Genomic DNA, 142,880 nt, shown 5'->3' with positions numbered 1-142,880 from the left:
ATTCAACCATCGAAACCCAACGTGTCCCCTCGTCCCCTCGTCCCCTCGTCTCCTCATCTCCTCGTCTCCTCACCTCCTCACCTCCTTGTCCCCTCGTCTCCTCACCTCCTAGTCTCCTCGTCTCCTTTGCACCGAGCCATCCGTTGCTCCAGAACCGTCCTGTTTCTTTCCTCTTGGTTCTGTGGGCCTGTGATCTGCAGCGGTGACTCAACCCTAACCCTAATCCTAACCCTAACCCTAACCCTAATCCTAACCCTAATCCTAATCCCTGGTCCGTCCCTCTCAGGCCAACTAAACACAGTGAAGTGATGAATCCTCAGCGGAAGCAGAGAAAAGATCTGAACACGTCTGGAATGTGGAGCATCAGCTGACTGGACCAAACAGATTTATATTTACAGTTTGTTTTATTATTATTGAAATGTTTGCTTTACTAATTTGTTTTCTTTTGCATTTCATGTTTTATTTTTTTTATATAATTTAAATTGTCCCCATTTCATCTGATTCCTTTTTCTTCCAGGAACCAAGAAGCTTTAAGCAAATAGTTGAATAAAATATTGCAGTCGGTAACGTTCACATCCAGTCTGAAAGAGTTTGATCCGTTTTGTAGACAACGGGTTAAACTTCAGACTTTTATTCTTAAAAAATTATGAAAATGAATCATTTTTATGAGATATCATAAAGAAATGAAATAATGTGGCTCTGCAGGCCGACTCAGAGGTTCTGGACCGGTTCTGGACCGGTTCTGGACCGGTTCCGAATCCTGTTTCCACTGTGGATGGAAGCAAACGTTGGTTTTTATTTCTCTGCTGCTTCCAGTAAACTTTGACTGTTCCCTGTGACTTCAGCTCCGAACACAAAAACTCTGCAAAACGTAATTATATGGCAAAAACCCAGCGAAGCTCAAACAGCAGAAAATCTCCAGCAGCTGCAGCCCGGACCTGCAGGTTCTGGTTCTGACGGACATTTGATCAGAACCACCTTCTCTTATTCCTCAGCCTCAGTCGGACCGACACCTGAACACTAAACCGCTGAAACTGGAACTTATTTTTTATGAAATGAAACTAGTTTTAGATTATTTGTGTTTTATTCAGTAAAAGCTGAACTGAGCGTCATCAGGAGAAACGTTTCTGAAAAACAATAAATCATCAACTTTCTATTTTGACTCATCAGAAACGTTTTATGGGTCAGTCGGTTCTGGAGGTCGGCGGCTCGTTGCCTCACATCCCGGTTTTCTGGTCATGAAGTGTCACATCAGGTTCGTTCCCCTGAAGCCGACGACCTCTGTGACCTCTGGGCTTCCCGTCCCGCGGGCCACAGTTACAGGAAGCAGGAGAAACAGGAGCAGGAATGTGTGTGTTCAGGCTGAAAGGGGCCGTGTGTGTGTGTGTGTGTGTGTGTGTGTGTGTGTGTGTGTGTGTGTGTGTGTGTGTGTGTGTGTGTGTGTGTGGCCGGGTCCGAGGTTCTGACGTCACTCAGCTGGAGGATTTTACTCACAGCTCAGATTAGCTGGGAAAAACAACAGAAACTGCCGGGACAGCCTCAGAACCAGAACCAGAACCGGAACCGGAGAGGAGGAGACGGTCTGATCACGTTCAGCACGTTTAACCCTTTAATGTCCAGCAGTTCAAACACAGAGCAGAAAAACCAGGATTTAAAGACAAAGATTCAAATAACTGATCACAAAACTGGATTTTTATTATATTTGTTTCAATTTGGACCAAAAGTTGCTTTTCAGATCAGAAACAGGAATCAGAGAACCTGAGGTCAAGTTTACCTGGATCTTTATTCAGTTTTTTTTTATTCTTCTCTGCATATTTTAAATTCTCTTATTAAATTCTTCATTTTTTCTCCATTAAACTGTGTTAATAATTAAACTGCTGGGTTCAGAGCCGGCCCAAGGCGTGAGCGAACTCAGCGGCTCCGTGTGACCCCCAAGAGGTCACATGGAGCCGCTGACCTCTGGCTCCTTCCATCTTAATGCATCAATTTTTAAATCTGTTCATTGAGCTTTAGGACGTCGTCAAATTTGATTTAATGATTTTAACAGAAATAAATCACAAAATGAATCTGGTTAACATCAAAATTCAAGATTTAAAGGAATAAGTTCACTTTTGTAAATAATAAATAAAGAAAAATCTTTGTAGTTTCATGGATCCGTTACCATAGTTACACTGAAATACATAATGCAGCCCCAACTTTAAAAGATGCTAATTGGTCAGAAGTGATTTAATGAAGTTTGTCAAACTTATTTTAATTAAACTTGATAATCTTCTGATGAATTAAATAAATCTAAGTTGAATCAGCTGTTCTGTTTTTTCAGTGTATAATCAGCTGAGTTTAATCTGTTTATAAATGATAACCAATAATCACTTTAAACTCGATAATTAAACTTGACCCAGATTAGACTGACTATAAACGGTTTGTGAAACAGGAAATGAGCTGAAGTCACTTCCTGTTTCAGGTTTTGGTTGATGAGACTTTCAGGAAGAAACGCAGTGACATCACTTCCTGCAGGTCAGAATCAGAAACATCTGGTTGTTTCTGTAAAACGTCGTTAACCAGTCAGACGCTGACTCCCTTCAGCTCAGATTTAGTTCCTCTCTAATCGGGTCAGAATTCAGAGAAAACTGGAATAAAGTCCAGGCGGCTCGGTTCTGGAGCCGACAGAACCGTCTCTCTTCACATCACAGTCAAAAATAAATGAGGCGGCAGCAGCATGGATGGATCGGATGAGCTGGAACCAGCATGTGACCCGGCTGTGGGCGGGACCAGAACCGGGTCCAGAACCGGGGCCAGAACCGGGGGCTGAACCAGGACTGAGCTGGGGCCGTTCTGCACGTAGGCCCGTTCACATGGCCGGGCTCCAGTAGCGGTTCCTTTCATCAGCCTGACCCACATCACATGGCCGGACTGCCAGCTGGAGCCGGCAGAACCCGGACCGGGTCGCATGACCTCAACAGTTGCATCAGGAAAACATTTCTCTGCTCTGCAGGAAACAGATTCTGGTTTACAGTCAGGATGGAAAAACCTCTGAGCTCCAGACGGAAAGACAAGATTTTCCGGTCTGAAGTCGGATCCTGGAGGAAACCAGAGAACCCTGACGTGACCTCCAGTCTGACCTCTGACCTCCCAGCGGCTCTCTGTCTGATGTCATTTATTAGATAATGAAAAGTTTTAATATGATCACAACTCCAAAACCATCAGAACCTAAAAACAAAGAAAATAACAACAATGAACAATGTAAATGTTATAAACAGAAACTGACGGCCCCCTGCTGGTGAGTTTTGTCACTGCGTGTTGGATTCATGTTTTCGCCTCTCTGGGGATTTTAAGATAGAGATTCACTGAGTTTATTCTGTACAGCTGACTTTGGATTTTAATCTCTATTGAGCCAAACGAAACACGACTTTTACTGGAAGAGGATTTCTGAACAACAAGAAAAAGTCCAGCAGTTTAATTTGACACTAAAATTTAAGTTGGAAAAAAAAATGTTTTTTTGGATCTTTGGAAAATCAGATAAACTGTAAAAACTTCAGGATGAGTTGATCTGATTCCACCGATCTGATGAATGTTTGATGCTGTTTGTAAATCAGTTCCTGCCAGGCGGTGAGTCTGATCGATCATCAGTTCCCTGATCGATCAGAGTTTGATCTTCTGTTTCCTGATGGATCAGGGAACCCCTGGCTGTGGGTCCAGGCTGGTTGCAGTTCTGCTCTTTGTCTGCACATGTTCAGGTTCTGGGAGGCTCTGCAGGTGTTTCTCAGGTAATTCAATGTTTCATCAATGTGCTCAGTCATCATGTCGATACACAGCAGATTCTCTTCATGCTGCTGTGGAATGTCAGAGCGCGCTGAGTGGCGTCTGTTTGATCAGGCCTGGATGTGACTAACAGACCCGCCATAAAAAGTAATCAGCTTCTTTCATCCCTGCTTCCGTCTTTACTGGAATCCTGAAATTAATTAGAAAAGTCTCCAAACCGCAGATGAACCAATCAGAAGTTCAGCATTCCTTCAGCCTTCCTGGTGGTTTTCAGCGTTGCTCTCTCTTTCTGTTTCAGCCTGATAAAATCTGTTAACAGTTTTGTCTGACTGCTGCATTCATGTCTGATTCCAGCTGCAGCTGAATGTGTCTGTCAGCTAATGTCCTGCTGACCACTCAGGAGGACGTCCAGAACCAGAACCAGAACCAGAACCAGGACCAGAACCAGTTTGTTTCCTGCAGGCCTGGAATAGTTCAGATGCTTCTGATTCTTTCTGCTTTCACTCAGAGACAAAAGAAACAGAGCTTTAGGTATTTAAAGCATCCAGAAAGTTTCACATCAGCCTGCATGTCCTAACTGGAACTGAGGGAAGGTGCAGGTTTCAGCAGAAAGTGATGAAATCATCTCAGAGCAGAAACTCTTGGAAGCTGAAAATTCAGGGAGATGAATAATTATTGTTGCTTCGAGTTTTCATGAACATACTAGTTAGAAAACTTTCCTGTTGGATTCATTTCTCTGAAGTTCTGCTGAAGAAACGTCTGAAACCATCAGGAGGCAGAAAGACGAAGGAAAAGACTTTAACTTTACAGATGAGAAAACTGAAGGATTTAAATTCATATTTCAGGCATAAACAGCTGAATTTTTAGTCAATAAAAGTTCAATCTGCAATTTAAGAATCACTTCAACAACATGAGAATGTTTTCATCATATTAGCATAAAAACTGCAGATGAACATGGAATATGAGGCAGTAAATAATCAGAACTTCAATCAGGAAGCTGTGTTCTGGTTCTGGTTCTGCTGGGAACCCGGCTGGCCCGGTCCAACATGGCCGGGTTCTGCCGGGTCCAGATGAAGCGTCTTTAGGCCCAAACACTGAGCTGATTGTTACCAGACAGAATCTGAAAAAAACAGTTTGGAAATAATTTATTTCCTATTTCCTTTATAGAAAAGAAAGTAAAAAAATCTAAGCATCAGAATTTTTTTGTTGGTTTGAAAAAGTTTTTGTTTCAAATCCAAAACGACGAGCCTGACTCTGGTTCTGATGCATCACGGACTGAACTGGATTCGTCTTTATCTTCTGTTGAATTCAGACAAAGTTATAAATAAATGGCAGCTCTTCATGTTTCCAGTAAGAGGTTCTGGTTCTGGTGGATCCACTAAAGCTGAGAGGGAAAAACCCGGAAAAGAAACAAAACAAACGGTTCCTTATTATCATCTGTTAAAAGAATCAAACTGAAGGAAGGAGTCTCACAGATTTTATCAGAAACTTTCCGCTGCTGAACGAGACGAGCTGGTGAGAACCGGCTGGCAGAACCGGCTGACAGAACCGGCTGACAGAACCGGGTCTCCTGCTGGATCTCGTCCCAGACTTTAGAGGAAATGTCATCGAACAAAGAACCTGCTGTTGGTTCAGGCAGCTGGACTCCTGCAGACAGACAGACGAGCTCAGCAGTTTCTGGAACTCAGGCTGAAAAAAGACTTGAGGCAGAGATTAGGATCAGAACCACCGATGGAACCCAGATAAACAGAACCTGTAGAGCTATTAATGCTCCTACACAGAACTGCTTATCTTCAGCACAGAGCTGATGTAAACAGATTAACGGCCTGTTTACAAGAATCTGAGTCTGGAGGAAAGTCAAACCAAAACCTGAACCCGGTTCTGGAAGGTCCAAACAGACTCAGGTCCGAATCATTCTGACCTTTTAAAGAACCATAAACAAGTTGCAGCTTCAACTTTACAGTAAACTGAATTTTTAATCCTGAAAACACAGATTGCATCAGTTTGAAGATTTAAAACTTTATCAACGAATTCAACGTTTCAACTGACCTCCTGTCCAGCAGGTGGCGATAACCGGTCTGTGAGTCTGTGAAACTGGACTCTGATCCACCTCCAAACCTCGGACTCAGTTTGGTTGAAGTGAACGCTGGTTTGGTTTCAAAGCATAACGGACCGGATAACGCTCCAAAAACAGGAAGTGGACTGCAGCGCAAAGCATTCTGGGTAAAGACAACAAAAACAACTTTCAGGAGAAATGTCTCCTGGTCTTCAGCTAAAGACAAAAGAGAAATCCTCCAAACGCTACAATCTGACGCCTCCGTTTCCATGAAGCAGGAAGTTGCTCTCAGCGTCTTCAGAGGTTTTAGTGTTGTTTCCTTCAGTGGTTGTTGGTGCAGCGCCCCCACAGGCCAGGAGGGGAACATGACTCTAAGCCACAGCAGATGATGGAGTTCTGGTCTCTAGTCAAAGATGGTCTTTCAGACTATCAGCTGAGAAAACATCTTTAAACCTGAAACCACATGCGTAAAATGACAGTTATTCTATCTGCAGTCACTGGCCTGAATGCAGCAGGAACTGCAGGTCAGAAGGTCAGAGGGTCAGAAGGTCATCTGTGTGGAACCAGCATAGAAACTGGGAGCTTATGAATGAACACAGTGATCTGCTGCTGTTTACATCCCATAATCACTCACACCGACTCTGTTTACTGTAAAATAACTGGATTATTGTGACTCTGACTGGCTGACAGGCTGCAGCCTGCTCCTTTCACCAGAACCAGAACCAGAACCAGGTTCTGTTGCCAGGTTTCTTCTCTATTGTTCCAGAAATTGCTCCATAATTGCAGTTTTTTTTTAAATTTATTTTGGCGTCCTGCACATTCCTGCAGAACCAGGACCGGCTCCAAGCTGACCCGGCATCCCGTCAATGGATCCGCTCAGGCGGGACGAGGACCCGCCTCCACACAGCACCAGTCCCCAGCAGCAGAACTTGGCTCCCAACAGAACCTCATTAAACACCTTACAGTCAAGACGCGGAGCTGTGTTTGGCTCGGTTTGTAAGGTAACCAGCTCAACGGTCCAAAAGTGATCCACAAGGTTTTACTGGAACCATGCGACCCTGATTTGATCCTTCGGCCCAAAACGTCCTAAAACTGAACATTCTGGCCTTTAACTGGGACCTTTTGTCCACTAGGGGGCAGAACGTTCTCCAGCAGAGGAGAGGAGAGGAGAGGAGAGGAGAGGAGAGGAGAGGAGAGGAGAGGAGAGGAGAGGAGAGGAGAGGAGAGGAGAGGAGAGGAGAGGAGAGGAGAGGAGAGGAGAGGAGAGGAGAGGAGAGGAGAGGAGAGGAGAGGAGAGGAGAGGAGAGGAGAGGAGAGGAGAGGAGAGGAGAGGAGAGGAGAGGAGAGGAGAGGAGAGGAGAGGAGAGGAGAGGAGACATTTCCTCCTCTGACTTCACAACATCCTCCGGTTTCATAATGGCCGCTGGTTCACAAAACCACAGCGCGGAAAATTTTCAAAACTTTCCCCAGCAACATCCGTCATGAGGAAAGAAAATGTATTTATAGAAAATATTCAAAAAAATTTCACAGTGAATGATTTTGAACCAAAATGTGTTTTTTCTTTATGTTTAGAAAGTTTCAGTTATTCTGTAGCTATTATCTGACTTAAATAATAAAGTTTAAGTTTAAATCTGTTTCAGTTTATTCTCTGTCTTATATTTCATATTATTAAGATATTTTGTCCATGTGGAGAGAAATCAGTCAGACTCAGTTTATACTTTGTGTTAATAAATAAACTGAAAATGAATCATTTTGCTTTTGTGTTGATATTTCAGCTTTAATATATTATTTATTTACAGAAATGATGTTTTTGTCCTTTAACCCTCAGAGTGTCTGAACTTGACATTTAGACACTTTGACGTTGATTTGAAGGAAGTTTCCAGTTTTTACATGTGACCATAACAAACTGTCCAGTCTGATGATTACAGTAAATATCTGGATGATGACACTTTTATTAAATCTGGTGAATATCATGTAAAACATGTCTGATCAAAATAAAGGGAGAAAATTATTCTAAAAACAGACATAGACGATAAACTACACCAACATCTAGTCTGTAGACCAACATCTAGTCTACAGACCAACATCTAGTCTACAGACCAACATCTAGTCTACAGACCAACATCTGTCCTATTTATTCCAACAGATGTAATAATAATAATATTTGCAGTGAATGAAATGCTTTAAACAGTTTCATGCCTGTCTGGGTTTCTCTGTGTGGGTTTCTTTGTGTGGATGTTTGGCATTGCAGTGAGATAATGTGACCCACCCCGTGGTGACTCAGCTGCTCCTCTGCCTGGTGGATTGAATGTGATCATTTTTTGGTGTTTCCTCATTTGAGCAACAGGCTGAGATCCGGGCGGGGCCAAAACGCGCTGCTGGAGGAGGAACTGGAGGAGGATCCTTTATAAGACTGAACCTGGAAGTTTTCAGGCAGACCCTTCTGATTCCGAGCGCAGACAGAAACCCGCAACAGAACCAGAGAAACCAGAACCAGAGAGAATGTATTCCCGGTCCGACAGCGTCACTCTGACCGTTCAGGAGAGCTTCGCCTTCAGCACCGGCATGGCGACCCGCAGCACCCAGCCGGAGGTCTTCACCTTCGAGCGGATCCCGCCTCAGGCCACCGCCGTGCGCTCCTACGTGCCGATCCGGCCCAAGAAGCGCTGCACCCGGGTCATGTACCCTGCCAAGGTCCGCATGCACCTCCCGCCCCCGGAGCGCAGCCAGGCCAAGCGCTGGCTGCTCATCCTGTGCCTGGTGGTGCTGTGGCAGATCTACACCGAGGAGCCGTGCGTCGACGTGCCGCTGAGCGCTGACGGCTCCATCAGCGACTATCAGGGCTTCGGCTTCCAGTCAGCCGAGCAGCAGGCCCGGCAGATGTCGGAGCGGAGCGCCGCGCAGATCCGCTGCGAGGAGGCCGCGCAGCAGAGCGACTCCAGCGGCTTCGAGCAGAGCGCAGGGAAGAGCATGGTGGCCCTGCTGGTCTACCACACACTGGGCAACGACAACTGAGTCTCCCGGACTGGTTCCGCTACTCCGCCCGAATCCGGCTGACGGGATGAAAAACTGAGCCGAACTGGAGGAGAACCGGAGATGCTCTGGAGAGAAGCGGCGCTGCCTGCGCGGCCTGCGCGCCCTGCGCGGCCGGGCTGGAGGCTTCACCAGCCAGCAGACTCCCGCCCTGCAGGGAGGATGAAGCGTCTGGACAGAGACAGAATCTGAGAGAATAACAGAACTGTGAACAAGAGGAAACAGAAACTTGAACTCCAGAAAACTTGAACTGAATCAGTGACTGACTGACTGCACTGAGCCACAAACCATGAAAACTGTCAGACATGCCTGAACACAACATGCCTGTTGATCTTAATATTGCGTTTGTCTTACTTGGTTATTTATTTTATTTGCTATTTATTATTTTGTAATAAAAATCTTGAAATGAACTTCCTGTTTTTTGCCTCTTTACTAAAGTTTTTTGGTTTTTCAGGTTTTAAACATGAACAGATGCATCCAGCAGCTTTGACTTATTTAAAGGATCAATAATGATCTGTTGCAGCTTCAGTTATTATTCCTGTTTCCATCTGCAGTTCCTGAAACACTGATGGTATAAAAACTTTCAAAGATTTAAATAAAAGTTACGTTTCCAACAAGTTAATATGGAATCAAAGTCTGAAGCTTAACAATAAAAAATGTAAATCTGACAAAGAGATTTTTTCTGGTGTGGAATAAAAATAAGACTTTTATCTGAGTTCATGAAGCGAAGCGTCTATAAATCCACCTGTTCTTATAAAACAGATGATTTTAAAGGATTCCTCCATGGAGCCGTGAAGAGGATCATTAATGAAACAAAGCCAGCTCTGTTTGGCCCGTTTTTCCTTCCCTGCCCTGAACTCAGAGGGAAGTTCAGCTCTGTTCCTACGGGAGCCTGGAAGCTTCAAGCTGCTGCTTTGCATGATTTTCCAACACATGAAATTCCTGCAGAACTTTCCTTTTTATCGTTTATTTGGCCTGGAGTTCAGGAATCTGCTGCTGCTGAGTCAGAAGCTGCAGGTTGCATCACGTCTCCTGATCCCAACGAGTCGTCTGAAAAAACAGAATATTATTCTAATGATGCTGCAGAGCATCATGAATCACTGTGGATCGTTACCTCATGCTGCTGCTGCAGCAGCTGCAGCTGCTGCTGCAGCTGCTGCAGCTGCTGGGGAACCCTGCTGTGTTGGGGTTGCCATGGATGACGTCGTTGGGTTCCAGTCACGTTCACCTGCACAGGTAAGACGGCAGGTATGAAGAGAGCAGAGAGAGGAACCGATCTGAGGGAAACACACAGACCCCACAGTTCTGGTCTGGTTCTGGTTCTGGTTCTGAATCCGTTTGGATCCAGCCTCAGCTGATCGATGTCTGACTCTAGATTACAGAGGAGATGATGATCAGCTCAAGGCTCCCAGGCTGCAGAGCAATCCCTGATCATCACCCTTCCACCGCCGTGCTTTACAGTTTGGCTCATGTTTGTGCTGATCTGATGACTTTGGTCTCATCGTTCAGACGGTCCTGATCAGTTCGCTTCGATCCAACTCCAGCTCGCTTCTGGAGGAGTGAATCTGAAATCAAACTGATGCGGAACTAAAAATGTCAAACCCTCAAAAACCTCGAGTCGTTCTGGTCCGTCAGAGACCAGAGACTCTGATGGACCAGAGACTCTGGTCCATCAGAGTCTCTGATGGTCCATCAGAGACCAGACACTCTGGTCCATCAGAGACTCAGGTTTGATGGACCAGAGACTCTGATGGACCAGAGACTCTAGTCCGTCAGAGACCAGAGTCTCTGGTCCATCAGAGTCTCTGTCGGGGTGAAGTGAACTCTGCTTCAGTTTGAATTCATATGTGAACGCCAAGCGGACCGGAAACCGCTCCAAACACAGGAAGCACAGGGCATTCTGGGTAAATACAACTGAAACAAACGTGCTAGCCTAGCGCTAGCAGGAGAAATGATCTGTGTTTTTTTTAGTGAAGACAAAAGAGAAATCCAGTCTTTGTCTCATTTGGTGAAGAATGAAGTTGTGTTCAGTCTCTTTTTCAGGGGTTTTCTGTCGTTTCCTTCAGTGGTTCTTGGTGCAGCGCCCCCACAGGCCAGGAGGGGAACAGGTTGGTTTGACTCAGAGCCGCAGCAGCTGCAGGCGGAGCAGATGATGGAGTTCTGGTCTAGTCAAAGTCAATCTACTGGGACATCAGACATTAAACAGCCTGAATGTATTATTAAAGAAAATACATTTTCTCCTTCAACACTCTGGTTCAGCGTCATGACCTTTAACCTTCTGACGGAGGTGGAGCTCTTGAGTTTCTGCTGGTTTCTCTGAACTCTGACCTTTGTTCAGATGACCTGACAGAGGAGATGGTGGTCAGGTGGAGTTGGATCTGCCTGAAGTTTCTCTGAACGCTCTGGGCAGAAGTCACTGCTTCTTGCTCCAACATGTCTGACTCTTTTCTCTCAGATACTTTCCTGTTGCTGAAACGGTTTCATGTTTATCTGTTATTTCAAACAATCGTTTTCTCGCTCTGGTTCTGCTCTGGTTCTGCTCTGTGGTTCTGCTCTGTGGTTCTGCTCTGGTTCTGCTCTGTGGTTCTGCTCTGTGGTTCTGCTCTGTGGTTCTGCTCTGGTTCTGCTCTGGTTCTGCTCCGTGGTTCTGCTCCGTGGTTCTGCTCTGGTTCTGCTCTGTGGTTCTGCTCTGTGGTTCTGCTCTGGTTCTGCTCCGTGGTTCTGCTCCGTGGTTCTGCTCTGGTTCTGCTCTGTGGTTCTGCTCTGGTTCTGCTCCGTGGTTCTGCTCCGTGGTTCTGCTCTGGTTCTGCTCCGTGGTTCTGCTCCGTGGTTCTGCTCCGTGGTTCTGCTCTGTGGTTCTGCTCTGGTTCTGCTCTGTGGTTCTGCTCTGCTGACACATTGTCTGAGTTCATGTGTTTGGATGTGACGTCTGCTGAGGCTCGTTTGTTTTGATTCGGTTCCGGCTGCAGTCAAAGCGGGTCGATGCGTCACGCCTGCGTTTGTACGTCAAGACGAAGAAGATGATGATGATGGATCTTCGTCCTGAACGACTCAAAGAGAAATATCTGAAATCATTTAGGAAATCATATTTTCTTCTACTCAGATCTATTTTAGGAAACAACCGAGTTAAAGTTTTTATTGTTATGATGATTGTTCATAAAGTGAAGGTCTCTCAGTTCCTCCAATTGTTTAAATCAGTTTCTACTTCAGCAAATTAAAAAAGGGGAAATTATTAACTTCAGAGATAAAACGAGTTTCCTGTTTTTCTGTTTGCTCTTCCAGTTCGGTCAGCTGATGAACCGACGCTCACAAACTACAATCAGTCATCTAAATATTCCTGAGATCGTCCTGCTTCAATCTGAGCAGATTCTGATTCTGATTCATAAATCTTCACATCGTTTCTGTTGATCCACACAGAGACGAAGCGTCCAGCAGGTGAGAAGCTTCAGTCTGCAGGAGGAAACGGAGCGAAAGGTGAAACCAGAAACGATCCAGGAACAAAGAAACCCGGAGAACGTCCCGGTGAGAGAGCAGGAATGTGGCCGAGAAATCAGAAAACAATCATTAAACGTTCAGTCAAATCATTTGCATGAATTGTTTTCTGAACCAGGAAGTGAAGAAGATCTGGAGCTGAATGAGTTTAAACTTTCACTTTTATTCGTATTCAGTCGGTCGGTGGGTCGGTACCGACCCGGTTCCTGCATGTTTTCCACTGTTTCCTCAGCAGGTCAAAGTTCTGCTGAGGTTCTGCTAAAGAGTCGTCAGTTGATCCAGTTGTGTTGAAGCAGAACCAAAGCATGCAGGATCCGGGTCGGGTTCTGTTTGATTTGGGTTCTGTGTGGGTCAGGTTCTGTTTGGGTCGGGTTCTGTTTGGGGTTCTGTTTGGGTCGGGTTCTGTTTGGGTCGGGTTCTGTTTGGGTCGGGTTCTGTTTGGATCGGTTGATTCTGGTCCGATCAGCAGCCGTTGATCTAAAGATCAACTTCCTGCTGTTTTCACAGAAACAGGTCGGAGGTTAAAGGTCAAGCTGAGCAGAAGCTTCTCTCTGTTTTCCTGTAAATCAGGAAGTTTTAATCGTCTGCATGTCGATAAGGAAGTTTATATTTCACACCAAACTCCATGTTTGTTTATTTCTACATTCTGATTTGTCCTTTATTTACTGTCTGTTCAGCTCAAAGCAGCAACATCAATCTGACCTTTGACCTTTTTCAGGAAGCTGCTTTTGCAGCCTGACTTTGTGAAACCTGCACTTCTCCGAACCTCTGCTGCTGGCCGCCTCTCGGCCGCCTCAGAGGTCAGAAAGGTCATTCCTGGAAGTTTCTCTGCAACTGACAGGAAACCACATCCAGGAGCAAATCAGAGACGAAACGTCTAAACTCCCAGAGACAAAAACGTCTAAACTCCCAGAGACAAAACGTCTAAACTCCCAGAGACAAAACGTCTAAACTCCCAGAGACAAAACGTCTAAACTCCCAGAGACAAAACGTCTAAACTCCCAGAGACAAAACGTCTAAACTCCCAGAGACAAAAACGTCTAAACTCCCAGAGACAAAACGTCTAAACTCCCAGAGACAAAACGTCTAAACTCCCAGAGACAAAAACGTCTAAACTCCCAGAGACAAAACGTCTAAACTCCCAGAGACAAAACGTCTAAACTCCCAGAGACAAAAACGTCTAAACTCCCAGAGACAAAACGTCTAAACTCCCAGAGACAAAACGTCTAAACTCCCAGAGACAAAACGTCTAAACTCCCAGAGACAAAAACGTCTAAACTCCCAGAGACAAAACGTCTAAACTCCCAGAGACAAAAACGTCTAAACTCCCAGAGACCAAAACATCTAAACTCCCAGAGACCAAAACGTCTAAACTCCCAGAGACAAAACGTCTAAACTCCCAGAGACAAAACGTCTAAACTCCCAGAGACGAAACGTCTAAACTCCCAGAGACAAAAACGTCTAAACTCCCAGAGACAAAACGTCTAAACTCCCAGAGACAAAACGTCTAAACTCCCAGAGACAAAACGTCTAAACTCCCAGAGACAAAACGTCTAAACTCCCAGAGACAAAAACGTCTAAACTCCCAGAGACAAAACGTCTAAACTCCCAGAGACAAAACGTCTAAACTCCCAGAGACCAAAACGTCTAAACTCCCAGAGACAAAACGTCTAAACTCCCAGAGACAAAACGTCTAAACTCCCAGAGACAAAACGTCTAAACTCCCAGAGACAAAACGTCTAAACTCCCAGAGACAAAACGTCTAAACTCCCAGAGACCAAAACGTCTAAACTATGAAAACGTTTCACTAAAATTCCCTGCAGGTGGACGAGGAGCAGCTGGCAGGCCAGGTTCATCATGGTGTCATGATTCCAGGACAGAAACTGTTTTAGCTGAACTCCAGGTCCACATGAGGCGGGTTCTGTTAGGAATCCTGCTTTGAGCCTCAGTGGGAGAGAAGCGGATCGAAGCTTCTTCCAGAACCAAACCCAGCGGCTCTGCGTTCCAGCGGCTCTGCGTTCCAGCGGCTCTGCGTTCCAGCGGCTCTGCGTTCCAGCGGCTCTGCGTTCCAGCGGCTCTGCGTTCCAGCGGCTCTGCGTTCCAGCGGCTCTGCGTTCCAGCGGCGTGCAGGAACATGTCGACATGTTGTTGCCGCTGCCGGTTTCATCCTGTCACTCTGACATGGAAAAGTACCCGGCGCCATGTTCACTACAGGTAAACATATAAAACCCAAAAGCAGAAAATATCCAGCTCAGTAACTCGGTCAGAACCAGAACCAACCTGTGAGGTTCAGACAAACCCAAACAAACCCAGTTTAGACTAGAATAGAATAGATTATAAATAAATGATCATTTGTAATATAAAGTACTTTAAAATCTCGCACTCTGATTTAAAAGACTGTGGAAGTGAGTTGGATAAATCGTCCAAGTGTTTTTATGCAAAAACAAACAATTTAACATGAATAAAATGAAAAATGTCATTTCAAATGAACAGCAGGGGGTCCAGAGCCCAACGGCTGCTGGAGGAAGGATCTGTGGTGATGCTGCGTGATGCAGCGAGGTGCAGCAGCGCGGTTCTGATGGCGCGCTGCAGCGTCAGAACCGATCAGCTTCAGAACCTTTAAGCTTCAGAACCGATCAGCTTCAGAACCTTTAAGCTGCAGAACCGATCAGCTTCAGAACCGATCAGCTTCAGAACCGTCCATCTGAGCCTGGAGTCGGTCCGGCTGCCGGAGTCTCTCTCCTCTGAGACCATCAATAACAGCAGGCTGCTGTGTTTCTACTTTAACTTTAGCTGCTGGTTCTTCCAGGAAGCTGCAGGTCCAAACACTTCCAAGGTTCTGATGATGTCAGTTTGTGGCTTCCTGACCTCAGACACGTCGTCTGCTGTGACAGACAGAAACAAAGCTCCAGCTCTGAGGTCCAGAAGCATTCAGTGAAGGGAACCGAACCGTCCAACTTGTCCACTGCTTCTGCTGTGTCTGCGCTGACTGACGGAGGCTTTGGGTTTGGTTGTGTTGATGTCATGCAGACAGAATCAGTTTTATGATCTGATCTCATATAAACAAACCAGGAAATGATGTGAAGATTTTCCTCCAGTTGACCAGAGACTCAACCAGTAGAACCAGTAGAACCTGCGGTCAGTTTCCAGTTTCCAGTCCTTTAATCCTCAGCAGGTCTGGAGCTGGAAGATTGGCAGAAACATGAGATTTGATTTGATTTGATTTGATTTATCCAACAGATTCACAGATCAAATAGTGAAAAAACCACAACAGGATCCACAGCAACCAGTACAAACCAGTGTTTCTAACTGGTATTTCACTGACAGAAGGTTGTGACAACTTTCTACAATAACTTTTATATGAAGTTTGTCATGAAACGTCCTGGTGCTGCAGAACTCCTCCTGAACTGGGTTTTCATCAGAACCAACCAGAACCCAGTGAAATAACCTGATGTTGACATCATGTGACTTCCTGCTGCTCTTTACGGCCATGATGCTGGAAAACACCTGCAGCTGCTGTGATGAACTGACCCAGATCAACAAACTCTGTGACCCAACAGACAAACATCTGGAAACGAGATCATAAACCCAGAGTTCTGTGAAATATGTCGATTATGATATTTAGCATTGAGCCATTAAAGCGTGATGCTCCAGACTGAAGCTCTGTCACTGGATCTGTTGACCCTGAAGGACAAAACCTTCAGCTCTTCGTCTCCTGAACAGGATGACGGCTCCTCATCATCAGAAACCGCTTCGTAACGTTTTCTGATGTCTGAATCCATGATGTCATCATGTCTGAATCCATGATGTCATCATGTCTGAATCCATGATGTCATCATGTCTGAATCCATGATGTCATCATGTCTGAATCCATGATGTCATCACGTATTACCACAGCTGTGTGTGTCAGTGGCAGGAAACAGCTGAGCTTCTGAACCAGCAGAACCACAGAGAAGCAGATCTTCATCTCCAGATGAATCATTAAACTCCAACCAAACAGTTTCAGGCTGATTAAAACGTCACCTCTAAATAAACCGCTGAAGATTCACATCAAGAGCCGGAAAACATTTATCTGAACGTCACAGCGCCTGGAAAACATTTCAGTTTCAGTGCTGCTGACGTGTTAGCAGTTAGCAGTTAGCAGGTAGCATGTAGCAGTTAGCAGGTAGCAGTTAGCAGGTAGCAGTTAGCAGGTAGCAGTTAGCAGGTAGCAGTTAGCAGGTAGCAGTTAGCAGGTAGCAGGTAGCAGTTAGCAGGTAGCAGGTAGCAGCTGGTTTGTGTTGATCAGTGAATATTTAAATTCTGTCACTCAGTTTTTCTCTGCCTTCATATCTGAGTTTCTAACCTGCAGCCTGCTGTTCACTGATGCTCCACTGACTTGATGCTTTGATAATCCATGTTATTCTAGTAAATGTTATTATTAGTTGGCCTGAATGTTAAAGGCTTGTGATGTTTTCTGGCTTCTCAGGTGTTTCCAGGTGAGGGCCCCGCCCCCCCGCTGCTCTGAACTGGATCTGGATCGAACTGGATTTCCTGCTTCAGGCGCTTCCTCTGGACCGGTTTCTGTTTTCAAACCCAAATCAGATCAACGGCGATTCTAAGAAACTCTGAAAAGTAGAAACTCCCAGGAATCATTTGTGCTAATAATAAAAAGCTGAGGAGGCGTTTAGCGGCGCAGGGAGACGAGAGCTGAAGTTCTGGACGGGTTGAACCGTTTGGCCCAAACCGTTTGGGTTTCAGTTTTACTTCATAACAGACGTGATGGATTTTCATTTCTGATGTTTTCATGAAACAGAAGCAAATCTTCTTTTCCATGTTTAGCATATTGAAATGTTAATTAACACAGATGTTGGTTTCATGTTGACACAAAGAGACCAAATGAAACCTGGATGAAAAGCTCAACATGTTGTGAATTCAGGTGATTTTTGTATATTTACTGTTTAAGAGCAGATTATGAAAGTGACTCGATGCTAAAACACAGTTAAAACATTAAAAAAGCAAAAATAATTGCATTAGCTGGACGTTGTGACTTCAGAGGAAAGTTTGCATTTTATTTATGGCTCTGCAGATTAAACGTCCAATAATAAACATGCAGTCATGACAAATCATCAGATTAGATAAACCAGTGAATAACTGAGGCTGTGGATCCAGATGCAGCCGGATTCAGGCTGTGAGTAACAAAGTTCAGGATGAGCTCATATTCAATGTGACCTTTTAGGGACGCTTTCTGTTCCCTGGTGGTTTTATTGGACCGTCTGACTCAGTGACACCTTCGGGTCAGAACCGAGCCTCCTCCCAGTGTCCGACGGGCCTGGAAGGAGCAGCTGGGCGTCACAGCGAGGAAACCTGGGAATGTTGGCGTGAGAGCCTGCCAGCTCAGAGGGACGATCTCGTGGTCGCCGTCCTCCCACACGTCGCCTGTGTTACAGACCCGGCTCTGTAAACACGGCCGGGTCAGAACCGCCGGTTTCAGCTCCTGGAAGCAGCAACGCCTCCAGAAGCTGCAGCAGGAATCTTCTCCTGGATCCTCGAATGGCTTTTCCTTGAAATGTGAGGATCCACCTTTTCTCTGTAGCAGCTTTTTTCAGGTCAGCAGAGCCTGAATGAATCGGGTCTGAACCTGTTCAGGTAGAAACCTGCAGGTGAGATCAGGTCAGGAATCTGCTGACTCAACAGTATCACAAAGCTGCTTGCAGAGGGAGACTTCAATACTCTGGTTTTTATGGTATCATTAATAAACAGCAGTTTATTTATTACATTTTCTTCTGTAGGATAACAGAGGAAACATCCAGGTTCATAACACCAAGTCATCGTTTTCTCCTTCAGCTCATCCAAGCGAACCTCTGTGAACTCCTCCTGCTCTCGGCTCAGGACTCACAGTTTAATCAAATCATTTGAGGAAAATTTGTCTGTTTTTCTGGATTCACTGCTGGGATTTTATTCTGCTGGTATATTAAATGTCCATGTTATGATGTGTGGTAGAAGTTGGACCAAAGGTTGAGAACAGGCAGAGAGAGGATGTTTAATGATATTTAATGAAGAAAATATTTTGAGAGCAGGAACCCAGCAGGGAGCAGCGAAGGTAACGGGAGAATCCAGCTGGGAGAGGCGAGCCGGCGGCAGGCTGAGGGAGAGACGGAGACACACCAGCAGGAGAAACTGAGAGAATAAACTCTGGACATAAACCACATCATCCAACTAAACAGACCGAACCAAACAGAGACGCTGCTGTAGAGCTGGACAGGGAAGGTTTGGAACGTTTTGGGAAAATGTTTTTTCCCCAAAAAATGAAAATGTTTTTGGAAAAAATGTTCCCAAAACATTTGGGAACAATTAAACAATGTTCCCAAATGTTTAACTTAATTCCAGAGTGAAACTCTGTGACTTTGGAATTATCTTTCCAATAATCTTTCATCTGGTAGATAATGAACTTCAGTTCCTGTTCGGCTTCATGCAGCTTTGATTCTGATTGGTGCTGATATTTTAAATAAACCTGGAATCAACAAAATCCTGCTTTTCCTTTTGCTTGTTTTGTTTGAGGTTCTGATGATAAATAATCAGTTATAAAGAAAATATTTCCATGTTTTATCGTCAAACAAACTAAGACAAGATATTAGTCAAGACTTCAACAAGCAGTTAATTGGTAAATTCCTTAAAGTTCACAGTGGAGGAGAAAAAGGTTTTGTTGTTGCATAATCATTGACTCCGCCCCTTTTCCTGTGAGTCACTGCAGGCAGGAAGCATGAGAAACCATCCAGCTCCGACAGGGCGAGTGGAGAGGAAACGGGGCCCAGGGGCACGGGGGGCATGGGGGGCACGGGGGGGCACGGGGGGCCCAGGGGCATGGGGGGCACTGGGGGGTTCTGGGAAAACTTCTCTCTAATGAAGATCTGAACCGTGTGGCTGACTCTTATCTGAGGTCAAACATGTGACCTTTCTTCCTGAAAACAAACTCCTAAAATAACTTTGTAAATTTGGTGCAAAGTTCAGTTTGTGGCTAAAAACAGGAGAAATCTCCTGTTTATGCACTAATGTGTAAATCTTTCATGGTGCATCAAACATTCTGGTTTCCTGGAAGTTTAGTTCTGCAGTTTTTAAAGATTTGTCAGGTGAAAATTGTTCTGATGCCTGGATGAGTTATTTTTAGCGTCTTTCCTCCTGCAGACCTTCAGGATGGTAAAAGCATTTGAGGTATTCGTGTCGGAGGGAACGCCTGGAGGCCGGGCCAGGTGGAGCCGTTCGCTCAGCCTGTTCTGTTAACCTCACGTTTTCCCACGATGCACCACAGCAACACAAACCGCAGCCAATCAGGAGGCAGGACACCTCCTGCATTCATTCACACGGAAACAAAAGCAAACATACCTGCGGCGTGAATGGAGGATGTAGAACATGCCGTACAACAAAAGAGACTCTGATGTCATGCAGAGCAACAAACCGGCAGAGGAGGCGATTCATTTTATAACCCGAACAAAATCACTCCTAATAATAATTCATGTGCGTAAAACCAAGTTAATGTTAAACATTATCACCGTTCTCTAATTCCTGCACATCACAACATGAAGACCTTCATCAACTATTAAAATATCATTTCTACAAAATAATCTTTATTTTTGTGTCTTTATGTCAGTTATTTAGGAGATTTACACCAAACACAACTTTATTATAATCTTTAACCTGAAGCTAAACTATATTTTATTGTCTAATTTGTGTAAGTTAATATTTTTATTTTACCTCCTCTCCTTCTCCTTTTAAGCTCATTTCCACTTGCCAGGAAAATTTCTTAACCTATTAATTTTCCCTGGTTAAATAAATGATTAAAATACATAAAATTCAAATGAACAGATTAAACCCAAAGTGTGCAGCCAGTGGCCATCAGAGGAGCAATCAGCTTCATGAAGAGGTCACCAGGTTAGAAGGTCTGATTCCATTTGAACTATGACCTTGACAGTTTCCATGTCAACAAACACAACATTAGTTTGAAAGGCTGTAAAACATCAGACAGAAACGGCAGCGAACCGTTACAAAGAGCCACACCAACAGCGTCTGAGTCACTGAGGTCTATAGAAACACACCCTGATCGCACAAAGACTTGAATCAGAGGAGATGATGAAACGTTCAGAGACGAGTGACAAACTGCAGACTTCCTTCCCTTTTTACTACTTCAGTTTCTGTTTACTCAACATCTTCACCAGAACCATAAAATCCCCAAAGTTTTCTAATTTAACTTCATTCTGATGTTCAGGTTTTTTATCGCTGACTGATAATCTAAGAATAGACATGTTTCTGTTTACTCCCAGTTCTTTTATTAACTAATGATTTCTTTCTCCATCTGACGTAAAACTGTTGATTTCCCGATCAGCTGCTGTTCCTTGTTCTTCTCTATGAAGGAATGTTGCTTCGAAGGTTTTCTATCAGTTTCCTGGTCAGAAAACCTTTCATGTTGGAGCGGCCCTGATAAGTTGGCTCCAGTCTCATTAAACTGGCCGTCGGCTCAGAGCAACCTGCCATAAACCTGCAGAGGAACGCCAGGAATGTTGGCACAATCTGACAAACAGTTCAAAATGTGGCGCAACAGAAACACGCCTTCAGTTTTCTCTCTGGGTTTTGGAGACTCAGGATGAAACATGAAGCAGGAGGCGAGTTCACCGCTGAGCCTGCAGCGACACAAATCAGCTCTGTGGAAAACTACAGCCAGAAGCTGAAAAGTTTAAATCTTTATCTCAAATGATGACAATAATTCTCAGATTGGGCTGTGATAAGAAATAAACGGGCTTTTTCTTAATAATATATAATCTACAGATTGTTGAATCTGCAGATTATATATTTTTTGAAACGGTTCTCACAGAAAACATGTTTTATATTTAAAATTGACTTTTTATGGGTTTTGTAAAAAACAGAAACTTTATTGTTTTGACATTCTGTGAGTAACAGATAAAGGAGCATTACACCTTTTTAGTTCTGTAGTCTTTTCATGTAAGAGAATCAAAAACTTGTGTTAAAATAATGGACAGTTAAAATCTAAAATGCTTTACTATTAAAGTGCATTTTATATTGGAGCACTAACTAAAAAACTAACATGGTTTACAGAATCAAAAAGTAAAGTGATATTACATGGATTATGTTCATTACACAGAAGGATAATAAACCTTCCTGTTCGCTGCTGATGTTTCGTCTTTTCTGTCTCACAGCGTCGCAGGCTGACAGGAAAATCACCTGGACTCACCAGGTAACATTCATGCTGAGTTTTGTCTCTTTTTCTGACTTTCTACTGGCTGCAACACTAATTGCCTTTTGGAAACTGAAATAAATCTGAACCTGGAGTTTCTCCTCTGCTGCCACGTTGCTGTTTGGAACAGGTTGGCTGTGTTTCTACCTGTGGTTCCTTAAGGTCGTTTAAAGTGACAGTGCAGTGAAAACTACGACAATAACAAGGATCTGAACACAAGCTAAAGGTCTGGAGTACCAAAAGGTCAGAGGTCATGAGGTTGATTTGTGCAGTTATCCCATAAATAAACGGAGCTTTAATCTGAATGTCATCCTTGTTCAGCTTGAGGTTTTTAGGGGAATCGAACGTGTGAAAGGTTGGGTTGCTGGACGTGTCTGAGCTCAGAGTCACGTTTCATGGTGACGGCGTCAGGCTGGAGTTTCCTGCCTGCTGCAGTTTGGAGGCAGAGAAAGAGACGAAGGTTTGTTTGCTTTAGTTTGTGGGCTCTGCGGTGAATCACTGAGCTCTGAATAAACACGTTTCTGTTTCATCGTCCTCTGACTCTGCTGCTGTTTTTATCCCGTTTACAGTCCGGACCCATCGCAGCTCCGACCCGCCAAAGAGGCTTAATGGACTGGAATCTGTGGGAAACATTTGTGTGGGCGAGGAAATGTTAGGAGTCACTTCCTGTCCAATCAGATCCTTCAGTTTTAACACACTCAGAAATAACAGCTTTAAATTATCTCTGTCACTGTTTGGTTACTAAAGTCTATAATTGTGTAAGTGCAACATTAAAGAACCTCCATCAATCATTCAGATGAACTAGTGCAGTAATTTATTCTGATTCACCACAGAAAGGCCACATGCAGTGATTTTGTGAACATGTTTTATTTTATCATCAATTATTCCACTAAGATTTTTAACCTTTTATTATCTGCTTTCATCTCTAACTCAGCATTAAAGGTTTCTGTTAAATTTAGTTTAAAGGTGATGTTATCTTCTCGATTTAGAGTGAAACATTTTGAACTTCCTTGTGTTGTAAACGTGTTATAAACGTGTTATAAACGTTCCCGTCTCTTTCATTATCTTTTTACTTCCCTTTTCACCAGACAGAAAAACTGTTAGGTTGAAGTTAAAAGTTTTCAACCCGACCAAATAAATAAAACCTGCAGGTCCATTCAGATAGTTAAAGGAGTTAAATGCAGCTTCCTTCATCATCAATCACAATTTTAATGGAGACGCCATGTTAGGCTTCAATAGCTCTGCTAAGCTAACTCACTTTAATACTATAGGAGTTTTCCAGCGTCCAATCAGATCGATTGGACGCAGAAATGAATCCGATTGGCTGATGTTAGCTTGAGTCTCAGCAGAAACATGACAATGAAAAGGTTCTGGTATGTGCCTTAATCTGAATGTTCCCTGAACCGCCTGACATTTCATCTTTCGTAACGATCCCTGCTGTTTGTGTTCTGCTTTTGATCGTGACCTTGTTGTGATTTTTAATTACATTTTTTAGATTCCTTTCTCTATTGGTCTGGATCTGCAAACACATCCTCACAGGTTTCTGATCAAACCTGATGTTTATCTCCAGCTGCCAGTCAGCAGAAAACAGACTCCTGATTTTCCTCCTTTCTTTCTTCATTCCTCCGGCCGTCTGTCTGATCCGCCGGCCAGCTGGACGGATTCCAGCGGAACTTTTCCTACTGCATCCGAACGCATCATCAGACGTCCTCCTCCACCTCCCCAGGCTGGATGAAGATGACTGAAGGAGTTAAGTTCATGATGAAGGTGAAGAAATCTGGGCTTTTTGCAGCTCAGATGGAGTTAAATCATAACATCATGAAAAATCCTCCAGGTTTCCTGACCGTTTATTAGATTCCTTTCTGAAAACGATAAAAACCTTCAGAGAAACTTTCTACTGATGCAACATGAAGAACAGCTGGTGAAGGTTCTGCTCCTCTTCCTCGCTCCAGGAATCCGACCCGCTGCCAACAGAACACAAAACCAGCTCGGCTCTGTTTACGCTCCGAACAGAACCGTAGAAGGTCCATGAAGTCGGCGCCGCTGCTCAGTTACATCACTGCAGCGGCTGCCTTCATGTCTTCACTGGGAACCAGTGGATCAGTGGGAGCATCCAGGTCCTGGGTTCTGGTCTGGTTCTGGTCTGGTTCTGGTCTGGTTCTGGTCTGGTTCTGGCCTGGTTCTGGTCTGGTTCTGGTCTGGTTCTGGCCTGGTTCTGGCCTGGTTCTGGTCTGGTTCTGGTCTGGTTCTGGCCTGGTTCTGGTCTGGTTCTGGTCTGGTTCTGGTCTGGTTCAGGACTGGTTCTGGCCTGGTTCTGGTCTGGTTCTGGCCTGGTTCTGGTCTGGTTCTGGTCTGGTTCTGGTCTGGTTCTGGCCTGGTTCTGGTCTGGTTCTGGTCTGGTTCTGGTCTGGTTCTGGACTGGTTCTGGCCTGGTTCTGGTCTGGTTCTGGTCTGGTTCAGGACTGGTTCTGGTCTGGTTTCTGGTCTGGTTCTGGTCTGGTTCTGGACTGGTTCTGGCCTGGTTTCTGGTCTGGTTCTGGTCTGGTTCTGGTCTGGTTCTGGCCTGGTTCTGGTCTGGTTCTGGTCTGGTTCTGGCCTGGTTCTGGTCTGGTTCTAGTCTGGTTCTGGTCTGGTTCTGGTCTGGTTCAGGACTGGTTCTGGCCTGGTTCTGGTCTGGTTCTGGCCTGGTTCTGGTCTGGTTCTGGTCTGGTTCTGGCCTGGTTCTGGTCTGGTTCTGGTCTGGTTCTAGTCTGGTTCTGGTCTGGTTCTGGCCTGGTTCTGGTCTGGTTCTGGCCTGGTTCTGGTCTGGTTCTAGTCTGGTTCTGGTCTGGTTCTGGTCTGGTTCTGGTCTGGTTCTGGCCTGGTTCTGGCCTGGTTCTGGCCTGGTTCTGGTCTGGATCTGGTCTGGTTCTGGCCTGGTTCTGGTCTGGTTCTGGCCCAGTGTTCATGAAGGAAGCCTGACCTCCAGATGTTTAAAAACCTGAAGCTGTTGTTGTTTCATCAGGTCGATTCGCCGCCTCGCTGCTCGTTATACATTTATGTTTCTAGATGTTCTGCTTTTCTGCCACATTGTTTGATTTTTTATCATCATCTCTCATATTCAGTCTCCAGTTATTGATGAACGCCTTCAGATTGTAAAATGACATTAATCAGAAACTTCAATTACTATAAACATTTATTTGGTTGAAACTAAAGTTTCTCTGCAGCTAAATTAGTTTCCTGATGATGGTGACACATTTTTCTGAAGCTGTTGGCGGTTTGGAGCGTGCAGACTGCAGCCTGACCCGGCTTGGCCCGGATCGGGGGCCCAACAGCACAATGAGGTGAGAGCGGAGCTTCTTCTGTTCAGACGTAATGGAAGAACTGAGGTCACGCAGCTGAATGGGCCTGAGTGGGAGGCCGGCCGGTTCTGGATGCTTCGGACTCACTGGTCCACTTCAGACCAGCGGCTCTGTCTCATGTCCAGCAGCAAACTGGAGCTTGTTTCCGTTTCCTCTCTGAAACATCGTTTGTTGTGTTTCCACTGTGAATCGTGTCTTTGTGAGTCAGACAGAAACCAGGACATGAAGAGTGTCAGCCGTTTGGACCGGCGCCATCTGTTGGATAACAGCAGCTCCTCAGCTCCTCTCATTCTGCTGCAGTCTGCGCCACCATCCAGACACGTCACAGGGGAAACTTTGACTAGGACCATAAACACATCCACAAACTGCCGAAGGACGATGAAGGTCTGAGGCTGAGAGCCGTTTGGCCTGGGAGGAAGAGGAGGCTGCAGCAGAGAGACGCTGCAGCAGAGAGACGCTGCAGCAGAGAGACGCTGCAGCAGAGAGACGCTGCAGCAGAGAGACGCTGCAGCAGAGAGACGCTGCAGCAGAGAGACGCTGCAGCAGAGAGACGCTGCAGCAGAAAGACGCTGCAGCAGAAAGATGCTGCAGCAGGTTAACGCTTCCTGCTGTCGCTGAGTCTGTAGAGTTTCCATCATCTATAACAGGGATGTCCAAAGTGCGGTCAGGGGGCCATTTGTGGTCCACAGAGATGCAAATTTGGTCTCCAGAACCTCAGTGGTGTTTGATGCAAATGGAGAATTTTTATTTTTCTATTTGTAATTATGGGGGTAAAAGTTTTTTAAATAACTTTATTAAAAAGTGCATTTCTTTGTAGACTGACTCATTCCTTCTAAAAGCAGAAATTCTTCATAAACTTTGGATCCACAAGTTGATGAACTCGTCTTCATCTTCTTCTGAAAGACTTTATCTGCATCCTCTCACCTCCTTTATTTTTAGTGATTTTATCCCCATAAATTCATGTTTCATCCCAGCAGATCGGATTCAGTTTCACTGATGATCTTCATGTCTTCATGATTCGTTCTGGTCCAGGATCAGCAGACGTCCTCAGCTGAACTGGTCCAGCTCCCAGTTCAACTGTTTCATGTGCTCCACTTGGCTGGTCACCTGATTAAGCCTCCAAGCTCCGCCCCTTTCGCCAGACTGCATGTTCTCCTCTCTCTGGTTCTGTCCACAGTTTGAAACCGGGTCACAGTTCTATATGGACTTAATGCAGACAGTAACTCAAAACAACCTGATTACTAACGGTCCGGTCGTGGTCCAAAGTGCTGACCTGGATCAGTCTGGATTTATTGGACTTCAGGTTCTGGTGGGTCCATTTGTCATCAATGGTTTGATCTGATTTGCAACCATCCGCAGCCTTAATGGATTTATCCAAGTGTGAATAGCAGACTGGACTGTGACCAGTGTTCCCAGTATAGACAGAAACTATATTCATTCCTTTGGGATTTTCCCTCAAGGAAACTGTAGTATAATATAAATACATAAATGTTTTTATCGCACTTTTATTCTTTCACTTTTTGTGTATTTTAAAGAGAAATCTCTCAGTCTGAAGCGTCAGTTTATTAAGAGTTTATGTAATGAAATAAAAATAATTTAATAAAGACCAGAGTTTATGTAATATGTTTCTATGGAAAAAAGTAAAAGACAAAAATGTAGCCAATATTTTACAATCAAAGTTTATTGTCTTTACAATGAAATGTCCAAAAATAAAAGGAAATTACATTGAAATATAAAATGTACATTAAATTATGGAATCATGTTAATATGTCCTTGTAAAAGTGTGTGTCTGTTCATCGATGTTAATATAAAAACTATTTACCAGAATAATTTCTATCAAATAAAAACATTGTGCTCTTTATTCAAACTATTAAATAATCACATTAAAAGTGAGAAACTGTCTTTACTGTTTTCTTTGATGACCAAATATATAAATGTGAGAGAAACAATGTGTCCATGACAGGCAGCAACTTAAAATACTTTGTAGAACAGAACTTTGTGAAGTTCGGCCCATTTACTTGCATCATCTCACCGGATCAGATGCCACTCTCAATATGGCGGCGCTGTGACGTATCGCAGCAGCGGGCCGAGTCGCCATGAGGCGCCATGTTTGTTGGGGGAACATGGACATGTTGGGGCAGCGACCCTTCAGTGTGTGTGTGTGTGTGTGTGTGTGTGTGTGTGTGTGTGTGTGTGTGTGTTGTGTGTGTGTGTGTGTGTGTGTGTGTGTTGTGTGTGTGTGTGTGTGTGTGTGTGTGTGTGTGTGTGTGCGTCATCAGTCTGAGGACAACCCCGCTCTCCGCTGTCGTCCCTGCAGGAAGGAAGTGACGCGTGAAGAGGCGTAAACCAGACCGGCAGAGGAAGAATGGAGGGCTAAAGATAATGCAACGCTGCCCCCTGGTGGAGAAGAGAGAGAAGGAGACCTGAAACACAAACGTGATTAAACAGTGAGAGTCTGAAGAGGAAATAAAACAGAACTAAAACTGGAAGGTGAAACTGACCTTCACTTCTAACTGCATCAATAAAAACCTGTTTCTCCGTCTGCATGTGAGACTTCTACAGAAAATATTTATTGCTTTTTTCCACAGGTTTTCTTAATGAGTGTTAAAAGAAAATAATATTTTGAGTGAAATATTTACATTTCAGGAAAACAAAGTTTCTTTAATCCACCAGTGAGACGCTAAATTCAGCTCAGAAATGTTTAAAAAGTTCAACCTCATCTGCAGACATTTCCTTTGATATCAGTCTTGATTCATAACATATTTTAGATTAAATTCACCGAATCAAACTTTTTTATAAAGTTTGAGTGAAAAAAACTTATTTATCTTTGTTTTCTTTTGTTGTTCAGAAAAAACTTGATGAATTTAAACCCATTAAAATGAATCGCTGCTGTTTGGCTCAAAGAAACCAGGAGCTGCTGAATTATTATTAATATTTGTTTATTTACTGAATTATGGCAAAGAAAATTAAGAGTTAATTAAAGCCTCATTGCTTCGGTGAAATGCTGCTTCATTGAGCAGGTCGGTATCTGTTCTGATATTTACATTATTATACTGTTGAGGTTTTAAAACGATTCATAAGATTTGAATTTATGTATCTGAAAACCTTTATGCATTAATGCAGTTTGCATGTTTCCAAATGAACAAGGATCCAAAGAACCTGCAGAACTTCTCCATCATCCTGTAGATTCTTTATTGCTATTTTTATTTTCAGCTTCAGTTTGAATGGATCAATGCTGCCATGAACACTTTGAACAGATGTTTTGCAGTACCTCCGCGACACGCCTAGAGGGCGCCACCCTCACGATGAAGACCTCTGGGCTCAGACGGGTTTATTTCCCAAGAACAAGAAAACAAAAATATCATTTTATTTGATTTTTGTTTACAAGAAAGAAAAAGAAAAGAAAAGAACTTATGAAGGGAGCCGAAAAATGTTCACCGTTTGGTTGAATCCCAGAACCAGAACCAGAACCAGAACCGGGAGGAAGGGATGGAAATGTCCCTCTCTCCCTCCGTAGTTCAGGCTCCTGCAGAACTTCTCACATGTCAGAGAGTCAGAGGCTCATGTTGCCTTCCTCCTCTTCCTCCTCTTCTTCCTCCTCCTCCTCCTCTTCCTCCTCCTCCTCCTCCTCTTCCTCCTCTTCTTCCTCCTCCTCCTCCTCTTCCTCATGTTCCCTCCTCTTCCTCATCCTCCTCTTCCTCATGTTCCCTCCTCTTCCTCTTCCTCCTCCTCCTCCGGTTCGGAAACGGGATGTGATGTAAAAACACAGAAACTTTTTTTGTCTTCGGATCTGATCGGATTTTCTGGATCCGGACGGATTGTTCCGAAACAAGCCGAATCTGCTCAGATCAGGAGTTTTTCGGAAAGTCGCCGGGAGTTGAAGAGACGGATCGACTCCCCCACCATGACCCAGTGAGGGAACCCGAACCGAGCCGAACCGAACCGAGCCGGGGAGAAGCTGTGAAGCTGCTGCGTTGGACCCGGAGAGAAACAGCGGAAAACAGGTAAAAAGTTCCGAACCTCCCGAACCCGACCGGACCAGAGGGTTCTGAGATTAGATGAGGCCTTCAGGAGACCATCGGAACTCTGAGCTTTGTTCTGAACTGGACCCGCTGCTTTTCCAGGAATTATCCAGATCCGCTCCATGAACTGGGACCAAAGCTTCCCACAGCGGAGCAGAGACTGGACCGGGTCTGCCGGACCGAACCAGAACCTTTCCCAGGTTTTAATGGAAGTTAGAAACAAGCAGCAGCTGGATGGTTCTGTTGGACCTGCAGCTGATCCAGAACAGAACATCTGGATTATTAATCCGGTCCATTCATTCTGTTCTCGGTCAGCTGCAGAACTCCAGATGGTTCAGGTCGGTTCTGATGGTTCTGATCCGCTGCAGCTGGACCATCTGGACCATCTGGACCACTGAGGACCCAGACTGGGACGTTGTCATGACAACAGCGGTGCTGATCCTCCTGTTCCTGCTGGATGTTCTGCAGGAACCGGGTTCTGCAGGAACCGGGTTCTGCAGGAACCAGGTTCTGTTGTGCTGCTGGTTCTGCCTCCTGGTCGGGTCCGAGTTCTGACCCGGTGCTGGTTCTGGATGTTTTCATTGGTTTAGTTCCTCACATGTCAAATATGTCAGAAAATGTGATTTTTTTTCTTATTGTTCAAATATTAATTTTAGTTTGTCAGAGAAAATAATCAGTGAAAGTTTCGGCAGCACAGGATTCCCGTATCGGACCCGTCCGCCCTGCAGCCGGTCCAGACTCCGGGTCAAAGGTCACCGATCCTTCTGGCAGGTCATGATGTCATCTGACAGGCTTCCAGACCCGCAGCACCACAGACCCTCCACCGTGTTGAATTCCTCATGTTGGTCCTTCATGCTGGTTTTAAAGATCCCAGTAGAAAACCAGCAGGAAACTGGTTTCTACTGGGATCACCCTGACAACCAGTTGGTCTGCTGATGGAGCCCAGTGGTTGCTATGGAGACGTAGAGAACCGTCCTCCTCAGCCTTGTGAAGTGATGGAGGGGAACAGGAAGTGGAACAGGAAGTGATGGAGGGGAACAGGAAGTGGAACAGGAAGTGATGGAGGGGAACAGGAAGTGATGGAGTGAAACAGGAAGTGATGGAGGGGAACAGGAAGTGAAACAGGAAGTAATGGAGTGGAACAGGAAGTGACGGGGGGAACAGGAAGTGGAACAGGAAGTAATGGAGGGGAACAGGAAGTGGAACAGGAAGTGATGGAGGGGAACAGGAAGTGGAACAGAAAGTGCTGGAGTGGAACAGGAAGTGATGGAGTGAAACAGGAAGTGATGGAGGGGAACAGGAAGTGAAACAGGAAGTAATGGAGTGGAACAGGAAGTGACGGGGGGAACAGGAAGTGGAACAGGAAGTAATGGAGTGGAACAGAAAGTGATGGAGGGGAACAGGAAGTGGAACAAGTTTATAAAGAATTCACTTTCACTTCAGAAACTAAAAGTCAAAAAACAAAACCAATTGGACAAAACATAAATATATTATTAATAAATATAAGAAACATGTATCAATAAAAAAAAAAAAATTGGTAACACTGTTGCCTTGCAGCAAGAAGGTCCTGGGTTCGATTCCCGGCCCGGGGTCTTTCTGCACAGAGTGCATGATGGGTTCAACCCACAGAGCAAAAACACTGTGGGAGTTTGGTCAGGTTAACTGGTCTCTCCACATTCTCCCTAGTGGTGTGTGTGTGTGTGTGTGTGTGTGTGTGTGTGTGTGTGTGTGTGTGTGTGTGTGTGTGTGTGTGTGTGTGTGTGTGTGTGTGTGTGTGTGTGCGCTCTGGACTCGGTCGGGTCCTGCTGGGTTATTTGTCCTAAAGTCGTTATGAGCAACATAAACTATAATTAATCATTAATAATTATTAATAATTATCATCCTGCCAGTTTTATCGTTTAACTTTCCTCAGCTGGACGGGAAGCAGCTCAGTCTCTGGTTCCATGGTTCTGGTTCCAAACCAGAACCTGGTTCTGGTTCTGTTGGGGTTCTCTGGGTCTCCATGCTCAGGTTCCCAGGTGGCTGTGATTTACTGAGTTGTCGGATAAAATCCCTGCATGTTAAATCAGGTGCTGCACATTCTGCACATTCCTGCAGCTCTGCTTTTACACGGCGAGCGGCTCCGTGCCCATACCGGACCGGACCAGACCGGACCGGACCGGACGGCCTCCTCTGGTTTCAGCTCTCTGCTGCCGGGTCGGCCGGGTCGGGTCGCTGCCCAGAACCAACTGGAGCAGGAATCAGGCTGAATGCTCTGGTGATTCATATTTCATTATTGAATATGAATATTCATATTGTGCAGTGAAATCATGAAGTTAGAACAAGATCTGCTGTTTGGTCACAGAGTCTTTGAATAAACCGTCCATCTAATGGATTCATTCAGTTTTACTCAGCAGTTTAACTTTAATATCAGCGTTCATGTATGAATAATAATTCCTAAAACATTAAGGCTTCTGCTGCTGTTTTAAACTGGATTTCTGGTGAATCCAGGAAACAGAACCAGCACTGGGTCAGAACTCAGACCCTTACAACAGTCAAAGTTTTAGTTCTTTCATCCCAAAACGATCAATAAGGCTTCGATCCAAGTATTTATGATTTTATGATGTTGTCACAGATGGACTCATTATCTCTAAAGTCCGTTTGTTGTAGAACCTGTGATGCAGCCGATCCATCAGCGGTTCGTTGGGTTTTCAGCGTCTTTCTCCTCTGCGCTGTCGGTAAACGCTCCAGCGGATGATCGGCTCCCCGTCGCTCTCAGAGCTTCAGACGAACAGAACCAGATGTTCTGTCTGTTTTCCTCCTGATCAGAACTTCTTCCCAATCCACTCAGCTCTGCTTCTGCTCCTTCTTTCTCCTTGTGACTCCCTGGTGAAGATCCTCAGTCATTCAGTTGTTGACGGTGAAAAGGCTTCAGCAGAAAGTAACTTTACGTCTCTTGTGTCTTCCAGATGTTTTAGGGTGAAATGATACTTAATGCTTAAGTCATTTTTTAAACTTCCTAGTTTTTATTTTGCTGCTCTGCATCATTTCTCCCTTTGAAAACAAGAAAACCTGAAAACTGTTTTACTTTGTCATTTAACTCAAACATTCTCTGTTTCTCAAAAATTAAATATTTTCCATCTAAAAGCTCAAATTCATCAGAAATCTGATTTGGAAGGAAGCGTCAATACTTTTATTCAGCAGAGATATGAAGTTACAAATACAAGTAAATCATCTCTGTTATCTTTTGGTCCCGACCCAAATGAAGAACAGAACCTCTGACTTGTTTTTGGTTTCCTGGGAAATGGGTTCAAGCTGCGGTTCGTTTACGCCTCAAAGTTTCTGCTGCTCAACTTTAACTTTCATCTGAAGCTTCAGGAAGCTGCACATGAATCTTCCTCCAGCGTGTTCATGAACATCCATGAAGATGAGAATCTCTTCTGGAGGAACTGAGCGTCTGAGCGTTTCTGTTTGCCTCAGAGTTTGATAGACGGAGAATCTGTTTGTGTTTTTCTACGGAGGTTTTCTTCCTGCTCTGCTCTAACAGCTGGAGCTCCTTCTCGTCTGACAGCGTCCCACATTCAGCACATCTGGAACAAAATGTTTGCTGTTGCATAATCAGAGCAGCAGCTCCGACCCACAAACACGAAGCATCAGCAGGGCAGCGTTCACTCCGAGACACGCTGGCTTCAACTCTCCTTCCTGGACACAAAGTCAACTGGACCAGCTGAACCGCAGGAAGTTCAAGACGAGTTTATTCACCACCAGAACCTGCCTGGTTCTCATCTGTCATCATCTTCTCTGGGTTGGTTCAGTCCAGATGAACTACAAATAAAAACATGTTTGAAGAAACTCCCCAGAACCCAGTAATCTGGATCAGTTCTGGTTTCCACAGCATGGCATCCAGTCTGTTAATGGAAAGACGACATTCCTGGGGGAGGGGAAAACGTTTCGCTTTACTTAACGATGTCGTGTCAAAAATCTGTTATTTATTTGCGGCTCTAACCAGATGAACATGTGCAAATGAATCGGGACAGGAAGTGAAGCAACAGCAGAAACGTTGATGTGAATTTTCCTCAGAGACGGTGAGACAGAGAGAGAATCACGTTGACCTTTGACCTGATGCTGTTTGCTAATCCGACGCGGTGCGGGACGCGTCGCGTAGCGTTCAATGGTTTCATACTTAATGTGCTGCTTCCATGAAAAGGAGATTTAATGGTGTCTGACTCAGTTCAGGTCTTCCTTCCATCGTTAAATCTCTAGCTGCTCTCCAAACGTTCCTCCTCTGAGCTTTAAAAACCTGCAGCTAAACCTTTTTCTTCCCAGTGTCTGAGCCAAGTGAAGGAGAGATGGCTGCTCTGGATATGTTAACTTCTCTTATCCACCTCATGATGAGACTTTCTGGGTCTGGGACACTTTGGTGGAGTAGCGTTTTGACCGCTACATGCTACATGCTACATGCTAGCTGAACCCTCACAAGTCAAAGTCAGACTGAAAAGTGAAACTTTCAGCTGCTTTTCGTCACCATAACCTGCTAATATTTTGGCGAACCCAGTCGCTCGGGGTGACAGAGTGAACATCACAGTAAGAATGCTGGTCAGAAGTGGAGCAGAAGTTTTTCTGCCCATCTGAATTTTAGTTTTTGATGAGAGCAGTTGTTCTGTACTGTCACTGACTGGGTTCTTGTCAGAGCTCTTTTAAATCATTTGTTGATTGCTGGTTTGTTAGGTTTCCATAAGTCTCATGGTGTTGCATCCCATAAAGCAAACCATGTTTCAGCTGCTGTGTTCTCATCAAGAGACACTTGAAGAAGTTTGAAAGGATTAAATCTCTATGAACCTGGATGGAGTCAGCCTTTCCCCCAACGCCCCAAAATAAAAACAAAATAACTTCAACTAATTCTGTGGAAAGCAGCATCTTAACCCGATGCGTTTAAACCAACTTGGGGTTTTTAATTATGCAAACACAGTAAGAATAAATGCTCTAATACACTTTGACCTTTAACTTTTAACCTTAGGCTGCAGTTCAGGATTATTGCAAAAAGCAGAAGGCTCCAGATGAGCGAACGGTTCTGGGCGTGTTGGACCGTCTGTGGGCCTTTTGTCCGGCCGTCAGACGGATCTATGCAGGTTCTGCTGCTTCGCTCCCAGTGAACTCTGCCTCCTTCACCCCGATGAGCCGAGATCTGTGAGCGCAGCGGAGCGGAGGAACGGATTCCTGTGTGTTTGTGTGAGCCGGAGACGGCCCGGGGAAACGCAGCACAGAGAGAAATCTGGGTTGCGTTGAATGTTTGGAATGTTGAGGCTTTTGGCTTCAGTTCGTTCTGACGAAGGAGGAGGAGGAGGAGGAAGAGGAGGAAGAGGAGGGCCGGGAGGAGGAGGAAGAGAGAAACAGACAAAGGAGATAAGAAGAAGGAAAGGAGAAAAAACTCTGGAAAATGTTGAGAGGAGAGCAAACAGAGTTGCTCTCTGCCACAGCTAATTAACCAGAACCAGAGTTATTTTAGATGATTGCAGCTGCAAAACAGCTCAAGTTGATTCCATAAATCATCTGGAGCAGCTGAAAGAAACGCTTTGAACCTTGAGACGGAGCTTTAATAAATCTCCTTAGAGTGAATGTTGTTATTGAGCAGGTTTAGGTTCCTTCATTAAACTGTTTATGAATCTGAAACTGTTTGTGAGCAGAAGTTTGAGCAGCTTTTTGTCGCAGGAAGTCAAACCGTTTTGCTCTTGTTTTGGGTTGAATTGGGTTCTGGACCGGCCGAAGCCGTTGGTTCTGGTTTGTCCGGGTTCTGCTCCCAGCCAGGCCCGATTGCTGGTTTCCTGTCAGCTACCGGTGCCTGTAAGGAACATTTACAGCGAGAACCTTGTCATGTTTCATGTCTGGTTTCACTGAAGCATTTCATTTATCCAACATGTTCTGATTTTGTTCCGAGGTGAAATGAGTCCGTTTGGGTTCGAGCTGCTGATGAAGGAGCCAAACGTTCAGTAAATCATCGATTTCCTTTGTTTCTCTTTGTTTTTCTTCTTTTGTTGGCAGGAGTCATTAGATGAAAGTGTTATGGAGGTAAATGCCTGCAAATTGAGTCAGGAATGAAAATGTTACTTAATATTTTATGTAAAATCCTAAACTGTCACTTTTTAGTCACAAACGTCCAGAAGTTCAGCAAGAATAAAGAATCTGCTGTTGGCTGTTGGTTTGGGAAGTTAAGGGTTAAAACTCTGTGTTTAGGTTCCACCTCAGAACCTGCTGAGGTTCTGCTGAGGTTCTGCTGAGGTTCTGCTGTGGTTCTTCTGAGGTTCTGCTGAGGTTCTGCTGAGGTTCTGCTGAGGTTCTGGTTCTGCTGTCAGTTTGAACTGCAGGCTGTAATACCGCGCGCTGCCAGGCGCGGCGCTGTTTCCTCCCCCACAGGAACAAGCTGAGTTTCATCCTTATTATCTGTTTTACGGCTCCTAGAGGAGTTTTATTCCCGCTGTGGAAAATGTGTTTTAGATTATTTGAAAATGTTTGAAATGTTGCTCCGTATGCAGATGTTTGGTCAGTTGAACCGTCGCCTCATCTGGATCCGGTTTGTTCTCTGTGATCTGAGCTGCAGAGATGAACGTCGGTGCCAGAACATTACATAAAGCTCTTCCTCTCCTCGCTCTGCCTCGGCTCGCCTTTTCCTCTGGACCAAGTCAATAGAGTCACTTCCTGCGACCAAGACAGAAAAAAGAGATTGTTTCAGGAGCTGCAGCAGGAAACCAGCAGCTGGTTCAGTTTTGTTGAATAAGCAGCAGAATAATCTGACTGGGACCTTCCCCAACATGTTGCTGCAGGTCTAGTTGCTGTGGGACGGAGGTGAACCTGGAACCTGAGCTGCACCAGAACAGGCAGTGACTCAGTTTGACGGGTTTAAAGTTTCACAGCCAAAAGCTAAAAGGGTTTTTAGTTTTCAAGATCAGAATGTCACCATGTTAGTCAGTCATTTATAAAGTCCACAGTTTCAAACTGATTTAGTTATCAATATTAATATCTTGTTCACAAACTTAATATTAAACTCTAAACTGCATCTACAGTGAAGAGGTTCAACATTCAGCTCTGAGCTACTTAGTTTTCTAACTAAACATTTAGTTTAGAGATAAATATTTAGCTCACCATCTAAATATTTAGTTAGGCAAGAGAATCAGGTAAATAATAATTATTTGAAACTGATATTTATAAATGAGTGAATAACAAGATGAAAATACGTTATGAATCTAATTTTCTGTTGATTTTTGTAACTTTACAAACAGAAAGAACCAACTCTTGGGCGTGCTGCGGTGGCGCCGGGTTTAGCACGCCCCACGTTTGGAGGCCTCAGTGCTCGTTGCGGACGTCGCGGGTTCGAGTCCCGGGCCCGGCGACCTTTGCCGCATGTCTTCTCAGGATAATAAAAGTTAAAACATGAAATGACCTGCTGAACTTTTAAAACCGTGGAAAGTTCAGGTTTCTTCTTTGTTCTCTGGACTTTTCTTCGTTTCTTTCTGCCAGTTTTTCTTCTCCTTCCTTATCAGCTCAGCGTTCCTTCTTCCTGTCTTTGTGTCCTTCCCTCTCTCCGGCTCGTCCTGCCCCGGTTCTTCCCGCCCCGTCCAGCTGCTTTCTCTGGAGAGACGTTGGTCCCTCTGAAACCAGGACTTGGCAGCAGTCGGACCTGTGATGATAAATGAAATCTGTTTCTGCGTTGTGTAACCTCAGTGACAACATGGTGAAATCACTCAGAGAGCGTCACTAATTACGCTGGCAGTCGGTCAGAGACGTTGACCTGCAGCAGTTTGGTCCAAACCCGGGTTTGGACTCAGAACCAAATTAAAACTGTTTGGAGCTGAAAAGGAAAACTTCTCTCTAAAAAGTGAAATGGTTTCCATGAATAAAGGAAATGGATGTAAAAGCTCATGGAGGGAAATCTGCTTCAGCTGGAATCTGTTTGGAAATGGAACCAATCATCTGCCACTGAACAGTAATAATAATAATAATAATAATAATAATAATAATAATAATAATAATATCATTTATGCTGAATGGTTTTCCCTGTCCTCCTCTCAGAGATGTAGCGCGCCTGCTGGTGTGACCGTTGGACCATCATGCACCTCTTCCTGCTGCTGATCCTTCAGCTTCCAGCAGCCAGTGGACAGATCGATCCAGGTGAGCACGCCGAGGCAAGATGGCCGCCCCGACGCGCCCAAATCAAACTCCTGAGTGAAACGGCTCCATGTGTGATTGTGTGTTCAGAACATTGTCGCTATGCGTTGGGCATGGAGGACGGACGGATCCCCGACGAGGACCTGACGGCGTCCAGCCGGTGGTACGAGACCACCGGGCCGCAGTACGCCAGGTCAGCCGCCTGCTGCAGACACTGGAGGGAATGTTGGGAAATCATTTCTAATGTCACTTTTTTATGCCCCATTGAAGGAAATGTAATAAACCCAAACACAAAAATGAAATGATGTTTCTGGGAGAAACTATTTTACTTTGAAGGGCTGTGTTTGGGTTGTAAAGGTGATGCAGAGGTCAGCGACCTTTACTGCTGTGAATACAATGTGGCAGCACGGCGGAGGTTCCGGGTTCGAATCCCAGCCTGGGTCTTTCTGCAGGCGTTTCAAATGAAACCTTCAGATTTTTTACCGGCATGTTTGACTTGCAGGCTGAACTCTGAGGACGGAGACGGCGCCTGGTGTCCTGAAGGACAGCTGGAGCCTTCAGACTCCCAGTACCTGCAGGTAGGTTTCAAAAAGGTCAAAGGTTAAAATCGGTCTGCATGGGGAGACGGTGAGTCTGGAGTGATGTTGGATCTGATGCTCTGCTGCAGATCGACCTGCGCAGACTCACCTTCCTGACGCTGTTCGGGACTCAGGGCCGGTACGCCAGAGGTCTGGGGAAGGAGTTCGCCGCGGCGTACCGCCTGAACTACAGCCGAGACGGACAGCTGTGGAAGTCCTGGAAGAACCGGCAGGGAAAGGCGGTGAGAGACCCGAATGAGACAGAACAGCTGGGGGGGGGGAGAGGGGTGACATGGAGCTGGAGGTTATGGAGGAACCAGTTCAGTTATGGAGGAACCAGTTCAGTTATGGAGGAACCAGTTCAGTTATGGAGGAACCAGTTCAGTTATGGAGGAACCGGTTCAGTTATGGAGGAACCGGTTCAGTTATGGAGGAACTGGTTCAGTTATGGAGGAACCAGTTCAGTTATGGAGGAACTGGTTCAGTTATGGAGGAACCAGTTCAGTTATGGAGGAACCAGTTCAGTTATGGAGGAACTGGTTCAGTTATGGAGGAACCAGTTCAGTTATGGAGGAACTGGTTCAGTTATGGAGGAACCAGTTCAGTTATGGAGGAACTGGTTCAGTTATGGAGGAACTGGTTCAGTTATGGAGGAACCAGTTCAGTTATGGAGGAACTTCAGTTATGGAGGAACCAGTTCAGTTATGGAGGAACTGGTTCAGTTATGGAGGAACTGGTTCAGTTATGGAGGAACCAGTTCAGTTATGGAGGAACTGGTTCAGTTATGGAGGAACTGGTTCAGTTATGGAGGAACCAGTTCAGTTATGGAGGAACTGGTTCAGTTATGGAGGAACCAGTTCAGTTATGTTTCCTTTGTTTTCCCACTCAGGTCCTGGAAGGAAACAAAAACACTTACGGCATTTTCTCCAACGACCTGAAGCCTCCGATCATCGCGCGCTACGTCCGCGTCATCCCCGTCACCAGGCTGTCCACCACCGTGTGCATGAGGGTGGAGCTGTACGGCTGTCCCTGGGAGGGTGCGCCACACGCTGGACAGAGAGCAGGTTTACATTTTGATGATGACGCAGCACGAAGCAGAACCGTTCTGGTTTCTCCCTGCTGTCTGCAGACGGGCTGCTCTCCTACAGCGCTCCGGAGGGTCAGCTCATGATGTCGCCCGGTAACCCGTCAGTAATCAGCCTCAACGACTCCACGTACGACGGCGTCCACGAGAAAAGGTCGGGGTCGGTAAACACCAGCTGGTCCGGTTCCCCGGTTCCCCCTGACCGACGGCGTCTCTCCTAACAGGAAGCTGTTCGGAGGCCTGGGTCAGCTGACGGACGGCGTGACGGGCCGCGACGACTTCCTGGCCATCCGCCAGTACAACGTGTGGCAGGGATACGACTACCTGGGCTGGAGGAACGACACGCCGGGGACTCAGGGATACGTGGAGATGGAGTTTGTGTTCGACAGGCTGAGGAACTTCACCTCCATGAAGGTCAGCAGCTCAGATATCCTCTCATTTCAGAGACGTTAAAACATCCTGAAAGTTCACAGTTCATGAAGAAAATCATCCAAAACATTCAAATATCAGACCAAACTAACCAGAGAAAACTCAGAAAGTCATCCGAACCACCGTGGCCCCGGGTCAAAGGTCATTCTCTCCCTCTTAACTCATGAATTAACTGGCATTAACCACTTTTTCTGGTTCCGTTTAATTAACCAGACTCAGGCCTGGTCACTGCCAGACCTGCAGAAAGTCCCTGACCCGGATCAGAGTGGAGACGTCACAGAGACTGCAGAACCTCCAGGGACAAACACGGTCCAAACACAGTCCAAACATGGGTCCAAACATGGTCCAAACATCAGAACCTACAGGGACAAGCACGGTCCACAAACGGTCCAAACATGGGTCCAAACACCGTCCAAGCATCAGAACCTACAGGGACAAGCACGGTCCAAATACGGTTCAAACACGGTCCAAACACGGTCCAAACACGGTCCAAACACGGTCCAAAAACGGTCCAAACATCAGAACCTACAGGGACAAGCACGGTCCAAACACGGTGCAAGCACGGTTCAAACACGGTCCAAACACGGTCCAAACACGGTCCAAACACGGTCCAAACACGGTCCAAACATGGTCCAAACATGGTTCAAACACGGTCCAAAAATGGTCCAAACATCAGAACCTACAGGGACAAGCACGGTCCAAGCATGAGTCCAAACATGGAGGAGTGGAGAACCTCCATGTTTGATTCTTATTTGTCCAAAAAGCAGCCAAAAACAATCTAACGGTTTTTGAACGTGAACAGTTTGTCTTGAAGCAGATATTTGTTTTGGACCCGTTTGTCCCCTGAAGTCTCCTCTGTCTTTCTGTCCAACTCTTCCACTTGTTTCGTGATGCAGGTTCACAGTAACAACATGTACACTCGCGGCGTGAAGATCTTCTCCTCCGTGTCCTGCTGGTTCAAGCCGTCGCTCGGCTGGGATCCGGATCCCGTTTCCTTCGCCACCATTCTGGACGACAGGAACCCGAGCGCCCGTTACGTCACGGTGCCGCTGAGCCGCCGCGCCGCCAGGTCGCTCCGCTGCCGCTTCTACTACGCTGACGTCTGGATGATGTTCAGTGAGATCTCATTTCAGTCAGGTAGAGAGTGCAGCTGTCGGAGTTCCTCAGGGCCGAGTGTTCGGTCCTCTTTGTGCAGATTGGAAAGCATTAAAAATGACCATGTTTTTGTCTACTAGAAGATATCATACTGCCAACACAGCAGCCACCGATCGGGACATCTGTTCCAGGAGGCCATAGGGTCATCACCATGACAACCGCACCAAAGACCGATAACACAGGTGAAGCGCCATGTTCCTTCAGACGGTTTAGTTTCCTGCAGAAGCCTCCATGTTTTCTCCTGATCTCCTCAGCAGCCGCTCCGTCCGCCAGCAGCAGCTCAGACCAAGGAAACACGCCCGTTCTGATTGGCTGCCTGGTGACCATCATCCTCCTGCTGGTCATCATCATCTTCCTCATCCTCTGGTGCCAGTGTGTCTGCAAGGTGCTGGAGAAGGTGCAAATATTAAAACAACATATTCAGTAGATCTCAGTCAGAATCAGTCAGAATTCAGATCCTGTGAAATGAAAAGTAAAAGTTTCTGTTTTCTGAGCCAGGCGCCTCGTCAGATCCTGGATGAGGAGGTGACGGTCCGCCTGTCGTCCTGCAGCGACACCATAATCCTGCAGACGCCGCCGGTGCCGCCGCGGTCCCGGCATCCTCCTGCAGGTAGCGTCGTCGCTGTGAAGCCGCAATGGCTCACCTGTTCAGATCCTCTGATTCACTATTGTCCCAACAAACATTCAGATTTATGTTCTGGTGAGGCAGAGCAGGCGGCTGCATCATGTTTTCTCACAGAAAAACAGAAGTTTCTTTCCCAGAAAAAACTTGTGAGGAGATGAAATGAGACATAATTCATTTAAAGGTCATCAGAGGAAACGTCTAGAGCTCAGATGGAGGAAACATTTGTCAGCAGAAGGCCAACAACACGCAGCCTGTCAGGGCAAATGGTTTTCCAGCTGCCGCCTCAACTCTTCCAGCACAAAGAGCAACACGTCTGTCAGAACCGAAGCCCGACCCGGACTCAGGCTTTCTGCATCTGGTGATTCAGGAAGTGATTCCAGTTTCAACCACAGGAAGTTGTGTCGGCTGCAGGGTGGAAACCAGGTTGGGCCTCAGGTGGGACCAGTGACATCGCTCTGAAATCCCACTGAGCTTCTAGAATCTGGATTCAGCATCGAGGCCGATGGCGACCCTGGACACGACTGGATGTTCAGTGTTTCTGATTTACATCCACAGATGATAAAACAGACAGACGATGAGCAACGCTAACTAAACAGTTAGCAATGCTAACTAAACAGTTAGCATCTCTAACTAAACAGTTAGTTAGTTATTCAGAAACAATAGCTCTGCTAACATTAAAGAGCTACATCAACATGGTATTTAGCAGAAGCTAACACTCAAATGCAAACATGTTGATCACATGTCACAACATATTTTATCGCCCCCAGCAGTTCAGATTTGTTATTGCGCCTCAGGAACAGAACCTCGTGGTTTTGGTCGGATTGTTGTTGAGTTTTTATAACTCTGCTGATTTTGACCGCAGCAGAGCGTCGGTCAGGAAGAACATCAGTGGATTTTAAACTGTTTGCAGTAAATCGATTTATTCTGGGTTTGGATGAAACGTCATTAGTTGCACCGTAACTCAGGTGGAGAGCAGGACAGGAACTGCTGTGGTCACCCTCTTCAAAATAAGAGCATGAACTTCTTGTTAACAGTCGATTTCAAGCCTTTATGTTCTCATGTTGTGTTTTTGTGCCCAGGTCCCACCAACACTGACCCCCACTATGAGAGGGTCTTCCTGCTGGACCCCCAGTACCAGAACCCGGCCGTCCTGAGGAACAAGCTGCCGGAGCTGTCGCAGAGCGCCGAGGCTTCAGGTACCGGATCTCATCCAGATCAGAACCGACCCAAAATGAATCCTCTCCATCTGGCAGAACCAGAACTTTTCTGGTTCTGTAACTGGATCCCAGCCGGATGGTGATGGGATTTCTCTGTCCTCTGATGTTTTTCTGGTTTTTGGAAACACAATGAATTTATAATTAGACTCATTAAAATAGTTTGTTTTCAAATGAAGGTTTGAATTTACTCTTCATACCAGTAAAACTTTGAGTAATGTCCCTTTAATACTCCAGAGTGCAGAGAGGACAGATTACTCTTTTCCTCGCTTTTATAAATTAATAAATAGATTTTTTAATTTATCATCTCTGGTTTATTTTTGTGATCCTTTCTGATGTTATTTGCATGTTTTAAGTTTTGCTGCCAGATCTGAAGGCTTTTCTGGAAATGTCTCTGCTCCACTTTGCCCCCTGGTGGCCGTTAACAGCGCCTCGCCTCCCAGCAGGGGAGCATTTGGACCTCCGTCATGTCCTCAGTCTCTGTCGGTTCTGTCTTTTCTTCTGCTCTGGGTCTTCTGCATGCTCATTCTCCTCTCCTCCTCCAGCTCTGCCTCTTTCCGTGTCTCCTCTTCCTCAGCGCTCTTCCTCGGTAACCTCTCTGTGACCTGCTGCTGCTGACTTCCTGTCGCCAGACGTCAGGATGGCTTGGTGGTCAGAGATGAAAGGTGTGACGACTTGAGACGTTTTACAGAAAATCAGGTGGAAGAGCGAAGATTTAACAGTCTAGAAAATCAACTGAAAGTTAAACAACTGAAAACAAAATGACAGAAGATATGAAAATATTTTGGGATATTCTGGAGTTCTGGGTGTCAGTAGTACAGAAACAACAACTTTAATATAAAAGTATTAATATGTTGTACATTAGATTAACCATTTATCATCTTGTTACAACAGATTAATTATTAGAATATAATTTAATAAATGAATATATCTAGATAATAATACTGCAACCTCTGTATTAATATCATATTAACTGAAAAGTGATTAACTGGTTTTTACATTAATATTTATTTCTCTCTCCCCTTTATTGAAGCATTAGATACTATTACAGAGTAATATTACATAATATTACTCTGTAAAAAACATTCATCTATAATTGAGTCATAATTAATGTTTACTACATGTATCTTTTTTTTCCAACAAATTTCAGGTTCCTATTTTATTGGTGTTTGTTTTATTATGTATGTTAAAAATATATAATTTATTTAAAATGATCAACTTCACTGTTGATCATTTGGTGTCACATAATTATTAGATCTTCTGATTTTCATCACTACAGTCACATTATTTCTTTATGGCTTTTTTCTCCTCAGTTCTGTTCATTCATAAAAACATCATATTGTAACTTTTCCTTCCTGTACTATTTAATTCCTCCATCTTTGCATCGAGCTGCTGCTGGTCTTCCAGCGATGATGATGATGATGATGATGATGATGATGATGATGATGATGATGATGATGATGATGATGATGATGATGATGATGATGATGAAGGCTGTGTCTCTGACAGCCTGCGGCGGCGGCTACGCCGAGCCGGACGTCACCCAGTGCACGCCTCACCAGTCCTTCAACAGCAACGCGCCGCACTACGCCGAGACGGACATCGTGCGGCTGCAGGGCGTCACCGGCAGCAACATGTACGCCGTCCCCGCCCTGACCGTCGACTCCCTCACCAGGAAGGACATCTCGGCCGCAGAGTTCCCGCGCCACCAGCTCATCTTCAGGGAGAAGCTGGGAGAGGGCCAGTTCGGAGAGGTGAAGCTCTGCTTCCCAGCTCAGATCTTACTGATGATGTCATCAGAATGTTTTGTGCCGGTCCGACCCGGCTGCACTGACCAAATGAACAGAATCAGAACCTCCTCCTCTCTGCAGGTCCACCTCTGTGAGGCCGAGGGACTCCCAGAATTCCTTGGGGAAGGCTCGCCGCTTCCCGACAGAGACGGACGCTCGGTCCTGGTGGCGGTGAAGCAGCTGAGGGCCGACGCCACGAGTCAGGCCAGGTACGCAGAGAGACGGGCCGGGTCAGAGGTCAGAGGTCAAACCCTGACCTGCACTGCATCGATGCAGAAATTCAGACCAGAACTGGAAACGAAGAAACGATGACAATTTTCAGAAACTGACGTTTTTTTTCTATTCATGTGATTTAATTTTCTGATCCACTGAGAGCCATTAATCATCAATATTATCAATAATTTATAATAAAATATATCAGTTTTCCTGAAGCCTTTCAGTAAAAATCTCATTTATTGGCATTTTTCTAACTGGTTTCCAGTCGGTGCTGCAGCTGGAACCAGACAGAGAGTTGAGTTTGTAGAGCTGAGTCTCAGGTTGTGACGTTCACTGAAGACGTGTCCTCTGTCCTTCCTATGTCCTCTGTCCTCTGTCCTTCCTCTGTCCTTCCTATGTCCTCTGTCCTTCCTATGTCCTTTCTCTCTCTGTCCTCCAGGAACGACTTCCTGAAGGAAATCAAGATCATGTCCCGGCTGGACGACCCGAACATCATCCGGCTGCTGTGTGTGTGTGTCGTCCGACCCGCTGTGCATGGTGACCGAGTACATGGAGAACGGAGACCTGAACATGTTCCTGTGTCAGCGCGAGATCGAGAGCACGCTGACGCACGCCAACAACATTCCCTCCGTCAGGTGCTGCGCCGCATCGCGTGAAAACGATATGTGATGATGTCATAAAACCTGCTTCAAGTGGACGAAACATCGTCCTCCTCTCCTCTGACTCCGCCTCCTCTGACTCCGCCCCCTCTGACCCCGCCCCTCCTCTCCTCCTCTGACTCCGCCTCCTCTAACCCCGCCCCCTCTGACTCCGCCTCCTATGACCCCGCCCCTCCTCTCCTCCTCTAACACCGCCTCCTCTGACTCCGCCTCCTCTGACTCCGCCTCCTCTAAACCCGCCCCCTCTGACTCCGCCCCCTCTGACTCCGCCTCCTCTGACTCCGCCTCCTCTAACCTCGCCCCCTCTGACTCCGCCTCCTCTGACTCCGCCCCATCCTCCCCTCTGACTCCGCCTCCTCTGACTACGCCTCCTCTGACTCCCCCCCTCCTCTCCTCCTCTGACTCCGCCTCCTCTGACTCCGCCCCCTCCTCTCCTCTGACTCCGCCTCCTCTAACCCCGCCCCCTCTGACTCCGCCTCCTCTGACTACGCCTCCTCTGACTCCGCCCCTGCAGCCTGTCGGACCTCCTCCACATGGCCGTCCAGATCTCCTCTGGGATGAAGTACCTGGCGTCTCTGAACTTCGTCCATCGTGATCTGGCCACCAGGAACTGCCTGCTGGACCGCCGCCTCACCATCAAGATCGCCGACTTCGGGATGAGCAGGAACCTGTACAGCAGCGACTACTACCGGATCCAGGGCCGGGCCGTGCTGCCCATCCGCTGGATGGCCTGGGAGAGCATCCTGCTGGTGAGGGATTAATCCCAACAGGCCTCAGATTAAACGAGCGGATTGAACATCCTGCTGCCTCCTGCAGGGGAAGTTCACCACGGCGAGCGACGTGTGGGCCTTCGGCGTGACGCTGTGGGAAATCTTCACTCTGTGTAAGGAGCAGCCGTACAGCCTGCTGTCCGACGAACAGGTCATCGAGAACTCGGGCGAGTTCTTCCGGAACCAGGGCCGACAGGTGAGACGGGTCCATCAGAACCAGGCTGGGAGTTCTGGTCTGTTCAGGCTGTGTTATCAACTTTGACCACAAGGGGGAGCTGCTGTCATTTTGCTGAACTTTTATTGTGATTTGTGTTTTTCACTCGGATGAAGGTTACTATTTAATGAGTTAATCTAAAGTTCATCTTATTGATGGACTCAATTAATTGATAAACACCAATTTTCTGAAAATCTTGATTTTTCTCTTGTATTAAGAGGCTTGATGTGAAATAAAAAACATTCACTGCAAGGTTTATTTATCAGCTGTATCAATAGAAGATTGTGATTTTTATACATTGTTAATCTTAATTAAAATTTAAAATTACAAAACATACTGAAACAGTAATCCAGGAATAGAAAAATAAAAAATGTTATATTTCTGAACAGAAATGCATTTCTGCTCTGTGATTCTTCCGCCATCTTTATTTCTCTCTCAGCTACCAGCTGGCTAGAGGTGGCGCCCCCTGCAGGATGACAGCATGCCTAAATGATTTTAGTTGGTTGATTGGAAATACTTTGTATCTAAAGCCATTAATTGGTCCAACAGAACCAAAGTCCGTTTCATCAGGAACCCCAGCCTGATGCTGTGTTGCATGGAGACTGATTGCTGTTCTCTGTCCTCCAGATCTTCCTGTACGCCCCGCCTCTCTGCCCGCCGTCTCTCTTTGAGCTGATGATGCGCTGCTGGAGCCGCAACATCACGGACCGACCCACGTTCGAGGGACTTTACCAAGCCCTGAGGCCCCACGTCAACCAGTGATCCACCGGGCCCCGCCGGGTCCAGCTGGGCCCCGCCGGGTCCAGCTGGGCCCGCTGGGACTCCTGCATGGTGAACATGAACATGCTGGACCAGAACTGCCCGGCTGCAGCAGCGTCCCGGCGGCTGCAGCAGCGTCCCGGCTGCTGAGGTCCGATCTGAGAGGAGGGAGAACCTCGTCGTCCCTTTAGGAACCAGATGAACTTTTATGGTCTTTCTGTGCCAGATGTCCTGAAACCTGATTTCCTTCCTGTCTTTGGTTCCGTTGGACCCGGAAGCCTTCGGCCTCTGCTGGTTCTGTCTGCCTGGTTCTGGTCGTTGTAAAGCACTGTGTCTGTCTCAGTTATTCGTGTTCGTAGATAATAACCACACTGGAGCTAAAGTCAAAGTGTAGCGTCGACTTCTTGTTGTTTTATTGTTTTCATGTTTTGACTTTTGTTTGTCGTTTACACAGAAGAGAGTCGAGTTCAAACTTCAAACTTCCCAGAAAAATGTTTTTGTTTCTCTGCAGAAAATGAAACTCATGATGTTTATTACATTTCAAAGCTTTATTTCTTGTCACTTTGACTTGGAGAAAATAAAAGCCAACATTTTTATCATATTCTAAGTTAAATATTGAAACTTATGTCGAGTTTCAAACTTATTCATTTGCATGTTTCCAATAATTGAAGCTTCATGAAGAACTAAATCAAAAAGTTACAATTTGCTAAAAGTCCTTCAGTTTCTGATGTCCAACAACACCCACAGAAAGTTAGGTGGAAGAAAAAAGTGTGGTTGGAAACGGCGCAAAAGCAACAAGAATAACTGAGTCTGGGAGAACCAGAACCGGACTGAGGAGAACCAGAACCGGACTGAAGAGAACCAGAACCGGACTGAAGAGAACCAGAACCGGACTGAAGAGAACCAGAACCGGACTGAGGAGAACCAGAACCGGATGAGGAGAACCAGAACCGGACTGAAGAGAACCAGAACCGGACTGAAGAGAACCAGAACCGGACTGAAGAGAACCAGAACCGGACTGAGGAGAACCAGAACCGGACTGAAGAGAACCAGAACCGGACTGAAGAGAACCAGAACCGGACTGAAGAGAACCAGAACCGGACTGAAGAGAACCAGAACCGGACTGAAGAGAACCAGAACTGGACTGAAGAGAACCAGAACCGGACTGAGGAGAACCAGTCAGTGATAAATTCGGGTCGTCTGCTGGTACCAAAATCTGCTCCTATCACCATGGTAACGACAGCACACTGGCCTGACCTTTAACCCCACAGAGAATCTATGGAGTTTTGTTTTGAGGAAGATGAATGACACCAGAACCAACGGCGCCGATAAACTAAATGTTTCACAGGAACCTGGACCTCCAGAACCCGAGCAGAACCTCAGCAGAACCCCAGCAGAACCCCAGCAGAACCCCAACAGAACCTCTGCAGAACCCCAACAGAACCTCAGCAGAACCCGAGCAGAACCCCAGCAGAACCTCAACAGAACCTCAACAGAACCCGAGAAGAACCTCAGCAGAACCTCTGCAGAACCCCAACAGAACCTCAGCAGAACCCTAGCAGAACCTCTGTAGAACCCGAGCAGAACCTCTGCAGAACCCGAGCAGAACCTCTGCAGAACCTCTTCAGAACCTCTACAGAACCTCTACAGAACCTCTACAGAACCTCTACAGAACCTCTACAGAACCTCTACAGAACCTCTACAGAACCTCTGCAGAACCTCTTCAGAACCTCTACAGAACCTCTACAGAACCTCTGCAGAACCTCTACAGAACCTCTACAGAACCTCTACAGAACCTCTGCAGAACCCTAGCAGAACCTCTGCAGAACCCAACAGAACCCCAGCAGAACCCGAGCAGAACCTCAGCAGAACCTCAACAGAACCTCTGCAGAACCCCAGCAGAACCTCGGGTTGGTCTCCTCCATGTTCCGCTGCATCAGGATTATAGCAGATTCTATAATCCTGATATTTCTGCTTATCAATGATCTGATGTAATATTCTGGTCTCCTGAAACGCTGAATGTTGGGTTTTTATCCAACCAGAACCATCAGAACCACAAGAAATAAAAACTGGATCATTTCACTCTCTGTGTAACGAATATAGAAGATGTGAGTTTCTCCTCCTGAAATGGTGAAAAATATGGATTTTACTTTGGAGATTAAAGCAGATACTGGATCCAAAGGTGGAGTCCAGCCTGTGTTCTGGGTTCTGCTGTGAACCGGGTCTGGATCTCCGGTCCGTCCCGATTGAATCGCAGTGAAACACCATGAGGATGTTTCCTTTATGGGCTGTAAAGTTCCCGACTGTCATTGAACCCATCAGAGATGAACCAAACCTTTGAGGATTGTTGTTGTTTGGATCGGATCGGTCCGGTTCTGCCGGTTCTGCCGGTTCTGCCGTGTTCAGATGTTCATCAGCTCTTTGGGTCGTCACTTTGCTTCGTTTCCTTCAGGATGTTTCCTGTCTGGTTTTGCTCTCTGGTGTTTGGACAGCATGTTCACTCTGAGATGATTTCCTCTGGAAATTAATCTGCAGGATTATTAGATTACTGATTTCAGACATCAGCTGATGTTTCTCTGTAAAGAAAATGTCTCTCAGACATATTTCAGACATATTGCCCGTGTTTCTCCCGGCTGCTGAATGAAGCGGATGGAGACAAAAGGCTGATCAGCTGCTGCTCACCTGGAACACAAAATGTGAACCTCTGATTTTGTAAGTGTACGTTTTTTGAAGCGAAGGTTAAATTTAGCGGAGAAAGGAAGGGGCTTTGTTCTGAGCTCTGGGCTCAGTGACAGGAGTTTTCATAAGGGTGGTTCTGCGGTGCCTCTGGCCAGCAGGAGGCTGCAGACTCAGCGCCAGGTTTTCACTGTGATGTAATCTGATAAGAGCTCCATGTTTCACCAAAACTCTGCAGCTTCAGCACAAACTGACAAACCGTCCATTAGGAGATTAGGCCTCATGCTAAGATGTTCCATGTTTGTTAGTTTTCATAAAGCGTTTGCTGGGACAGCAGCTTTCGTAACTATTTTTTTCAGATGATGCTAGAGGAGGCCCGGCCAAACCCGACCTGGCTTTAATTGCTGGTGCTGCTCTGCAGAGGTTTGGTAACAGAGACACTATTTTTATCTCCTCGGAGTGAGAAGTGTCACGTCCTCAAGGACATTCCATCAGAAAACCTCCTTTCTGGGTTTTTGTTCAGGTTTTGATGTCAGACTGTTGGGTCGCCACAAACACAACACTGAGTCCAGAACCAGAACCAGAACCAGTGTTTCACCTGAACATGCAGCTCAGAATGAAACTCAAAGATAAAGAAATAAAAGAATATAAAGCAAGAAATCTGGATGTTGTTACCATTCAGATGAGAAACTGGATCTCGTTCTAAAACCAACTCAGATTATTTTTATATTTAAATCTAGAGATTTAAATATAAATATTAAATATTAAACTCAACTCACTGTTAAATTAATAAACGTGACACAAACTGTGTCTCTGTCACAACCTGACACAACGTCACGTTGCATCGAAGAAAACTTTCTACCAACAATCAGAGTCTGAAACAAAACTGAAATATTCCAACATCATGAAATGGAAACAACTAAACAAACAGGAAATTCTTTAATAAACCAAAATGTAACAATGACCTTTAACCTTTATGCTAAAACAAGAGACTGAAACCTCCATCATTAGAGTCATAACAGCAGTGGCACCAGGATGGAGCCCTGAGGAACTCCTCATCTGATCGTTATAAATGCACAAATAAAATCACAGATATTCTGGTTCTGCTGGTTCTGCTGGTTCTGCATTGGATCAGTCCCAGTCAGCCCACCAGCTGAACCAGTTTAAACTGGCAGCTCTTCCAGTTCTGCAGGTTCTGTTCAGCTCTGCAGGTTCTGTTCAGTTTTGCAGGTTCTGTTCAGCTCTGCAGGTTCTGTTCAGCTCTGCAGGTTCTGTTCAGTTCTGCAGGTTCTGTTCAGTTCTGCAGGTTCTGTTCAGCTCTGCAGGTTCTGTTGAGTTCTGCAGGTTCTGTTCAGTTCTGCAGGTTCTGTTCAGTTCTGCAGGTTCTGTTCAGTTCTGCAGGTTCTGTTCAGCTCTGCAGGTTCTGTTCAGCTCTGCAGGTTCTGTTCAGCTCTGCTCACCTGCACTGTGACACATGTTTCCAATCTGCAGCAGTCCCGTGTGTCACGTCTCTGTTTCTTTAATTCGACCACATGAATCAGGTCTGCGGTTCCAGCCTCAGGCCCGTTTGGGTTCAATTCAAACACTTCATGCTGTAACGTCGTTTTACTGCCTGCATCGTTTCCACAGCTGAGCTGCATCATGTCTCTCTGCTGTTTGGTGCTTTACAAACCCAGAGTCAGTCTGGAGCCTGTGTTGCTGGACGGTTTGTAATGCCGGCTTTGCGTGGCTCTTTATGTGTCCTGTGTGCAGGAGGCCCCTCCAGGCAGCCAGCTCTCATTATGGAGCCGTGTAAACCGCTCACATCGGGCCGACACCTGCTTCTCATTGGGACCTGAGCTGCTGCTGCTGCTGCTGCTGCTGCTGCAGCTGCTTGTATTCCTGAAAGCGCAGAGCGCTGCGATACCTTTGATCTTTACACAAGTGCAGTAAAAATGCAGCTCCTGTGCAGACAGGTCATGTTTTCCTTTAGCTCCAAGGAATTTAGGGAAACTTTGAGCTGCTGCTGCGTGGCGACCTGGAGACACGCACTGAAAACCCAACGCCAGCATTTCCTTCACCTCCACTGCCTGCAGCTCGACTGGAGCTTCAGCTGACGTCTGATGATGATGGAGGTTAAACTCTGCTGAGGACGAATCCTCCTGCACTGACTTAATTCCACCGTAAACAGGAATAATCCTGCATTCCTGCTCTGAAGAAGCCAGAACTGGAGGAGCTGCTGCTGTCTCTCTGGTTGTGACGGTTCCCAGATCATCAGCTTGTTTTCTAGGATCCGATGGGATGAAGGCGAAGCCGCCGACAGCCTGCAGATCGTCCTGCAGTTACAGGAGGGATGGCAGAACCGGGTCACTGGACCAGGACCTGAACTCATCAGAACGACAGCTGAGGAGCATCAGGAAGCTTCACAGTCCAGCAGACTGACTGGTATTAACACGACTCACTGCTTGTGTGACGCGATGAACAGGCCTCCCTGTTCAGGCTGAAGTCCACTGACCTCTAGGGGTCGCCGTGGAGCTCAACCTTTGCTCCTCTGTTTGTTTGCAGACCTGCTGTCACACCTGGAACCACTTCCTCCTCCTCACAGTGGATTGGATGGAAGCTTTGCTTCGGTTTAGTGTTTTGGCCTCAGAAAGCCTGAGGTTGTGTTTGTGAAACGCTGATTCAGCGGAAAATCAATGATGGACATATTTAGTTTAACTTCTTTACTGATCGGATCCAAAGTTAATATAGATTCTGTGTTGCACCAAGTGCCACCCTGGTTCACTCAGGATCTTCATTAACCTCGGCCCGAACCCGACTGTCAACAGAGACGCTCTCTGTTGACCTTTGACCCAGCTGTGACACCCCGACTGTTTGCATGTGGAGGTTTGATGCTTCCATTAAAATTTATTCAACATGAACAGCCTGGAATCAGAATTTCAGATTATGATTCCATAATCTGAAATTATGGAAACAGAATAAAGATTTTTCACAACTCAGCAATATTCGCCTCCAGCACCAAACTTCACCTCATCATCCTGGTTCAGGCAGATTATCCAGTCATTCAGACATGGATTCTGGATTCAGCATCTTTTTGACTTCAGTAATGACTGCAAAGCTCAAAGGTGCAGAAAATGTTGGATTTCTTCTCAGGTGAGGAAAACATGTTGCTGAGTGAGAGAGAAGCAGCTCTTGTTCCCAGATGCATCATGGGAACCTCATGAATTCAGGTTGTTGTCATCAGAATCTGCTCTGCAGACTGACTGGCCTCAGAGCTCAGATAAAAGCTGCAGCAGCTGCAGCAGAGAGGAGCTGCAGCAGAGAGAAGCTGCAGCAGAGAGGAGCTGCAGCAGAGAGAAGCTGCAGCAGATGAAAGCTGCAGCAGACAGAAGCTGCAGCAGAGAGGAGCTGCAGCAGAGAGGAGCTGCAGCAGAGAGAAGCTGCAGCAGATGAAAGCTGCAGCAGACAGAAGCTGCAGCAGAGAGGAGCTGCAGCAGAGAGGAGCTGCAGCAGAGAGAAGCTGCAGCAGAGAGAAGCTGCAGCAGAGAGGAGCTGCAGCAGAGAGAAGCTGCAGCAGAGAGAAGCTGCAGCAGAGAGAAGCTGCAGCAGAGAGGAGCTGCAGCAGAGAGGAGCTGCAGCTGATGAAAGCTGCAGCAGACAGAAGCTGCAGCAGATGAAAGCTGCAGCAGAGAGAAGCTGCAGCAGATGAAAGCTGCAGCAGAGAGAAGCTGCAGCAGAGAGAAGCTGCAGCAGATGAAAGCTGCAGCAGAGAGAAGCTGCAGCAGAGAGGAGCTGCAGCAGACAGAAGCTGCAGCAGAGAGAAGCTGCAGCAGAGAGAAGCTGCAGCAGATGAAAGCTGCAGCAGAGAGGAGCTGCAGCAGAGAGAAGCTGCAGCAGACAGAAGCTGCAGCAGATGAAAGCTGCAGCAGAGAGAAGCTGCAGCAGAGAGAAGCTGCAGCAGAGAGAAGCTGCAGCAGATGAAAGCTGCAGCAGATGAAAGCTGCAGCAGAGAGAAGCTGCAGCAGAGACGAGCTGCAGCAGAGAGGAGCTGCAGCAGAGAGAAGCTGCAGCAGAGAGGAGCTGCAGCAGAGAGGAGCTGCAGCAGAGAGAAGCTGCAGCAGAGAGAAGCTGCAGCAGAGAGAAGCTGCAGCAGAGAGAAGCTGCAGCAGAGAGAAGCTGCAGCAGATGAAAGCTGCAGCAGAGAGAAGCTGCAGCAGAGAGGAGCTGCAGCAGAGAGGAGCTGCAGCAGATGAAAGCTGCAGCAGAGAGAAGCTGCAGCAGAGAGAAGCTGCAGCAGATGAAAGCTGCAGCAGAGAGAAGCTGCAGCAGAGAGGAGCTGCAGCAGACAGAAGCTGCAGCAGATGAAAGGTGCAGCAGAGAGAAGCTGCAGCAGAGAGGAGCTGCAGCAGACAGAAGCTGCAGCAGATGAAAGCTGCAGCAGAGAGAAGCTGCAGCAGACAGAAGCTGCAGCAGATGAAAGCTGCAGCAGAGAGAAGCTGCAGCAGAGAGGAGCTGCAGCAGACAGAAGCTGCAGCAGATGAAAGGTGCAGCAGAGAGAAGCTGCAGCAGACAGAAGCTGCAGCAGATGAAAGCTGCAGCAGAGAGAAGTTGCAGCAGACAGAAGCTGCAGCAGATGAAAGCTGCAGCAGAGAGAAGCTGCAGCAGAGAGGAGCTGCAGCAGATGAAAGCTGCAGCAGAGAGGAGCTGCAGCAGACAGAAGCTGCAGCAGATGAAAGCTGCAGCAGAGAGAAGCTGCAGCAGAGAGGAGCTGCAGCAGATGAAAGCTGCAGCAGAGAGGAGCTGCAGCAGACAGAAGCTGCAGCAGATGAAAGCTGCAGCAGAGAGAAGTTGCAGCAGACAGAAGCTGCAGCAGATGAAAGCTGCAGCAGAGAGGAGCTGCAGCAGACAGAAGCTGCAGCAGATGAAAGCTGCAGCAGAGAGAAGCTGCAGCAGAGAGGAGCTGCAGCAGATGAAAGCTGCAGCAGAGAGGAGCTGCAGCAGACAGAAGCTGCAGCAGATGAAAGCTGCAGCAGAGAGAAGCTGCAGCAGAGAGGAGCTGCAGCAGATGAAAGCTGCAGCAGAGAGGAGCTGCAGCAGACAGAAGCTGCAGCAGATGAAAGCTGCAGCAGAGAGAAGCTGCAGCAGAGAGGAGCTGCAGCAGATGAAAGCTGCAGCAGAGAGGAGCTGCAGCAGACAGAAGCTGCAGCAGATGAAAGCTGCAGCAGAGAGAAGCTGCAGCAGATGAAAGCTGCAGCTGATTGGGGCTGAAAGGGAAAATGCTGCGTCTCTCTGGGTGGCAGGTCGTGTGTTTTACGGCTCTCTGCAGAGGAAACGTCTCAGCTGGTTATCAGCTGTTTTAAAGCATCCTGAGCTCCCAGCAGGGGGCCACAGGTCATTTCCCCAGTAAAACCAAACAAAAGCATTTTGTATGAAGAGATCAGCTGTGGAAGCAAAACGCTGCAGAAACACTGAATGTTAAAGAGTTTCAGACGAGTTTCAGGGGAAAATCACTTAGAAACACTTGAGATAAAACTAGAATAAAGTAACTTTCCAGCAAGATGTAGAAGTTTGTTTTGAGTAAATAAATCCATCATAATGATTAAAAAGTTCCTTTTCTGCTGCCTGGTTCCACTGTAACAAGATATGTTTCATAATTTAAGTGATAAAAAAAATCTCCATAGTTTTTCATCAATGTTAAGGAATTATTGATCAATATTGTTAGTTTTGTCTTCTTTAAGTAGAAACTTAAATAAGTCAGGTTTGTATTTTTGTGCTGGACAAAAATAATTGGTGAGATTTTAGGTTTTTGAAGATTCATAACTTTTGACCTTCATCCATTTGATCACATCTCTGTAGTTTTAGTTTCTCTGGTGGATTTTCTGTGTTAGATCAACACAAACGAGAACAAAACTGTGAAGTGAAAGAAAAAATCCTCGTGTTTCAGTTTTCATCAAATCTGAAAAGTGCGGCATGCCTTTGCCTTCAGCTTTCTTTATGCCGATGTCTTTACATTTTTCAGCTCTAAATGTGCAAAACTGGCATCAAGAACTTTCAAATTTAATTCAAACCAAAATTTTACAAATAATTTATTAAAGGAGTTAAATACAAAAACATTTTTCTGTTTTTAAAAAAACCTCAATGCATCATTTTCCTTCTCGTTCTTCACTGAGCATCACTTTGAGTTGGTCCATCTCCAGACGGCTCAGACAGAATAACAGAGACTCTCCGTCACTGCGATGCGCTGCGTGTCAACATCTGATAAATAATCTGAAATCAAGTCAGCAGAGAAGTTTTCAGTTTGAAGAGACTCTGAGTCAGAAGTGAAACCTCAGAATAGTTTCAGCCTCAGTTCTGACCACTGAGTTGCTGTAATTAGAGACAAACAGGCAGAGCTTCACACCTCACAATGGACCAAAACTCTGATTTCAACTCCAATCACCTCAACAAGCTGAAACCTCTGGAAAAACTCAGGACGCTTTTACTGAGGCGCTCATGTTTGGTTTTGAGATCATAAAAAATTATTTGACAAAATCTTGATTCATTATTCCAGATAAAATGATGCAGCTTTGAGCTGCAGCAGCTGCACTTTGGTTTGGCTGCAGCAGAACTGCAATTGTGTGACGCCTGCAGCAGCAGCAGCAGCACCAAGCAGCTGCAGCATCATTATGAAAGAGTCTGGCTCATTCTCAGCCAATGAGACGCGAGGAGTCGAACCTTCCTGTTCCTGCAGGAGGTGGAGAAGCTCTTCTCTCTCACTCCTCCTCCATCAGAGGTTGGAGCAGCGGAGCTCCAAACCTCCTCAGATCAGCAGCTGAGCGGAAAGCAGCGGCTCCTAATTTATTGCACCATGAAGCTGCGCTCCTTTGCGCGCCTGGCGCTGTCCTTTGCGCATGTTTGCTTCCTCTGCTGCTTTCTGGACGCAGTTTGCGCTCAGGAAGCGGCTGAGTCCGATGCGCTCCGCAGGGGGTTGACATGGCAGCACAACGGGCAGGTCTTCAGCATCCTGAGCCGCGGGGCCCAGTACAGACCCACCGGGAGGCGGCAGAGCGGCTCCCCGCGCCGCAGCGACCCGGTCCTGGTCCTCAGCAGCGCCAACGACACGGCGGCGGGCGCCGCGTCCCGGGGGGCGCCGCGGGTCCCCGCCGCCAGCGGCTCCGCGCAGCTCCGCGTCATGGCGCGCCAGCAGCCGCGGGCCGCGGGGGAAGGCGGCTCTGCTCCGGCCAACAGGGAGGACGGGATGGTCGGAGATGACCCCTATAACCCCTACAAGCGCCACGGCTACGACCCCTACTACAACTACTTTGACACGTACCACAGACCCAGACCGCAGGCCCAGGCCCGGCCCGGATACGGAACCCGCTACCACCAGAACGGTCAGAACCTTTCTGTCTGCTGATCGATGCATGTGACTTTGTTTAATTCAGGAAAAAACTGGTTAATAAGTCAAGTTTCTGTCTTCTGTGGATTTTCATTTCTCATGAAATTGATGAAAGTTAAAATTCCTGCTTTTATTAATTTAAACTCAGAACCAATCAGCTGCAGGACAGAGAGAAGGTCTGACTTCACAACCTCCTGCAGGAAAACACTCATTTATCCTCATCTCAGCTTCTGGTCCTGAACAACAGCATCAAAATGATGAGACATGATGAGTCATCAGATTTCAAAATGAGCAAATATGAGGAATGTAAGGGGCAGCAGGAATCAGAGCAGCAGGGGAGAGAAAATCATCCTGAGATTCACAGCAACAACAATTTGATTTTCCAACAAATCAAATGATTGGAAATAATTTGATCAAACATGAAGAGAAAAACCCATCAGAACAGATGAGAAGTTCAGGTTCTGTTGGACCCGGGAGAAAAACCATGAAGGCTCCAGAAAACACACACACACACACACACACACACAGACACACGCACATACACACACACACACACACAGACAGACACACACACACACACACTCACACACACACACACACACACACACACACACACACACACACACACACACACTCCAGCTCGGGTCAGAACCAGCATCGATGAATCTGCGTTGGATGTAAACAAAGATTTAACTTTTTGTTTTAAACCTTGAAGTTAAAATCATAAACCAGGTTTTGTTCTGCTGGATCCTGAGGTTCTGGTTCTGGTTCTGGTCTAACCTTCGGTTCTGGTCCAGTTGCCTCTCAGGTTTAATCAGAATCAGGTGGAAAGAAAATAAACAGTTTGAATCTCTGAAGTGAAACTTGTTCAGTTTTTATTCCAGATCCCAGCAGCTTAAAGTTTTGACTTTTTAGTTTCTTCTGGTTCTGGTTAATAAATCTCAGAGAAAAATAATATTTATATTGATTTGATCAAACACGTTAAATGTTTCAGCTGCTGCTCTGGTTCTCAACTGCAGAAGAAAAGATGCTGTTTTCTAAATTATATATTTTAAGCTTTAACTTGTATAATTCATAATGAAATATTGAGATTCACAGCGCCCTCTGTTGGTTACAGAGCTGTTATTGCAATCTTTCCGACCCAATCTCTAGAACCAGAACCAGAACCAGAACCAGAACCAGAACAGCAGAGAAGGTGGAACTGAACAAAAACAGAAAGAAAGAAACACAGATTTTATTTAAAAAGTCAGATTGTCGTTTAAACAGAGATCAGTGAATATTAACATGTTTCCATCATCAGATGAGTTTTTATAGTTATTAACTGAAGTAATTTTCCTTCAGTCGTTTCTCTTTCTGACTCAAAGCGTTTAAAAGCTTCTGTAGATCCAGACATTTTAAAGGAAATGTTCCTGACCTGAACTCTTCCTCCTGGCTGCAGGTCTGCCGGATCTGGTTCCGGATCCGTATTACATCCAGATCGCCTCCTACGTCCAGCAGTCGCCCATGTACAACCTGCGCTGCGCTGCTGAGGAGAACTGCCTCGCCTCGTACGCTTCCTCTTCCTCTTCCTGTCATGTCAAGTTTTAGTAGTGAAGATGTGAACGTCTGAATTTCACAACCTGCTTTTCACCTCAACCTGAATGTTAACGAATCAGAGATTAACGACGATGGTTTGGCTTTTTCTGACTTATTATGTGAACAAACTTATTTAGTTTGATTTTAATTCTGTTTCTTAATGGAAAAACAGCAACTTATAATTGTGTTTTTTTTACTTTAGCAGCATATTGACAAAGTTTTGCTAATGAAGCAGCTAGTCTACCAGGAAGTAGAGAGCAAACTGTTCAACTTCAGGATCCTTCAAGGTTCTGCAAACCGCTGCAGATCTGTGCAGCATCACCTGGTTCATAAATCAGGATAAATCAGTTTCCCTCGTTTAGGGAGATCAGCTGATATTCTGCCAAAGCCTGAAAATCAGTTTCTGTCTGTTTTTGCTCTGCTGTGACGGAGGGATGAATGACAGCTGCACCGTTTACAATATTCACTGCAATATGAGACGTTTCAGACAAAGACTGAACTCAAACAAACTCAGAATCAACAGATTCAACTTTTTAAAGGTCAGAAAACTACGATCATAAATATAAACCAGTTGCTGCTTTTCTGCCATCATCAGCTTCTTCTTCTGCTTTAATATGAGTTACAGCATGTTGAATCAGATTTAATGTGGAGTTAAGAAGCCATCTTTAATTTGCTCTGGGATATTATTCTGAATGTTTCTATGCATTCTCATCACATCAACAGCTGATGGCTGCTGATCCATCTGAAGCCAATTCATGTTTCCACCACAGAAAAGTGAAGACATGACATTCTGCTTTACAATAAAACTCAAAATGAGATTTATTTTGTCCTTTATGTTTTTAAAGGTTGTGCCTTTGTCCTTTCCATAATCCCTGTTTTCCAGCTCGGCTCGCTACGCTGCAGATTATGACACCAGAGTTTTGCTGCGGTTCACTCAGCGGGTGAAGAATCAGGGGACGGCCGACTTCCTGCCCAGCAGACCCCGATACGCCTGGGAGTGGCACAGCTGCCACAAGTACGCAGATCTTTCACCTTTACAGCTGATCGCATGGAGGCTGAGGGCAAAGCCAACAAACTGCAAGCCATGAGTTATTATCCTGAAATTCATCTATTAATGAGAACATATCGTTATATTCCACCATAAACTGAGGAAAATCTGAGTACATTCATGCAAAAATATATAAAGAAGGATGTTTAGCCTCATTGCTAACATCACTTTCATTTAAAACATTGTTCTAATCACTAGGTAGTAAAATAAATATTCTGAAATTACTCAATTTAATCACATTTGGAGCACAACTACAACCGAGAGTTGAACATGTTCCTAAATATTTAAAGAAACAAGGAACAGAAAATAATCAAATTTGATTAAATTAATGTATTAATCATAAAACCAGAATCAATATGTCATTGTTAGATGAAATAGAATATGACTAATAATGAATTAGTTATCATTATTATTATTATAAAACACTCTGCACCCTGAGGAACTCCAGAAGTGATTGCAGCAGAAAAATGAAGCTATTTTACTAACAAGGTTTATCATCTTTCTGGAATATTTAATGATTTTATCTTCATTTTAATTCTGTCGTGTTTGTTCAGTCACTTTCACAGCATGGATGAGTTCAGCCTGTACGAGCTGCTGGACGCTCGGACCCACAGCCACGTCGCCGAGGGCCACAAGGCCAGCTTCTGCCTGGAGGACACGTCCTGCGACCCGGGATACTACCGCCGCTACGCCTGCACCTCACACACACAGGTACACACACCTGATCAACACTCCTGATTCAGACAAGAAACATTCAGGAACAAACTGAAACAGATGAAGATCCAGACAGAAATACAATGGCAGTTATTGAACATGTAGGTTAGAAATATATTAAAAATTAAAGTGGAGTTCCAGGGTTTGTAGTCTTTTAATTGAAGTTAGTGCTGTAGCATTAGCTTCCACTATATACTGCGTTGGTGTAGCTAGCTGTTTAGTTAGCTGTTTAGCTAGCTGTCTAGTTAGCTGTTTAGTTAGCTTTCTAGTTAGCTGTTTAATTAGCTGTTTAGCTAGCTGTTTAATTAGCTGTCTAGCTAGCTGTTTAGTTAGCTGTCTAGCTAGCTGTTTAGTTAGCTGTCTAGCTAGCTGTTTAGTTAGCTGTTAGCTAGCTGTACCCAACAGCTGTACAGGTGGAGGAAAGAAGCAGAGTTAAAGCAAGACAGTGTCATCACCAGACAGGTCAAAGTTCATGGATGTGATGGATGGTGAATCACTGTGGCGCCCTCTAAAGGCAGCAAAATAAGACCCACCTGCTCAAACTGTAAATGAAGAAACGTTGTAAAAAATTATAAAAATGATAAAGAAGTTGTTTTTGCTGCTGTTCAGGGTTTGAGTCCCGGATGTTACGATACCTACAGCGCCGACATCGACTGCCAGTGGATCGACATCACCGACGTCTCGCCTGGAAAATACATCCTGAAGGTCCGGATGAAAATCCCTCCTGAGATTAAAGTCCAGCCTGTGAACCTCTCATGTCCAGAAGACAAACCTGTCAGCGTTCCTGTCCTCCTGCAGGTGACGGTGAATCCCAGGCAGCAGGTTCCAGAGTCCAACTTCAACAACAACGTGGCTCGCTGTGACGTTCACTACACGGGCAACGCGGCACACATCTCTGGATGCAGCCTGACGGGGTAAAACTGAACCTGCAGTTCAGGAATTATCTAAACTGAGATTAACCTCCAAAACTCTGGAACCTCCAGAAACATCTGCTTGACTTCAGCTGCACATCTGAGGATGCATGTTTAGATTACTGATGTGTATTAATAATCTATACATATATATTGTTAGGTTTTTACTTAAATATTTAGTTTAGAGCTAAATATTTTACTTGCTGTTTAAATATTTAGGTTAAACTGTAACCTGGTAACTTTTGTTTTCTGTTTGTTTCTGCAGGTATTGAGAAAAATCCTTCAAATGAGCCTGAAGAAAAAGTCAAAGGTCGAAGTTCATGAAGTTAAAGTTACACTTTGTTTACATGAGACCCAGAATATTCATTCATAAGCAAACACCTGAAGCAGAGAGGCGACACGGTTCCACAGCAGAGGCCCGGTTCTTACTGGACTCTGTTCTGGTTCCTCTCATGGGTTCTGTATTACCTCACAGCTGGACTTACTGGTTTCCTGCTTCTCCTTCTTCTTCTTTTTCTTCTTCTTCTTCTTCCCTCACAGGTTTTATATTCACGGCTTTTACTGATGGAAGCTCATTATTTAGACTGCAAATGAAAAACTTTTATGGCAGAAATGAAGATTAATACAAAGCTTAAAAACTATTATTGAATCTAGTTTTTTCTTAGTCCCAGGGAAATATGAACGTTTTCTCACAGTTCACAAATATTTTCTTCAAATCTTTTATTTCAAAGAACAAAAAAACAAAAAAAAACCCAACTTTCCTTCATTACACAAAGACTTTTTATCTGCATGTTTTTTCTTGCTTTTTATATAAAACATTTATGATGTTTAATTTAATCATTTAAAATAATTTCTTGATATTTTACAGGAAGCTGACTCAAACTTTAATATTCCCTTTATGGTGATAAAGAACAGAAACCAGGTTTTCCCTCTGTGCCTTTTTATTTCTGTTAAGAAAGAACTGAAGTCAGATTTCTGTGTGTGTGTGTGTGTGTGTGTGTGTGTGTGTGTGTGTGTGTGTGTGTGTGTGTGTGTGTGTGTGTGTGTTTTCTGCTGTGGAGTGTGTGTTTGCCTGTACACACACGAGCCAGCTGGGCTGTGAACGGATGAGCTCCCAGTGTTTTTGCTCCCAGTGTTTTCTTCCATCGCTGCTTCAATAAATTTGGCTTAAACATGATATTAAACGTCTGAGTGGCTGCATGTTTTAATAAATGATATTTTAAAGAGTCGACTTCTTGATGCAGACGCATTTACTCACAGTCTGTCACTTTAAAGCAATAAAGTTCAGTGTTTTGTGTCAGACCAACACAAAGCAACACAAAGTTAAGTGGAAGGAAAACAACATGTAGGCTTGATTTTTATTAACAAAAAGGGCCACAATAAGAACACAAAATTAATTAAATTACAAAGACAAAGTCATATTATTATGAAGTCAATACATTAGAAAAATAAAGTCAAAATAATAAAATAATATTATTTTATTGTATTATAAGAAAGAATAAGTCATAATATTACAACTTTACTCTGGTAATTTTATGACTTTAATCTCCTAATTTAATCTAACTTTTTTCTTATCATGACTTCAATACTTTGTCTTAGAGAAATGCAGAAAAAAATGTGTATGTTCATAAAATATTACTTTAAAAAAATAAATGTCACATTCCCAGGTTGTTACGAGTATTGTGTGCAATAATAACATTTAATATCGTGTGTAATGTGGAGACAAAATGAAACCAGCAGTGGAGATCAGATGCTTCTTCTTTCTCACCATGAAATATAACAATAAAGGTAACAAATAGATGATAAATAAACTAATTACCTGTAAACATGAACCAAGCAAGAAGAAACAGAGAAGAACTACAAAAGAGTGCCACACGGCAAAGAAGAAGAAAACTGGAAACTCTGGCAGAGAGAGTTTGTCTCCACCTAGCGTCCAGACGGAGGAAGTTCAGCGTCACTCAGCTTAAAATGTTGTTTTCTGGTTGTTATTTTCTGTTTGCCACTAGGTGGCGGTGTTGCAATGAAGCTGCTGATGCTGGACTTCAAAGAGCTGCAATTCATCACTTTGTGTCATAAAAGATGTAAATAAATGTCACAAACTGAACAATATTAGATTTAGTCCTGCATCTTCAAAGCTGATGCAGATATTTATTAATGTAATAAATATAATATTATAATACATTAGTAAATTGAAGTAATCAGCCAGTTAATAAAGTCTAAAGTATAAAACTGCTTTATTTATTCTACTATAAAGAAAATTATAAAAGTGATTTAGCGTTAAGGATGAACGTGTCATGTAAAGGATAAAAAAATGGAAACCGAGTCCAAATTCATCTAAATTAAAACCTGAGGTTCATTTTAATGTTTCAACAAGACAAAACTGATCTGTAGAGAAAGTAGAAGAACATTAAGGGACTGAAATGGCCTAATCAAAGGCCTCAGCCTTGTCTGGGTTTTATAAGAAAACACATCATTTAATATTAAATCAGTTATTCTAAAAGCTTATTGAAGGTTACAGAATGTATTTCAGTTGCAAAGTGACCAAATATTAAAAAGGTGCATAAACAGAAACAATAAAATATTTACCATTAAAATATTTCTACTGTTTTTCTTCTTGTTCTTTTAAATCAACAAAATGTTTTAATAAAGATTAAGAACTATTTTAAAATCATGCCTCCATTTATTAATGCAGAGAAGTTTTCATCATTTTAACTTCAGGGCGTCGTGTGAATCACTGAGTTTTACTGAAATAATAACAGCAGCTCCACATCTGGATCTACAGGCATAAGATCCACCTGCTGGCTGCAAAGTTTAACTGAATTAAATTTATATTAATATCTGAAACTGAAGTTATTTTTATATTCTGATAACTGGCTTTTAAAGTTTAGAATAAAATGATATTTTACATGAATGTTTTGTTTCTGGCCTCATTTCTTCATCCCTGGCTGGTAAATGATTCTGTATTTGCATCGCGCCTTATCAAGCCCAGAGGACTCCAAAGCCTCAGCCTGACAGAGGCCAGGCTGCCATGCACCAGCACCGCCGTGACCTTTGACCCCCACCAGCAGGTCAGGTGAGTGAAGCTTCTTTCCCCTGGACACAGAGAGGAATTGAACCAACAACCATTTAATTATCTGTGAACATTCAGAATGATGTTTAGTTTCTGGTTTAATTCATAATTAAACGCCAGATTATTAGAACAAATCTCAGTCATAAATATGTTGTAAAAATTAGTTTGTGCATCAATAGATCAGAATCTGTTCATGTAGAAAATTATATTTGTAAAGAATTTTTTGTCAGGTTTTTCAATCAATCAATTTATTTCTGTTAAGTAGATTTAGAGACAGTGAGGCGAGTCGGCAGGAACACAAACACTGATTCACTGACATACATTATGATTTACAGATACTTAATATTTGATCACAGTTTTATTCTCTTTTCATTTGAAATGTTTGAGGAGAAATATTCCCATCTGAACTCTGACATCTGGGATTATTTAGGGGAAAATGATTGATACAGATTAACAAAAGATAAATCTGCATTTTAGAGCATTTACATGTTTTAATGCTTTAAACTAAAACAGTTAATACATGCTACTGAAACATATATAATAGTCTGTTTCAGTTTTATTTTTTTAAATCTGCTGCATGTGGAAACATTTGGCTCCGCCTGTTTCTCTGCAGCAGAAAAAGAGGAAATGCAGCGTCTGAGTTTTTAACTTTCTTTTTCAGCTGTGAGGGAAAGGAACTAAATTAAAGAAAAAGAAGAAAATGAGGACCACAATTATGATCGCCACCTTATCATTAGCCTCCCTCCAAGTCACATTCCTTTGAATGAGTCCAGTATACAAACACCATGTTTGTATACTGGGTTTAGTCTCAGAGTCCGATCTAGACTCTGAGATCTAAACCCAGTTTAACTCCTGGATTAAACCCAGTTTGACTCCTGGATTAAACCCAGTTTAATTCTGGATTAAACCCAGTCTAACTCCCTCCAGCAGGATTTCTCAGCAGGTGGATCTAATAGATCTCCAGAACCTTCAGGACGGATCGACACCAACAGACTGAAGGTGAGCAAACTATTAGCTGATCACTGTTTGGTTCTTTTAATGATTCAGAAACAAAATCATCAGGTTTTCAGCTCAGATTGGATCAGGTTGGTGAAGCAGCAGGAAGGAATCCAGATATTTATTCTCTGCCTCCATTTTGAATTGGCTCCACCCGTTCTGGGCCCAGAACCTCCTGAACACCGACCCGATACTTTGTTTGAGCCTTTTATTAGATGTTTATATCTGTAGACATATAGATAATTTATCTTTACATCTAGATATAATTCTGTTTAATATTCAGATGCTTCCCTCTCAGCCACTCTGCTCTCAGACCAGGAAGTACAGAAACATTCATGTTTCCTGGAGCTTTGAGTCATTTTCTCAGACAATGAACTCATAATTAGAAAGTTTTTCATTTGCAGATGATTTAAAATCAAAAAAAACTGGAACCTGGTCAGTTTTCTGCTCTCTGACGTCATGGCAACACCAGCTTCAGGTGAGTAACATTTTCAGGAAGCAGGATCATTCAGCCGCTGCTGCCCTCTAGTGGTTCTGTTGAAAAGTTTTAATTATTTATCAAAATTAAGATGCAGTTGAATGAGACCATTCTGCTTTAATATTTCTACATCCTGATAAAAAAATTTTTAATAAGAAAATCTGAATTATTAATTTATCCTATTAAATAATTATAATTATAATCCTCATAATTTTTTTTGCTATGAACTGGATTATTTTTTCTCTGTGGTTTAACTTTACAGATGCTTGCGTTCATTTTGTTTCTTATATTGGTTTTACAGATCAATATCTGTATTAAAGATTTTACTGTTAGTTGTAAACGTGCTTATTGGTATTATTGATTTAAAATTTGACTTTAAAGCCTATAAATGAGGTTTTTACTCAGTAACTTTAATTTACAGATTCTGCTTCATGTGGATTTAGTCTAGAAATAAAAATCTGAATAAAGACAAAAGAAATCTGCCAGTTCAGTTCTTCATCGAGTTTAATCTCGATGAGTTCAATTAATCTCACATGAGATTAATTGAGTTATTTTCATGGAGAGTATTCAGTTTGTAGAATCAACTAAATATGAGTCTTAATGTTTCTGAATCGTATCGACTGAACTCTGACCTCCACGTTTGTTCTGATTAATTTCCAGTTGGGCAGCAGCAGCGAAGCAGCAGCTTAAATCTTCCACCAAACAGTAAGTTCATCTGAGATGAGACGCTCATTTAAATGACTGGTTTTTAATAACTGGTGAAACTTTATGGAAAATACAAATAAAGATTGACTGTTCTACTCATCATTAAGAATAAAAATATCAGTGGAGATATAATAGAAATATCTTATTTTTCACTTAATGATAATCATCTGTTCAGGTATTTCCAATTCTGAAGGTGTAGAGGTTTGATCTGCAGGTGAGTCTGGACTCTGATTGGCTGGAAGCCCCCATAGACCCACCATTGGCATTATGCTGTAATATGATATAAATATACTGATGAAATGTGAGCAACAGTCAGAACTGCTGATGTAAAATGACTGACCAGCTTATAGACGGGTTGACCTCCACTCTCATCATCACCAGAGTCTCTCATGACCTATGACCTCTGGTTGGACAGACGAGTTGTGAAACATGATCTTCAAGTGTTTGGATGACGACTCATAATGTCTTTAGTCAATTAAGTCAAAGGAAAGGAACTTTAGTTTAAAGGAATATTTTCGCACCATGTTTTAAATGTTCTCTCATTTCCATTAAAAATCTTCAGTTTTTGTCTCAACATAAAAATCCATTCGGATCAATTTAAATTTTCAGGGAAGTCATTGATCATCATCAACGTCATTAATGAAGCGTTTTGCACCAGTCATTAGATAACTGGTATAAAGTTTGACGTTTTTCTGGTGGTTTTCCTTCCCAGTGTCTGAGCTCCGGCTGGTTCTACTGGGGAACAACTGGTCCCAGAGGTCTCAGGTGGGGAACATCATCCTGGGAGAGAAAGTGTTTATAGAGGAAGCAGACTGCTGTGTGAGAGTCAGAGGACGCTGCATGTGGAAACCAACGGTGGTGATCAACAGCCCAGAGCTGCTGGATCTGAGCATCTCAGAGGACCGAGTAGCAGATCATGTAGAGCAGTGTGTGAGGCTCTCTGATCCTGGACCTCATGTCTTCCTGCTGGTCCTGCAGCCGGAAAGCTTCACTGACGCTCACAGACTGAGGCTCCAAACCGTCCTGGAAAACTGTGGAGAGCGGTCATTTCAACACGCTCTGGTTTTGATTTCCACTCCTAAAAATGAAACTTCTGCTGAAAACTATCTGGACCATTCTCCACTGGAGCAGACGCTCAGGATGTGTCAATACAGATACGTGATGCAGAAGAACCTGAAGCTTCAAGAGCTGATGGTTCGCTGTGGACAGATAATAAAGGAGAACAATGGACAACATGTGATCTGTGATTTACCTGCAGCTCAGTCTGACCCAAACCTGGAACGTCTGACAGGACGACCAGCCGACTTCAGTCCAGATCAAATTGGAGGTGAGGAAACATCTGGTCCTTAAACACGCTGAAAAATACAGAAAACATATAAAATACAGAATAAAAGAGGAGAAAACACTAGAAATAGTAAAATAAAGTAAAAAAATACCATAAAATGTGAAAAATATCACAATACTGTTGTAATTTGAAGAGGTAAAGGTCAGAGGTCAGTCACCCCAGAGTTTATGTTTAGAGCTGGACTCTTCCAACAGGTCCTTAAAGCTCAGCCATCAACCAACAGATTAAAGATCCATAAATACAACATGGAGCCAAAACTTTAAGAGCTTCAAAAACTAACAGTAGGAAACATGGATGCTAATGATGGAGCAAATCTTACGATTTTAAAGTTGTCCAATCGGAGCGAGCAAATTAACTTAAACCTCATCACCATGGTTGTTTTTCTTCCCGTTTCCATGTATCAGGATGCAAAATAGTGATGTTTACAGATTTATAACCACATTCAAGTGGCCTGAGTCACATTTGTGCAAATCAGATACAGGTTGCATTCAGATTGGGTTCACCTCAGGCTGCAGTGGAAACATGGCCTGATATCTGATCCTAACTCTGATATGTGTCTGATCTTTTCTAATGTGACCTGAGTCGATGTGAGCTGTTTTCACATCGATCTCTGCAGTGTCATATAACAGGATCCTGGAGACCATCTGGGTCAGAGGTGAAACTCTGGAGTCGCTGGCCGCCTTGCAGGGTTTAGATGTGCCTCTGTCATGAATTGGTGGTGGAGGTGGTGAGGCAGCACGCTGGAGACCCAGGTAAGTGAACGGTGGTGTAATTTAATAACAAAATAGTCCACAAAAACACAGTCAATAAACGGTCCGCGGCCAGGCAGCACGGCTGAGCGGAAGCCAGGGCTCAACGCCGGTAGCAACTGGTCTTACAGGCGGCTAAACAACACAAAACGGCAGACCAAGGCAAAGTACGACAACGACAAACAATGACAAGGACCCGACGAGGAACAAAGGACACAGGAGGGACTAAATACACTGAGGGTAATCAGTGACACACCTGGGAACAATCAAGGGGAAGACAGGACAACTAGGAGAACTCAGGACACAGAAACTCAGAATTAAACACAGAAAAACACAGAACCTGACAGTACCCCCCCCTTAAAGGGCGGCTACCAGACGCCCAAAAACAAAATCCAAAACCCAAAAACCAGGGTGGGCGGAGGGGCGACGGAAGGAGGGCCAGAGTCCAGAAAACAAAAAAACTACCCACAAAAGGTGGGCGGAAACACAAGGAGGGGCCAAGAGTCCAAAACTAAACAGAAAGAGGGTAGAGGCGTCGAGGGGGGTCCAGAGGGCGTCCTCGGCGCCCGTGGCAGACCCCACGGGGGAGGTCCGGAGGGCGTCCTCGGCGCCAAGGAGCACTAGGGGACTCGGGAGGAGCACTAGGGGACACTGGAGGAGCACTAGGGGACACTGGAGGAGCACTAGGGGACACGGGAGGAGCACTGGGAGTCTCGGGAGGAGCACTAGGGGACTCGGGAGGAGCACTGGGAGTCTCGGGAGGAGCACTGGGAGTCTCGGGAGGAGCACTGGGAGTCTCGGGAGGAGCACTGGGAGTCTCGGGAGGAGCACTAGGGATCTCGGGAGGAGCACTAGGGATCTCGGGAGGAGCACTAGGGATCTCGGGAGGAGCACTAGGGATCTCGGGAGGAGCACTAGGGATCTCGGGAGGAACACTAGGGATCTCGGGAGGAACACTAGGGATCTCGGAAGGAGCAGAGTCCACGGAGGCCGGAGCGGAATCCGGCGGAGCAGGAGCAGGAGCCGGAGCGGAATCCGGCGGAGCAGAGTCCACGGAGGCCGGAGCGGAATCCGGCGGAGCAGGAGCGGCAGGCGGAGCGGGGTCCGGCGGAGCAGGAACGGCAGCCGGAGCGGAGTCCGGCGGAGCAGGAACGGCAACCGGAGCGGGGTCCGGCGGAGCAGGACGAGGAGCAGAGGCTGGAGCTGGGGCTGGGCTGGCGGAGCGGATGTCTGGCCTGGGAGGCAGAGGTTTAGCATCCCAGGCCGCGAAGGCTGTCTGGCGTATCTCCTCTGCCTCCCGCTGCAGCTCCACCAGCGCGGGGTGCTGGAGACGTGGAACCCAGTAGTCCAGCAACATACCCAGGCGTATGGCGAACCCTAGCCGTCTGAGGGCGAACGTGGACGTGCTCTTTGAATCCTCATACTCCTGGATCGTTCGGAGCAGCTCCTCTACACCCTCTGGGTCCATGATGTTAAAGCGTGCCTCACCGTATTTTCTGGTCGGGTCCTTCTGTCATGAATTGGTGGTGGAGGTGGTGAGGCAGCACGCTGGAGACCCAGGTAAGTAAACGGTGGTGTAATTTAATAACAAAATAGTCCACAAAAACACAGTCAATAAACGGAGTCGCGGCCAGGCAGCACGGCTGAGCGGAAGCCAGGGCTCAACGCCGGTAGCAACTGGTCATACAGGCAGACACAGGCAAAAGTACGACAACGACAAACAATGACAAGGACCCGACGAGGAACAAAGGACACAGGAGGGACTAAATACACTGAGGGTAATCAGTGACACACCTGGGAACAATCAAGGGGAAGACAGGACTAGGAGAACTCAGGACACAGAAACTCAGAATTAAACACAGAAAAACACAGAACCTGACAGCCACAGGTACAAAACACTGGAATGAAATGGCTTCATTACCTAATTATCGACACAGAATAATTAGTTAATCACCTAATTATTGCTCAGCTGCAGCTGAGGCTCATATAAAAGGGCTGCAGTTTGACTCTCCTGATCTCAGGGTTACTCCCCCAACCCAGAGCTCATCTGCCCCTTTAGCATCAAATAACAACCTTCTTTCCTTAATTATAGACAAATGAACAGACCTTCTGGGTTGGACTCCACAGAATCCCTGGTTCATCACAGTCAAGGCTTCATGCCTCCGGTCCAATCAAGTCTCTCTGCTCTGACCAGAACCTATAAAAGGAAACTAGATCCACTGTTGGTCAGAGCAGACTCACAAACTGATTTGATTCTGTACTGCTGTTCTCACCTTGGAAGGTTTTAATAAATGTATTATTTATTTTCATCCATTTTCTAAAGTCATTTTTTCCACAATGATTCTGAAAGGCCAGGTCACATTTATCTGACCTGATCACTGATAATCCACAAATATCACTGTTCTGCATCCTGATATGTGCAAGAAAAACAACAATTTCTACAGAAAAAATGATAACAGGATCATTTTTAAATATATTAACATAAATAAATCAGTTTATTCTCTGTTTTTGTTTGAGTAAATTAAACAGTTCATTCTTTTTCACCAGGTCAAAAACTCAGAATTGTTCTTCTGGGGAAAAGTGAAGAAGAAAAAGCTAAACTGGGAAACTTCCTCACTAACAAAAAGGATTTTTCCTGTCAGAGATTTTCTCCCAGCAGACAATGTGAAGTGTCTGACGGACGGTGGGAGGATAAACCACTAACAGTCATTAAAACTCCAGACATCTTCAGTCTGTCTGTCCAGGCAGTGAGAGACAAGATGAAGGACTGTGTGCGTCTCTGTCCTCCTGGACCAAATGTCCTGCTGTTGTTAGTGAAACCTGCAGATTTTACTGAAGAAAACAGAAAAACCCTGAAGTTCATCCTGAGTCTGTTTGATGAAGACGCCTTCAGACACTCGGCCATCATCAGCACTCACTCCCACCAGCTGGACGAAACCAGTGTCTCTGTGGACAAGCTGCTTCTGGACTGTAATGGAAGACACTACAACATGTCCACAGATGACCTCAGACTGCTGATGGAGACGATTGAGAACATTGTCTGTAGAACCAGAACATTCCTCACATTCAGGAAAGAAATGGTGACAAAGTCTGGACTGAACCTGGTTCTGTTTGGTCCAAATGATCCACTGAAGACGGCAGCAGCCAAGGTCATCCTAGGTCAGCCAGATCTTCCTCCAGAGAGGCTCAGGAAGCAGGGAGAGGTGTTTGGACGTGGGGTTTCTCTGGTGCAGCTGCCTGCCTTGGATGGAAAAGCTCAGCAGGAAGTGATGGAGGAATCCTTCAGGTGTGTCTCCCTCTGTGATCCTGAGGGTGTCCACGCCTTCATCCTGGTCCTGCCTGTGGGTCCCCCACTGATGAAGACAAGGGAGAGTTACACACCATCCAGGACACATTCAGCTCCAGAGTCAATGACTTCACCACCATCCTCTTCACTGTGGAGTCAGACCCTAAACATCCAGATGTTGGGAACTTTATAAAGGAGAACAGACACATCCAGGATCTCCTCCAGATCTGTGGAGGAAGATATTTAGTTCTAAACATCAGAGACAGACGGCAGATCCCAGAACTGATGGAGATGATAGAACATCAGAGCCTTTATAGGTCCAAAAACTACACAAAGAATACGTTCACCAGAGCTCAGATTGAAAGGGTTGTAGAACAGGAAAGGTTTAATGCTGAGCTTAAAGCTGAACTGCAGAAGGTAAAGAAGAAAAATGATCCTGGAGAGTTGAGTAAGGAATGCATCAGGATGGTGTTGATTGGGAAAACTGGCAGTGGAAAGAGTGCAACTGGAAACACCATTTTGGGTGAAGAACATTTTACATCTAAAGCCAGTGGAAAGTCGGTCACCAAGTTTTGTGAGAAAGCAAAAGGAGAAGTCGATGGTCGGCCTGTTGTTGTTGTCGATACGCCTGGTTTGTTTGATACGACTCTGTCCAACAACGAAGTGGGACAGGAACTGGTGAACTGCATCAGCATGTTGGCTCCTGGACCCCATGTGATCCTGCTGGTCCTGCAGATCGGACGGTTTACTAACGAGGAAAAAGAAACTGTGGATCTGATCAAGAAATACTTTGGCAAGAATTCACAAAATTTCATCATCATTATATTCACCAGAAAAGATGATTTAACGAAGCAAAGTTTTGAGAGTTACATTGAAAACGACTGCGATGACTTTGTCAAAAAACTAATCCGGGACTGTGGGGCAAGATGCCACTTATTTAACAATAAAACCCCAGAGGATCGTTCCCAGGTTAGAGAGCTGCTGAGGAAGATTGACTCAATGGTCACTGAAAACGGTGGAGGGTGTTACACCAACGACATGTTCCAGGAAGCTGAGGCAGCAATAAAAATGGAGGTGGAGAAAATCCTGAAACAGAAGGAAGAAGAGCTGCAGGAAAAGAAAAGAGAGCTGGAACAAAAACATAAGGAAGAAGGCAAGGCAACTTTATTTATATAGCACCTTTCAGCCAAAGACAATTCAAATGCTTGTACAAGAAAAATAAGGAATACATACTGTTAGATGAGAAAGAAAAAAAAATTATTAACAATAAATAATAAAAGAACAAGCAGATAAAAAATAGGCAAAGTTTAAAGAAGTTCATAAAGTATTAATGCAGAAAATCCAAAACATTGTGGATAGAAATGGAGAAACATTTCTCACATTCTCAGAAGACTCCAGCAAAGCCCGACCTAAAGAGATGAAAACTCAGCTGAACCTGGTTCTGTTTGGTCCAAATGATCCACTGAAGACGGCAGCAGCCAAGGTCATCCTAGGTCAGCCAGATCTTCCTCCAGAGAGGCTCAGGAAGCAGGGAGAGGTGTTTGGACGTGGGGTTTCTCTGGTGCAGCTGCCTGCCTTGGATGGAAAAGCTCAGCAGGAAGTGATGGAGGAATCCTTCAGGTGTGTCTCCCTCTGTGATCCTGAGGGTGTCCACGCCTTCATCCTGGTCCTGCCTGTGGGTCCCCTCACTGATGAAGACAAGGGAGAGTTACACACCATCCAGGACACATTCAGCTCCAGAGTCAATGACTTCACCACCATCCTCTTCACTGTGGAGTCAGACCCTAAACATCCAGCTGTTGGGAACTTTATAAAGGAGAACAGACACATCCAGGATCTCCTCCAGATCTGTGGAGGAAGATATTTAGTTCTGGACATCAGAGACAGACGGCAGATCCCAGAACTGATGGAGACGCTGGAGAAAAATGATTCATCTTATACGACTAAAACATTCACATTTAGCCAAATGGAGAAGATTTCACAGCTACAAGTAGAACTGAAGAAGTTCAAGACCAGTCCTACAGGTAAAAACAATTTCTAATGACAATGAAAGTTCAAATTATTTATACAGTCTTATTCACACATTTTGTTCTTTTTTTAAAAAAAGTAGTGATATGACTAAATTATATCACTGACACGATTACAGGAACATTTAAAACATTTTAAATGAATTTTACCTTTTGCAGATCTGGCTAAAGTTATTCAAATATTTACACATCCCTGCGATTAAAATTTCTTTCTGAGATGTTTATAGCAAAGCCCAACATTTCATAAAGTGAAATATGTGACTCAAAATGTTGGGTGAAAGTCACTTATTTATTGTATAATGCTCCCATCCCACCAGCTTTCCCCAAAACTTACATGAACTAAAAGCCCAGGATTGAATCTGAATTATACATTATATTGTAACCACAGGGATGCAGGTCAGTAACATGACAGGAGGATTTAACTAAGACCAGTCTGAATGTGAAATGAATCATTTATGCTTTAACTGTATTTATCAGAAGACATGAATTTGACCAATGTTAAGATTTAATCACCTCCAAACAAACTTCTGCAGTTTGTATGAATATGACAAACTAAAAATGTTAATTTTAGTTTGTAATCTAAAAGAAATGATTTGCATTTAAGCCTATTTTCAATAACATAAAATTAGCATATGATGATTTTTCATTTGTCCTGCTGTGTGATATTACTGTAACTGTAACTGTAACTGTTGTGTATTCCTCCCATTTCCTGGCATTAAAAGAAAAACTGGAGAAAACTCCTTCATGCAGCTCAGAGAATAAAAACCTGGTTGTAACACTATATAGCAATAAATCTGAGACAATATGATTGAACCATAAAGACATGAAGAATATTAATAAACCTAACATACTCTGAGCTCAGTTTGTCTTTCTGTTTTCAATCTGTTCTTTACATTTCTTCAGATAACTTTGTTTTTTTCCTCATTCTGTTGATCCGAGACATTATTATTTATATCACCCAAAACAAAATGCAGGGATCAGGGCTCTGTCACTGTTAACTCTGTAGTGTAATTATGACCATTTCATGACATTTAACCTCCAATGTGTTGTTATTTCTCAGACTGAGCAGAAAGTCTCTGCATTGTTCTGAGTAGTTTAACAACCCCGCAATTAGAAATTTAGTTTTTAAGGTTGGTATTGAATGAGGTGGGCAATGCGACTCAAAAATAAAATCTCGTATTTTTCTAAAAACAAAACAAACAAAGGCAGAAAATGTTCTTTTATTTCAATTATCTCCTCTGAGAGATGACCAGAACTCAAAGAGCAAATAAATAAAAGCTGTGCAAGAAGATGGCGGTTCAAATATCACTGGGAACTAGAAACACGAGAACAAAATTCATCTAAAAAATATTCATAGAGAAAATTTGTTTATAGTTTTTTTAAATGGATTAATCTCTACTGGAAACAGAAACATTCAAACCCAACATTCAACTCGCTGGGCAGAGCAGTTTAGTAGTTTAGTATTTATTAGTTCAGTGGTTTAGTGTTTATTAGTTTAGTAGTTTACTATTTATTAGTTTAGTAGTTTAGTGTTTATTAGTTTAGTAGTTTAGTATTTATTAGTTTAGTAGTTTACTATTTATTAGTTTAGTAGTTTAGTGTTTATTAGTTTAGTAGTTTAGTATTTATTAGTTTAGTAGTTTAGTATTTATTAGTTTGGTGGTTTAGTGTTTATTAGTTTAGTATTTTAGTATTTATTAGTTTAGTAGTTTAGTGTTTATTAGTTTAGTAGTTTAGTATTTATTAGTTTGGTGGTTTAGTATTTATTAGTTTGGTGGTTTAGTATTTATTAGTTTATTAGTTTAGTGTTTATTAGTTTGGTAGTTTAGTGTTTATTAGTTTGGTAGTTTAGTGTTTATTAGTTTAGTAGTTTAGTGTTTATTAGTTTGGTAGTTTAGTGTTTATTAGTTTAGTAGTTTAGTGTTTATTTTTACTAGTTTAGTATTTATTAGTTTGGTGGTTTAGTATTTATTAGTTTGGTGGTTTAGTATTTATTAGTTTGGTAGTTTAGTGTTTATTAGTTTGGTAGTTTAGTGTTTATTAGTTTAGTAGTTTAGTGTTTATTAGTTTGGTAGTTTAGTGTTTGGTAGTTTGGTGGTTTAGTATTTATTAGTTTAGTAGTTTAGTATTTATTAGTTTGGTGGTTTAGTGTTTATTAGTTTAGTATTTTAGTATTTATTAGTTTAGTAGTTTAGTGTTTATTAGTTTAGTAGTTTAGTATTTTTTAGTTTGGTGGTTTAGTATTTATTAGTTTGGTGGTTTAGTATTTATTAGTTTGGTAGTTTAGTGTTTGGTAGTTTGGTGGTTTAGTATTTATTAGTTTAGTAGTTTAGTATTTATTAGTTTGGTGGTTTAGTGTTTATTAGTTTGGTAGTTTAGTGTTTATTAGTTTAGTATTTTAGTATTTATTAGTTTAGTAGTTTAGTGTTTTGGTAGTTTGGTAGTTTAGTGTTTATTAGTTTAGTAGTTTAGTATTTATTAGTTTGGTGGTTTAGTGTTTATTAGTTTAGTATTTTAGTATTTATTAGTTTGGTAGTTTAGTGTTTAGTAGTTTAGTGTTTATTAGTTTGGTAGTTTAGTGTTTATTAGTTTGGTAGTTTAGTGTTTTGGTAGTTTGGTAGTTTAGTGTTTGGTAGTTTGGTGGTTTAGTATTTATTAGTTTAGTAGTTTAGTATTTATTAGTTTGGTGGTTTAGTGTTTATTAGTTTGGTAGTTTAGTGTTTATTAGTTTAGTATTTTAGTATTTATTAGTTTGGTGGTTTAGTATTTATTAGTTTATTAGTTTAGTGTTTATTAGTTTGGTAGTTTAGTGTTTATTAGTTTGGTAGTTTAGTATTTATTAGTTTGGTGGTTTAGTATTTATTAGTTTATTAGTTTAGTGTTTATTAGTTTGGTAGTTTAGTGTTTGGTAGTTTGGTGGTTTAGTATTTATTAGTTTAGTATTTATTAGTTTAGTAGTTTAGTATTTATTAGTTTGGTAGTTTAGTGTTTATTAGTTTGGTGGTTTAGTATTTATTAGTTTAGTCCTGAAGTCTGAAAGTTGCAGATTTGATTCCAGTTTATCATTAAAACTTAAACATTCGCACGTTACAGTGTTTATAACAATAAAGTTTTTATCAATGAATGTTTAATCCATTATGATGAATTTAGATTCATGTCAAAATGTTGATTTAATCGTTTTCTTCTGTTAAAGTCTTTCAGTTTCATCTTTTCTCACTGCAGGATGTTGAACTAAAATTACTGGAAGCCAAAAGAAACGTTTTGAACTTTTTCTCTCCGAGATGAACAGATGAGTTTGAAAAGTGAACAGTTCTTTATACGATAAAGCTCAGACAAGTGGTCAATAAATTTCTACATTGTAGAAAATTCTTGTAGATAAATAAGCTGATACAATCAGTTTATCTATCTGAGCTGATTGAATAGAAGTTTATTTAAATCAGAGCAAAATGAAAGTTTTATGAGAATTAAATCTGTCAATTTGTGTTGATGATAATGATTAAAGTTCTCTGTATGTTTTTAGAACCGGGTTTTTATTCTAGGGATATCGGGTCCAAATAACGGCTCTCCTCCTCCTGGCTGGCTGCCAAAGATCCTCTATTGTAACGATGAGTCACCCAGATCGGAAAGGAAAATAAAGCTAATTTGTTAGCAAGCAGCACCTTCAGTTTAATTTGATGTAAATGCTGCAGATTTAAGAATGCAGCAGAAAAATCTAACAATACTTGCATTAGAACAATCTGTTTAAAAAAAAGTTTTTAATTTTCTGGCAGAAAATCAAGAGAACAAACAAAAGCAAATATGAACTATTTCCACACACTGTGCACAAACGGATGCGCGCCCTCTCATGCCGCCCTGGGTGGTGAGCCATGCTAACATGTCAAATAATAATTTAAAAATAAAAACACCACTGACTGTGATAACAAATATGTGTTTTAGTTTACTTTGTGTCATAATGATACAGGAAGATCAAGATTTCGTTCTGGAGTACAGCAGTGTTTGATTATGAGCAATAAAAATGAAAATAACTGAAAACTGATTAAATTAGTTCCTGCTTTTGACTCACTGAATGTAATGATGTCACAATTTGCATTTATGTTCTCCAACTTTAGAAATATTATTTGTTTTGTTTTATTTAACAGAAATTAAATTTTCTTTACAAAAAATTATGGTAAACATTATTATTTAAAACATAAAACAGCTTCTGTTATGAATGATTTCCTTCATTTTCAATAGTGATGCATTATTCATTTAAAATTATTTTAAAAAATATTTGTCCTCATGTAATTTATTATTATTGATTTCTAAACCTTAATGTATTTGTTTTCTTTCTGTTTTGCTCCTTTATATTCTTCATAATGCGAAACTTTAACGGAGCAGCTTCGGCATCCCAAACAGCAGTAACTGTCCGTGTGTGAAAACGTGTCGGAGTGAGCCCTCCTGTCCGGGCTGCTCTCTGATTGGCCCATATGTCAAAGTCTTTGTGCTCCTGAAGACATCGAGGCGACAGCAGGGAAAAACAGCTGGATCAGCTAGCGGCTCCGCTGGCTCCTCCAGCCCCTCCACCGGCTCTCTCCTCCGGGTTCCCAGCCTCTCTTCGATACGGTACGGTCCTCCACGGCTCTCCGTGACACCCTGAGCGGGCGGCTCCAGGTTTCCCGGCCGAGCCGCCGGTTCGACCCAGTTTTCCAGCAGCTTTCCCCGTTAGCCCGTTAGCTGGTTAGCCCGTTAGCTGGTTAGCCACTTAGCTGGTTAGCCAGTTAGCTTAGCTGCTGACCCCGGTGGAGGCTGAGCGGATTAAACAATCAGGGCAGATCAGAAACCTCCAGAGGGGCATCAGGAAGCAGCCTGGCTCTCATCCGGCCTCCAGACATCCAGCTTTAAACTGGAGGAAACGTTTACCTGCAGTCACTAAATGATGCGTTCAGGTGTTTTTTGTTTATCTGTAAACTTTCCAGAATATATATATATTTCCTTTACAAGGTGCTAAAGGGCCGAAATTTAAACGACTGAAGTTATTTTACTACTACTTATTACCATTTATCATCTTATTCTTTAGGGAAAAAAACCATCAATGTTTTACTCTATTGGCTCAAGTTAACAGGAAATATTTGCTGAGATTTTCTCTGTCATGATGAGTTTTTCTCAAATTATTTTCCTTACATTATTTTCCTTAAATTATTTTCTTTACACTGATCTGCTGAATGAAAGCAGTTGTGACTCTGGGTTTGTTTTTGCTGCAGTTAGAAGGAAACTCGTCATTTCCAAGTTCAAACTCCAGGAAAACCACAAATCAGAACCAGTTTGGGTCGGGTTCTGGTTCTGGTGCAGCGCTGCAGCGCTGGGTTTTTACTGGGATTAAAACTCTTTCATTTAAAGCCTTAAAAAGTGCTGAATGATTTGACATGGTTGTTGTTCTGTGTGAACTATTTGGATGTTATTATGATTCATCTGCTGCTGATTTAATGCAGAAAAAGTGAAAAAAAAAGAAAATTAAATTTTTGCTACACTTTTATAAGATATTCCATTTTGGTTCTGTTTTTTTCTTTCTTTTAACTCTCATTGCTCCAACATTAATAATGCGTAAATATCCATGTTGTGAATTTTGGGCCTAGTCAAAGACCTGACACCCACATAAAGAATATTGATCTTTTCTCTTTATTTTTGTAAAATATTGTTTTTTTTTCTTTTGATAAAACAGATCTTAAAATCTCGTCGGTTTGCTCAGATTCTTTCTGGTGGAAACGTTTCCACCGACGGAACCAGACCCGGTTGGTTCTGGTGGAAGCGTTTCCACCAACAGAACCAGACCCAGTTGGTTCTGGTTCTGTCTCTGTTAACCAGCCTGTCGTTCCCTCAGGTCTGCTGCGTTCAGTCGGGTCGGTTACAGTGTTGGTTCTGGTTCTCGCAGAACCTCTGATGCTCTTCTAGAAAAGTTCTGGTGGATCTTCCAGAACCAGTCCATAGCCGCCGACCCGCTGGGTTTATTTTAGCTGCTGGCAGCCGGGCGGCTCATCAGCTGTTCACATAAACACGGCGGCCAGATGTTTGCTCCCATTTTCTCTCCGCTCTTATTTTCAGCTTCCCGACCCAAACGGTTGTTATCCGGGCTGGCCCGGTTCTGTAAGCTGCATTTAGGGGTTTCAGCTCGGCGGTTCCTCCCACACAGAAAGCAGCTTCCTGAGCATCCTGCGGCCTCAGTGGAAGCTGGACCAGAACCAGAACTTTGTATTATTCTGTGGACTTCCTGCTGCTGCAGGTTCTAACCCGGCCGGGTTTCCTGGACGGTTCTGCCATCCTGAGCAGGGATCTGACGTTGAGGTTCTGGTGGGTCTGTGGGATTCCAGATGGTTCTGTTGTTGTTTCACTGTTGGGTTCTGTGGAGTAGGGAAAAGTAGTCAGTATCTGTCCTGTTGAAACAATCAAGCCGTCAAATTTATTACTGAAATATCTCCTTATTCCAGTAATAAGGTAGTTAAAGGAATCATAAAACACGGCGCGGTCGAATCGTTTGCTTTGTCTCAGAACTTCAGATTTTCTGTCGCCCATTGGAACCACGACAGAAAGACTCGTCTCACTGTGGACTGATCTTTACAAACCAGCCAATCTGGGCCCTTCTTTTATTGTCCTTGGTTCTGATTGGCTGAACCCTAATGAGCGATATCAATTATGCTATTGATTTTTGCCTCGTTCATTAGCAGATACTCAAGTTAATAAAATATATATATATATATATATATATATATATATATATATATATATATATATATATATATATATATATAGAGAGAGAGAGAGAGAGAGAGAGAGAGAGAGAGAAAATGTTGCTAAAAATAATTCAGTTCTTTTTTTGGCTAGAAAATATTTGATTGCTTAAAATATGAAATGATTCAAATATTAAAGTGTTTGAAGTATGAAAAACATTTTTCATGAATAGATATTTTATTTATTTGAATATATCTATTATTATATCTATATAAATAAATACCTAAATTTATATTTTAGATAATAAATAATTCTTATTTACTTCTAAATATCTAAATAAATATTTCTTTACTTGTATTTCTGAAATGTATTTAGATATTTATCTATATATTAATGTTTTAGATGATTTTAATGTAGATATTTGTAAATAAATGTTTAGATGAATCTAATTAAATGTACATATTTAGCTATACATAAATGTTTATATCTACATATTTAGATATAATCTTAATCTGAGATAATCTGTCAGTATTAAAGGTTCTCCTGGAGCCTTTCTGCTCTTTGACCTCTTGACCCTCTCTGGGCCGGTCCTGGATTCTGGCTGGACCTCTGCGGAGTCGGTTCGACCCGTTCGGGTCGTCTGAGCCCGGCGACGCCGTGCGGAACGCCGCTCCTCGTTAATCCAGATTATCCTGCTGTTGTTGAGCTTCAGTCCTTTTACTGCGGAGGGGAAAGTTCTGCTGAGATTGGACCCGACTTCCAGAACTTCCTCCGTATTGTGTGTAAATCTGGGCCCAGTCTGGGTCAGAAGCCCAGTTTTTACCAGGGCTGGTCGGTTTCCTGCAGCCGCTTCCTGTTTGATTCCTGCTGATTGTGTCGCGGCAGCAGAGCAGAATGTTCTGGTCCGGCCCGGTTTGTGACTCCGCTTCTCTCTGCAGCTGGTTCTGATTCTGATGATGAGGTGGAAACATGGAGGCTCCTGAATACCTGGACCTGGATGAGATCGACTTCTCTGATGACTCAGTGGTCCGTATGGAAACCCAAAACCACGCTCGGTTCTGAACCGACCCGTTTAGATTCATAACACCAGAACCTGTCATTTGTTTTCCAGTATTCTGTCACATCACTGAAGAACATCCCAGAACTGTCCAGAAGGAGCGATGGCCCGGCAGAAGAGAGACCAGGTGAGCAACTGGACCGGTCCCGATCCGACCCGGTCCTGATCCGACCGGACCGGACCGGACCGGCTGGTTCGGTCATGGAAACCGGTTCAGATCAATGTTTCTGTAACTTTCTGAGGAGCTTTTTAATGAATTTCCTGAATCTATTCTTGGAGGAATTGTTTTGTTTTGTTTGTTGATTTGATGACCTCTGACCTCTGAATGAAGAAGGAAAAATAAAAGGAGATGAGGAAAATAGAAAAGAAATATTTAAATAAACAAGAAAATGCAAATAAGAAAATAAATCAGTGTATGATTAAAAAGTGTCAGTAAATACAAAATGTGGAGAAATTGTAAAAAATGTAATTGATGGTAAATAAAATCCATTTGAAGGACAACATAAAAAAACTGACAGTAGATTAAAAATATAAAGTATAGAAAACGAGAAAGAAGTAAAATTTACAGTAAATTAAAACAACTACAAAATAAATACAGAACATGAAAACATTTAACTATAAGCTAAATTTTATATAAAAATAATGACAATTAAAAAATCATGAAAAACTGGAAAATCTTGAGATATAAAAGAAAACTACTAAAACAATGTGCTTCAACATAAAATGGTAAATTAATAGTAATAATGCTAAATTTATACGACATGTGATCAAATAATTTGGTAAAGTTCTTATTTTTTGGATGTAACATTTGGCACATTAATCACCAAGTAATTTATATATTTCTGTATTAATTGACAATTTTGGCAGGATCAGTCTTCCATACTCCTCATCCGATTGCATGAGTCAGAGATGTTCTGATCAGACGGATCAGTTTGTTGTTGGGTTTTGATCTCAACCTCAGATTTTTAACCTCTGAGGGTTTCTGGACTAGAAAAGCAACCGAATGAAGAATCCGGGACGTTTGTCTCCTTTTCCAGGAATGTTTCAGATGGAATATTTTCTTCTTCTGCAGCTCCGGCCATCAACTGGAGCCGCGGCGTTCCCTCCCACAGCGGGGGGGGCATCAAACCCACGGGCCTGGCCGAGGTCCACAGCAAGTTCCGTCCGGTGAAGCGGGTCTCCCCCCTGAAGCACCAGCCCGAAACCACGGAGTCGGACTCGGACGGGAAGAGCCAGACCCAGGGTCCGGCACTGGAGCAGAGCGAGGTCGGTAAGGACGAGCCCGGCTCCGAGAAGCAGACCGCCGCCTCCACGCCGTGCGACGGCGGCAAGGCGAAGGTTGGCGGGGTCGGCGGAAACGCTCAGGCTCTGTTCGGGGAGCTGGAGCACTACGACCTGGACATGGACGAGATTCTGGACGTGCCGTACATCAAGTCCAGCCAGCAGATGTCCACGCTGCCGCGGGTCCCACACGACAGGCGGGCCGCGGCGCCGGGGGGCAGCGCCGGCGGGGGGACGCTGGAGAGGAACCGAGGGAGAGGAGGAGGGATGAAGAGCTCCACTCTGACCCACAACGAGCCTCTGAGCCTGGGCAGCAGCAGCCAGACGCCGGTGAGTCCAAACGCCTGGTTCTGGTCCTGCTTGCTGACGGGTTCCAGCAGCGCCTCCAGAGAAAAGGAAAACAGTTTTTACTTTGAGTTTCCTGATAAACGAGCCTGAAGCTCCGTCTGGGTTCTGCTTCCTGCAGTTCTGCGTTCTGTCTCCGGTGAAGTGGTCGGACCTCAGGAAGTCCAAGTCCATGGACCCGGACCTCCACCACCTGCACCGCTCCGCGGGAGGAGCCGGCGGTGGCGGCGTCTACCAGGCGGAGCCGCCGCCGCCCGGCCTCCTCAGCTCCTCCTCTCTCTCCTCCTTCTCTGATGCAGGTGGGGTGTGAAAACGTTTCCCTCTGACATCAGGAAACGCTCTGACCCGATCGGTTCTGATTCCAGACAAGCTGCTGTCTGCACGCGTCTTCCCGGACCCCCAGAGCCAGCGGTCCGGGGCGGAGCCTCCGGGGGGGCTGGCGTTCCCCCTGGCAGGGTGCATTATGGGTAAACCGGACGCCTCCAAAACCTGGACTCCTGGAGGAGCAGCGAGGGGAGAGCTGGACGAGGAGACGAAGAAGAACCAGAACATCATCAACATCGTCAGGGAGGGGCAGATCTCCCTGCTGGTGGGTGGAGGCATTACAGCCAACATGTCCACACGCATTTCATAAAAACATTAATTCATCTGGAGGAAACGGAACAAACCATTACTGTAGGACTGAAGCAGATGTTCTGATCAATAATCACAACATTGATCACAATGTGATCAATATTGATAGAACGTTCAATACCTTCACTGAATCTGATCCAGAACCACACAGCATTCTGGGAGATGTAGGCGGAGGAAAAGTTGGTTGCTCAGCAACATCTTGATGTGTCAGCCATTGCAGGATTTTCTTCTGAGCCTCAAAACTGCTTAAAAATAAAAACATGGCGTGAAAACTGAAGGTCAAACAGGAAGTGACACGTCAGACATTTAAAACAAAAACCAAATCAATAATTATTGTTATCGACTGATATGAACATGATGTCCACCTCCTCCTCTTCCTCCTCCTCCTCCTACTCCTACTCTTCTTCCTCCTGCTTCTCCTCTTCCTCCTCTTGCTCCTTTTCCTCCTGCAGCCTCACCTGGCGGCCGACAACCTGGAGCTGATCCGAGACGAGGACGGGAACAACCTGCTGCACGCCGCCGCCTCTCAGGGTCACGCCGACTGCCTGCAGCATCTCACCTCCCTGATGGGCGAAGACGGCCTCAACGAGCGCAACAGCCTGCAGCTCACCCCCGCCGGCCTGGGGGTAAAGGTCAGGACCCGCTCTCCAAACACCCCACTACACCAATGCAGTCAGGGCTGGACTTGGACTAGGCCATTATATTTCATTAGCTGCTAAGTGTTCTCAGCTGAACCTTTTAGGATTTTCCTGCTTTTTCTCCCAGGTTTTCTTTTTCCTGCAGCATCAAATCTGAATGAGCTCATTTAAACTTTCAAGCTCTTATTCTGCCTGGTTCTGTGGTGAGTAAAGTACCGGATCAGCGCCTCGACGGTTCAGGTTGTGTTTCTGTTTCTGCTGTCCAGCTAAGCTTTGGTTGAACTTCCTCTGCAGACAGGAAGCCGGCTGTAAAAACTCTGATAGGGAGGAAGATCACATCCGAGATAAAACGATGTGAACGCTAACAGCAGCCGGTTGTTTGTCCAATCAGACGGAAGGAGGAGAGTTCAGCCCAGCTGCTCTGATTGGCTGCCAGACAGGAAGCTGAGCAGCTGTTCTCTGCTCTGATTGGCTCTTCTAGTTGAAGGAAGACAGATTTCCTACCAGCTGATTGTTAATGAAATATGTCAGACAGTCGAGGTTTGTTGATGTTGGGATCAAACTGTTTAGAGCTCCAGGTCCAGGAGCCGGTGTCGCTCTGCAGAACTCGGTTCTGGGTAATAAGAGTGTGTCCGTGTCCGTGTGTGTGTGTGTGTGTGTGTGTGTGTGTGTGTGTGTGTGTGTGTGTGTGTGTGTGTGTGGTGTGTGTGTGTGTGTGTGTGTGTGTGTGTGTGTGTTTCAGAACGGCCATCTGGAGTGTGTGAGGTGGATGGTGAGTGAGACGGAGGCCATCGCTGAGCTGAGCTGCACCAGAGAGCATCCCAGTTTGATCCACTATGCTGCTCGATACGGACAGGTAACCACAGCAACAGTTATCAACACTCACCGCTCCAAATAATCAGCTGATTCACTCGTCGATTAATATTCAACTGGTGAATATAAACTCAAAACATGCAAACATTCAGAGCATTAATGAAGCCGAACTGTAAAAAAATCAACATTTTGCTCTGAAGATGAAAGAAATGTTTTCAGAGCTGAACTGATGGTTCCAGAATCATTTTCTTCATGGCTGTTATGAAGCTGCCTGACGCGCCGCTGCCCCCTGTGGTGTGATGAGGTAACGCTCCACCTCCAGAAACCTGTTTGGTTCTGTGCAGGAGAAGGTTCTGCTGTGGCTGCTGCAGTTCATGCAGGAACAGGCCATCTCCCTGGACGAAGTGGACCAGAACGGAAACACGGCCGTCCACGTGGCGGCGCAGTACGGACACCTCACCTGTATCCAGGTAAGCCCACACCGGGCAGCTGGGTGGATGAAGCCTCTGGTTTCCTGATGTTGTGTGGAAGCTGAGCTCCTGCCTCTGTGAGTCCAGACTCTGGTGGAGTACGGATCCAACGTGACGATCCAGAACCAGCAGGGGGAGCGGCCGTCGCAGAGCGCCGAGCGGCAGGGCCACACCACCTGCGCCCGCTACCTGGTGGTGGTGGAGACCTGCATGTCGCTGGCCTCGCAGGTCGTCAAGCTCACCAAGCAGCTCAACGAGTGAGTGGGCCCAGATCCAACCGGACCGCTGGACCAGAACCAAACCTTCAGCTGACTGAGAACAAACTGAGTTTGTTTCATCTCATGTCATTTAGGCAAACAGCAGAGAGGATCAACCTGCAGAAACATCTGCAGAGGCTGATGGACCCCAGCAAGACCGAGGGGACGCCCACCAGGTCACCCAGGTAACGCACACACTGCACATACACTGCACACACACTGTACACACACTGCACACACACTGCACACACACTGCACACACACTGTACACACACTGTACACACACTGCACACACACTGCACACACACTGTACACACACAGCACACACACCGTACACACACTGCACACACACTGTACACACACTGCACACACACTGTACACACACTGTACACACACTGCACACACACTGCACACTCACTGTACACACACTGCACACACACTGCACACACTGTACACACACAGCACACACACCGTACACACACTGCACACACACTGTACACACACTGCACACACACTGTACACACACTGCACACTCACTGCACACACACTGCACACACACTGTACACACACCATACACACACCGCACACACACCGCACACACACTGTACACACACTGCACACACACTGCACACACACTGTACACACACTGCACACACACTGTACACACACTGCACACACACTGCGCACACACACTGCACACACACTGTACACACACTGCACACACACTGCACACACACTGCACACACACTGTACACACACCATACACACACCGCACACACACCGCACACACACTGCACACACACTGTACACACACTGTGCACACACTGCGCACACACACTGCACACACACTGTACACACACTGCACACACACTGCACACACACTGCACACACACTGCACACACACTGTACACACACTGTACACACACTGCACACACACTGCACACACACTGTACACACACAGCACACACACCGTACACACACTGCACACACACTGTACACACACTGCACACACACTGTACACACACTGTACACACACTGCACACACACTGCACACTCACTGTACACACACTGCACACACACTGCACACACACTGCACACACACTGTACACACACAGCACACACACCGTACACACACTGCACACACACTGTACACACACTGCACACACACTGTACACACACTGCACACTCACTGCACACACACTGCACACACACTGTACACACACCATACACACACTGCACACACACCGCACACACACTGTACACACACTGCACACACACTGCACACACACTGTACACACACTGCACACACACTGCACACACACTGTACACACACTGCACACACACTGCGCACACACACTGCACACACACTGTACACACACTGCACACACACTGCACACACACTGTACACACACCATACACACACCGCACACACACTGCACACACACTGCACACACACTGTACACACACTGTGCACACACTGCACACACACTGTACACACACTGCACACTCACTGCACACACACTGCACACACTGCACACACACCATACACACACTGCACACACACTGTACACACACTCACAGCACACACACTGCACACACTGCACACACACTCACTGCACACACACTGCACACACACTCACTGCACACACACTGTGCACACACACCATACACACACTGCACACACACTGTACACACACTGCACACACACTGCACACACACTGTACACACACTCACTGCACACACACTGCACACACACTGTACACACACTCACTGCACACACACTGCACACACACTCACTGCACACACACACTGTACACACACACTGTACACACACTGCACACACACTGCACACACACCATACACACACTGCACACACACTGCACACACACTGTACACACACTCACTGCACACACACCGTACACACACTGTACACACACTGCACACACACTGCACACACACTGCACACACACTGCACACTCACTGCACACACACTGCACACACACTGTACACACACTGCACACTCACTGCACACACACTGCACACACACTGTACACACACTGCACACGCACTGCACACACACTGTACACACACTCACTGCACACACACTGCACACACACTGTACACGCACTGCACACGCACTGCACACACACTGTACACACACTCACTGCACACTCACTGCACACACACTGTACACACACTGCACACACACTGCACACACACTCACTGCACACTCACTGCACACACACTGTACACAGACTGCACACACACTGCGCACACACTGCACACACACTGTACACACACTCACTGCACACTCACTGCACACACACTGCACACACACTGCGCACACACTGCACACACTGAACGCACACACTGGACACACACCGTACACACACCGTACACACACCGTACACACACTCACTGATTGGTCCCTGGTGATGATGTGTGTTCCTCCCTGGCCTCCAGTTCCCATCAGCCCCTGGGGGAGGCGTGTCCAGAGCTGCTGCTGACGGCCGAGGCGGTGCCTGGCGACGGACACTGGTTGGTCCGGCAGGGGGGCGTGGCTCCGGACTCGGTGCTGCGGCAGCTTCTGGGGAAAGATGGCGACGGCGTCAGAGAGAGGCCGCAGCCGGGGGCCGGCCTGGGCAGAGACGGCGCCGCGGGGGGCCACAGGACCGGCCTGCTGGAGAGGAGGGAGCTCAAACTGGCCAGACTCAAGCAGATCATGCAGCGCTCTCTGAGCGAGTCCGACTCCGAGGGCTACCCGCCGGAGGAGGGGCGGAACCAGGCCGCGCTGCGACCCGATAGGCCGACCCACCTGCCAGTCACAGAGGAGGAGCCGGCGTCCAACCACCTCCATCAGGTGATGAGGAAGCACCTCCCCTCCTCATCCTCGGCTGAGAGGAAGCTGGCCTTTTCTCTCAGCGGGTCGAAGTCTGTGGACAGCATCGGCTACACGCCGTCCCCCACGTCCAGCGACCCGGACGCCACGGAAACCAGAACCCCAGAAACCCCCGCCGCCGACGGCCAGAAGGTCGCCACCAGCCCCAAGAGCGCCCTGAAGTCGCCATCGTCCCGCAGGAAGACCTCCCAGAACCTGAAGCTCCGGGTCACCTTCGACGAGCAGGTCCACAAGAGCTCGTCCAATCAGGAGCCAGAAACCAGCCGGGCGCCGCCGGGGAAGGACAGGACTGCGGCCGCCGGCTCAGAGGGCAAGAGGTCATTCGGGACGTTTCGCTCCATCATGGAGACGCTGAGCGGGAACTCCAACCACAGCAACAACAACAACAACAGCGGCGGCAGTCCGGTTAAACCGTCAGCCTATCAGAACTCACCTGGCAGGAAGTCCGTTGCGGGCGGAGCCAAGGGCAAGAGCCGAGTCAGCAACGTCTGACCAGCTGAAAACAGAAGAGGCCTTGAACATGAGAACCAATCACAACATTTAGCTTTTCATAAAAACTGATCAACATGAAAAGAAAGTTAATTCAGTTCAGAACAAAACGATGATAATAAACGGATCATTTTTCTTTTAAATCATCCAACTTTAAAGGAATCCATGTTAACACTGATAGAGCTAACACCCTTAGCTAAATCTGACAACGCTAGCTAGCACCACTAGCTAGCATCATCAGCCACTAGCTAGCATCATCAGCTAGCATTATGAACTAGCACCACTAGGATCATCAGCTAGCACCAACATTTATCAGAACAGATTTCTAGTTAATGTTTGGATGTTTAAAGATAATCATCTTTATCAGATCAAAATCTTTGGATCTCTTCGCTCACCGTTACAAAGTTCTGCTCTCCTTTCAGATCAATAATCTGCGTCTCTTTGTTTCACAATAACCTCTTCATTTATGAAGCGGTGAATCCTGACGGGTCCGATCCTCGACCCGATCCTCCAGAAACGGTTCCAGCTTCTTCCTTTTCTGACCCGTCTGTCCAGAGCAAACCGCCACAAACCCAGTTGGTTCTGATCCAGTTCTGAACATCTCAGGTGTCACAGGTCCAAATTCAGAGCTGATGATCAGACTTCTGGTTCTGGACGATCAGAGGATCCAGACTTTTAGTCTGGATTTGGACCCCAAACCTTTCTGTGCCTTTAAACCAGCAGGACGTGTAAAACCTGCTGCTGATCCGTTTCCTGGTGCCGGTCGGGATTCTGGATCAGGTGCTGCTGTCTGCTTCTCTTTTTCTATATGTTTTTATTACAAGCTTAGATCAGTTTCTTCATGAATTAAATCATTTTGGAGGTTTTTAGTTCCTGGTTGTTAAATTTTACATCTTTTCTCTGGGTTTTAAATTAAAAATTGTTCATTTTAAACAGTTTTATTTTCACGTCTGTTTTGTTTTAAAGGTTCTCATGTTCTCAGCCTCAAATCTTCAACCTTTTTAAAGTTTATAAACTATTTTTCAGACCCGCCTGTATCTGAGTCTTCATACTTCAGATGTCACTTCTTCTCTTCCAGGATGGTTTTTTGTTGGTTTTCACTGGGAAACGTTTGAACTGATTCATGTTCGTTTCCTGATCTCCACCACAAACCAAGTATTTATGTTTCTGCACACAGTGTTACGGTTTAGAGTTTTTATTTTTTAATCAAGCACCAGCACAACTTTAAACAACCCACTGTACATATTTGATTAGTATTTAAATTGTTTACGTTGTATTCCACCTCTTATTTCTTCATTATCTATGCAGTATTTTTGGCATGAGGTAGACGTTAGATGACGGGGAGGTTTCAAGAAGCACCTTCTACATTTTATCTGCATGAAGTTTGAAGAAAGTTTTCTGCAGCTTGTTGTGATGAAGCAGGAAAGAAAAGCCTGATGTTGTTTTTTTGCTCGATTTTTAAAGTTTCTGTTCAAAGTTCTGAATGATCTCCTTCAGTGAGTCCAGTTAGTTTACATTCAAAATGCTCAAATGTTCTCTCACTGGGAGCTTTGCCTGGATTCCCAGGTTATTTTTACAGATCTAGCGCCCCCTGGTGAGAACAGGGGGATGTGCATCTCAAGGTAATGTTGAGTTCAGTTCTGTCTCTGTTTTCCATTTTGTCTCATTCACATCCTGGGTTAAAGGTCATCGCTGTGAGCTTCTGCTGTGCAGTTTGCTCCTTCATGACCTCAGCTCCACTTTTAGAGAATTTCTGTCTGTTTCCAGAAATTTCTCCTGATTCTGGTTGGTTTTTATTTCGGGATCAAGTTCAGATAAAAACATTCCCAGATAATCGCAGAAAAACTCCGAACTGTTTGCAAAAAGAAACTTGTTGAATGTGGGAGTGTGTGGTCGCTGGTCTGTTTCAGACAAACTGAAGTAAACTTTTATTTCTGGACTTTTATTTGGAGTCATGTTGATTTTCTCAGTTTATTTTCACTCTGACTGTAAAGTATTCATCTTTTTCTGTTTTCTTTTTTTAATCTCACAAAATCTCAAAATGATCTCAAATGTTGTGAAGAAAAGAAGCCGAAGCAAAATGAACCAACCAAAAACCACTAAAAGTTTTTCCTCTGATTAAGTTTGAATTTTTTTACCTTTTCTTCTTTTTGTAGAAAGTATGTCTAACTTCATCAGGTCACTAATTAAATATTACTTTAGAAATATTAATATTTAGTTATCAAGTTAAATATTTACATTGCAAACTAAATCTTTAACAACAAAAAAGCATCAAGCTAAATGTTTAGCCTGCTAAAAAATTAATTTGAAACTAATTTATAAATAAATAATATAAATAATATGATTTATTTGCCTGAGAGGCTGAACAACCCAAAACTTTAACTTTCCAAACAGCATCATGTTACAAACCACCTTACATCCAACTGCCATTTAACAGCAGTAATAAGGGTCAAAGGTCAGACAGTTATTAACTCATGACAGTGTCTCAGGTGGCAGAATATCTGGGTCCTCCTGCAGGCCTGTAAAGTCCCTCTACAGGTCCCAGGACCCCACTTTTGACCACCCTGATCAAGACGGATGTGTTGTGTGAATTGTTCTCTCTGCTGGTTTAATGGACGATTCATAACGGAGCCAGTATTTATTTCTGCAGCATGAAAAGCAGTCACTTACCGGCGGCCAGGATTTATAGTGTTTGCAGGGCAAATTGGTCTTTGATGGTTCCCACGCAGCGCCGCCGCTTCCCCACGGAGCCTAATGGGGCCCGCTCTAATGGCCGCCCTCCATCATGGCGGCAAATATGAAACACGAGCTCGCCGCGTGACAATTAGTAAAACAACAAGTTGAGATGTGAGGAAGGCTGAAGGAGCTCACAAAACAAAAACCACAAGCTGTTTGTTTTCTTTCCTCCGTCCTGCAGCGGGGGGTTGGGGGGCGTTAAGCTGATAAATTAGGCCTCATTTATTGGACAACAGTTTGAGTCGATACCCAGGGGCCTCTGGACGAGGCTCCACAGCCGCTAATTGGTTGACTGTTTGCTGGGGGCCTCACACACAGCGGCTCCATGAAACTGGGAGAGACGAGCCGCTGATTTGACAGCGGGGGGCGGAGGTGTGGGGGGGGGTCATGTATAGATTTTTGTGTCTGTTGTTTCGGCTTATTTGTGTGCTTCTTTTACTCAGTCAATCAAATTTAATTGACACCGCTGGGCTGTGGCCGGGGGCCCCGCGGCATGCTGGGATATGACAGGCCTTTAATGCCAGAGAGAGAGAGAGAGAGAGAGAGAGAGAGAGAGGAGGGTCTTCTGTTTCTGAAGGGTGGAGCATGTGGGGGGGGGGGTAAGGGGGATAGGGGGGTAGAGGGGCATGGGGGTCCGGTGACCCGTCAACAGCATTAATTGATGTAACAACAGCGATGACTGATGCTAATAAATCCAACCTTTAAGAAAAAAGGTAATTAGACGACGCCCTGGTCAAAGAGCCGCACTGATAAACACCATTCATCTTCCAGCGAGGCCTTCAGACACACACACACACACACACACACACACACACACACACACACACACACACACACACACACACACACACACATTTAATATTCAGATCAAACTCTACATTCACATTTTGTCCAGGACTGAACGTTATGTCAGCAGGAAACGTTTTGTTTCTGTTCCAAGATTCCAAACCGGTCATCACGGCTAAATACTTAGCTTCAAGCTAAATATATAGCTAGCAAGCTACATGTTAGCTTGCTAGCTATATATTTAACTTACATATTCAATATTTAGTTTGGAGATAAATATTTTAAATATATTAACATTCAGTTAATATAAGTGTTTAGCTAGCAGGCTAAACACTTAGCCTGCTAGCTAAACATTTAGTTAGCAAGTTAAACACTTAGCCTGCTAGCTAAACATTTAGTTAGCAAGTTAAATATTTTTCTCCAAACTAAATAACCATTTCAGAAGAACATTTAGCTGCTAGAGAACAAAGATCCACAAAGAGGAAACGTCACCAAAAGGCCCGGCTGCAGGACGTCCCAGCATATCAATGGAAAGTTGAGTGGAAAGAAAAAGTTTGGTAGAAAAAGATGCACAAGTTGCAGAATTTGGGGAGATTGTCGAGGTGAAAACTAACATCTGTAAACGTTGTTTATGTCACAGTCTGTTGGTTTGGATCGTCTGCTGATTCTGGTCCACTGGGTCCACTGAACTGAATCAGGATGTGAAGCTCAGCTGCGTTTCCTCTGCTTGAAGGTCCAACCTGCAGGAATTCAAACCGTGGGAATACTTCACATTAGTTTCAGATTTTATTCATAAAATTACACAAACCTCATAGAAAATGTTGCTTTTATTTTGTTGTTTTTGAATTTGTAACAATTTGCAGAGAAAGAGTGAATGAAATTACAATACAAGTTTATATTATAAAGATCAATTTATTTAGGCTTTTTTATGCTGCTGAACTTTGATTTATTTCTTATCAATACTCCCTCATAAACATTCAAGTAGATGATTTTATTATATGTCAGACTAATTTTAATGCATGTTTCTTATTCTGCGCCTGTCTTTGTGTTATTCCTTTGCTTTTGTCATTGCATTTAGTGAAGCATCCACATCGTGACATCCCGAAATATTGATCCAAGTCACGTCTTTATATAATTGTTTCCTGTAGTTCCTCTGCAGGGCCAGCAGGGGGCCGCATTGTGCTTCAGGGCCCAGCAGCAGATCCTTGTTTTGCTCCCGACCCGCCCGGATCAGAACACGCTGCCTGCCGTAAAGCGGTTTGTTTTCATCCTCCAGTCAGGCTCAGTTTGGACTCTGGATTTATGGTTTGACGTCCTGGAGTCAAATCATCAGAGAACAATTAGTCGAGTTGTTTGTTCCTTATCTGTCCAACAGAGAATCTTTCCCAAGTCTCGGGCTCCGACCCGGTTCCTTTGCAGCCGAACAGGAGCCAGAACTTTCTTGCACAACAACTTAAACTAACATCTTTCCTCTCTTTAGTGATTGTTCTTCCACGTCTCTCCAAATCTGAATTCCTTCCTGACCTCTAGGTCAGATGGACCCATTTGGCCCAGTCCATTTCGTTTAGGTTAAATCATATCTTAGTGCGAACCAACCAAACATCATTTTTAACTATTAACATAATTATATTCCTCTTCAGACTCTGATCGTTGCAGATGTTCTGCTGAATGTTGCACAACGTTGATCTCAAACTTGCCATCGATTTCTCTGCACTTTCCTGAAACTCTGGATGTTTTTATTGCAGATCTTTAACGACTCCAAGCCTGGAACATCCAGCAAACCCAAGAATCTGCTGCAGGAAAACATCAGAAATAAGTTTAAATGAGTTTATAAACTAAGAAGATGCTGACATTAACATCTACATCCATTGGTTTCTGTCAGCGGTTTGCAACCTGAGGCTCCAGAGCCACAAGTGGCTCTTTGGATGTTCCACGCCGGGTCTTGATGACTTTTTGTCTAAAGATTTTTAATAATAAAGTAGCAGATTAATTTTTAAACTTTCAAAGTAGAATGGCACGAACATTTGCTTGGAATATGTTTGTGATTGTTTTTCTTATCAGGATGGAAAAATGAGTTTGTTGATATTTTCCATAAATATCAACATCTCATAGAAGAAAATGTATCATTTAAAGGTTTTATGATAGAAGGAAAACTTTAGATCTGAAAGGTCACATGACATTTCAGACTCTGAATTTTGTTTATTTAGCTCAGAGGCAAAATGGCTGCAGATCTCTGGTCTATGTGAAGAAGGAATGGAAGAAGTAAAACTAAATGAAAAGATCAGATATTTTACGGGTTTATCAAACAACAGCGAGGTCCTTTGGCCCCTTTAGCCCACCCCTGGGTCTGTCAGTGGCCAGTTGCTCAGTTAATGAGAAAATCAGTTTTTTCTTTTCCAAATAATGATTCTCTCCCCAGGTTTAAAGATGCAGCAGTAAATAACTCCCTGATCCTCCTGTTATGTGAGGAAATGAGACTCTGAGGGCTCAATTACCCAAAGTGGCCGATCAGAGGAGGCGTTTCTCGTTTCTCCCCGTTTGGTTTTTACAGGTGTGTTTTATGGCCGACGTTCCCTTTAACTCCATCCTGGATCACAGATCCAGACTCAACCCTCTGGTGAATTAACAGTCAAATAAAACTCTCCCGTTTCATGCAGGGGTCCGGCGGGAGCCTCGTAAGGGACCCTGAGGGTCCCCACTCCGCATTTTGGAAGCAGTCAGTCAGGGCCGCGTTTACAGGCTGCAGTAATGATGCTTGTTTGTCCAGCGGTCTGTAAATCACACCGACATTAGAGCTGCCACAGGAGACACAGCAGAGCATCAGCAAGACCCTGGAGACGAGCCGATCCATAACACACACACACACACACACACACACACACACACACACACACACACACACACACACACACACACACACACACACACACACACGCACACACAAATGCACACCTACACACACACACACACGCACGCACACACACACACCCACACACAGACACACACACACACACACACACAGACACAGACACACGCACACACACACACACACACACAGAGCAGGAGCGTTAAACACACGGCGGCCATCTTTAACAGCAAAAACTGGAAGCTCAGCTGAAACGGAAACGAAAATGTTTCCATTGAATTAAAGAAGAAACAGATTTAGGTCCTAATGAAACTCGATGCCACGGAGTTTCTCTCTGTTGGTCAGCAGGGGGCAGCATACTAACAAGTCCTCACAATAGAAACTGATTCTCTGAACACGAATCAGGATTTTCACATTCAGTTACATTAAAGTTATGTTTTATATTAAATATCAAACATGACTTAAAAGTAATTTGACTCTTTGAAATGAAGCCTGTCTCTTTAAGAAGCTCCTATTCTGCCTTCAGGAAGTCAAACATGGCTTCTCTATTGACCCTTGAATGTTTTTACTAGCATTGCTCTGACCAGTTGCTCCTATAATGAGCTCAGCTGATCCACCAGGTGTTTGCTAATTGCTGCTGGCTAGTCTGAAGGAACCGAGGAGGGAAGTGATGTTCTGCTGGGTTAGATCCACCCAGGTGATTTCCCACTGAACAGTTGCCATGGAGATGAAAGCATTTCTCTGAATAGTCCAGGTTTGTTTGATGAGGGAATAAATGATAACATGATATGGAGCTAAAACGCTGCCCGGTCCAAAACCTGAGCTCATCTAAAACCGATCAGAAATCACCAGAATGGATCTTTTTCTTGTTAAAGTTGATCATTTATTAACGAATTAGTGACATCAATAAGGTCACTGATCTTCAGGGCTTCTGGGTTCAAATGAAAAACTGGAATCAAAACATAAAACATGAAATAAAAATTCAAAGAAACAGAACCGAAAAGCCATCCAATACGGGTCCGGTCCGGGTCCGGTCTGGTCCGGGTCCGGTCCGGGTCCGGTCCGGTCCGGGTCCGGTCCGGTCCGGTCCGGTCCGTTACTGGCCCGGACAGAAGGGACAGGAGTTGTTCTTGCTGGACTGGAGCCACATCTGGATGCAGTCTCTGTGGATGGTGTGTGAGCAGGACAGCGGGTGCCGGTTCTCCGGGTCCACATGGTTCTGGCACATGAGGCAGAGCTTGCGGGGCCCGGCGGGGGGCGGGGGCCTCTGGATGGGCCCCGGGGCGGGCCGGCCGATGGGCCCCAGCGCCGAGCGCTCGCTCTGGCTCAGCTTGAAGCCGACCTGCTCCATCAGGTCCTCCACCGACATCCCGGCCAGCGTCCCGCGGGAACTCTTCACCTGCTGCAGCAGCGACATCAGCTGCGGCTTGCCGCACTGCGGGAACCGGGCCCCCAGCTTCTCCAGAACCTTCTCCAGCTTCTCCGCCGGGGCCGACGGCGCGGCGGGGGGCGGGGACGGGCCCACGGGTTGGACCGGCGGGGACGGGGACAGGCTGGGAGGGGGCGTCGCCCTCGCCGGGGTGTGGAAAGGGGGCGGAGCCTGGTGGTGAGGAGGGGGGTAGTGCATGTGAGGAGGAGGGTGGAAGGCGCCGCGGTGCAGGGGGTGGCGCGGGTGGGGGTGTCTGTGGCGGGGCGGGTAGTAGTGTGGGAGGGGGGGCTGGTAGAGCGGGTACTGGGGGGGCGGCTGCGTCACCGCCTGCATCACCTGTCTGAACTTGAGGTCGGCCTGAGGAGACAGGAACGCTGAGTTAGTCAGACAGGAGCTGGGACGGCGCCCCCAGGAGGCCGCCGGGTGCCCCACCGGGGGGCGCCAGACGTTGGAGTCGGATTGAACAGGTTCATGTCTTGTTGGAGTTCCAACATTTCCTCCCCGTTCAGGACCGAGCGTCTCACCGTGGGGACGTGCGGCAGCGTCGGCACGTTGATCCTGGGCAGGGAGTCCAACTCGCGACCCTGCTGCAGCTGCTGCAGAACCTCCTGGAAGCGGCTCTGCAGCTCCGCCTGGCTCTTCCGGACCAGACCCTCCTTCTTCTCCCACTTCCCCCGGTCGTGGTGGTACTGCTGAGGGAACTCCACCCGCAGGGTGTTCAGGTACTGCGCCACCTAGAGGAGACAAGCAGGGATGAAAGAACAGCATTTAGGAAGTCTGGATGTTTCTGAATGGCAAAAACACAAAAAAAAAAAAAACTTTTAGTTTCTGGTGCAAATATCTTAAATTTGTCTTATTTCAAGTAAACGAACTTTTCGTGAGATAGAGGAGCTTATTTTAGGCTAATAATTCCTTAATATTGATAAAAAAGTTAGATTATTTCTGAAATAATCTGCCAGTGGGACGAGAATATTAAGGAATTATTGACCTAAAATAAGATTCTGTCTCACTGAAAGTTACCCTCCATCCAGTTTTGTCTTATATTTTTGTAGTAAATTGTTGCTCTAGAAATTAAACAAGGAATTCTTGATAAAAATTAGTTTTTTTTAGTGTTGCTGGAAACCTTCAGCATGTACTGTCTCTTAAAGAGACACTGTCTCTTAAAGAGACAGTACATGCTGACACATTTTGTCTTTTTGACAAAATCTGTCACATTTAATTTGAGCAGATTAAATATGCAGATTAAGTACAGAAAGCAGTTCTGGCCGATTAACTCATTAAATCAATTAACCAGTTTTTGCTTTTTGATGAATCAGGATTGTTTTTCTTTTTGTTTGCCAATATTCGGAATTATTTCCAAAAATAAACAATAATTCTTGCATCCTGGCTCCAATTCTGATTGTACAGCTGGGAGAAGTGAAGCATCCGGACCTCTTTGAGCCAGGCCTCGATGCGGGACATGGCGCCGTCTCTCTGCTTCTCCACGGCGGCGATCTCGTCCCGGAGGGCCTGCAGCTGGGCTTTGGCCGCCTCCTTCTTCAGCCGCTCCATCTCCCTCCTCAGCTGCTGCAGCTCCTCCGCCCAGCGCCGCTGCTCCTCGCCCTGCTCCTCGTCCAGCGCCGACAGCTTCCTGTCGCTCTCCTCCAGCTCCTTCGCCAGTCTGACGGAGGAACAGGCCGGGTCACATGGTTACACCGTGAGGCTTCACATCAAAGCATTGTGTCAGAATGGCCTAGTCAAAGTCCAGACATACATCTACTTGAAAATCTGTTTGAAGACTAAAGATGCACTGATCTGATATCGATCCCGATAGTGAAAAACATTCTAGATTGGGTTTCAGAGAAAATGTGCCCAATCTATTCAGTCTAATTCTATGCTTTATTATTTATTTACATGATTTTTATTCAGCATAATTTCACTTTCTGACTCACTTGAAAGGTTAATTGCAACTTATTAACCTTTTATTTCAGTCAGTTTGTGTTCCTTTATTACATATTCTATATTGTCTGTTTTTCTGCTGACTGAACAGAATGAAGTTGATTTAGTGTTTAAATATTTAGTTTATCAAATATAATTCAGGATATTTATGTTGGCGTTTAAAAACAGAAACATTTTAAGTAAATGAAGTTGGTTTTCTGTATCAGCGGATATTAAACCCCAGACATCGGTAGTGAAAAACATGGATCAGTGATTCTTTCTTTAAGATTTGAGCCAGACTGTTCATCGGAAGTGCAGCAGACTGTCCCGCTGCTGCAGACTGCCCTGCAGCTGCAGACTGTCCCACTGCTGCTGCAGACTGTCCTGCTGCTGCAGACTGTCCTGCTGCTGCTGCAGACTGTCCCGCTGCTGCTGCAGACTGTCCCGCTGCTGCAGACTGTCCTGCTGCTGTAGACTGTCCTGCTGCTGCAGACTGCCCTGCAGCTGCAGACTGTCCCACTGCTGCTGCAGACTGTCCTGCAGCTGCAGACTGTCCCGCTGCTGCAGACTGTCCCGCTGCTGCGGACTGTCCCGCTGCTGCAGACTGTCCTGCTGCTGCAGACTGTCCTGCTGCTGCAGACTGTCCTGCTGCTGCAGACTGTCCCGCTGCTGCTGCAGACTGTCCTGCTGCTGCTGCAGACTGTCCTGCTGCTGCTGCAGACTGTCCTGCTGCTGCTGCAGACTGTCCCGCTGCTGCAGACCGGATCCCGTCTGTAAACAGTTCCACCTGCAGAAGGAAACTTTGAGGAAGCAGACGGGACCTCAGACGGCTCCTCACCTGTTCCTTTCCTCCTCCGCTCGGTTCCTCTCCGTCAGCAGCTCCCGTTTCTTGCTCTCGAAGTTTTTCCTGGTGGCCTTGGAGTTGTTGAGCTGCAGCTTCACCCGCAGCGACTCCAGTTTCTCCAGCAGAGCCTGGAACAACAAACGGTCAGAACCCAGCAGAACAGCAGCAGCGGCGGGTCGAAGCCGGTCTGGGTCACCTGGTGCTGCCGGATGCCTTCCTCCCTCCTCTTCTTCAGTTGAACTTTGTGCCTCTCCTGCACCTCCTTCTCCTCCTCCTGCTCCCTCTGCAGACGCTCGTAGCGCTCCTTCAGCTGGGAGCCGAACTGGAACACGGCGGCCACCTGGCTCTCCCAGTCTGGCTCCGTGTTGACGCCGGTGTCCGTCGTGGTGCTGTCCGTCTGCACAGCCTGGACCTTAAAGATCAGGTCTGGGACGAGACGGACGGTTCAACCAATCAATTTCCAGATAAAGGAAAAACATTGCTTTTATCTGACTTTATTGTTCATCCTTTTTTCTTTCTTCCACTAAATCTTCCATACATGACAGATAAAGTAATTTCTTTCACAATTACCTTGCACGCCTACAGTTATAAATTTGTAAGCAATAACATTCATGCATCTGTACTGAGAATGTTGTATTTATTGGTCTGATTAACTGGATCGGAGGTTTTCTTTAGTTGTGTGCCATAATCACAAATATTACCAGAAATAATGTTCACAAGTTTCATTAAGTTTCCAGTTCATGTTTATGAGCATCTTTGGAAACATTTTCCAATGAGTGAAACTTTATTGTATCCATAAAACGAAGCAGAGATTCTGCTACTTATTTAACACATTAAAATTAATTTAATAGAATCAGGAAGAAACGTGATGAAGCTTTTTTTTTTTTTTTTAACAAAGTCTTTAATTCTACTTGGCAAAAGTTGTTTACGTTCAGTTTGACGACATGATGAGAAAATGTCAACAACAGTCTGGAAGTTTTTTTTCTTCTCTAGATATCAAACGGAACCGGAAGCGGACTGCAAACACATTCTTCTGACATGAACGCCGAGGTTTTACCTTCGATCGTCATTTTAGCCAACTCCAGGTCCAGGTCCAGGTCCATGTCCTCCTCCTGGACCGGGTTCCCCGGCTGCTGCTCACCGGGAGCAGCTGCTTCCCAGCTAGCTAACATGCTCTTCCAGCTGTCAGCTGTCTCCCAGCTAGCATACATGCTCCGTCCGAACTACAAAAACAACTTCCGCTGACGACAGCGCGTCAAGCTCCCGGTCCATCCGCCTGGTGGATGTGTCCGAGGGATTTATCTTCGCCTTAAGAAACGCTTTTGAAAAACTAAACCCGATTATTTTAACTATTTCAACACATAGTTGACAGTTTCCGTCAGTTGCCCAGACGGATGTTTGTGCTTCCCTAAAAAAGGTCCGGCGGAAATACCTTTACCGTTAGGACGTTACGGAACAAAGATCGTCTATAACATTATTGAATTCAGAAGTAATGAAACGGTTGTCACATTATAAAACTGATTACAAGAGAACGTTTTTAACACATCTTGGATATGGTCGGCATGTTCTAGCTAAAGAAATCATTAAATTAGAAATGAAAAAGACAAAAGTTATGGGATGAGGTTAAATATGAAACTGTTAACTTCCAGAAAACTTTCCTTTATGCAGCTAATCGGATTCATTCCACATGGAGGATCAGGGAGGGATCTGATCTCAATGCGTTTTTCTGTCTATACAAACATTTCTGTCTGTCCCTCAATTCATTTCTTCATGATCTGACCATCCAGCCACAACCTCTGCAGAAACATTTGGGTTAAATTAATAATGAGGTTCAACTTTAACATGGACTGGGAACCCACACATCCTGGACACAAACTCTTTCTACAAAACACAGCATATATGCATATGTTTACAAGATGAACAAAATGTAATATTTTTATATCTGTACATGTTTATATTGTAAACATCTTTACACTGAGCTCAAAGCAGAATGAACCTTGCTTGGGTTCACCAGCGTGGTGAGAAAAGCTGATTCTGATTTCACTCTTCCTATCAGTGACAGGGAGAAAGTGCTGAACATTTAATTAAGGAACATTCAATGTTCTCATTCTGTAATAATTTGGTCACATTTGCAAAGTCTCCTTACAGAAAAAGTTGGAAAGAACATTATAATGTCATAGTTGTAAATAGTGCTCTTTAACAGTTCACCCATTTCTTTGGATGAAATAAATGATGTAATAATTTAGAAAGAAACAAATTTAAAACATATTATTTCTGTTAAAATTTTGGATTTAAATAATCAGAAAATTTGCTTCTCATTCATCTTTATTTAGATGTTGTGACAAACCCTTTATTATATGCACTTGGCTTTACTTCTGTACCATTGTTCATTTGCTAAGAATGAAATGAAAGTTAGATCAGAGTGAGCCATCTTCGTTTTCCCACTCCTCTCTGGTTCCCAGCAGGACAGTCACATGACGCAGGAGGAGAACCTCCTGACTCCTGCTCCTCCTCTTTCCCATCAGCTCCTCGGTGTTTGGATCTCCGTTCGCAGCAGAGACATGGCGGACACAGCCCGGGACCCTCCACCGGACCGAACCGACTTCCATGAGGTGGAGGACGGGGAGGACCTGTTCCCGGAACCGAGCGCCGCCACCCCGGAGGTGAGACGGGAGGGAGGCGGGCGGGAGGCGGCGGGGCGATGGAGGGGAGGCCGAGGGCAGGGCGTGATGGCTCCGGCTGACAGCAGAGGAAACTCCGCTGAAATCCAGGCTGGATGAAGGAGTTCTGGTTCCGATCCGTTCTAGAGGAGAAACGGGATTTTATCTCCAAAAGTGGCCTTCGCTGCCACACGTACAGGAGCCCATTAGGGTCAAAACGCCCTGCGAATAAACGCGCTGGTCAGGTGACGGTCACACAGGTGAGCGTGGTGGTGCCTTCAGGGGAGGCAAGGAAAAAAGAAACAGCTAAAATGTAGCATTCTGCTGTTCTGAAACCTGGTTTTTATTTCCAACAATAATGAAAGACAAATAACATTAAAGAATAAAGACACGAGTTTAACAGTCAGAAAGAAAATAAAACCTTGAAGCTGAAGCTGGTGTGTAAATGACAGCGCTGCTGTTGAAAGTTATAATCTTTGACTTTTGGCCCATGAATAAACCAAAGCTTGGCTGTTTCTGAGGGAAAGTTGAAGGATGTTGCCTTTCTATCTGAGGGACCGTTGAGCGATAACGTGGCTGATCTGGGTTTGGTTTGGGTTCTGAACATCTTCGTCACACTATAAACAATAATTATAAAAATATCATCAGCCTCTGAAGGCTGGAGTTTCCTGCTGCTTCAGAGAGGAACCGTGTTTCTCCTGGGGAGAGGATTCTTCTTGTTGCTTGAAGATGTTTGAATTTGATGTTTTTAAAGTCAAATCTCCTCTGAAGTGAAGCTGGATGAGCTTTGTGCTGCTCTGTGAGGTCAGCATGAAGAAACCAACAGCAACAGGGTTTATGACCCTTCAGCTTTATGGGATGAAGAAGTGAAATCACAAACTTGCTGTTATGTTTAGGAGAGCAAGTTTATAGATTCACCTGGTGGTTCAGAAATGCTTGAATTGGACTTTCAGAACCTGAGCTGAGCAGAAGCAGCTGGAGGTCCAGCTTTGGTTTTATTTCTAACAGTTTGGACTTTTTTCCTGTCTAGTTTCTGAATTAAACACTTTTTTAAAAATATTTTTTTTTGCTGTTTAGATACAAAACAGTCGATTCAGCAACGTTTCTGAGTTTCCAATAGGTGACTCAAGAAAGGTGTCAAAATGACAACATTATGGATGATCACATCAATTACTGGAGCTATTTATCGTCCAGGAAAATTTGTGATCCCGACAGGGTTAGGGTAAGAAGTGGGGTTAGGGGAAGGGTTAGGGGTTAGGGTCAGGGTTAGGCTGGACCGGGTCGCCTTCCTGGGCGGTTGGACCCATTTTATCCTTCAGATCTGCTTTAATCCTGCATGGAAAGGATTCAACACATCAGAACCAGTCCTCTGAGGTTTGGTCCAGTTGACATGATGCTCCGTGTCCTGAACAGGAACCGCGGCTCCTGCAGAGGTTTGGATAAAACTTTATTGCTGCAGAAACACAAACGGTGACAAACAAATGAATCAGGAGCAGAAATGGGTTATCAGGACTTAATGCCAGTTCAGAAACAAACCACACAGCATGCAGCATTTTATATACACACACACACACACACACACACACACACACACACACACACACACACACACACACACACACACACACACACACACACACACACAGATAGAGGCTGGTTGTCCTCTTTTGTCCTGTCAGCACTTTGGATTTCATTACTGGTGATGATTGTCTTCCTCAAGTTTTACAGCAGCTATTCAATGATGTGTGTGTGTGTGTGTGTGTGTGTGTGTGTGTGTGTGTGTGTGTGTGTGTTTATAGTGTCGCTACTTCACAAAGCCTCATTAAATGGATGAAGGACATTTTATTCCCTTTAAGATGGACCGGGTTCAGGTCCATTTCTGATTAACCTGTGATTCCTCCTGTTAGCTCCTGTTTCCTCCTGTTTCCTCCTGTTACCTCCTGTTACCTCCTGTTAGCTCCTGTTAGCTCCTGTTACTTCCTGTTAGCTCCTGTTACCTCCTGTTAGCTCCTGTTAGCTCCTGTTACCTCCTGTTAGCTCCTGTTAGCTCCTGTTACCTCCTGTTTCCTCCTGTTAGCTCCTGTTACCTCCTGTTAGCTCCTGTTAGCTCCTGTTTCCTCCTGTTTCCTCCTGTTAGCTCCTGTTACCTCCTGTTAGCTCCTGTTAGCTCCTGTTTACCTCCTGTTTCCTCCTGTTAGCTCCTGTTACCTCCTGTTAGCTCCTGTTAGCTCCTGTTACTTCCTGTTTCCTCCTGTTAGCTCCTGTTTCCTCCTGTTAGCTCCTGTTTCCTCCTGTTAGCTCCTGTTTCCTCCTGTTTCCTCCTGTTCAGCTGGGTTCTTATTGGATTAAGAATTGCTGCAAATATGAAGCACAGAAAATGTTTTGCTTTATTATAGGAACATTTATAACATGAAATTTTTCCCTTGTCTGGTGTGTAATGAGAAATAATCAGTATTTAAGAATTATTTATTTGAAATAAGTTCTATATGTTGCTGAAAAGGTACAAGCTATTTTTGTGCAGCACAAGCCTTCACTGTATTCATGTTAAGTCATTTCAGTATTTATTTAGTGTTTTTTTAGCTGCAGATGCTTCAGTTGCTTTATTACATTTTACGCAAAATCAATTCTTATTTAAAAAAAGGATTTGAATTGTTTATTTTGCATTTTTACATTTTTGATATTGTATAAAATAAGATTAGGTAATTTTAAATAATTTTTATTTGAGTACTTGATTAATCATTAGAACAATCAATTGGCAAAATAATTGCAGCCTTAGTCAAAAAAATTAGGACTGCAACTAAACATTTATAATTTGAGCTCAAAATGAATTTAAATATATAGTTTATTGTGAAGTTTTATCAATGTCAGATTTGTTTATAAAGCTCTTTTTGAAACAGGTGTTTCACCAAAAACAAAAAGTTGATGAAAATAATAATAAATAATATTATGTCACTATCTCTGAACTTCAGGACCCAGATTACAACAGATTCTGTTTTAGATGATATAAAATGTTTATTTTCTAATTTGTTTGAACCTTCAGATCAGTTTTTGTGTTTCTTGCTTCATCAGTTTGTTTCTCAATGATTTCACTCATTTTCATTCTTATTCTGCTTTTAACGTGACGTTTCCTCCTGTGTTTCCTTCTCGCATTGCTGAGTAAGAAGTGAGGAAGTCGACCGTTATCATCACTCATTATCATCCTCAGTCGTTCATCCTCTCCTCTTTTATGTCCTGTCAGCTAATCTGTCCGTCTTGTCCTTCCTTTGCTCTTCCTGGACTCCAGCTGTGAGGCCGGTTCCGTTTCTGCCTCTCCAGGCTTGATGTTTTTAATCTGACCTGAGAAACCTCCACCTGCTGCCAGACACACCCAGCAACACGTCTGCCATCTGCAGCAGCACGAAAAACGATGCTGCAGTTTAGTTTCAGCTGCATCGCAGGAGCGTTGCTGGGTTCAGGCGAAGGACGCAGCATGTTGGTCCTGCACTGACTCAGCAGGAGAGTTGTGTCACTCTGTGGTTTAGTAACTGTTAACTGCTGCAGTTTGACTTCATTTATAAGCTTTTTATGGCATAAAATAAATCTGGGAATATTTTTCTGTTAACTAGCAAAATTAAATTGGAAATAAAATAATGTTTTTACATTAGTCTTAAAAATGCTACTGAGCTGGAATCTGTTGCAGTTTCTGCAAAGCAACACATCTAAACACACAAACAAGGAGCAAATGAATTCATGCATTCTGCAAGTTCAGCATTTACTAGTAGAAATTAGAAAACTGTTGGAGGAAAATGAAAAATGTCCCGTTCTGACTGTGAGATGCATGGATTTAGGTTTTCACTCGAATCTTGTTTTTATCGATCAGTCAAGTTCATTAGTCTGATACATTTCAGCAACAGGGCAGTTCAAAGTGCTTCACATCATAAAAACATGGAAATAAAAAAGTTATAAAAACACAACACAGTCACCAACTGAAAAACCAGTAAAAACAAAAAGGAGTGCCATTATCAAAGTCACCAGTACGGATCAGATATCCTGCTCAAAGTTTCATTTAGGTTTCAAAAGCAACTCAACAGACGGGATTTTAGCCCTGGTTTAAAGGAACTCTGTGTTTCAGCTGTTTTTCAGTTTTCTGGAAGTTTGTTGGCTGTTCATAGAAGCTGATTGCTGCTTCTCCATGTTTGGTTCTGGGTGGAGAGAAGAACCAGAACCAGCAGGTTGATCCAACAACAGCATCAATTTCTAAAGTACCAGCAGGAGTTTAAAGTCTCAGTGAAGCCCTGTAGAACTGGGTGGTGTAGAACTAGAACTAGGTGGTGTAGAACTAGAACTGGGTGGTGTAGAACTAGAACTAGGTGGTGTAGAACTAGAACTGGGTGATGTAGAACTGGGTGGTGTAGAACTGGGAGGTGTAGAACTGGGTGGTGTGCTCCATCTTCCTGGCTTTAGTCAGAACCAGCTGCAGCAGGTTCTGGATCTGCTGCAGCTGGAGGATTTCTCATGGTTAGTCAGAAAGCTGCAGCTTCCTGCAGCATCTCATCCATCAGCTGCTTCAGATTAAACTCCAAACTGAGGCTTCGTCTCCTCATATCTCTCTCACCGAGTGGAAAACAGGCTCACTTGGATCTGCTTACAGATCCTTTTCACCTCCCTAGGAGCCGCAGCGCTCCGAGTGTCAGCAGGATGGATGACACACGATGGGAAGGTTTATCAGCTTCTTCTCTGCTGCTCACTGCAGAGCAGGAAGAAGTTTTCTCATGTTTTCTCATGAGGTCCTCATGTTGTATGAGGAATAAATCAGATTCTCCTCCTGCACTAACGCTGGTTTTCTGGGTGATGAAGCCTGGATGATGTTTTAGCTGTGACTGATGCGAGTGCGTGTATCTGTGTGAATAAATGAGAATTGAAGGTGTTTCTGTCTGACTGTCTCGCTCTCCTGTGTTCGGTCATGTTCTGAACTTCGCCTGCTCTGAGAATCGGCTGCAGCTTCTTCCTGCTCCTTCAGGAGGAAACCGCATCAACGACTCGAACTCCAGGGATTCACATCACATTTCTACCATTTAATGCTCATAAACACCTAATTTGACCTGTGTTGAAAACCTTGCTGCCTCTGATTTAGTAAAGAAACATTATGACCACATGGAGTCATTAACTGCTTTGGTTTGTTGTCTGAAGATGGATCTTCAACTAAGATCCATCAGCTGCTTGAGAACAAACAGACTGTTTGACATGGAGGATCAATATTAATACTGCGCTGCTAAAAACTACTGTTTCATTTTCCCCAATTATTACAGTCATCAGGGAAACTTTCCTTCTTCTGGAGTTTAGGGAAATGACAGAAAATGGAACGAAATGAAACTTCCTGTTTAAGCTTAAAAATATGATTATAGAAAATGTTGATCAGTTCTAATCTCTGCAGTTTGATGAAATGTTTCCATTACAATTAGGGTTTAAAATTGAATAAAAGGGTTTTTAGTAATGCTGTTTATAAAGAAGTTAACTTCACTTGTTCTGAAAATCTCATCATGAACATTTTTACCTTTATTTTCATCCAAATCAGACGAGTTTAAAAAGCACAAACCAAACTAGTAAATAGTTTCTGGGATTATTTCAGAGATCCTGGGTTTGGGTTTCAGTTCAGCTCTGAGGTAAAGAGCCCGGCATGTTCGTTTGGTTTTTAAGTTGCTTTAAGTCTCTGTGTCTGTGTGTTTAGTCACAAGCAGCCAGTCTGTCTGCTGTGGACGTCAGCACCAACGCAAACGGACCCAAGCTGGACTCGTTTTTTGATGATGACAACGAGGATCTGTTCGCAGGTACGAACACAGGATAAAAATAACAACAAATAGGTTATTTTAGTTTATCTTTGCTCAAAGTCTGGAGGGTTTCCAGTGAAGGTCAGTGACCAAGAGACAGAAGAAGAAGAAGAGGTGGAATATAGCGAAATGATCGCCACTATCAGGGGGCGCCACTATCGCCACTATCAGGGGGCGCCACTATCTGCTGTGGCGCCCCCTGTAGGCAGCAGAAGGAAACATTGAACAGTTTTAGTTTTTTTTTCATTTTGTCTCGTCACCAACATTGAAGAAAAGTTATTCTTAAGTAAAATTATTTGTAGTTTCTGTATTCAGAACTTACATTATACATCATTACTGTTAATGATGTTAATACAATATTTTAACACATTGTTATTGTATTGGATGGTTTGTTCAAGGTTATGATACCATCTGAATTTCATCCCATTTAATTTCTTACTCTGATAAAAAAAAAAGTGGATAATAAAAATATCATGGGATATTTATGAGCCATGTTGTCAATGAGAGCTGCTGTTTTTCTTTTAAATAGGGAAATGACCAAGTGATCAGTGTGTGTGTGTGTGTGTGTGTGTGTGTGTGTGTGTGTGTGTGTGTGTGTGTGTGTGTGTGTAGAGGCTACAGAGGAAGTGTCGTTGGACAGTCCAGAGAGAGACGTCTTGCTGTCTGACGGCCCGTCGCCCGCCATCACTCCCATCACGCCCCCAACCTCCGTGATAACGCCTCGCATTGGCCACACGCATGACGACATGTTCACACACTCCTCCTTTGACGAAGTAATCACACACACACACACACACACACACACACACACACACACACACACACACACACACACACAGTGTTTTACTTTAAATATGAAAAGCTTACAATAAAAGTTTCATATAAAAACTGAAGGTATTTTATTTCTGTTTCCTGTAGATTGAAGAGGAAGACGGTGGAGATTCGTTCGACATCCACATATCGGTGTCAGATCCTGAGAAAATTGGTGGGTTCTCGCTGATGAAGTGTTTCTGAAATAACTCGGCATGTCCAAACATTAAGAGATGAAACAAGGAGTTGGGCAGAACAAGCGCGTTGATGCAGTGGAGCCACCTGGAGGTTCCACGTGTCACTGCAGTTACATTTCCCACAGAGCAGCAAAAGCTTCATTGTTTGTTCACACATCCTACACGTTTGTTCACACATCTTGCAAAGTTTAAATTTCTGGATCTAAAATTAATGCCTTAACGTTTCATACTCATGAAAAAGTAACGTTTCCTTCAATATATTAATCAAATTTCTTGGATTTTGTTGTAACATGACTATTTAATCTCATATAATCATGTATTTTATAAAATTTCTTTTAATTGTGGGAATTTTTTTGTCTTGCCAAATGTTGAGTCACACACAGATGTTTTGTTTTGTGACCAGCTGCTGATGCAACCTTGCTTGCTAGCTTTTTCAGTGTGTGTTGGTTCAAATCCATGACACACTCAGTACATTTCTGTCATGAAACGCATGTTAAATTTCCTTCATAAAAGCCTTAAGATGTGTTGAACTGGAGTTTTTATATGTTCACTAACACTCAACTTGGTCCTGCTGATTTAATGAGTTTAAACATTAAATCAGCAGCAGCAAATAAACGCTTAATATTCAGCTTAACCTGTTAACTGAACTCTATTCTTCCTTCAAGCGCCGGTTATTCTATTCATCAGTTTCTGTTTTAAAGCATCGTGTCATGAAACAAGCAGAGCCGTTCAAGCTGGTGTCTGTGTTTCAGGTGACGGTATGAACGCATACATGGCCTACAAGGTGACAACGAAGGTGAGTTCCTTCAACATGATCCCTTCTCCAGGTCAAATCAGAGCCTCGGTGCAGAAAAATGCTCCTTGATGACATATTTTTACCTACTAATGTTTTATTTTTAGCCTGCATCACTCTGTTAGACGACGGTTTATTTTAGGAAAGCTTTGATCAAAAAGATGCGTTTTGATAACTTCTCTCTGCAAATCTCCACTGCTTAGCTCAGTGAACATGTTTCCAGACCTCCATGATGTTCTGTGGTTGGCTCCGTCACAGAACCAACTGCCTAAATGATTTTAAAAGCTTTTAAAATCATTTCTGTGTCTGTCGCTCCCAGACCTCCATGTCTCTGTTTAAGCAGAGAGACTTCGCAGTTAAAAGGCGTTTCAGTGATTTTCTGGGTCTGCACAGTAAACTGGCCTCCAAGTACCTGCACATAGGGTACATCGTTCCCCCGGCACCGGAGAAAAGCATTGTGGGTAAGCTGAACTGGAACCATGACAGTTCTGAGCTTTTAGTCACAGAGATTATCAGCTTTGCATCAAAACTGGTGGAGGATTTCTGATCCCTGACAAGCAGTTCTCAATAATTTACTGGACAGTCAGAATGTTGGGAAGTTTTTAAAGTTTTCTCTTACATAAATATTGTTAAATATCTTAAATATTTGTTCTTTTCTGCAGGGATGACCAAAGTGAAGGTTGGGAAGGAGGATCAGTCATCCAACGAGTTTGTGGAGAAAAGGAGATCCGCACTAGAGAGGTACAAAGAGGAGCAACAAACACATGCAGTTCATTATAAAACCGTTTTTATTTTAAATTTGTTACTCATTTTAAAAGTGATATCTGCTGCTATATTTATTTTAATAATTTGGTTATGAAGTAATAAAGAAGCTTCAAAAACTAAACATATTTCCATCAGTTGTTCAACATAATCCTGATATTTTATTTAGTAAAGCTGCACAACTCTGGCTTTGAAATATGTAGTGCAAAGAATTACGGTTTAAAAAATAGAGATGCACTATGAACATTTTGTTCTGTTAATTGTTTAACTGCTACTAGCATTAATTACACTAACAGTTCTAATATCTAGAGATGATTTTGGTGAGCGCTGCTACGACCCAATAACAACACTGATCACTGAACTACTGGTAATTTGCTAACAGATGCTCGTTGTGGACGCTGGTAATTCAGAAACAGAAAATGTTCCTTTGATTTAAAATTAGCACCTCAGACAAAATCAGTAGGTTTACAGCTGACAGTCATTTGTTAGCAGCTAATTGTGTTAATTACCGTCGCTTTGCCAGCAGTGCTAACAGGCTAACTGCTAACAGTGCTAACAGGCTAACTGCTGCTAACCTCACATACATCATCTAATCATTATTAAATTAATTTTGTCAGCAATAGTTGCTGCTAACAAAATTAGCAATTTTAACAAATCTAGAAGTGATCAGCAGCCAATCACTAATTTCTATTTTGTTAGAAATCAGACACAGCTGATATTCTGAATGAAAACATTTTATTTATAACTTATGCAGAAAACATGAATACTTTCCGTGTAAATAAAAAACTGAGTTTTAACCTAAACTGTCCAGAAAGGTGAAAAATGCTGCCATTGTATGTCTGCGTATTAAAGTTCAATGAGATCAGAACAGTAAAGGCTGAAAGGTTAAACTACAAATATTAGATCCATCATTATCACAACACACATCCTGTTTGCATGTCGAATACTGAGGAGGCGGGTCGGCGTTGACATTCTGCTGCCCTTTATTGACGCCGTGTGACTGGCAGGAAGGTCAGCGGAGACAGCTGATGTTGCTCAGAGAGACAGAACTACATGCTGATGGACAAACACTCAGAAACGCTTAATGAGGAGGACAAACATCCTCACTCGGGAAATTTAGGAAACACATTTTTCTTTTTTGTCATAAACTGAATATTTATGATTTTGTGACCTTGTTTGTGTCTCATTATTGGTTTCCCAGCTTCACGCAGCTGAAAATGGCTGAAAAGTAAAGTTGGATGCTTGGCAGCAGTGGAGCAAACAGGAAGCTGCCCTGCATCACAACCCAGATGGAGTAAACGCTGCTCTTCCTCTTCTGATCAGTGTTTCCTCCCTGCTCCAGGTATCTGATGAGGACAGTCAAACATCCCATCCTGCTGAAGGATCCTGACGTCCTGCAGTTCCTGGAGAGCACCGAGGTAAATCAGACGCTTTCGCAGCGCGCTCATTATCGCCACATTTCTGCCTCATCTGGAGCCCCTTTTAATAAAAAAGACAAAGAGCAGCATCAATACTTGGAAACTGCTGCTGGTTGTGCTTCACTGCAGAAAATCAACACCTGCAAACTGCTGCTGTCTGAGCTCCAAATTGGAAGTTTGTTGCTTTACCTCCAAATTGAAAACACACATTTTGTTTGATTTTACCCAAAACCATCTTTACTTGGTAATAAAACGTCATCATTTGTGCTCCTGTCCTCCTACAGAGGGAAATCTGTCCCCAGGAAGCTGAATAACTGCCAATCCAAAACAAAATATGGGTAATAAAATCCCTCAGTGATGCAGGAGGGTTCGGGTTGTTTGGTTCATCATTTCAGGAACTTTTAAAACAAACAGTCAGAATCCTGGGTCAGGATTTAGATGGTCCAATGAAACCAGCATTTATTGGCCAGAGCTTTCTCCTCCTACTGTAGGTTAAAATATATTACTGCTACTTTTAGTATCATGCTGTCCGGTTTTATGAAAAAACCTCTAAGACCGATATTTGTTATTGTGTTTAAAAAGATTTATTGTGTTTTTTGTCATTTTTAGCCCTGCAGGTTGCAGATTTCTGCTGAACATCCTTTCCTGACATTTAAAGTTGAACTTTTGGTTTCACCGGGGCTGTGATCAGGACAAACTTAAAGCTGTGATGCTGCCAACTTCATCATTTTGTTGCTATTTTTAGCAACTTGTCGGATTTGCTAGATACTCTAAAAAAGAAAAAAAGCAACTAGCAAAAAATCAACTTTGTTCTTTCTTATAAGAGACTTTTATGGACATTAACTAGTCGACTGTCAGAACCGATAGGAAAATCCACCTGCAGTAGCCACTGTTCAACCCATAGAGGGCAGCACTGAGAAGGTTTCAGGCTCATAATAACAGAATTAGGAAAATTTACATGAAAACTTAAAAATAATTCTTCAGAAACATAAAGATCCTCCCTTAAGAACATATTGTTTATCTGCAAAAAAGCTGATTTTAATAAATGAATGAGTTTAGATTAGAGGCCATAATCTATATGTTCGCCCAATTAATACACAAACATTTTGCATTTTAGTTGCTCAGTTTTGGAATGTCTTATTTTCTCTAATTCAAACTTGAACCACTGTGACAGATGATGGATTATAATCCATTTTCAACCCGACTCAAACCTGGCAGATAATCTAAATTATGAAATTAAATTTTCCTGCTCTGAGTTTTGGGCAGGAGGATCATTAAGTGGAACCAAACGTCCCTCAGCCTCTGGTTTTACTTTATACCTAAAAACCTTGAGCTTAAAAGTACTAAAACCTCCAACTGCTGCTGTCAGCAGTAAATTAATTTATTCCATCATTTATTTTGTTTCTTTCATCGTAATGCTTTTTATCTTCAGCGAATATAATCAGCTTCACCAGTACAGTGAAATTTGACTGCAGTATTTGTTGAGTTTAACTTTTAGAAGCAGATAAATAACACTTTGCTCTGAAAAAGGCTGAAAACTCGGATGTCTTTGTTTTGTTTTTCCCAACAAGGTCAAACCAGAGATCCTGTGAAAACTAGCGCAGCTTTAAGAGCCGCCGACGTTTCCCGATTTATTTCCACTCACACTTAATGGCCTGCAGCGTGTCGTCCTGTCGCCGGACCGATCCGGCCTGGTTCCTGTCGACCCGACGCCTGACTGCGGCCGGGATTGTTCTGGCTCCGATAAATGGCTGCGTGTCACAGATCCATCAGATCTGAGCGCGGCGTTCCGTCCGGTCCGGTTAATGAAACACGAGCGGACGAGACGCAATTTAGATCTACTTTACTCCGTCCCTCCCTCACCGAGGCCCCGGGGACTCGGCCGCCCCTCTGCGCCGCCGCCGCCGCTCCGGCTAAATGAGATCTGAGCGGCCGGGAGGGGAAGAGGTAAAACTTTACCAAAATGAAGAAAAATGAGCCTGTTTCCCACTTGATCTGATTGGTTCTGCTGCGGCTACAGTTGCTCTGCACATAAAGTGGCTGATTTAGGAGCAAGAAAACATCAGCAGCGTTCCAGGAGAGAGAAACGGAAATGATAATTAAATAAAAGAACGAGAGCCTCAGAAAAATCAGCAAAATAACCAGAAAACGGATTAAGTTTGAGTTTGTGTTGCAGCTGCCGCGCGCCGTCAACACCCAGGCTCTGAGCAGCGCCGGGATCCTGCGGATGGTCAACAAGGCCGCCGACGCCGTCAACAAGATGACCATCAAGATGAACGAGTCGGACGCCGTGAGTGCAAGAAAACAGGGATGAACAGAGAGGGAAAAGGAAGGAAAAGGAGCCTGGATGCAGAGTGGAGAGTAAATAAGGAAGTTAAAGGACGGATGGAGAGATGGAGACGACTCAGAGGCTAAAGAGACAGGAGGGAAAGTTACTGGGAAACAGGAAGAAGGAATCAGATAGGAAAAGAAAAATGTGAGTTGTGACAAATGAAGAAAGATGGAAGGAATATAAAGATGTGAAGGGAAAGATGAGGGAGAAGCACAGAGGAGGCAGCAGAAACTAAAATAGAAGGAAGAATAGACTAAACATTAAAGGAGAGCAGTGGCTGAAAACTTCTGCTCAGGATTCAGTTCTGAAAACTGGGAGGAAATTTCATCAGATTCTGTTTGTTTCTGCATCAGTGGTTCGAGGAAAAGCAGCAACACTTTGAGAATCTGGACCTGCAGCTCAAGAAGCTTCACGCCAGCGTGGAGTCGCTGGTCTGTCACAGGAAAGGTACACTTCCTGTTACCAAAATAAAAGCATATGAACTAGTTTGGCTTTTATGCGTTTAAAAACGTCAATATTGAGAGATTTGTTGTGATGTTGTTGCTTGTCCTAAAAAATAAAATATGACCTGGTAGCTTTTTGAGTCTTTATGAAATAAATCAGTAAAGTTTAGTTTTAGCTGTAATTGGTTGGAAATCAAAACAGAAATATTTAGAACTTTACGAGGTCGATAGGTCGTCCTGACGTACGGATCAGACTTTGCGTTCTTCCTCCAGAGCTGTCTGTAAACACGGCGCAGTTCGCCAAGTCGGCGGCCATGTTGGGGAACAGCGAGGACCACACGGCCCTGTCCAGAGCTCTGTCCCAGCTGGCCGAGGTGGAGGAGAAGATCGACCAGCTGCACCAGGACCAGGCCAACGCCGACCTCTACCTGTTCTCTGAGTTACTGGGCGACTACGTCCGGCTGATCGGCGCCGTCAAGGTACGACCGCTGGAAACATCCTGCAGGGAAATCTAAAGACTCACTTAGATTCTTTATGTTTTCACATCAGACATCAAAAACTCAATTCTATGATCTTCCTGATCTCCATTCTTGAGGTTTAGCCAATCAGAGCCAAGGACGATGAATGGCTCTTCCAGAGCAGCCATTTTGCAAATCCCATCTGATAGCCAGTCAATTAGCGCAGATATTTCAGCTTTTATGGCTGCATTTTCTTTTGAATAATGAAGCTCCAATTTACATTTGTCCTTATTAGCTCTTTAGCATTAGCTTCTTCTAATTAGCATGGTTCCAAAATGTTTGGGGAGAAAAAGTTTCTCACAAATATCCAGTTTGATCCAGATTTGGGTCCTTGAATTGAAAATCCCAATAAAACCTGAGGGGGAAGTGTTTTAAATTTCTGTGGCTTTTATTCTGAAAGTGAGCGTGTTTGTGTCCAGGGAGTGTTTGACCACCGCATGAAGACGTGGCAGAAGTGGCAGGACAGCCAGATGCTGCTGCAGAAGAAACGGGAAGCCGAAGCCAAACTGCAGTTCACCAACAAACCGGACAAACTGCAGCAGGCCAAAGACGAGATCAAAGAGGTGAGAGTCCAGAACCGACCGGGTCCGAACAGAGCTGTGGTTCCAGCTGTCCAGGTTCTACTGGTACCGTCCTGAAACGGATCAGAAAAATATTCGCCTCAACTCATTTTCATCCCTGCTGTGGTTTTCATACAATCACCGTTTAATTTCCTGGATTTGCTTCAGATATTTATTCTCAGATGTTTTTTCTCAGACTTTTCGGCTCGGTGAGAAAAAGTGATGCTGTGGGTTTCCATCAAACACTGGTCATCACCATGGCAACCTTTGTTTCAGCATCTTCTGACATCACTCTGGAGATTTTTTATGATCTGGAAAGATTTTAACTTTTAACAGGAAGTTGAGATTTTGTGGATTTTCCAGATTTTTACAGCCCATAATTATTCATACAGCAGATCTCGATATTAAGTTATTTTAATTTTAACAATAAGTTTATTTCTGGAAATGAGACAGACATCTATCAAATCATAAAAAACAAAAATATCTGTTTTTATTCACATTTTCTGAAAGGAAATGTAAATATATAAAAAATCTGACAGGATTTTCTATGTGGTGATGATCTCCAGATTTTCACTGATTCTCAGAATCGTATCAGGAATTGATCAAAAACTTTAACGTCACTTCAAGTCAGAAGAAACAGTTAAAAGAAACATGAATCTGGCAGCGAATGAATACTTTGCCCTTAACTGGAGTTTTGAAATCAAAGTAATCAACAGATCATGTCGTTGATTTAATCGAATTTAATCCGAAGAACGGCAGAAAGTGTCGACAGTTTTGCAAGCGATCACTCTGGATCACAGCTGGATCACTCTGGATCACAGCTGGATCACTCTGGATCACAGCTGGATCACTCTGGATCACAGCTGGATCACTCTGGATCACAGCTGGATCACTCTGGATCACTCTGGATCACATCTGGATCACAGCTGGATCACTCTGGATCACATCTGGATCACTGGATCACATCTGGATCACAGCTGGATCACTGGATCACAGCTGGATCACTCTGGATCACATCTGGATCACTCTGGATCACAGCTGGATCACTCTGGATCACAGCTGGATCACTCTGGATCACAGCTGGATCACTCTGGATCACAGCTGGATCACTCTGGATCACTCTGGATCACATCTGGATCACAGCTGGATCACTCTGGATCACTCTGGATCACATCTGGATCACTCTGGATCACATCTGGATCACAGCTGGATCACTCTGGATCACATCTGGATCACTCTGGATCACTCTGGATCACATCTGGATCACAGCTGGATCACTCTGGATCACAGCTGGATCACTCTGGATCATTCTGGATCACTCTGGATCACTCTGGATCGTTTCCGGGTCGTTTTGTTTTTTGTTCGTGTTTCATCCACATGAAAACTGTTCATGTAGGTAATTTTCAAACCTCAGGCTGAAACAGGAAGCTCCTCAGTGTTTCCCTTCATCAGGGACCTTTAACTCCAGGTGGCAGATTCTGGAGCGCCCTCTGGCGGTGCGAAGCAACATTACATCTAATTATCATTGGTGCAGTTTCTCCCCCTGGTTTTTCCTCTTTGTTTGCTCTAAGCTGAGTTTGTCTTTCTGACAAGAGGCAGAATGTTGATCTGATCTTTGGAGTGAAGAAACCTGATGCACGTTAATAATTTAGGAGCTGCTCTGATGGAGCCAGACGTCATTGTTTCCTGGACTCTGCAGCGTTTTGCTCTGATCAGCTGAATCCTTTCCCAGTGAAACAAAGCGGATCTCGTCCGGCAGCCAGGAGAAACTCGGCTCAGTCATCCGAAAACTTCTTTTCCTTCCCGTCTGCAGACTTCAGCCCAACTCACAACGACAAACAGGAGAGTCGAAAAGTACTTTATTAGAGCTTCTGTTGAAGCCGTCACCGCACAAATTCACCCGTCAGAACCCAACGCACACACACTCACACACACACTCGGTGAGGGGAGCGAGGTCGGGGGTCGGAGCATGGGGGGGGGGGGGTGCTGTCTGTCAGAGGCTGCAGGCGCAGCGATCGCAGTAGAGTTACAACCCACATTTATTTGGAGTTTCCTGTCAGCAGTCGGGCTTCGGCTCTGACAGCAGAAAACACACAGCGGCTTTTTCTGACGGGAAAACGAGTTTTCCTCGCCGCTGCAGCTGGAAACCTGCAGCTGATCGGAACCGGAGCTGGAGGGAAACCTGGGAGCAGAACCTGGAGGAAACGCAACGAGACACAATGAAAACCCTGCAGGTTCAGCTTTAACCCGGCATAATCAGCAAATTCACTCTGACATTAATGAACAGTTTCTGCTGCGATGCAGAAACTGACAACACATTAAAAAGTTGCATATTTTGATTTAAAAAATTCAGTCATAAATTTACAAAAATATGCAAAAGTAAATAATAAATAATTCTGTCAAAGTAATTTTCCTTTCTTGGTTGAATTAAGAAGAAATAATAACATTTTGAGGGGTTTATTTCTAATCATCATCAATCTTCTCCTCCGCTGTAAACTGGAGCATTAACCCACACTGCCCCCTGTGGGCGCCAAACAGGAACTGCAGTCATCTGGAAAACTGCTGCTGCTCAAAAATCTGCTTAAAATCACTGATGTGCCTAAAACTGGTCAATCAATACATTTGAACCTTAAACTCAATCAATGCAGTATTTAAAAACCAAAACTCAGAAATTTTCAGGGTTTTTTTAATTTTTATTTCTGAGACTTTTTGGCAGAAATGTTCTCCTTGTTGTAAACGTTTGTTTTCAGCTTTAATCCTGTTTAAACTGAGAAAGAAAAGTTTCAGATTCTTAGGAGCAAAAACTGAGGAATATTTCAGAGTATTAACTTCTTCTGCTGCAGACATTTTCTGAACTTTTAAAGTTTTAGTTCATCATTTTTCATAATTTCCACTAAAGGACTGAAATTTACCAACATTTTTCTGTAAGTTTGCAAATTTTCCCTCAGTGGTTTCGTTCTTCCTCGCTGTTTGCTCATCTTTCTGGATCTTCCTCTTTGGTTCTGGAAGCTCTGATTTTATTTTCTCCAGCCTCTTAAATTTTGTTGCATTTTCCTTGCCATGCCTTCCCACCACCAGGAGATTGAGGAGGTAGGCCCCGCCCCCGCCTGTTTCTGTCTGTCCGTGTGCTGCCTGCCTGCTGCCTGCTTGGCGCCTTCATTTGCCTCATTTAGTTCAACATGTTTTTGCTGGTAGTCGTGTCTGTTTTCACATCCATCCATCTGACGAGAGATGAAAAGCTTTAGACTTTTAAAACCTTAATTAGGAAAATACTTCCTGTTTAAGGAGGTTGCTGGTTTAAATCCGAGTCTGCTCTCATTGGTTGAATTCAGTGGCCTGATCAAACCCCGCCCACTAATCTTGCTTTGTCGTTGGGCGAAACGTTGGTCCAGGAGCAGAAGTGAAATGATTTTATTCAGGCCAAAAAGTGACTTAATCAGCATCAAGAAATTACACTGAAGTTTTTAAATGTTCCAATTAATGAAGCTGAACTTAAAGGGCCAGTCCAGATTTACTTACAGTGAGGTTATGTCAAGAGGTTAAGAGCAGTAAATATGTTCCCTGCAGCGAATAACAGTTCATAAACTAAATGAGAATAAATTCATAATAGCAACAAAGTTGTAATTTTATGATAATTCTTGAATCCAAACTTTTTCAAATTAAAGGAGCATCTTGTGAAGTTTTACATTATTTATGTAACTAATAAGGAAAAAGAACCACAGAGACTCTGATCACTTTATACCTCCAGCTCAGATTTGTTCTTTTTAAAATGACTTTTTCTCATAATTTTACAGTTTCATACTCAAAATTTTAAAAAGTCTCTTCGCCATAATGCAGGGGCAACAAAAAATGAAATGACATATTTGTACCAGGCTGTGTGTATTAAATACAAATAAAAACAGGAACTCTGAATATTTTCTGCTTTCTGTGTTTCAGCTGGAGGGAAAAGTCCAGCAGGGCGAGAGAGACTTTGAGCAAATCTCCAAAACCATCCGCAAGGAAGTCAGCAGGTTCGAGGTACGAGTCGGCTTCATTCCCAACCCTTCGCTTTCTGCTCCGAGTTTTAATTCATCCTTGTTTTCCCTGCAGAAAGAGAGAGTAAAGGACTTTAAAATGATCATTGTTAAATACCTGGAGTCGCTGGTTCAAACACAACAGCAGGTAAAACATTTTATATTAAACCTCAGTTTCATTGTTAAGAGTTAAAGTGACTAAAAAAATATTTTTTGTTTGAAATACATTTTTGTGGAAGTTTAAATTAAATAATTTTTATTATTCATCAAAGTTTTGACATCACAATTGTTTTTATTTAAAAAAGCAAAAATTGAAATAAGACAGGAAATTAATATGATGTTGTAAATTTTTCTTTTGTGTCAAATTTTTTTAAATTATTGCTGCAACTTTAATGAGAATCTATTTATGGAAGAAGCAACACAATGGTTTGTTTCCTGGCCTGCAGCTCATTAAATACTGGGAAGCCTTCCTCCCTGAAGCCAAGGCCATCTCATAGAGCCCGCCACCAGAGGGACAGACTACACTACCCATCATGCACCTCTCCTCTCCCTCCTCCTGTTTGAAGCAAAGATGAGGAGCGAGACACATAATCAAAGTGTCTTTTTGCAATTAAAAGAGCAAAGTTCACAGTTTCTGGTTTTGGTTTTTGAACCGATTGATTTATGATTCAGGAAACAACCAAATTCTTATAAAATGTGAAATAAACAGTAATTTCTGTCAGACAGTGAATGCAACACGAGTTTACAACACAGAGCTTTAATCTCACACATCCAAAGCTTTCATTGATTTATTCCAATATCTGACACCAGGGGGCGCTGTATCGGGACGGTTCTATTAAAGGACCATTTCAAATTACCCAAAGGAAGAAAAGTGTTCAGTAAACAAATTTCCTTTTGGATTTATGGAAGCCCATTTTTGTCTAAAAATGTAGAAAATGTTTGAAAATTGAAATGACGGCAGAAAATAAACCTTTGCTAAAATCTTTTGCTTATTTTGCAGAAATACAAAAAACAACAAAGCTTTAATTTTTAACTTTATTTTTTATCCCTGTCAATTAAACAATCAGGTCAGATTATTAATTATCAAGCTGATGTCAAAACCATGCAAACATGGTTCCAAATAAAAATGTCTTGAGATGCTAATATGTTGAAATGGAGGTTTGGCAGCAGTCCAACAGCGAGACGTTGTTCAGTGTTTGTGCCACTAGATGGCGCTGTGTGATTCATAACGTCTGCAAACCTTAGAAGGTTGAACAGTCAGTATTTCGGATTCAAATATTCTCAAAATTCGTCACATTTTTCTGCTTTTCTGGCAACAAGGAGCTTCCGTAGTTAATGAAAAATACTCCATTACCCATGATCCTTGTTGAGATGAGAAGTTTGATTCAGGATTTCCCAAAGAGACGCATAATCCCTGGACTTCAATGAGCTGAAGTGCTCTCTGATTGGTGGTTTCTAATTTTTCACTTTTTTTCTTGTTTTAGTGGGAAAAGTTACTCAGAACGATCCTGAATATCATTTAGAACCAGAACCAAAATCCACCTTTATTCTCTGCATTGAACATGAAGCTTTTTAAACATTTTTTCAAAAACAATCCTTTGCCATCAGCAGAGGAACAATTACAGCTTCTTCAATCAGAGATCATCATCAAGTTATTCCTCTTTGCTATTACTTCCTGTTAAGCCTTTCATAATAAGAGCCTTGTTTCTGTTGCTGTATGATCGAAAGTGAAGGCAACGTTTTTGTTTGAGCCCGAAACTGGAAGAGTCTGGTTCTGTTCGCTGCAGATTTAATAAAAAAGGCTCAATTTACATGATAAAAAACTGAAACATCTGGTAAATTTACAAAATGTGGCTTTTTAAGTGTCCAAAATAAACGAGCGTCTTTTATTTCTAAAAATGTGTTCAGACAAAAATATAAGAGAAACAGGTTGGACTGGATAAAAAGCAGCAATTTTTGTTCAATCAAAAATCGAAAAATGTTTTTTTTTTGTATGATCTTTAAATTGCAGACTGAACAGAAGCAGTTTCTGTTCTTTATGAACCGGGAAAGTGAAGGTGAAGCTGTTATTTTCCTGAAAGTTTGAACTTCTCAGCTGACCGTTTGTCCGTCCCTGAATCAAACTGAAGATGTTTTTTTATGTCTGTGAATCTTTGTGAAAGCTGCAGTTTTACATGTTTTGTAGCAAATTCTGCAGTTTGTTCTGATTTTTTTCATTGATTTTAAATCACATTGCAGAAAAACGTCCAGAATCAGTTTGACCTGAAAGTGTTTTCATCTCTAACTGGTTTAAACCGAAAGAAGAACTGGAAGAAGTTTTGATTTTGAATAATTTAATCTTCTGCATATTTCCAACTCTGCTCATCTGAAATATCAACATTTATTGATTTGTATGAGTTTTTAAAAATCTTTTGCATTCTTGTTAACCGTTGAATGGTTGGAAGGTTTTTGCTGATTTTCTTTTGTATTTTCAAAGACGATGAAATTGTTGATTTGTTTGGGAATCTTTTGATGTGACATTCCTGCAGTGCAGCTGAGCTGATGATTGAAGACTTTAATTACAATAAAGAATGTATCTCATCCTTTATTTCACTGTGTTTTACCTTTAAAGCTTTAATAAAACACACTTTTAAGTGTTGATAGATTTTCTGTCAACTTGTTTCGTTGGTGAGTTTTAGTTTACCACCTTTCATCGTTATAATAAAATATAAATACAAAAATATACACATTATCTCGTTTATAAATATTTTATGTTTTAGCCTTACACCCAAGCGCAGTTATGAAAGTTGCCCACAATTTTATCCCGGAACCAATAAATATTGTCCGTACTCCTGGGGAAGGATTTTCCCGAACACCCTGGAGAGGAAACGGAAACGACAGGTGAGCGTTTGAATTTTAGTCTTAATTTCCTTCTAATTAAATTAAATTGGTGCCAAACGTTTGTGCAGCAAACTGTTTGTTATATTTGAGATACAAGTTTTAAAGCAAACAAAAGTTCTAATAATGAAGTTTTCTGTTTTTAGCGCCGTTAATTATCACATAATTGGTTCGATGGTTGAAACATTTATTAATAACATGATGGCAGCACAAAAGGCTCTGATTGATTTAAACTAAATTGATTATGAATTAACACAAATAAATACTCAGAAGTTAAACTTCTGTTTTCCAAATGGCTGCTGATGTACAAATGTTTTTTTTTTAAAGTGACACCAGTGTTCAATAAAGTGGTTTTAATAAAGTGGTTTTAATAAAGGGCTTTCAAAATGGAGCCAGTCATGAAGGCTTGTTTATTACAGGTGATCAAACTGATCAGGTTAATTAATCAGGTGTATTAGATCAGAATAATCTAATTATAAGTTGTTTTTTAAATTTTGACTGATAAATGTTCTCTGTGTTTTTCTAACTCAAAGCTAAATTTAAATACAATAAAAACTTCACTTATTTGAGTAACTGGAATAAATTAACATTTTAATCATTTTATTTATTTAATATTAAGATATGAATATACAAATAGCTGGAGTTGTGAGGAGTTTATTAAGTTTTAACCTCATAAATGTGACAGTAAGACGTCAGTGTGTAAATATTTGACTGTAGTTTGTCTCTTTGTCCCTCTCAGTGTCTCCTCTGTCTTGTGGCTCTGACAGTGAAAATGTGAAGCGGTTCCTGCGGCTGTCAGCCGGTTTCCCATCAGCTCTGCATATCTGAGCTCAAACTGCTGTCAGAAAGTTGCCGCTGTGGTCGTTTGCATTGTGGCTGTCGCTGCATTGACTAGCTGTCATATTCATGCTGAAGGTTTCTGCACAACACAATTCATGTGTGACTTTACTGAAACCGTCCTGAGCAACATTTATTATTAACGCTGCATGTCAGTCTGAATTTCAACATGCAGACTATTTTGGACTATTCAAAATGATTATTTGAAAATCAGTCGTTTACTTATTGTGACCAGTTGAAGTGTTTTGCATTCCTTCTCTTGTTCAACTTTTTTAATTGATCAAAAAATTTCTACATATAAATTGCATTATAATTTTCCCATGTTCCTTTAGTTGTAGTATCTGTTGCTAATTTATGTAGCATGAATTTTACTGATAAAATTATTTAAACAATGACATTATCAAGCTAGCATTTAATATTTAGCATCAATTATACAAATATTTGATACAGTTAAGTTCTTAACTTTAACCCTTTCAGTACTTTAAAATATAAATTTCTATGAAATGATTAATGTGTTTTGGTTCATTTTCTTCTTCATCCATCATTAGCTAAACAGAAGTTAGCTAGCAGTCAGCATTAAGTACTAGCTAGCTAGTATAATCTGCAAAATGTGCATTGATGCTAATTTAGGAATCAATAAGTGCAGATGCTCAACCTGTGTGTGTAAAAACACATTAAGATATATATATATAAGTAATGTTTATAATTAAGTAGTACAAAGTCCTAATTTTTGCTATTTTTGTTTTTAGCAAACATTTGTTTTGAATGTGTTCTGTATCAATAAACTGAGTTATTAATGAACTGATTTCTGTTTTCGTTCCTGCAGGGATTCCTCCAGCAGCCGCTGACTGGAGCCTCCAGGCTCTTCCAGGCTCCTCCAGGCTCTTCCAGGCTCCTCCAGGCTCTTCCAGGCTCCTCCAGGCTCCTCCAGGCTCCTCCAGGCTCCTCCAGGCTCTTCCAGGCTCCTCCAGGCTCTTCCAGGCTCTTCCAGGCTCCTCCAGGCTCTTCCAGGCTCCTCCAGGCTCCTCCAGGCTCTTCCAGGCTCCTCCAGGCTCTTCAGCCTCTGAGTAAAGCAGGTAAAGCTGCATCCTTAACCTCCCACTATCACTTTAACCGAAGAGTAATGGTTCATACAGTTTTCCAGCTTCACCTCCACCTCTAAAAATTTCACTTTGACTAAAGAATAATGCCTCTGCATCTGTTTTTCTCGCTCAGCCTAACCTCCCGTACTCACATGACTCCAGAATAATGTAGATGTATTTATTTTTACCCCCTCAGCCTCGACCTCCGTCACTATCAATCTGGCTTTCTAATAATGTAGGCACATCTTTTCTGCTCACCCTCCTCACCTCTCAATTTCCCCGCCACCTCAGGATAATGTAGGTGCATCTATTATCTCTGCTCTCTGCTGCGCTGCTGTCTGCGACCCCGTTGTTAGAATAATGTGGCTACATTTATACAACCTCACACGCTATCTGACAGGGTCGGGGAATAAATAAATAGCCTCGCATGCATGCTGAAAGCACACTTTCTCAGCTTGAAGCTTTAAAATTATGCAGAGAAATCATCTGTTATTTTAGCTCAGGAGTTAATCACCAGATGGTTGCAGGTTTTTGTTAACTTTCCCCTCTTTTCTCTGGAGACACGTCCACAGAGCAGAGAGAATGAAGCAAAAAGCACTCAGAGGCTGATAAGAGTGTTGTTTCAGCTTTTATTTATCATATCTCCAAATAACCGTGTAGCTGTTGTGCTGTGGTCAGGATACAGTGACCTCGCTTGATCAACTGCTCCCCTCTGCAGCCTGATAAGAGGGCTAATATAACAACAAGCCGATCTGTAACTGTAATTATTTCTGCGCTGTCAGAGCAGGAACGGACCGCGGGCCTCCAGCCGATTTAAATCTGCAGGAAAACTAAAAAAAAAGAAACAAAAACACCAGAGGAGGAGGAGGGAAGGGGCAAAACATCTTCAACACCAGCAAGACAAATATCAGCTCGGCGTCCCGACACGCCTGGAATTGGACCAGTTTGTCATGCACAACACGGGAGCAGACATTCAAAAGGCCGTTCAGGACCCGATTCAGACTCGCAGGTTCTGCTCAGTACCAGAGAGAATAAACCGATCTCAGCCTGGAAGCTCTCAGCTCCTCCCTGCATGGAACAAATACAATATACCCAAATGCATGAACCAAAGTTTCATGCTTTTAATTATTTTTAATATAATTTGCATAAAAGTGTAAATTCAAAAGCAATTTTCAGTTGTAAACAGAATCATGAGCATGTAGGCACATCTCATCCTGCACTGTAAAAAATGTTTGTTTCATGATTCAAGTTTTTTCTGTTTTTTTTCTTCCACTCAAGTAACTGAGAAAACTCAAAAATCTGTTTTAAATGAATAAATTATTAAAGTGTTAATAACCCCCGGAAAGCTTAGCCACATAATTCAGGCCTAACAGGAAGAAACTTGGTATCAAAGTTGTTTTATGAACTTAATATTCTAATATATTTAAAAGTAGTTCAACCTGATGTCTGTCTGCACAAACGATCCAGATTTAATTCTTAACAGGAAGTGTTTTGTTTTGGAGCAATCTGATTGGCTGACAGGTTTTGTGCTGCACTGCCCCCTACAGGTTCGGCATGTTTAAAACAACGCTTGTCGTTAAAGTTGTGCAGTTTTGCAAGTTGCCTTTTCTGGGCTTCTGTAGTTAAAGTAAAATAAATTTGTTTAGAGGGAACAAAGAGATGACGCTTAATGATGGTTTATTTCAGTTTGTTTGGTGAAACTGAAACAGTAAAATAATTTTTTTGTCTTTATTTTAATTTCATCAGAAGTTTTTCTGGAACAGGATCCTCGTCCCTCTGTTCTGTGTCTCCGGTAAATTTGCTCATTCTGGACCTGAAACATAAACTCAAAGTTTTGTTCGACCTTGAAAGCTGCTTCCAAGCTGCTGCAGCATAATTGTTGAGAAACTTTTTTTTTTAAAATGTCAATTGTGGCTTTTATTGTGAAGCTGGGAGGATGTATGGGCCGGCGTCGCCCGGTGATAGATGACACGATACTCGGCTTTCCTGATTTCGCAAATTTCTATGAAATGTGTCCTGAGTTGATGAAGGCGAGGAGATAAGAGGCTGGATGAGGCTCTCCGGCCAATAGGATTCATCTGTTTCTGCCGCTTATCTGCTGATAGAGAGGACACTCTCCTTCCCTTTGCTTCCTCATCACTTCTTTTATTATTTCTGGCTCTTTTTCCTCTTTTTTCTATGTTCCTCCTCTTCCCTGTGTCACCGTTATCTACTATTTTTATTTAATAGGATTTTATTTTCCCAATTTAGTTCTGATTTAGTTCCAACTTTTTCCACAGCGTTTCTTAGTGCTGAAAAGTTTCAATGAGTAAAAACTAATAATTTGCAAACATTCTGAGACATTTATGAGGTGAGACCGTTTACATTAAACTGCGTTTACATTACAAAAACTTCCACATTAATATAAATATGAATGAATTCACAAAGATGGACGCCGTCCAGAATCAGTTTTCATCTCAGAACGAAGCTCAGAAGCAGAAATCATTCAGGTTCAGGATGAAATGCGACGCCACAGTTCTGATGCTTATTGGACCCGTATCCAGTGGCAGCTTCTGTCCTGATTAGGTTTGTGATGGCAGCAGCCATCTTGGTAGGCAGAGTTGCTGTGACAACAATAAACTAGCCACAAGCGCAGAAATGGCTTTTGCCTCTAAATTATTAACAGTAAAGTGTATTTACTGTTGATACGTTGATTTTTCCAGCCATAATATTTCAGTGCTCCACCCGCCTCTGTGTAACACTAAGATAAATAATATTGCTATTGATACTATCATATTATTGTTATTATTTACTGCTGAACTAGCTAAATTAGCTTCGCTCATGTAGCTTTTATCAGACGGTCAAACTTTGCTGCTTCCACATTGGGTCAGCTGTAGTCCAGATTAAAGGTCATCAGGTTGATGTTTTGCATCCTTCATAATAATCCATCATGCATAACTAAAAACTGATCCAGTTCCCCGTCCTGTGACATAAACTCTGATCCACAGTGTTTCTGTAAAACCTCGGCGGTTCTGTGTCTCCGGTAAAACTGCCATCGCTGCCGTTCGTCGGGATGAGACACTAAATCTTCTTTAAGACACCGCCAGCCTTTTTTCACTCCTTTTGTTTTTTTAAGGCTCTTTAAAACAACATTGATTGTTTCCCAGAACGACTTTCTGTCGCCGTTTTAATGATTATGCAGATGTGAGACAACCTTTCCGTTTGACGGCCGGTTCCCACGGGGCGGCGGTGACACGGCGACAAGCCGCCGTCACACCCTGTCTCATCCTGTTTCACGCCCCGCTTCACCCATATTCACCCCACCTCATCATTCCTCCTCATATTCCCTCCTCATCTCTCCTCATCCCTCCTCATCTCTCCTCATCTCTCCTCATCCCTCCTCATCCCTCCTCATCTCTCCTCATCCCTCCTCATAACTCCTCATCTCTCCTCATTCTGCTCTTTCCTTCCTGTTCAGTTTGTAACTCCACTGGGAAACAGATCAACACCTTTATAGATTTCAGAACAACGTTTTAGGGAGAGTTGGTTATTTCCTGGAGGCCCGGCGTCCTGCAGGTTCTGGTTCTCTACCTGCTGGTACCAACAACCTTTTCAGCAGGTCAAAGTTCATCTGGGATCTTGTAACAAACCTTCATTTGATCCGGGTGGATAAACCAGGGAGAGACTAAAGCCTGCAGTGATGTAAACCACTGCAGGCTTTACATCAGTAGAGATGGGTAAAATAAGGATGAGAAAAGTCATCACTTTTTATATCATTTTTTAATATATCAATTATTTATTGTTTTTTTTTAATTATCCATTTTCTGTCCTCAATAAATTAATTACATTTATGTATTTTTATTTATTTATTTATTTAACATTTTGCTTCTATGAAGAAAAGTTAATTTATGGAACAGATGTGTGACATGAAGGAGTTTGTAAAAAAAAATACTTTTTTGAGGATCAAATTAAAAAATGCTGAAAATTAAATATTGTTGTAACTCAATAAATCAAATTCTTCAGTTCATGTCGATGGTGATGGCATCTTTAAAATAGAAATAAAAACTAACTAAAAGTGAATTTTAGTTAGTTTTTATTGACTAACTAAAATGAGTTAGTATAAAATGTGAATGAAATTCACATTTTATTCCCTCTGATAAATGTGAATTATTTTTTATTACACATATTGTCAACATCATACAATGTAAATTTTTCCGTGTTATTTAAAGTAAGTTTATTTTGTTAGCAGTTGTTAAAACTATTAAAAAAAATTAACTACATTAAAATCACACTTCATTTACAGATATGTATAAAATAAGCATTAAGTATGTACATGTTAATATTGTCTAATAGAGTAAATTAATATAGTTAAAGCTTCAGTGAATCATATTTTCAGTCTCTGGCAGTAACATTATTTCTGCTTCCTGTATAATCAGATTTAATCCAGGTGAATCGGCCGTAATCTGACGGGAAAGCGTGTAAAACTCTGCTGCTCCTCCAATGACAGCCCGGCTCTGATTTATTCCCTCTGATGATTGGCCGGCTGCCGTCGCCTTGACAGTCAACCTTCTTCATCAAATCTCCACTTTTCCTCTCTTCTTCCTCAAATCATTTTTCCTTTCATATCAGGGTTTTTCTCCCCTCTCTCTCCGCTCTGCCGCCGGGTTTTACTTGACAGGAAATATTCCAGGCGATGCGGCGTGGTCGTAGATCTCCGGCCGTGGCAGACGCCATCGATCCGCCTCGTTTGCATACATAAATCTATCGGCTATCTGACACTTGCCAATATTCTGGGCAGCGGGAAGCGGCGGTGCTGAGTCGGCCGGGTCACATTATCATTGGTGATGGAGCTTTGATGAAGTGTGACAGCGGCGCGGCTGCAAACCGACCGACGCAGGAAACGCACTGTAAAAAATCACTGTGAAAAATCACTGCAAAAAATCACTGCTCACTTCCAGCCAGTTCTGAGTATGGAGCCACAGGAGTGCCACAAAACACAAACTGTATGGAAGCACATCAGTTATTAATGATAGTTTGCACAGCTTTAGCTTTAGGGAGCCTGCTGCTGCAGGCTCCTGCCTCCCTGCTGCTGCAGGCTCCCTCCTGCTGCTGCAGGCTCCCTCCTGCTGCTGCAGGCTCCCTCCTGCTGCTGCAGGCTCCTCCCTGCTGCTGCAGGCTCCTCCCTGCTGCTGCTGCAGGCTCCTGCCTGCTGCTGCAGGCTCCTGCCTCCCTGCTGCTGCAGGCTCCTCCCTGCTGCTGCAGGCTTCCTTCCTGCTGCTGCAGGCTCCTGCCTGCTGCTGCAGGCTCCTGCCTCCCTGCTGCTGCAGGCTCCTCCCTGCTGCTGCAGGCGTCTGAGCGGCTCCCTCCTCACCTGGAGGTTCCAGGTGTCGTCGCCGTGAGAACGACCCGTGACAGCCTGCTGTTTGTGCATGCAGGAGGCGGCCGGCGGTCCGGAGCCGAGTTAATAGCTGTTCTGTGGTAAAGCCGCGTCCAGCTGTCGTCAGCGCCGCCCCCTCCCTGCCGCCCTGATCCAAACACGGAGTGGCAGAATTTAATGAAGTTCTGTTCCTTAAAGCCGGGCCGGAGCCGCGGTATCAGCCGCCCTCTGCACCTTCTTCTCATCTGTTTCTTTGAATAGTTTCCGCGCCGATCGATGGCCGGTTTTCTCCTGGCCTTTCGGCGCTGTCACCCGGCGTTGAGGGATGCAAATTCACATCAGAAACTGGCCTGACGCTTTTCCTGTCGGCGTCCAAAACGCCGCGGCTCAGCAATAAACGGGGTGAAGGCCTCATTTTTCAGAGAGAGGGAGACCTTTTCCATCAAAGTTTCTCTCTCTGCTCTGACAAGACGAGGATGTGAAAGGACACCCGGTAAAGTTCATCTGTCTCCAGAGGCCGGGGAAACTGCAAAGACCGAAAAGGAAGAAAAGTTCTTTGATTTCTGCTTTCTGAGGAGAAATAAGAAAGTTTTAGAAACTAAATGAAACTAAGAACAACCTGTGACAGGAAGAAAACTGCTTCAACATGACAGCATGAAAAACTGCTGAAAAATCCTCCATCAGTGGAACTGGATTCATTATTTAGTTGTTTTAGAGACATACTTTATGGTCATTTTAGATTTCTCTTGCAACGATCCTTTTATATCCAGTGTATGAATGCTGCAGGACTAACATCAAAAGTCACATTTAAAACTCAGGAATTACGTACAAAATATTATATTTGATACCCAGAGAGGAAAAGTCCTGAAGATCGTTGAATATCAGAGTTCATCTCTGAAATGATCTTTGCTTCCAGATCAGACGATGATCAACATGTTTACATGAATTAAACCTTTAAATTTAACATTTCTGTTCATATTTAAACTGTCGCTGCTCTCTGGGTACAAATGTTCATCATGTTTTTATCTAGTTGCAGGTTTTGAACATTACTTTGTACGTTGACCTGAAAACAAACTGAACTTTTTCCAACCGTAACGTCTGACCCTGTTTTACCTGCAAACCCAGAGAGTCCAGTAATAATCTGCCTTCTTCTGTCTCTCCTGGGGTTTCCTTTGGGAAACTGAATCGCTGGGGAAACGGCATCACATGATGTACTTTCTTCTTCTTGACCCACTTTAAAAACTCCTCTCTGCAGTGAAGCTTAGCGAGCCGCAGTTAGTGACCGGCTGCAGATGGAGGCAGACAGTTTAGCAGTTTCATGTCCTTTCAGAGAACTAACTTAGATAAGGATGTTAACATTTCAAATAAAAACTTTAACACATTTGAGGTTGGAAATCAGAGGCCAAAGGTCACGACCTTTGAAAATTGGCCTTTCCATAGAAAATCTTCTAACGTTTTGTGTGGTTTGTTAGCATTATCGTCTCTGTTGCTCTGCTCTCTCAACTACGGTCGTTTCATGTTTGCTAATAATTACTTATTAGCAAAAGGGCAAATGTTGCTGTTTATTTGATGCTTGTTTTGCCTAATTGTCATTTTTTGAATAAGAACTTGTTTTAACAGCTTTTGATGAAATGAAGGTTGAATGAGCAATACTAATGCTGCTGTGGTTAGCATGTTGCTAATGCTACTGTGATTAGCATGTTGCTAATGCTGCTGTGGTTAGCATGTTGCTAATGCTACTGTGATTAGCATGTTGCTAATGCTACTGTGATTAGCATGTTGCTAATGCTACTGTGATTAGCATGTTGCTAATGCTGCTGTGGTTAGCATGTTGCTAATGCTGCTGTGGTTAGCATGTTGCTAATGCTGCTGTGGTTAGCATGTTGCTAATGCTGCAGTGGTTAGCATGTTGTTAATGCTGCAGTGGTTAGTATGTTGCTAATGCTGCTGTGGTTAGCATGTTGCTAATGCTGCAGTGGTTAGCATGTTGTTAATGCTGCAGTGGTTAGTATGTTGCTAATGTACTGTGGTTAGCATGTTGCTAATGCTGCTGTGGTTAGCATGTTGTTAATGCTGCAGTGGTTAGTATGTTGCTAATGCTGCTGTGGTTAGCATGTTGCTAATGCTGCTGTGGTTAGCATGTTGCTAATGCTGCTGTGGTTAGCATGTTGCTAATGCTGCTGTGGTTAGCATGTTGCTAATATAATTTTTGAAGCTCTTGCTGCTGTTCTGAACCAGAACCGGGCTCAGAACCAGTTCTGTTGATGTTTTCTGGCTCAGATTCTGATGTGGAAGGAGGAACTGGTGGCTTTTTGTTCTGATCCATAAACATTCATATCTGTTGGACTTTGCTGAGTTTCTGGTTGTCAGATAATCCAGGAGGATCTCAGTTCCAGCAGAACCTGGATAAAATAAACTTTTTATTTATTTTGTGCCTTTATTGGACTTTATGTCCTTTGAGATCTAAAGATTTAAAGGGCATTATAAAATATTTTTTGTAGTGAATTTGGCGTTCTTTACACAAACTGAATTGAAATAACAGAAAATCCTAATTATATCTTTCAAATAAACTCAGTTTGTGGAGCCGTTTCTCTCTTTGGATTTTCTGTAGTTTTTTTTCTTCTGTTTTGTTATTTCACCAAACTGCCTCTTTATTTTCTTCCCTTCCTTTTCCTTCTCCTGTATTCTGCTCATCTTCTGCTCTCTTCTTTCGGCTTATTAAGATCTCAAAGATACAAATGCCGGCAGGTTGATTGCTTTCTGGGAATCTGCCTTTAATAATTACAGGTGGAGAAGGTCGAGGTACCGTTGTCGGGCCAGAGAGTAATGGAAAACTAGATTTTTTTCACTAAAATACAGAGAGGGGCTTCGGGGGGAATCTATATATTGACAAGCCATCAGCGAGCCACGAATCAGAAGAAGTGCTTCGGACTTGTTGGAGAGAAGGAAGGCAAACTGTGTGTGATGCTCCGGGTGTTGGGGTATCTGGGCCGGTCCGGTCGGGAGGCGGATCAAACCCGCCTTCATCTCCTGAACCAAAGGAGGAGGCAGCAGAGTTAACCTTTCTGTTTCTGATGACTCGCTCCTCTTTGCTGCAGCACCTGAATCAAAATGTAAATGCTGGCGTCTCAGAGGGGCTCTGGGATCTGTGTGTATTGATTATATGAAGTGAGTCGGAGTCGCTCTGCTCGGCCCAACGCGTTTCCCCCGGCGCTCAGTGACAGGAATTACTGAGAGTTCAGCTGGCTTCGGCCTCGGCTGCTAATGATGTTTCTGCATCAGATTCAAGGACTTTTAATCATCTGCAAGACTTTATTCATTTCATAGAAAGCCAATTTTTAATACAATGATGAGTTTACTGGTAAAAAAAAGGCAATCTGACATCTTTCTATTATTTTTTAAGAGTATTAAATGTGCTTGAACTGTTCCTCTCCACAATAGGATTATTAAAACCACTTTTAGAAGGAAGAAACTTTGAATTCGTTGGATCCAGGCTAGAAATTTCTGGTGGGTTGTTGCTGAAGCCGGTGCAGGTACCTGAAGTGACGGAGGTGAATCTGAAGAACCTCGAACGTTTATCATGCCGAGTGACGACGTTTCTGGAACCACATGTTGCTCAGGAAAGTGCTGCAAACCGATCAGGCTGAGACTCGGTGCCATCTGTGGATGAAATGCTGTCAGATTTTGAAGGTGTCACATGGAAGAGATTATAAGTTATAGAAACTTGTCTGATACATTGATGAGGGAATTTAAGGACCTCAGACAAACTGAGGTCAGGCTGACGAAAAGGTTCTGTCAGAGTTAGTGGATTAGATTAGATTCTCCATAGTGACTCTTATTAAGCCTCTGAATGCTAATCTTGTAAAAAACGTTCCTTACAATTCTATATCTGCAGGAAGACCTGCGTGTCGTCAGGATGGACGTGATAAAGTCACAGCTTGGTTTGCATCCTGGTCCGTTTGAGCAGCAGCCCAGGAAAAGTTTTACAACATAATCAACTAAATGAAATCAGGCCACCAGTTGTTCTTGATGAGCTTTGCAGGAGTTTGCGTTGGACGCCGACTGACCAAAAGGAAAAACTGCCCCAACATTTTACTGTAGTTCATTTTTACATGCAGAATTTCCTGGTTTTCCATCAAATCTGCAGGTTAAAGTTTCATCAACTTATTGAATTTAATAAACAGTTTCTAATTCTGCATCTTTGACCCAAACAGAAAGATGATGATAAAAACTAACAGAAAATTGAATCAAAGCTCGTCTTTGTCTCCAGGTCAGGTCATGTTTGTTTGACCTGTGACCTTTACCTTATTCCACTGTTTACATTGGACATTGTTGCCTTTTCTTTGCCGTTTCTGTTATTTCTATAAAATAAACACCTTGATGCCACGTTGTGGACAGAAACAACAAGGTTTTGACACCATGAGAAGCTGAAGAGGCCGTAAGCTGATGGTTCCCACATCTGAAGTGAATGTTTTCCTAGCAGTGAAACTGAAACCTGCTCTGAGAGTCTTCACCGCAGCAGCGAAAGGAAACCATCAGCCTCCACTGAAGCTGCGTTTGCATTCGTTCGCTTGATGTGTTTTACTGTAAACAGGGACTTTAAAGCCCAACTTTCCTGCCTTCTGAAGAAACCTGACTTTCACTAGCTCAATTATATTTTCACGCTTGACGTCGCGCAGGAAAAGCGTCCCATGCCGGACGGAGAGGTTGTGTATTTTTAAAAAGTCAGTGTGCGCTTATCTTGTAATCTCCAGTTTTTCAGGTTTACTCAGAGCTGGATGACGTGCTGCGGAGTGAAGTCTGCGCTGCAGCCCGGCGTTTCAGCCAACCGATCCATCCATCATCACCTCATAGACTCGCTGCTGTGTTTTACTCAAACGTGCTTTTTGTTTGGAAACCATCCATCATGGCCCTGAGCGCGACACACCAGCCCAAGAAGCCAAACACAGAAAATTCTTTCCACAAATTGCTTAATTTTCATCCTCATAAATTGTGCTGTGTGAACATATCCCGACACTTTATGGCTGTTTATGTTAAAAGTTGAAGTGATCCATAGCTTGGGAGCATGAGAGCATAAATTCAGTTTTCACATGCGAACCTCCACAGTTTTTTTAAACTGATTAAGGCTCTGAAAGCACCTCTGATTATCACAACCCAGTAACAGAAAACACAGCGGAGAACTTCAGACGGTCAGACGCGTCTGAAACTGAACCTCAACCTTCATGGTGAAATCTGGAGAGTAAAAATTAGGCTCTAAATGACAAAATAAATAACTATCAATGTGTCAGATCCTCAGAGAAGATCCTTTAGTTTTCAGCTAATATCAGAAAGACATTCTGCATATTATTAGTATGAATTAAATAAAATGCTGTCAGTCTCAGCTGCTGCTTGCTGTCTTAGTTATTTGGCGTCTCAGAGAAAAAATGGAAACAAGCAGTTTAAAAAGAAACTCAACTGAAACATTTTGTTCTTTAAGTTGGCTGATAATTTGACACAACAATCCTTCCTCTCAACTTTATAAGCCTCAACAAATAACTGTGAACTTTCTGTCTTTAAGCGTTTTGTCTCACAAACTGAGACAAAATAAGCGATAAGTCGAAATAAAAAAATAATGAATGAAAAATAGTTTCACTGAAAATGTTGGGGCTAAAAAAGCAGAGAACGTCCAAGAACAACTAAGAGATTTAGTAAACTTAAAATCAACAATTGATCAAGAGCAGATAAGTTTACAAGAACGTCTGGCTGCTTGGAGGCTCAACAGAGAGAACAGATAAAGGTTCATTCAGCGTTTTTCTCTTAAAATGTTATTTTTTATTCATTTTGAAGGGATCAGCTCCACATTTAAATTTGAAATCATTGGATATTAATTGAAGACACCAAGTGAACATTTTGACATTTTGACCATGATTTTTTTTATTTTTTGGTTGCATTTGTCTCTGTCCTGTTTGGTTTGTTTTAAACTCCAGTCCGTTTGTTTTGAAAGTCTGGTTTTTGTAGAGGAAGTCCAGTTCGTTGGAGAGGAAGTCCGGTTCTTTGGGGAGGAAGTCCGGTTTGTAGAGGAAGTCCAGTTCTTTGGGGAGGAAGTCCAGTTTGTAGAGGAAGTCCGGTTTGTAGAGGAAGTCCGGTTTGTAGAGGAAGTCCGGTTCTTTGGGGAGGAAGTCCAATTTGTAGAGGAAGTCCGGTTTGTAGAGGAAGTCCGGTTCTTTGGGGAGGAAGTCCGGTTTGTAGAGGAAGTCCGGTTCTTTGGGGAGGAAGTCCGGTTTGTAGAGGAAGTCGGTTTGTAGAGGAAGTCCGGTTCTTTGGGGAGGAAGTCCAGTTTGTAGAGGAAGTCCAGTTTGTAGAGGAAGTCCGGTTTGTAGAGGAAGTCCGGTTCTTTGGGGAGGAAGTCCGGTTTGTAGAGGAAGTCCGGTTCTTTGGGGAGGAAGTCCGGTTTGTAGAGGAAGTCCGGTTTGTAGAGGAAGTCCGGTTCTTTGGGGAGGAGTGAATCTGTAACCCAACCAAAGAATCAGACTCTGGTCCATCGACACGCCTCAGTTGTGTTGAAGTGAACTCTGGTTCGGTTTGAATGCAGATGTGAACCCCAAGCGGACCGGAGACCGCTCCGCAAGCAGGAAGTGAACTATAGCGCAGGGCATTCTGGGTAAACGCAACCAAAGCAAAAAGGAGAGAAATCCTCCAACTGCTAATATCCAGTTTGGTTTCCGTTTTGTGAAGAGGGAAGTTGGGCTCAGTGTCTCCTTCAGAGGTTTATGTGTCGTTTCCTTCAGTGTTTCGCAGTGCAGCGCCCCTTCTGGTGAGGAGGGGAACATGTTGCTCAAAGGTTTGGTTAGTTTGACTTGGAGCAGAGAGAAAAACTGAAAGTAAAAATGTTTGGATGAGTTGAATTAATGCTTTTCCACTTGAAGGTTTACTAACATCATGTCTAACCTAACAAACACATTAAACTGTTGAACTCTTATTTTTTCTTCCACCTCCTCATCAACTATTCCCATAAAACATCCTCCCTGCTTCGTGGCCTCTCTTCCCTCCAGTCTTTGTTGCTCTATAAATAAGTCTCCCTGCCGCTCCCCGCCGTCCGTAACCCCGTCCTGCTCTGCAGCTGATCTTCCTCGGCCGAGCCCTCAGGTACCAGGATAACCGGAAGCAGAGGCTGGAGCATGCATCACTGTCAGCCTAAATGTGGAATCAGCATTTCTGAGCGGGCCGAACCTCCGGCTGGGCCTAACCCCTACCTGGTCAGTCCAGGCAAGACGCCGTGGCCCCTTAAGGCTTCGCACCTCCCTGGTATTGATTTTACCTTTTTTTTTATCTGCAGAAACAAAGAGACTTTCTCTGTTACATGATATATCATAATCACATCATTTGTAGCTTTGAGGCCACAGATGTGCAGGAAGCGCGCCGACGTGGCTGACAGAGAGACCCAGATAAAAACGTGTGGCTTGTCTGCAGCTAAAAACTAATTGTAGCGTCAAAATTTCTGCTCCATTTTCCAGTTTCTTCAAACTCCTTTAGAATCAAAACTACAAGCAGAAGACATGGCGGCTTTTTACACAAACTGAGGGGATTTCTGCAGGTTTTACTGAAATGTGACAAGCTAGCTTCTTGAATGTTAGTGAACCTTCAGGAAGTTAACATCAACCAACATTCAGTACATTACGGTATTATTAAAGATTATTTCAGTTTACAAAGTAAGACACAGTTTATAGATTATAATGTTAGAAGTGAAAACATGACGCAGATTAAAATATTACATTTGGTGAATGGATGAAACTTCTTATCTAAAGTTTTGCAGTGAACCACAGTATTCGCTTTTAACTGCCTATTTTAAGTTGTTGAAACACCAAATATATCTGACACGCATTCAAACACACATTGAAACCATTTTTGTGCCAGAAGCTAACATGAACCTACAAAAACAAACAGTTCATGTTCCATGATCAGCTGCTTGTCAAGTCCAGTTGCTCCTCTTGGTATTTCGGCTCCAAAGCATTTTCCTTTCAAACTCATGAGATTTCAAACTTATTCTTTTGCACAAAATCCTTAAATAATGAGATCTCAGTCTGTTGAGTTCTGCCTGTTTTGATTCATTATGAAATTATACAGCCGTACATCTTTGAAAAGCAGAAGTGGAGCCTCCTGCACAACCAACAAGAATGCAGCAGGTGCTTTGTGGATGGTAAGACAATAGCTTGTCTTTTCCAGCAGCCATTGTGCAGTGAAACTAGATGAGTTAACCAACTGGAACACAGTCTGGGTTGCTAGGTGACAGGATGGGGTTGCTAGGTGACAGGATGGGGTTGCTAGGTAACAGGAAACCCCTGCTGATTAGTGACGAAACATTTCAGAGTTTTTTTTGACCTGTTGACATGGAACTGTTTCGTATGCGTCACCGGGCTGATAAGGTTGAGTCGGCGCCACCTTGTGGACGAAATGCAGTGGAATTTTGAACATCCAGATTATAAACTATAGAAACTTATCGAAAAAGGAATGAAAGCATTTTCCTTCACTTCTTTATCCTTTTCTCTTTAAGCTAAAAGGCAAATTATTTTCTCTTCTTCTCCGTTGACGTGATTTATGGGAAATGAAGGAATTTGTCATAAAAATGTCAGAAATGGGTTTGTTGAACCATGAAGCCTCCAGGGCTCTCGGTTCGCGGCGAAGGCCCGGCTACGTGGGAGCCTTTAGTCTTTTACATTCTTGTTTTACAGTCATTAATCTCGGGATTAACTGTAATCACTCTGGCGACTCTCGGCTAACGGGTCAAACTGAAACGAGGCTGTGGCCGCCCCCAGGCCGCGTCGCCCTGGTAGCGAAGCAGACGGACGTCTGGGCGGCTGTCAGGATCAGTAAAATCGTCTCTGTCAGAATCTGTTCATCAAAGGAGGAGGAGAGGTCAGGCTGCACATCTGCATCGTCGCTCCTCCTAAATCCTCAGCGATTCGTCCGATCAGCTCGGATTTTCAGTCTTTTTTGTTTTTACAGTTTTAAAGAACAAAAAAATCCAGCAGCCTCCTGGATGGGGAGGAGGAATCCTCCCACATTCTTCTTTCCCTGCCTCTGATGTTGACCCATGACCTCTGACCTCTCAGTGGAGTGTGTCGGGGATCATCATTAGGCTGGTCTGGAGCCGCTGGGAGACTTCCAGCTCCAGATTCTCCACAAAGCAAAAATTTCATCTCTGGACTCAGCAGCTCAGTGTTGCAACTCGTTTTACTTTCACTTTGCTTCTTGTGATTGTTTTTTATTGCTATAATCAGATTTTATCTGCTGGAACGCATCATGTGACCCGAAGCGAACGCGGACTGAGCATCAGCAGCCGATCCGTCTTTACGTTCACACCTGTGCACTCGGGAACCAGCTGGGTTCAGTTTTTTATCCAGAGACAATTTTACAAATGATTATTGAGGAATATTCTGACTTCTCCAACAAATCTTCACACCTAAATGATCACACCTGTGATTTGTGCTGCAGGGTGTTTTGAGTTTCTCCGTTTCTCTGGGTTCTCCATCCCAGCTTCCAACGCCAGGCGTGTTGGGATTACTGGTGTGTGGACATGTGTGTGTTTGGCTGGTTATTACAGTTATTCAAGTTATTACACCTAACCTTTAAAATTAGGTCACTAGTCACAACACAGACACTAAAACATCCCTGCAAGTTGCAGGTAAGTAACAGGTAACATCCAGTAAAGCTCCACAGTGTTAGACTAATGAAAACACCAAGTTAGAGAAGTACCTTTAAATGTGGAGCAATAGGCTTTATGATGAATTATATACAACTATTCACCTGAACCTGATGGCATAAATCATTTCACTACTGTCAGAAAACACACAGCAAAATGTTTAAGACGTTAACAGACGGTGCAGCTGTTAGAAAATGAATAAATTCCTGCAGCGGGAGCGTTGATCCCCCACCAGGATGGAGCTGCTGTTAACGAGCCTCAACCTGAAGCTGCTCCACGCTGTGTCTGCATCTGCGTCTGTGTCTGCATCTGCGCCTGCGTCTGCGCTAAAACATCACCACACTGAACTGTTTCAGTCAAACTGGAAACATGAACGCTTAGCAACATAAACGCTTAGCAACATAATTAGTAATGAAAAAAATCACACAGACAAAACAGTTTCAGTGCGTTAGTGAAATGTATGAAATATTTATACATTTGGAGGTTTTGTGTTTTCTTTTAATCTTGATTTATAAATTGTCCATTTTCTATTTCTACATAGTTTTTGTTTCAAGGTTGATTACATTAATATTACATATATAAAAATATATATGTAATATTCTTTTCAGATTCCTTCGGTTCCAAGTTTGTGTGGATTTTTCTGTTGAATTAACAAAATGAAACTGCAGCCAAATGACCTGAGTCGTCCTCTGACCGCCTCCAGGCAGGTAGGGGGCGGAGCTTCACGGTGCGTTCGCTGTCAGTCAGACACGGGACGTGGCAGAAATTCTCTGGTGGAGTCAGGCTCAGGTTGACCATCTGTCAGCCTCGTTATCGATCCGGGGTCACACCGGGACCCTGACCCCCCCCACACACACACACACACACACACACACACACACACGCGTGTGTGTGTGTGTGTGTGTGTGTGTGTGTGTGTGTGTGTGTGTGTGTGTGTGTGTGTGTGTGTGTGTGTGTGTGTGAGACGGCGGTGTGACAGTCATTTTCCCAGGGTGACGTCTGTCAGTGTCAGCCTGCTGGGCGGCGACACCTCCGTCATTCCTAACCTTTCTAATCCTCCATGCTGACCCGATCAAGCAGCAGCCGTCTCTCAGGACGGGCTGCTGGCTGAGACACAAAATGTCTGTGTCCGCATGTTGTCATGGTCACTTGGTCGTTAAAACGGACTATAACAGGAAGTCGGAGTTTGGAGAATTATCCAGATTTTAAATGTCTGACTTTAAAATCCAAAATGGCTGCCTGTGAAGCGTCACTGAATCAGACTCTGTTTGTCCGCATCGTTTCCTGTTGTCTGTTGTGTTTTTTTTAGTCATGTGTAAAACGGCTCTCTGCTCAGAGCGTCATCCTGTTGGGGGCGTCCTGCTGAAACCCAAACCACTTATTATCTGCTTGTTGTGTGATGAGTTTCACTAATGTGAGTTGTTTAAACACTGGATTAAAAATATTTCCATCAAATAGAGTTTATTGAAGATAAGCAGTTATAATGAAATAAATGTGATTAGCTCCTATGCTAAGTCTTATCTTGTCTGCTGTTTCACCAAACAGGGAAACTTTTAACAGTTTCTCTAAATGAGAATTCTCCATTTATTGCTTTTGCTCCAATTCAATTAAAATAATGCCATATTGTAATTAATTGTATTGTGTTCTGCTGTTTAGATTGATGATCGGTGTGGAGTTTTACATTTCAGTATCGTGACAAACGGAAACGACTATGCTGCAGTTTTTTAGTGTTTTTATCCATTTGGGAACATCAACTGCAGAGTGAGCAACAAAAACCAGACAAACCACAAAACCCAGAGTTGAGACAAAAACTGATGTTCCTGCCATTTTCATGAGTTTAATCACATCTTTGCTGCATAAACGACGTGTGAATTAGCCGTTAGCTGCAGCTTTTAGAGATCGTCGAGATGTTCCACCGTAACTCAGGAGGCTGCATGTCTGTAAATGTAAAGAGTTTGGAGTCAAAGTTCCTGTGAAAAACCCTGAGCTGAATAAAAATCCTGTCCATCCTGCAGCCTGCTGTCCAGCAGAGGAAACGTCTGTAACTGGGATTGATGCTCCGCTAGGAGTTTATATAATGAGCAGAAAAGCAGTTTTCTTCCTTTTCCCGTTCGCTGCTCAGCAGCTGCTCGTTTGTTCAGATTAAACCTCGTTAACGATGAGGAGGGATCCTTCATCGCCTCTCCGTCTTCACACTGCTGAGGTGATCCAGGCACTGCGGAGTGTCGGGTTCGATTCCTGCTGCATTCCTGCATCAATCAAAGCTCAATCCAATCACGCTAAAGCTGTGCAGCTCGTTTTGCTTTCCTGATCTTCAGACTTTCATCTTCTTTACAAATGAACAGAAACTTTTTTGAGTTTTCCATCATGTTATTCATCAAAAACACCCAGAACCACCTGGACTCTCATGCATGTTTGAGAAATACTTTAGTCACACAGCTGACAACCATTCAGCTGTGTGAAGCGCCTGGGTCGACCTAGCTCCACCCTCAAGACGCAGCTCCTCCCCCCTTTGCTCCTTAAGACTAGCCTTAAGTAATTAGCAAACACCTGCTAAGCTCATTACAGGAGCTACTGCTCAGTGAAACACTGGTAAAAACGTTTTTAAAGGGTTAATAGAGGAGCCATGTTGGGGTAGAGGAGCCATGTTGGGATAGAGGAGCCATGTTGGGATAGAGGAGCCATGTTGGGATAGGGGAGCCATGTTGGGGTAGAGGAGCCATGTTGGGATAGGGGAGCCATGTTGGGGTAGAGGAGCCATGTTGGGATAGAGGAGCCATGTTGGGATAGAGGAGCCATGTTGGGATAGGGGAGCCATGTTGGGATAGAGGAGCCATGTTGGGATAGGGGAGCCATGTTGGGATAGGGGAGCCATGTTGGGATAGAGGAGCCATGTTGGGATAGGGGAGCCATGTTGGATAGGGGAGCCATGTTGGAATAGGGGAGCCATGTTGGGATAGGGGAGCCATGTTGGGATAGAGGAGCCATGTTGGGATAGGGGAGCCATGTTGGGATAGGGGAGCCATGTTGGGATAGAGGAGCCATGTTGGGATGGAGGAGCCATGTTGGGATAGAG

The 142,880-nt window shown here is 43.8% G+C and overlaps 6 protein-coding genes and 1 pseudogene across 6 annotated transcripts; 6 read left to right on the top strand and 1 right to left on the bottom strand.

Annotated features, from left to right (window-relative positions):
- The first annotated feature begins 8,262 nt into the window (after positions 1–8,262).
- Positions 8,263–9,258, top strand: ier3 (immediate early response 3). The gene has a single exon (XM_055039472.1). The coding sequence runs from the start codon at positions 8,318–8,320 to the stop codon at positions 8,828–8,830; it is 513 nt and encodes a 170-aa protein (XP_054895447.1). The 5' UTR covers positions 8,263–8,317; the 3' UTR covers positions 8,831–9,258.
- A 19,310-nt stretch (positions 9,259–28,568) lies between these two features.
- On the top strand, positions 28,569–47,162 carry ddr2l (discoidin domain receptor family, member 2, like). Its single transcript, XM_055039450.1, is given in 20 exon segments — positions 28,569–28,911; positions 36,973–37,071; positions 37,159–37,261; positions 37,571–37,646; positions 37,736–37,888; positions 38,536–38,683; positions 38,776–38,884; positions 38,955–39,144; positions 40,056–40,296; positions 40,395–40,496; positions 40,569–40,711; positions 40,813–40,924; positions 42,019–42,135; positions 43,663–43,907; positions 44,025–44,152; positions 44,599–44,664; positions 44,666–44,794; positions 45,333–45,567; positions 45,635–45,784; positions 46,430–47,162. Coding segments are annotated over 19 exon segments (2,643 nt in total). The 5' UTR covers positions 28,569–28,911; positions 36,973–37,010; the 3' UTR covers positions 46,565–47,162.
- Positions 47,163–55,853: 8,691 nt separating this feature from the next.
- Positions 55,854–62,019, top strand: LOC129365912 (protein-lysine 6-oxidase). Its single transcript, XM_055039463.1, has 7 exons — positions 55,854–56,589; positions 58,033–58,141; positions 59,053–59,184; positions 59,772–59,928; positions 60,541–60,636; positions 60,730–60,845; positions 61,108–62,019. Exons 1-7 carry the CDS (start codon positions 56,064–56,066, stop codon positions 61,112–61,114), a joined length of 1,143 nt encoding a protein of 380 aa, XP_054895438.1. The 5' UTR covers positions 55,854–56,063; the 3' UTR covers positions 61,115–62,019.
- A 3,348-nt stretch (positions 62,020–65,367) lies between these two features.
- On the top strand, positions 65,368–72,647 carry LOC129366045 (GTPase IMAP family member 8-like; annotated as a pseudogene).
- Positions 72,648–77,975: 5,328 nt separating this feature from the next.
- Positions 77,976–91,027, top strand: sncaip (synuclein, alpha interacting protein). Its single transcript, XM_055039448.1, has 12 exons — positions 77,976–78,100; positions 81,139–81,226; positions 81,312–81,384; positions 82,330–82,868; positions 83,005–83,182; positions 83,249–83,472; positions 83,969–84,148; positions 84,897–85,010; positions 85,312–85,437; positions 85,525–85,694; positions 85,790–85,879; positions 88,158–91,027. Exons 2-12 carry the CDS (start codon positions 81,170–81,172, stop codon positions 89,083–89,085), a joined length of 2,679 nt encoding a protein of 892 aa, XP_054895423.1. The 5' UTR covers positions 77,976–78,100; positions 81,139–81,169; the 3' UTR covers positions 89,086–91,027.
- Positions 91,028–96,458: 5,431 nt separating this feature from the next.
- rnf214 (ring finger protein 214) lies at positions 96,459–101,072 on the bottom strand. Its single transcript, XM_055039454.1, has 6 exons — positions 100,718–101,072; positions 99,857–100,086; positions 99,655–99,788; positions 98,331–98,559; positions 97,424–97,633; positions 96,459–97,256 (listed from the first exon to the last, which is right to left on the bottom strand). The coding sequence occupies exons 1-6, from the start codon at positions 100,869–100,871 to the stop codon at positions 96,567–96,569; spliced, it is 1,647 nt and encodes a 548-aa protein (XP_054895429.1). The 5' UTR covers positions 100,872–101,072; the 3' UTR covers positions 96,459–96,566.
- Positions 101,073–102,138: 1,066 nt separating this feature from the next.
- snx2 (sorting nexin 2) lies at positions 102,139–122,560 on the top strand. Its single transcript, XM_055039455.1, has 15 exons — positions 102,139–102,323; positions 108,028–108,127; positions 108,740–108,900; positions 109,046–109,112; positions 109,887–109,930; positions 110,247–110,388; positions 110,590–110,668; positions 112,032–112,107; positions 114,284–114,397; positions 114,793–114,886; positions 115,156–115,361; positions 115,820–115,963; positions 119,897–119,977; positions 120,050–120,121; positions 120,420–122,560. The coding sequence occupies exons 1-15, from the start codon at positions 102,222–102,224 to the stop codon at positions 120,468–120,470; spliced, it is 1,533 nt and encodes a 510-aa protein (XP_054895430.1). The 5' UTR covers positions 102,139–102,221; the 3' UTR covers positions 120,471–122,560.
- Positions 122,561–142,880: the final 20,320 nt, after the last annotated feature.

Source organism: Poeciliopsis prolifica, unplaced genomic scaffold, assembly GCF_027474105.1.
Source record: "Poeciliopsis prolifica strain line A6 unplaced genomic scaffold, Auburn_PproV2 SCAFFOLD014, whole genome shotgun sequence".
Lineage (NCBI taxonomy): Eukaryota > Metazoa > Chordata > Actinopteri > Cyprinodontiformes > Poeciliidae > Poeciliopsis > Poeciliopsis prolifica.
Note: the sequence above shows the minus strand (reverse complement) of the source record. Positions and strands in the feature narration are given on the sequence as shown.

Bases quoted from the DNA above. Each gene is read 5' to 3' on its own strand.
- sncaip (XM_055039448.1), top strand. From the start codon at position 81,170: ATGGAGGCTCCTGAATACCTGGACCTGGATGAGATCGACTTCTCTGAT. The intron at 81,385-82,329 runs GTGAGCAACTGG...CTTCTTCTGCAG, and splicing joins CCCGGCAGAAGAGAGACCAG to CTCCGGCCATCAACTGGAGC. The intron at 82,869-83,004 runs GTGAGTCCAAAC...TGCTTCCTGCAG, and splicing joins GCAGCAGCAGCCAGACGCCG to TTCTGCGTTCTGTCTCCGGT.
- rnf214 (XM_055039454.1), bottom strand. From the start codon at position 100,871: ATGTATGCTAGCTGGGAGACAGCTGACAGCTGGAAGAGCATGTTAGCT. The intron at 97,634-98,330 runs GTCCGGATGCTT...TGTCTCCTCTAG, and splicing joins TCGAGGCCTGGCTCAAAGAG to GTGGCGCAGTACCTGAACAC. The intron at 97,257-97,423 runs GTGAGACGCTCG...CTGTCTCCTCAG, and splicing joins CGCTGCCGCACGTCCCCACG to GCCGACCTCAAGTTCAGACA.
- LOC129365912 (XM_055039463.1), top strand. From the start codon at position 56,064: ATGAAGCTGCGCTCCTTTGCGCGCCTGGCGCTGTCCTTTGCGCATGTT. The intron at 56,590-58,032 runs GTCAGAACCTTT...TCCTGGCTGCAG, and splicing joins AACCCGCTACCACCAGAACG to GTCTGCCGGATCTGGTTCCG. The intron at 59,929-60,540 runs GTACACACACCT...GCTGCTGTTCAG, and splicing joins CCTGCACCTCACACACACAG to GGTTTGAGTCCCGGATGTTA.
- snx2 (XM_055039455.1), top strand. From the start codon at position 102,222: ATGGCGGACACAGCCCGGGACCCTCCACCGGACCGAACCGACTTCCAT. The intron at 109,113-109,886 runs GTGGGTTCTCGC...TCTGTGTTTCAG, and splicing joins GTCAGATCCTGAGAAAATTG to GTGACGGTATGAACGCATAC. The intron at 109,931-110,246 runs GTGAGTTCCTTC...TGTCGCTCCCAG, and splicing joins CCTACAAGGTGACAACGAAG to ACCTCCATGTCTCTGTTTAA.
- ier3 (XM_055039472.1), top strand. From the start codon at position 8,318: ATGTATTCCCGGTCCGACAGCGTCACTCTGACCGTTCAGGAGAGCTTC.